Source organism: Corvus hawaiiensis, chromosome 7, assembly GCF_020740725.1.
Source record: "Corvus hawaiiensis isolate bCorHaw1 chromosome 7, bCorHaw1.pri.cur, whole genome shotgun sequence".
In the NCBI taxonomy this organism is placed as follows: domain Eukaryota; kingdom Metazoa; phylum Chordata; class Aves; order Passeriformes; family Corvidae; genus Corvus; species Corvus hawaiiensis.
In genome coordinates, this window is record NC_063219.1 from 364,287 (window position 1) to 486,182 (window position 121,896).

The following is a 121,896-nucleotide window of genomic DNA, read 5'->3' on the forward strand; positions in this document are numbered from 1 at the left end:
CGGAGCCAGCAGCCATTTCTCCTGGAGCGCCTGCTGACAGGCATTTGAAGCCTGCTGTGCCTCACAGCTGCTTTTCTGCCAAGGGCATTCCCATCTTTTCTTTTTTAGCCCAAATAAAGCTTTGCAAAGCTGAGTTTTGTGAGAAGTGTTTCATATTTGGATTATTCTTAACTTAGAGTTTCCCTCGGCACCAAAATCAGGGGCTAAACCCAACATGGCCTCAAAGGGCCATAAGATCCCAGATATGCAATCCCCGGTTCCCTCAGGATTGGTTCATTAAAGCTTTTCAGGGGTAATTTGGCAAACTTCAGGGTTTGGTGATTTCACCGTCAAAGCCACATGAAACCTGTGCAAAAGGAACTTAACTAAAGCTGGCTAAAAGTGGTCCCTGCTGATGACTCATTAAAACACCCCCTTAAAAAGGAGCCAGGATTGATTCCATACTCACAAACCCCCCTTGCCACGATCGGCGCTCTCTGCCCGCCAAGGACACGGCACCGGGCAGGGACATTTCTCCCACTCCCCGGCAGAGACCTCCTCCTGCCACATCCAGGGAACTGCAGCCGCTCAGGGAACACCAACTTTGTCCTGGGCTGGGAACAGGACAGGGACAAGGAACGCTTTGAAGTCATTCCCACCTCGGTGCTGTCCAGACCCGGCAGAAAGCGCTTCCCACACCTCTCCTGGAATTCTCTTCCCCGGCCCTTCCAGCTTCGGAAGGCTTCTGGGGGAGCCTCAACTTTCGGTGCAGCTCAGAAGCTGCACGTGCCTAAAGCATCCCCACGGGAACACGAAGCTTCCCTCGGGCATTTCGTTTCTTTATCCCAAATATTCTCCCCACTCAGCCACAAGCTAGAAAGAACAAAAGGGAAAAGAAGGAAGACCAATTAATTCTGACGTAAGGAGTCTTGACTATCCCGACACACTGCCACGTGAAAAAACATCCCTGCCCCTCTAACAAATCCCTCTGATACTGGCTCCTTTCAGGATCAATTATTTAAACGCTGTATTAAGGAGCGTAAGGACACAACGCTTGGAATTCTCAACAACGGCTCAGCTCTCGGCTACTCCAAGCACTTTCCCACCCAGGGAGCTGAGCTGTCCCAGATTTAAACGCCACGTTTGATCCAAATCCGACAGAAATCTGACCTTGTTTGGCTACTGAGCTTTCCCAAAAGCTGTGCAGTCAAGCCTGGAAATCCTCACTGAAGCCTTGCCATGTCACATTGGGATTTACCCTTGGGAAAACCCCACTCTGAGCACTTGGGTTTCAAGAGGTTGCACCCGATGTTACAGACACAGAATTCCTGTGGGGTTTGGCATTTCCTGCACCTCCAAACACGTGAAAAGAATGAAGTGCAGAGTCCCAAGGCTCCATTATTGCCATTCTCCTCACATCCCTCTCCTCAGCTGCACGTGGCTTTGTGCCTCCTCTGAAGGGCTGGAAAGGAATTTGGGAACCCCCCCTCAGCTCCTTCGGTTTTCAGCCTTTTCTCTGAGGCAGCCCAAAAGGCAAACAGGAAAAAAAACCCCCAGAAGTGCACAAAATCCCAGCCCCTCCCAAGACGCAGCTCCTCACACCAAACCTTGGGAGAATCCCTGGTGCTTCCAACACCGCTGCAATCCCACCTGGAGCTGAGCCTACAGGGTGCTCTGCCTAATCCACATGCAAGCCTGGATAGCCCAAAGCCTGCAAGAAAAGAGGAGGCAAAGTGAAGGGGAGAGGGGAAAAAACGGAGTTTTGGGTTTTCCCCGTGTTTGCAACAGGATTGAAGGGCAGGATGGAGAGGTTTTGTGGCAAAGAAGTACCAAAGGCTGCTTCATTGCCAGCAATTAGCGCTGCTCAGGTTGAATCCAAGAGGACAAATGCACCGGGATCAAACAGGAGCGGCCGACAGGATGGGTTATGACACAGATCTGTGAAGCTGGAGCCTTCTTTCTTCTCCCGGGCTCTCCCAGAAATTCTCCGTGGCCGGACGTGCTCCCGCTCTCCCCGCTGGGGAGGATGGACTTGGATAGCCCGGCTGACTGGTGAGCCTGAAACAAGAAAGTGATGCAGTGATCCAAGTGTTTTTCCAAGGAAATGACATATTCTCTGGACCTGGGATAACCCATATCCCATGGCCTTCTCCAGGAAGGGTCCCAGCTGGATATGGTCTCCCAGAAAGGATTCCATAGGGGCTCACCTTTTGCCTGGAGCTCGGCTGAAGTCCTCAGCAATGCCAGGGAATGTGGCCATTGGAGGCTTTGGGCAGGATTTGGCTCATTTGCCTTTTTAGGCTTTGTTTCCTTCTCTCAGCCTTCCCACTGGATTCTGGTCTCCGAGGAATATGTAAAATCCCATTGGATTCCTGCTCTTTTGGACATTTTTTTGTACCGTTCCTGTACAAAACGAGGCCCCCTCTTCGATGCTTTTCCCCACCGTTCCCCGGCAGTTTTATCTGCCACTGCATTCCCTGCGTTGCTTGGGCTCTTCCCAGGTCTCTGAGCTCCTTCACAAGGCAGGAGATCGATTTGGCCCAGGAACTAAACCCTCCCCAGGAATTGTCTGATGCCATCTCCGCATTTGACAGCTGATCCTTGTGCTCAAAGGATCCCTCTTTCTTCCCTCCAGCCAATTCCAAGGCTCATGCCCCCAGCTGGGATCAGTCCCCAGTCTGATCCCTGCAGTCTTCCCTGCCAGGATCCTGCTCAGGAATCCATGGGCTACGAATGTAAGAATTAATTCTTCCCACCCCTGCCCACTTCTAATTCCAAAGGATTTGGTGTCTGCCTTACCTGGCTGGAGCCTGCTTCCAACTCTGTTCTTGCTGCTTCTGCTGCTTTCCATTTCCCAGGAATTCCACCGACGGAGCGACAGCGTTTTCCACCTCCTCCAGGATTCCCTCTGTTGCGTTTGGGTGCTGGAAGGATATCAAAACTTTATTCCTAGTGCTGGGCTCTGCATATGGCCGAGAAAATCCCGGCCTCCACACAGACCCAGATTCCAAACTTTTTGATACATTTCAGCAAACCGAGAAATTCACCTTCCCTGCTCCTTCTTAAGGGCATCCTTCTCTTCCCTTACCCGGCGGGCTCTCTCCCACTGGGGGTGGGTTTTCCCCTTCCCGTGCTAATTAGTCCCTACTTCTAGGAGGTTTAGGTACCTTTCTTCCCTGCGAGGGATTTCTTAACACAGCTACCGAGGCTTTGGGAGTCTTCTTTTTCTCCTACTTTCTGCAAAAACACCCTGTGATCCACAAATGCCACAATCCAGACGCCCAACTTCAACAAGACATCCTTTTTACCTAAAAACACTCACTCTCAACTCTTAGATCTTTGGAAGTTTTACCCCTGCAAAATTCCTCTATCTTTCCACCACTGAATTCCTCAGTCCTGCTTCCAAGGATTTCTTGAATACCACGGGGCTTTTCTCAACATTTACCCCCACCACCTTCCCTACGTGCCCACTGCTCATCACCTCATTTTTCCCTCAATGTCTTCGTTCTCCACCCCAGGGAGTTTGTCAAGTGTTGCCCCCAAAATGTTCCCCATCTGTCCACTACTCAGTTCCCCATTTTGCCTCCAAAATATTCCTTCTGTCCCCTCCAGATTGCATCCACTTTTACCCCCAACATTTTACTTCCTCTACAATATTGATCAAACCTTTTCCATCCCAAAAATGTGCACTCTCTCCCTTAAACAGCACCTCAGCTTTTCCCTCAAAAATGCCCCAGAGGGAAACTCAGATTCAGCCCCCAAACTCCCATTTTCCTACACAAACAGTTCTTGTGGCCCCTCTCAATTCCCCCAGGCTTTCAGCTAAACGAAGAACTGGAAGCCTAGGCCCTCATCTCCGCCCCTGTTTTGCTTTCCCGGAAAACCTTGCGATCCCACACTTTCTCCAAGAGATCTGCTGGGAGTACTGCAAGGTTTGCTCTGTCAAGAGCGCATGGGGGGTTTACAGCACTTGTTCCTCTGCATCTTTACCCTTTCATCAGCTTTCCCCTGGAACGGTGTTGCGGGAGAAGCTTGGAATTACCAGAAATGGATCAGGTTCACGTTTTTGCCCCACCAGTTTTTATCTGGTTTGAAATTCCTGGAATTACCCTCAAATGTGCCCTAGAACACTGCTGTGAAAGGATCAATGAGAAGAACAGCCTGAAAGCAGAAAACCACCTCCAGCAGCAGCCAGAACGATCCCATTTCTCTTCTTACCTGGTCCTGCCAGAGCTCCCAACAGCCATTCCCATTCCAAAACAAGAGCTATGGAAGACATTCCTGCTGTCCGTGAGGGTGAGGTGGCAGTTCTGGATGGTCTTTGCTGTGGAACCAGACAACAAACAGAGTGTAAATGATCTTGGTGGTCCCTTCCAAGCCAAACCAGCCCGTGATTCCATGCGTGGATCAGCACCTGTCCCAACTCCATTCCAGAAACCTCCTCCCATTAACCCAGAACTTTCCTTTTGCTGCTCAACATCAGGGATTTGCTGCCGAGTGCCTCGGGCAGGGGACGCCTCAGCCTTCCCTGGGACCGCAGCATTCCCTGCGCTGCCTCAGCACTCCCTGCGCTGCTGTTCCACGCCGATCCCGTGGTCCAGCGCCTGTGCGGGCTGCAGTGCCGGGCTCTCCCCACAAGGCGGCAGCACCGGGAGCGAGCAGCCCCGGCCGGTCCCGCTGGCTCGGGGGGGCAGCTGCGCCTTGAACCCGCCCTGAGCCGGCGGGGCCGTGAACACAGCGGGCACAAACCCCACCGGTGCCCTTTATTTCACCCTCAGAGGCACAGGATCGCAGCATTTCCTGGGCTGGAAGGGACCCGCAGGGAGCATCGAGTCCAAATCCTGGCCCTGCACCCCAAGAATCCCACCCTGTGCCCGAGAGCCTTGTCCAGACCCAAACTCTTCCCCCAAGATCCTGAAAACACAGAGGGACTGGGAGAAGGATGACCATGGAGGATTTTTTTATATAGATCTCCTTGTACGATCGTTATATAATATTATTAGATAGTCCAGGAACCCATCCCTGTGCCTGGACACCCATCCCTGGGCCGGGGCAGCCATCCCTGGGCCGGAATACCGATCCCCCGCGGCCCCCACCGTCCGCTCGGGGCTGTCCCCGTTCCCCGCTCACCTCCGAGCCCGGAGCACCCGGCCCGGTGCCCCCGGCCCGGCAGCGCTGCTCCCCGGCCTCCCCGCCATTGCCGCTCCTGGCGAAGAAGGGCGGAAGTCACCGGGACCGCGCCAATGTGGCTATTCGACCTTCTCAAGATGGCGGCCGGAAGGACCCCGCTCCGTCTATTCGGCTGCCTGAATGCTCCCGCCTGCCCCAGGCGCCGCTGACCCCACAGTCGGTGTCCGCATAGCGGGAAACGCCTCAGAAATCTGCGTGCAAGCGCTGGGCTGGCGTCGGCGTCGGCGTCGCGTTCAGGCAGCCGAATAGACGCACCTTGGGGGGCCTTCCCTGCCGCCATATTGAGAAGGTCAGAAAACAGCGTACACGGCCGCCATCTTTAGTGTGGCGGTGACGAAACTTCCGCCCTTCACCGCCATCTTTGGTGCTGGCAGAAGCCACTTCCGGTCGAGCCGCCATCTTTAGTGTGGTACCCTTAAGGGGCCCCCCCGCCCCTTACAGGGGCGTCTATTCGGCTGCCTGAATCCGGCCCGGACTCCGACGCCGGCCCCGCGCTTTCCGCGCGATTTTCCGCGGTGCTTCCCGGTGCGAGGACACGGCTGGTGGGGTCAGCGGCGCCGGAGGCGGGCGACTGCTCCGCGACTGGCGGCAGGCATCGACAGGGACACCTCTCAAAGGGGCCTAGTGCGTCCGCCATCTTGAGTGTGGCGGAAGTGTAAACCACCCTCTGCAAGGTCCTGGCAGGTTCTAATAAAAACGTCACTTAACGCCGTCCCGAGAGTGCCGAGCTGCGCCTTCCTTTCCGAGCCGCCTCCTTGAGAGCGGCACGCGGGCGGCTCCATTCCGACCGTGCCCGCCCGGTGCCCCCCGCCCGGGTCGCGCTGCGACCGCGCCTCTGCTGCCCGGCAAAACCGGCCCCGCCCCCCGCGCTGTCATTCCTCGCGGTCGCCGCCCCGCACGGCGCCCACTCCTCTCCATAGCTGTGGCCCCGCTCACGCACGGCCCTGTCCCTCGGCGCTCCGAGCCGCCCTTCGCCCCTCCCCTCCGCTGACAGACCCAGCCCCGCTCGCTCCCGCTCCTTGCCCTTGCCACGCTCGGCAGCCACCGAGGCCGCCGCCCTCTCGGCTCAGCCGGCACCGGGCGGCAGCAGCGCCGCCCAGCTCAGCCCGGGGGCAGGGACAGAGCAGAGGGAAAAGCCGCCTCTGGGCGCTCTGCAGCTCCTGCAGCCCGAGCGTCTCGGCTCCTGGGGCCAGGCACTTGCTTCTTTCCTTCCTACAGAAAAACGCCGGCTCGTTATTCGCAAAACTTGCTGATCTCTATTCCCAGCTTCTTATATTCCTGTATGCGACAGAGTAGAGAGAGAGGGCTGGCGCATTTCAAAATCAATTTACATCTAAATCAGTAGCATTTGCCTAGAGATGTAAAAATGAAGAACTTAACAGGTTTTAGTATTCTGCACACATCCCTCGCTGGGAGGAATGGAAAAAGTTAAAAACAAATGAAACTTAAAAAGTAGAAAGTTAGAAACAAAGTTACAACAGCAGAAATTTAGAAACAAACAAAGAGGTAAAATACAAGAAACAAACAAATTTCTAAAGGTAGAAAGTTAAAAACAAACCAAGTTAGAAACAAAAAAAAAAATTAGAAACAAACAAAATTAGAAAGGTAGAAATTTAGAAACAAACTCAGAAAGGCAAGTGTTGAGCCTTTGACAGGGTACCCTTCCTTCTCGGACCAGGGTGAAAGAGCAGAGGAGGCTGCTGCTCTGCTGAGTTCTTTATTTCACGGTCTCACAGCTGTCTTGAAGGCAGAGTTCGAATGGGGTCACATGATAAAGCCAAGCAGCAGCAGCAGGCAAAACCAGCTTCTTCTATATGCTCCATACACTGTATTTTTTCTTACAGAAGTGTGGATTCTATTTGTTAATTGACCAGTAAGATTAACACACCATTCTAGTTTTCTTTTTCTTAACCCATCCTGGTCTAATTCTAACAGTCGTAAGCCTCACACAAGTGTCATCTGCCCTTGTTCCATAAGGAATCCCTCTACAGACAGGGAGTTGTCACCGGCCCCGTGCTCATGGGCTGCAGGGGACGCCTGCACTGAGGAGGAAATGGAAACGGGAAAGAGGGAAATGCAACCGGATGGGACGCACCTCTGGCACCACACCTCCTCTTGTTGCTGCTGTCCTGGAAAGGCCCAAGTAAATCCAGTCCCTCAGACCTTGCATCCCTGAACGCCAGGAGAGCCGGTGTTTTGCCCAGATCCCAGTGCCCTGCACGGCTGCGCTGACACGAGCGCAGGCCGATCGCTCCGCCCAGCACCATCCCTCATTTGCCTCCCACGGCTCCCCAAGCGGCCCCAAACCACCCCAGCGTGTCTGTGCCGGGGCCAAGGCCTGCCCCGAGCCCGACCAGAGGCTGTCACCCAGCCCTGCACCAGCTGCCACCCCCGGGAGAGCTGGGAATGCACTGAGAGCTCGGCTCCCCGGGCTCCCCAGCACCCAAACCGCTCCTCACACACACAGAAATGCCCAACCTGCCCCTCTGGGCACAGCCAAACACCACAATTCCATCATCCCCAAGGAACTCTGGCACTTGCCTCTTCACCTCTGCCCATTTCCAGTAGCCGGGGCTAGGACCGGCCTGTCAGAAAGAGCATTCCCTAGCCAGTTCATCCCAGCCCAGAGGAGAAGAGGAGCCTGTCCCTGACCCACACCATGGGCAGGACAAGGGGGGCCCTAGCTGGCTTTGCCTACTCCAACACCAAAGCTCTTGGTCCCAAAGATGGGGCGAGTTCGGTGGTTTTTCCTGTCCTGAAAGAGAGCAGAAAAGGGAACTTAATCCCACTGTGGAATCCAAGACTCCTGCATTTCCTATTTCTGCTCTGATTGCTCACCGTGCAGTTTTAGCCATGGGAAAAAAAAGGAGAATGACACCATATCAAATAAAAAGTGCCCTTTTCCAGCATTTTTATTCCAGGCATTAAAAGGATGCTCATTTCTCTTCTAGCATTGTTTCCCTCATTTTAGGAGAACCGTTTTCATCCCAGACCCCACTCGTCAGTTATTCGATCCTCTGGCACTGGATTTGGACAAAGGAAGGGACGCACCCGGATCGCAGGAAATCACTGAGAGAAAACCCTTCCAAAACCTGACAGAGAAAAACAACAGGACATGCAGGAAGACACATCCCTCATTTGCACGTCCGGAGTGCTTTTCTAAAGACTTCTCTGCATCTGGACGCTCCTTGCTCTTGGCTTTCTTCACAAGAATGCATTTGCTGCTAAACACGTCTCAGACCCTTATTTGATCGGGATAAGGTGGGATGGAGATGAAGACTCACACAGGGAATAGCCAGGGAGATGCAGGGCCTGGGAACATCAAGGACGGAGAAGAGATGGAACAGGGATTGTTTTTCTTGTTTAGAGCCAGCAGTGCTGTGAGCTTGGAGAACACACGGCACCGCAGGGATCCAGGGCAGGAGCGGGATAACTCCGGGATAAGGGGAATCTGCTCCCACTCCAGGGCTGTGCCAGTGAAGGAGGGGAATTTTTTAGTGCCTTCATTGCACGCAAAAACCAAACCCAGCACCACCGAGCTGGACTTCCGTGAGCTGCAACACAAAGCGGCCCCTGGCCTTTGGGGGAACACAACCTCCCCGAGTCACGGAGCCAGGGGATGACACTTGGGAATGATCCTTGCTGCCTGCAGGCAAATCAGATGAGGGAGCCACAGGAGCTCTGGGGTTTCCTGCTCTTCCTGCAACACCATCGGTCCAGACCAGGAGACCTTTCCTGGAACAGATCTTCCCTGTAAAGGGAGCTGCACCAAAGCTCAAGCCCTCATTTAGAGACCCTTGGAAAAGCAAAGGTGAGAGGGGATTACCTGGAGCCCCAGGGGACCGAGGTGAAGGCGATGAAGAAGCACACAGCAAAGTGCTTCCACTGCTTCTCACTCCAGCAAGGGGAACATCCCTGGAATTTCATGTCCAGCGTCTCTCCCAAGCCCCACCGGTGAACCCACACGTACTCCAAGGCTGATCTCCTTCAAACTTCCAGCAGCACAGACCCACCGGGAGGAACTGCAATCCAAGGACACACATCAGCAACCGTCTTCCCGCCTGCCGCTCTCTCCACATTTTCCCTTTCCAGTGGGATGCAGGTGCCACCCCCCAGAGGCAGGAGAACTGCCTTGCAATCCGCTACAAAACCTGCCTGGAAAGCCCAGGATGCCCGGAGCCAGCAGCCGTTTCTCCTGGAGCGCCTGCTGACAGGCATTTGAAGCCTGCTGTGCCTCACAGCTGCTTTTCTGCCAAGGGCATTCCCATCTTTTCTTTTTTAGCCCAAATAAAGCTTTGCAAAGCTGAGTTTTGTGAGAAGTGCTTCATATTTGGATTATTCTTAACTTGGAGTTTCCCTCGGCACCAAAATCAGGGGCTAAACCCAACATGGCCTCAAAGGGCCATAAGATCCCAGATATGCAATCCCCAGTTCCCTCAGGATTGGTTCATTAAAGCTTTTCAGGGGTAATTTGGCAAACTTCAGGGTTTGGTGATTTCACCGTCAAAGCCACATGAAACCTGTGCAAAAGGAACTTAACTAAAGCTGGCTAAAAGTGGTCCCTGCTGATGACTCATTAAAACACCCCCTTAAAAAGGAGCCAGGATTGATTCCATACTCACAAACCCCCCTTGCCACGATCGGCGCTCTCTGCCCGCCAAGGACACGGCACCGGGCAGGGACATTTCTCCCACTCCCCGGCAGAGACCTCCTCCTGCCACATCCAGGGAACTGCAGCCGCTCAGGGAACACCAACTTTGTCCTGGGCTGGGAACAGGACAGGGACAAGGAACGCTTTGAAGTCATTCCCACCTCGGTGCTGTCCAGACCCGGCAGAAAGCGCTTCCCACACCTCTCCTGGAATTCTCTTCCCCGGCCCTTCCAGCTTCGGAAGGCTTCTGGGGGAGCCTCAACTTTCGGTGCAGCTCAGAAGCTGCACGTGCCTAAAGCATCCCCACGGGAACACGAAGCTTCCCTCGGGCATTTCGTTTCTTTATCCCAAATATTCTCCCCACTCAGCCACAAGCTAGAAAGAACAAAAGGGAAAAGAAGGAAGACCAATTAATTCTGACGTAAGGAGTCTTGACTATCCCGACACACTGCCACGTGAAAAAACATCCCTGCCCCTCTAACAAATCCCTCTGATACTGGCTCCTTTCAGGATCAATTATTTAAACGCTGTATTAAGGAGCGTAAGGACACAACGCTTGGAATTCTCAACAACGGCTCAGCTCTCGGCTACTCCAAGCACTTTCCCACCCAGGGAGCTGAGCTGTCCCAGATTTAAACGCCACGTTTGATCCAAATCCGACAGAAATCTGACCTTGTTTGGCTACTGAGCTTTCCCAAAAGCTGTGCAGTCAAGCCTGGAAATCCTCACTGAAGCCTTGCCATGTCACATTGGGATTTACCCTTGGGAAAACCCCACTCTGAGCACTTGGGTTTCAAGAGGTTGCACCCGATGTTACAGACACAGAATTCCTGTGGGGTTTGGCATTTCCTGCACCTCCAAACACGTGAAAAGAATGAAGTGCAGAGTCCCAAGGCTCCATTATTGCCATTCTCCTCACATCCCTCTCCTCAGCTGCACGTGGCTTTGTGCCTCCTCTGAAGGGCTGGAAAGGAATTTGGGAACCCCCCCTCAGCTCCTTCGGTTTTCAGCCTTTTCTCTGAGGCAGCCCAAAAGGCAAACAGGAAAAAAAACCCCCAGAAGTGCACAAAATCCCAGCCCCTCCCAAGACGCAGCTCCTCACACCAAACCTTGGGAGAATCCCTGGTGCTTCCAACACCGCTGCAATCCCACCTGGAGCTGAGCCTACAGGGTGCTCTGCCTAATCCACATGCAAGCCTGGATAGCCCAAAGCCTGCAAGAAAAGAGGAGGCAAAGTGAAGGGGAGAGGGGAAAAAACGGAGTTTTGGGTTTTCCCCGTGTTTGCAACAGGATTGAAGGGCAGGATGGAGAGGTTTTGTGGCAAAGAAGTACCAAAGGCTGCTTCATTGCCAGCAATTAGCGCTGCTCAGGTTGAATCCAAGAGGACAAATGCACCGGGATCAAACAGGAGCGGCCGACAGGATGGGTTATGACACAGATCTGTGAAGCTGGAGCCTTCTTTCTTCTCCCGGGCTCTCCCAGAAATTCTCCGTGGCCGGACGTGCTCCCGCTCTCCCCGCTGGGGAGGATGGACTTGGATAGCCCGGCTGACTGGTGAGCCTGAAACAAGAAAGTGATGCAGTGATCCAAGTGTTTTTCCAAGGAAATGACATATTCTCTGGACCTGGGATAACCCATATCCCATGGCCTTCTCCAGGAAGGGTCCCAGCTGGATATGGTCTCCCAGAAAGGATTCCATAGGGGCTCACCTTTTGCCTGGAGCTCGGCTGAAGTCCTCAGCAATGCCAGGGAATGTGGCCATTGGAGGCTTTGGGCAGGATTTGGCTCATTTGCCTTTTTAGGCTTTGTTTCCTTCTCTCAGCCTTCCCACTGGATTCTGGTCTCCGAGGAATATGTAAAATCCCATTGGATTCCTGCTCTTTTGGACATTTTTTTGTACCGTTCCTGTACAAAACGAGGCCCCCTCTTCGATGCTTTTCCCCACCGTTCCCCGGCAGTTTTATCTGCCACTGCATTCCCTGCGTTGCTTGGGCTCTTCCCAGGTCTCTGAGCTCCTTCACAAGGCAGGAGATCGATTTGGCCCAGGAACTAAACCCTCCCCAGGAATTGTCTGATGCCATCTCCGCATTTGACAGCTGATCCTTGTGCTCAAAGGATCCCTCTTTCTTCCCTCCAGCCAATTCCAAGGCTCATGCCCCCAGCTGGGATCAGTCCCCAGTCTGATCCCTGCAGTCTTCCCTGCCAGGATCCTGCTCAGGAATCCATGGGCTACGAATGTAAGAATTAATTCTTCCCACCCCTGCCCACTTCTAATTCCAAAGGATTTGGTGTCTGCCTTACCTGGCTGGAGCCTGCTTCCAACTCTGTTCTTGCTGCTTCTGCTGCTTTCCATTTCCCAGGAATTCCACCGACGGAGCGACAGCGTTTTCCACCTCCTCCAGGATTCCCTCTGTTGCGTTTGGGTGCTGGAAGGATATCAAAACTTTATTCCTAGTGCTGGGCTCTGCATATGGCCGAGAAAATCCCGGCCTCCACACAGACCCAGATTCCAAACTTTTTGATACATTTCAGCAAACCGAGAAATTCACCTTCCCTGCTCCTTCTTAAGGGCATCCTTCTCTTCCCTTACCCGGCGGGCTCTCTCCCACTGGGGGTGGGTTTTCCCCTTCCCATGCTAATTAGTCCCTACTTCTAGGAGGTTTAGGTACCTTTCTTCCCTGCGAGGGATTTCTTAACACAGCTACCGAGGCTTTGGGAGTCTTCTTTTTCTCCTACTTTCTGCAAAAACACCCTGTGATCCACAAATGCCACAATCCAGACGCCCAACTTCAACAAGACATCCTTTTTACCTAAAAACACTCACTCTCAACTCTTAGATCTTTGGAAGTTTTACCCCTGCAAAATTCCTCTATCTTTCCACCACTGAATTCCTCAGTCCTGCTTCCAAGGATTTCTTGAATACCACGGGGCTTTTCTCAACATTTACCCCCACCACCTTCCCTACGTGCCCACTGCTCATCACCTCATTTTTCCCTCAATGTCTTCGTTCTCCACCCCAGGGAGTTTGTCAAGTGTTGCCCCCAAAATGTTCCCCATCTGTCCACTACTCAGTTCCCCATTTTGCCTCCAAAATATTCCTTCTGTCCCCTCCAGATTGCATCCACTTTTACCCCCAACATTTTACTTCCTCTACAATATTGATCAAACCTTTTCCATCCCAAAAATGTGCACTCTCTCCCTTAAACAGCACCTCAGCTTTTCCCTCAAAAATGCCCCAGAGGGAAACTCAGATTCAGCCCCCAAACTCCCATTTTCCTACACAAACAGTTCTTGTGGCCCCTCTCAATTCCCCCAGGCTTTCAGCTAAACGAAGAACTGGAAGCCTAGGCCCTCATCTCCGCCCCTGTTTTGCTTTCCCGGAAAACCTTGCGATCCCACACTTTCTCCAAGAGATCTGCTGGGAGTACTGCAAGGTTTGCTCTGTCAAGAGCGCATGGGGGGTTTACAGCACTTGTTCCTCTGCATCTTTACCCTTTCATCAGCTTTCCCCTGGAACGGTGTTGTGGGAGAAGCTTGGAATTACCAGAAATGGATCAGGTTCACGTTTTTGCCCCACCAGTTTTTATCTGGTTTGAAATTCCTGGAATTACCCTCAAATGTGCCCTAGAACACTGCTGTGAAAGGATCAATGAGAAGAACAGCCTGAAAGCAGAAAACCACCTCCAGCAGCAGCCAGAACGATCCCATTTCTCTTCTTACCTGGTCCTGCCAGAGCTCCCAACAGCCATTCCCATTCCAAAACAAGAGCTATGGAAGACATTCCTGCTGTCCGTGAGGGTGAGGTGGCAGTTCTGGATGGTCTTTGCTGTGGAACCAGACAACAAACAGAGTGTAAATGATCTTGGTGGTCCCTTCCAAGCCAAACCAGCCCGTGATTCCATGCGTGGATCAGCACCTGTCCCAACTCCATTCCAGAAACCTCCTCCCATTAACCCAGAACTTTCCTTTTGCTGCTCAACATCAGGGATTTGCTGCCGAGTGCCTCGGGCAGGGGACGCCTCAGCCTTCCCTGGGACCGCAGCATTCCCTGCGCTGCCTCAGCACTCCCTGCGCTGCTGTTCCACGCCGATCCCGTGGTCCAGCGCCTGTGCGGGCTGCAGTGCCGGGCTCTCCCCACAAGGCGGCAGCACCGGGAGCGAGCAGCCCCGGCCGGTCCCGCTGGCTCGGGGGGGCAGCTGCGCCTTGAACCCGCCCTGAGCCGGCGGGGCCGTGAACACAGCGGGCACAAACCCCACCGGTGCCCTTTATTTCACCCTCAGAGGCACAGGATCGCAGCATTTCCTGGGCTGGAAGGGACCCGCAGGGAGCATCGAGTCCAAATCCTGGCCCTGCACCCCAAGAATCCCACCCTGTGCCCGAGAGCCTTGTCCAGACCCAAACTCTTCCCCCAAGATCCTGAAAACACAGAGGGACTGGGAGAAGGATGACCATGGAGGATTTTTTTATATAGATCTCCTTGTACGATCGTTATATAATATTATTAGATAGTCCAGGAACCCATCCCTGGGCCGGGGCAGCCATCCCTGGGCCGGGGCAGCCATCCCTGGGCCGGAATACCGATCCCCCGCGGCCCCCACCGTCCGCTCGGGGCTGTCCCCGTTCCCCGCTCACCTCCGAGCCCGAAGCACCCGGCCCGGTGCCCCCGGCCCGGCAGCGCTGCTCCCCGGGCTCCCCGCCATTGCCGCTCCTGGCGAAGAAGGGCGGAAGTCACCGGGACCGCGCCAATGTGGCTATTCGACCTTCTCAAGATGGCGGCCGGAAGGACCCCGCTCCGTCTATTCGACTGCCTGAATGCTCCCGCCTGCCCCAGGCGCCGCTGACCCCACAGTCGGTGTCCGCATAGCGGGAAACGCCTCAGAAATCTGCGTGCAAGCGCTGGGCTGGCGTCGGCGTCGGCGTCGCGTTCAGGCAGCCGAATAGACGCACCTTGGGGGGCCTTCCCTGCCGCCATATTGAGAAGGTCAGAAAACAGCGTACACGGCCGCCATCTTTAGTGTGGCGGTGACGAAACTTCCGCCCTTCGCCGCCATCTTGGGTGCTGGCAGAAGCCACTTCCGGTCGAGCCGCCATCTTTAGTGTGGTACCCTTAAGGGGCCCCCCCGCCCCTTACAGGGGCGTCTATTCGGCTGCCTGAATCCGGCCCGGACTCCGACGCCGGCCCCGCGCTTTCCGCGCGATTTTCCGCGGTGCTTCCCGGTGCGAGGACACGGCTGGTGGGGTCAGCGGCGCCGGAGGCGGGTGACTGCTCCGCGACTGGCGGCAGGCATCGGCAGGGACACCTCTCAAAGGGGCCTAGTGCGTCCGCCATCTTGAGTGTGGCGGAAGTGTAAACCACCCTCTGCAAGGTCCTGGCAGGTTCTAATAAAAACGTCACTTAACGCCGTCCCGAGAGCGCCCAACTGCGCCTTCCTTTCCGAGCCGCCCCCTTGAGAGCGACACGCGGGCGGCTCCATTCCGACCGTGCCCGCCCGGTGCCCCCCGCCCGGGTCGCGCTGCGACCGCGCCTCTGCTGCCCGGCAAAACCGGCCCCGCCCCCCGCGCTGTCATTCCTCGCGGTCGCCGCCCCGCACGGCGCCCACTCCTCTCCATAGCTGTGGCCCCGCTCACGCACGGCCCTGTCCCTCGGCGCTCCGAACCGCCCTTCGCCCCTCCCCTCCGCTGACAGACCCAGCCCCGCTCGCTCCCGCTCCTTGCCCTTGCCACGCTCGGCAGCCACCGAGGCCGCCGCCCTCTCGGCTCAGCCGGCACCGGGCGGCAGCAGCGCCGCCCAGCTCAGCCCGGGGGCAGGGACAGAGCAGAGGGAAAAGCCGCCTCTGGGCGCTCTGCAGCTCCTGCAGCCCGAGCGTCTCGGCTCCTGGGGCCAGGCACTTGCTTCTTTCCTTCCTACAGAAAAACGCCGGCTCGTTATTCGCAAAACTTGCTGATCTCTATTCCCAGCTTCTTATATTCCTGTATGCGACAGAGTAGAGAGAGAGGGCTGGCGCATTTCAAAATCAATTTACATCTAAATCAGTAGCATTTGCCTAGAGATGTAAAAATGAAGAACTTAACAGGTTTTAGTATTCTGCACACATCCCTCGCTGGGAGGAATGGAAAAAGTTAAAAACAAATGAAACTTAAAAAGTAGAAAGTTAGAAACAAAGTTACAACAGCAGAAATTTAGAAACAAACAAAGAGGTAAAATACAAGAAACAAACAAATTTCTAAAGGTAGAAAGTTAAAAACAAACCAAGTTAGAAACAAAAAAAAAAATTAGAAACAAACAAAATTAGAAAGGTAGAAATTTAGAAACAAACTCAGAAAGGCAAGTGTTGAGCCTTTGACAGGGTACCCTTCCTTCTCGGACCAGGGTGAAAGAGCAGAGGAGGCTGCTGCTCTGCTGAGTTCTTTATTTCACGGTCTCACAGCTGTCTTGAAGGCAGAGTTCGAATGGGGTCACATGATAAAGCCAAGCAGCAGCAGCAGGCAAAACCAGCTTCTTCTATATGCTCCATACACTGTATTTTTTCTTACAGAAGTGTGGATTCTATTTGTTAATTGACCAGTAAGATTAACACACCATTCTAGTTTTCTTTTTCTTAACCCATCCTGGTCTAATTCTAACAGTCGTAAGCCTCACACAAGTGTCATCTGCCCTTGTTCCATAAGGAATCCCTCTACAGACAGGGAGTTGTCACCGGCCCCGTGCTCATGGGCTGCAGGGGACGCCTGCACTGAGGAGGAAATGGAAACGGGAAAGAGGGAAATGCAACCGGATGGGACGCACCTCTGGCACCACACCTCCTCTTGTTGCTGCTGTCCTGGAAAGGCTCAAGTAAATCCAGTCCCTCAGACCTTGCATCCCTGAACGCCAGGAGAGCCGGTGTTTTGCCCAGATCCCAGTGCCCTGCACGGCTGCGCTGACACGAGCGCAGGCCGATCGCTCCGCCCAGCACCATCCCTCATTTGCCTCCCACGGCTCCCCAAGCGGCCCCAAACCACCCCAGCGTGTCTGTGCCGGGGCCAGGGCCTGCCCCGAGCCCGACCAGAGGCTGTCACCCAGCCCTGCACCAGCTCCCACCCCCGGGAGAGCTGGGAATGCACTGAGAGCTCGGCTCCCCGGGCTCCCCAGCACCCAAACCGGTCCTCACACACACAGAAATGCCCAACCTGCCCCTCTGGGCACAGCCAAACACCACAATTCCATCATCCCCAAGGAACTCTGGCACTTGCCTCTTCACCTCTGCCCATTTCCAGTAGCCGGGGCTAGGACCGGCCTGTCAGAAAGAGCATTCCCTAGCCAGTTCATCCCAGCCCAGAGGAGAAGAGGAGCCTGTCCCTGACCCACACCATGGGCAGGACAAGGGGGGCCCTAGCTGGCTTTGCCTACTCCAACACCAAAGCTCTTGGTCCCAAAGATGGGGCGAGGTCGGTGGTTTTTCCTGTCCTGAAAGAGAGCAGAAAGGGGAAGTTAATCCCACTGCGGAATCCAAGACTCCTGCATTTCATATTTCTGCTCTGATTGCTCACCGTGCAGTTTTAGCCATGGGAAAAAAAAAGGAGAATGACACCATATCAAATAAAAAGTTGATTAATCCACGTAGGGGCTGTGGAGAGAAGGATACAAAGGAACTTTTCCATGATTTTGGGGCTTGAAGAGGGAGTGAATTTCCCTCGAAGCTGGGAAGGGCCTGAGCATGATAAAGCAAAGGAGCAGCTTCATCTCTCCCTGGCAGAGAGCTCTGGGCTCCATTATGGATACAAATCAATCCCAGCAGGATTTCAAAGGGTTTCTTTAGGATGTCAGGTCCCTCTTTATCAGATCCCTGCTGGGATTCAGGGCCTGCCTGGTCACGGGGTGCTTTGATAAGGGCTGGATTTAAATCCCAGATCTGAGAGCAGACATGAAAGTTCCCTGGGTTTCTAAGGGTTGAAAAGCTCGAGCTGGATTCGCTGCAGAGCTGAAAAGTCAGGATAAGAGAGAGCAAGGAGTGGCCAGCAGGCTCAGGCTCCTGATCACGCCCCTGGGATCCATGGCATCCATAGGATCCGTGGCCTCTGGCACGCTGCTCCAGCACCCTGCAGGGTGACTGACAGCCGGGCAGGGGAAGGAGCCACCAGCAGCTCTGTGATGTGCACCATCATTCACCTTGCATGTGGCCTAAACAGCCACCAAGCACCGATGGACTGACTGAGCCGAAAATATCGGCGAGATCTCAGTTTGCACTCCAAATTCCCTGCAGCCCGTTCCCTTCCTGATCCATCCCTTGAAGCAGCAAGAGTGGAATTCCTCCCGTGGTTGCTCTTTCCCTCCTGTTTTCCACGCAACAAGAAAAAGCAGCCACGTGAACAGGAGTAAAAGCCCCAAACCCACAAAAAAGCACATTCTCAGCATCACTAATCCCTGCCAAATTGCCAGGAACCTTCCAAAACTACATCCAAGCTTGGAAACAGGGAGCCAGTTGTTTGTTTAAGCAGCTATTGATCCAGTCTCTTCCAGCTAATTAAACTATTCACTATTTAAACTCATTAAACTGCTCATCCTGCTCCTGGCAGCCAGAGGCAAAGAAGAAATCGTGTCTAGATTAAATGGTGATGGTGAATGTGCCCATGCCAGTCCTTGGAGAGGTTGGAATTGCATCCCTGTTCCTCTGCTCTCTTTTCCTTCCTTTTTCCTGCAGTGATTCCCACCCGGATTCCTCAGCTCCAGCTCTCTGAGCAGCCTCACGGGGAGCATTTCATCCCCTTGGAGCCAACTCCATTTGTTGCATCCTTCATGCCTCAACCACCCCTAAAAGCAGGGAAGTGCTGATGGGCAGTGCAGCTGCTTCCACTCGGGAATGTTTCCAGTGGAACAGGGAGGGAATTCTGAGAAGCTTCCACCCACTGCACGTTATTGCTGGATAAAAGGTGAGGCAGCAAAGGATCAACAAAGGGAGATTTCAGCAAGACAAAGTCCAGACAGAGAGGCTGCAAGTGTTGCTGGGGCTGCTAAGCTGGGAAAACTGCAAGGTCAGGCTGTGGGAACATGGATTATACTGAGGTCTGGAACCGGTGTTGGGAAGAGAGGGAGAAGGAGAAGGAGAAGGAGAAGGAGAAGGAGAAGGAGAAGGAGAAGGAGGAGAAGGAGAAGGAGAAGGAGAAGGAGAAGGAGAAGGAGAAGAAGGAGAAGGAGAAGGAGAAGAAGGAGAAGGAGAAGGAGAAGAAGGAGAAGGAGAAGGAGAAGGAGAAGGAGAAGGAGAAGGAGAAGGAGAAGGAGAAGGAGAAGGAGGAGAAAGGGCCCAAAGTAACTGCACAGCGAATTTCCTTACCATGAGCCAGGCTCATTCCCTGAGCTGACCGATATCTCTGAGCTCCCCTTCATGGCACAGCCCTGCCAGTAAAGAACAGAAGTTCCTGCTGCTCCCACTGGAATTCTGTAGCGTGCCTGGCATTCCATACGTTCTGCTGCCTGAGAATTCCTGCAGCCGTCCTTGGGAAGAGCAGTTCACTGCCACAGGAGGAACAAGAGGAAAGCAGTTGCCACTCTCGGGTTCTGTGCTCTGTAAAAAGTAAAACCAGATAAAGATCAAAGCTCCATAAAGCTGGAACCATCTCCAACCTCGGGACAGCCCTTCTGTGGGAAAAGCGTGGATGGGCAATTAGGAAGGAGATCATCATGCACATAGGCAAGGGGGGGGAATTAAATTCTGTTGCTTTCTGATTGAGGCCTGCTTCAATTTGCAGCCTTTATAATATCAGTTTAATGGGACTTTTTGTGCTTTAAAGAGGTTTTTATTAGCTGGGGGTTGTCCCTGCCTGGACTGAGGCACAGCACAACGAGTCTCCTGCCTCCTGAAGCCGTGTCGTTATCCCAGCATCTGAAATTAAAAACCAGCACTCTGGGAAACCTCTCTACTCTGAGGAGAAGTGTGTTTGGGTCTGTGGAGAGCCTGGAACAGCTCTGAGAGACACCAAACATCCTGTGGATCCCAATGAACAGCAAAACATTCCAGCAGCTCCTTCCAACACCGCCCTTGTAGGGAACTCTGTCACCCCAGTGGGTATTTGTGGGAGTAAGGAAGAAATCCCACTGATGACCTCAGGGTGATCACCTCTGGTTTGTCTGGGGATACATCTCCTTTATCCTTCTGGGAGAATAAAGGAATCCAATGCTGCCTTAATCCCCTGCTCCTCGGAGTCTGGATTTCCAGAATCCATCTCCTGGCCCAGCATGGGAAGGGTTGTCCAGCGCTGGAACAGCTGCCCAGGGCAGTGGTGGAGTCACCAACCCTGGAAGTGCTCATAAAATACATGGATATGGCACTTGAGTGTTCATAAAATACATGGGGAAATACATGGGGAAATATAGGGATAAATACAGGGGGAAATACGTGGATAAATATATGGATAAATGTATATGGATAAACATAGATGGATAATCCACGGATAAACATATGGATAAATATAGGGATAAATATGTATGGATAAACACAGACCTTGCCTCCCTGAACACCAGGAGAGCCGGTGTTTTACCCAGATCCCAGTGCCCTGCACGGCTGCGCTGACACGAGCGCAGGCCGATCGCTCCGCCCAGCACCATCCCTCATTTGCCTCCCACGGCTCCCCAAGCGGCCCCAAACCGCCCCAGCGTGTCTGTGCCGGGGCCAGGGCCTGCCCCGAGCCCGACCAGAGGCTGTCACCCAGCCCTGCACCAGCTGCCACCCCCGGGAGAGCTGGGAATGCACTGAGAGCTCGGCTCCCCGGGCTCCCCAGCACCCAAACCGGTCCTCACACACACAGAAATGCCCAACCTGCCCCTCTGGGCACAGCCAAACACCACAATTCCATCATCCCCAAGGAACTCTGGCACTTGCCTCTTCACCTCTGCCCATTTCCAGTAGCCGGGGCTAGGACCGGCCTGTCAGAAAGAGCATTCCCTAGCCAGTTCATCCCAGCCCAGAGGAGAAGAGGAGCCTGTCCCTGACCCACACCATGGGCAGGACAAGGGGGGCCCTAGCTGGCTTTGCCTACTCCAACACCAAAGCTCTTGGTCCCAAAGATGGGGCGAGGTCAGTGGTTTTTCCTGTCCTGAAAGAGAGCAGAAAAGGGAAGTTAATCCCACTGTGGAATCCAAGACTCCTGCATTTCATATTTCTGCTCTGATTGCTCACCGTGCAGTTTTAGCCATGGGAAAAAAAAGGAGAATGACACCATATCAAATAAAAAGTGCCCTTTTCCAGCATTTTTATTCCAGGCATTAAAAGGATGCTCATTTCTCTTCTAGCATTGTTTCCCTCATTTTAGGAGAACCGTTTTCATCCCAGACCCCACTCGTCAGTTATTCGATCCTCTGGCACTGGATTTGGACAAAGGAAGGGACGCACCCGGATCGCAGGAAATCACTGAGAGAAAACCCTTCCAAAACCTGACAGAGAAAAACAACAGGACATGCAGGAAGACACATCCCTCATTTGCACGTCCGGAGTGCTTTTCTAAAGACTTCTCTGCATCTGGACGCTCTTTGCTCTTGGCTTTCTTCACAAGAATGCATTTGCTGCTAAACACGTCTCAGACCCTTACTTGATCGGGATAAGGTGGGATGGAGATGAAGACTCCCACAGGGAATAGCCAGGGAGATGCAGGGCCTGGGAACATCAAGGACAGAGAAGAGATGGAACAGGGATTGTTTTTCTTGTTTAGAGCCAGCAGTGCTGTGAGCTTGGAGAACACACGGCACCGCAGGGATCCAGGGCAGGAGCGGGATAACTCCGGGATAAGGGGAATCTGCTCCCACTCCAGGGCTGTGCCAGTGAAGGAGGGGAATTTTTTAGTGCCTTCATTGCACGCAAAAACCAAACCCAGCACCACCGAGCTGGACTTCCGTGAGCTGCAACACAAAGCGGCCCCTGGCCTTTGGGGGAACACAACCTCCCCGAGTCACGGAGCCAGGGGATGACACTTGGGAATGATCCTTGCTGCCTGCAGGCAAATCAGAGGAGGGAGCCACAGGAGCTCTGGGGTTTCCTGCTCTTCCTGCAACACCATCGGTCCAGACCAGGAGACCTTTCCTGGAACAGATCTTCCCTGTAAAGGGAGCTGCACCAAAGCTCAAGCCCTCATTTAGAGACCCTTGGAAAAGCAAAGGTGAGAGGGGATTACCTGGAGCCCCAGGGGACCGAGGTGAAGGCGATGAAGAAGCAGACAGCAAAGTGCTTCCACTGCTTCTCACTCCAGCAAGGGGAACATCCCTGGAATTTCATGTCCAGCGTCTCTCCCAAGCCCCACCGGTGAACCCACACGTACTCCAGGACTGATCTCCTTCAAACTTCCAGCAGCACAGACCCACCGGGAGGAACTGCAATCCAAGGACACACATCAGCAACCGTCTTCCCGCTTGCCGCTCTCTCCACATTTTCCCTTTCCAGTGGGATGCAGGTGCCACCCCCCAGAGGCAGGAGAACTGCCTTGCAATCCGCTACAAAACCTGCCTGGAAAGCCCAGGATGCCCGCAGCCAGCAGCCATTTCTCCTGGAGCGCCTGCTGACAGGCATTTGAAGCCTGCTGTGCCTCACAGCTGCTTTTCTGCCAAGGGCATTCCCATCTTTTCTTTTTTAGCCCAAATAAAGCTTTGCAAAGCTGAGTTTTGTGAGAAGTGCTTCATATTTGGATTATTCTTAACTTGGAGTTTCCCTCGGCACCAAAATCAGGGGCTAAACCCAACATGGCCTCAAAGGGCCATAAGATCCCAGATATGCAATCCCCAGTTCCCTCAGGATTGGTTCATTAAAGCTTTTCAGGGGTAATTTGGCAAACTTCAGGGTTTGGTGATTTCACCGTCAAAGCCACATGAAACCTGTGCAAAAGGAACTTAACTAAAGCTGGCTAGAAGTGGTCCCTGCTGATGACTCATTAAAACACCCCCTTAAAAAGGAGCTAGGATTGATTCCACACTCACAAACCCCCCTTGCCACGATCGGCGCTCTCTGCCCGCCAAGGACACGGCACCGGGCAGGGACATTTCTCCCACTCCCCGGCAGAGACCTCCTCCTGCCACATCCAGGGAACTGCAGCCGCTCAGGGAACACCAACTTTGTCCTGGGCTGGGAACAGGACAGGGACAAGGAACACTTTGAAGTCATTCCCACCTCGGTGCTGTCCAGACCCGGCAGAAAGCGCTTCCCACACCTCTCCTGGAATTCTCTTCCCCGGCCCTTCCAGCTTCGGAAGGCTTCCGGGGGAGCCTCAACTTTCGGTGCAGCTCAGAAGCTGCACGTGCCTAAAGCATCCCCACGGGAACACGAAGCTTCCCTCGGGCATTTCGTTTCTTTATCCCAAATATTCTCCCCACTCAGCCACAAGCTAGAAAGAACAAAAGGGAAAAGAAGGAAGACCAATTAATTCTGACGTAAGGAGCCTTGACTATCCCGACACACTGCCACGTGAAAAAACATCCCTGCCCCTCTAACAAATCCCTCTGATACTGGCTCCTTTCAGGATCAATTATTTAAACGCTGTATTAAGGAGCGTAAGGACACAACGCTTGGAATTCTCAACAACGGCTCAGCTCTCGGCTACTCCAAGCACTTTCCCACCCGGGGAGCGGAGCTATCCCAGATTTAAACGCCACGTTTGATCCAAATCCGACAGAAATCTGATCTTGTTTGCCTACTGAGCTTTCCCAAAAGCTGTGCAGTCAAGCCTGGAAATCCTCACTGAAGCCTTGCCATGTCACATCGGGATTTACCCTTGGGAAAACCCCACTCTGAGCACTTGGGTTTCAAGAGGTTGCACCCGATGTTACAGACACAGAATTCCTGTGGGGTTTGGCATTTCCTGCACCTCCAAACACGTGAAAAGAATGAAGTGCAGAGTCCCAAGGCTCCATTATTGCCATTCTCCTCACATCCCTTTCCTCAGCTGCACGTGGCTTTGTGCCTCCTCTGAAGGGCTGGAAAGGAATTTGGGAACCCCCCCCTCAGCTCCTTCGGTTTTCAGCCTTTTCTCTGAGGCAGCCCAAAAGGCAAACAGGAAAAAAAACCCCCAGAAGTGCACAAAATCCCAGCCCCTCCCAAGATGCAGCTCCTCACACCAAACCTTGGGAGAATCCCTGGTGCTTCCAACACCGCTGCAATCCCACCTGGAGCTGAGCTTACAGGCTGCTCTGCCTAATCCACATGCAAGCCTGGATAGCCCAAAGCCTGCAAGAAAAGAGGAGGCAAAGTGAAGGGGAGAGGGGAAAAAACGGAGTTTTGGGTTTTCCCCGTGTTTGCAACAGGATTGAAGGGCAGGATGGAGAGGTTTTGTGGCAAAGAAGTACCAAAGGCTGCTTCATTGCCAGCAATTAGCGCTGCTCAGGTTGAATCCAAGAGGACAAATGCACCGGGATCAAACAGGAGCGGCCGACAGGATGGGTTATGACACAGATCTGTGAAGCTGGAGCCTTCTTTCTTCTCCCGGGCTCTCCCAGAAATTCTCCATGGCCGGACGTGCTCCCGCTCTCCCCGCTGGGGAGGATGGACTTGGATAGCCCGGGTGACTGGTGAGCCTAAAACAGGAAAGTGATGCAGTGATCCAAGTGTTTTTCCAAGGAAAGGACATATTCTCTGGACCTGGCATAACCCATATCCCATGGCCTTCTCCAGGAAGGGTCCCAGCTGGATATGGTCTCCCAGAAAGGATTCCATAGGGGCTCACCTTTTGCCTGGAGCTCGGCTGAAGTCCTCAGCAATGCCAGGGAATGTGGCCATTGGAGGCTTTGGGCAGATTTGGCTCATTTGCCTTTTTAGGCTTTGCTTCCTTCTCTCAGCCTTCCCACTGGATTGTGGCCTCCGAGGAATACGTAAAATCCCATTCCATTCCTATTCTTTCGGACATTTTTTTGTACCGTTCCTGTACAAAACGAGGCCCCCTGTTCGGATGCTTTTCCCCACCGTTCCCCGGCAGTTTTATCTGCCACTGCATTCCCTGCGTTGCTTGGGCTCTTCCCAGGTCTCTGAGCTCCTTCACAAGGCAGGAGATCGATTTGGCCCAGGAACTAAACCCTCCCCAGGAATTGTCTGGTGCCATCTCCGCATTTGACAGCTGATCCTTGTGCTCAAAGGATCCCTCTTTCTTCCCTCCAGCCAATTCCAAGGCTCGCTGCCCCCAGCTGGGATCAGTCCCCAGTCTGATCCCTGCAGTCTTCCCTGCCGGGATCCTGCTCAGGAATCCATGGGCTACGAATGTAAGAATTAATTCTTCCCACCCCTGCCCAGTTCCAAAGGATTTGGTGTCTGCCTTACCCGGCTGGAGCCTGCTTCCAACTCTGTTCTTGCTGCTTCTGCTGCTTTCCATTTCCCAGGAATTCCACCGACGGAGCGACAGCGATTTCCAGCTCCTCCAGGATTCCCTCTGTTGCGTTTGGGTGCTGGAAGGATATCAAAACCAGGGTCTCTGGGGCTTTACTATCAGGAAATTACATCCCCGGATTTGTTCATTTCCAAATATTATCTCTTCCCAACAAAGCACTGGGCATCCAAGGAATACAGAAAGTGATGGGCTGACCACTGCTTACTCCTCTGGAATGTCAGAGCTTGGAAAAAAAGGGCAGTTGAGGCTTCTCCTGGTGCTGCCCGTGAGGTGTATTTTACTTAAGAGCCCCTTCCCGTGTCTTTCCCTGTATCCACCAAAAAATCCACCCGTTCATTCCCCAGCTGCTTGCTTCCTCCCTCTTTTCCTGTATCCAACAGAATTTTAACAGGTGAATATTCCCCTCTGCAAGAGCACCTTTCATTCCAAACCTAAGAACAAATGAATCACTTCCCTTTGACCGTCCTCAGTAGGATTCCACTGAGAGCAGTGGATGGAAAATGATCCTCTCCTGGTCCCTGCTGGATTCCCGGAGCAGGGATTCTTTCCCTCTTTCACCCCCCCACGGTGCCCTCCTCCCCCTCCCCCTCCCGCCCCACCCCGCACCCTTTTCAGGCTTTGTTCCACAGCTTTTGCCTCCAGACCTCAGATCCTTTCGTTCTCCAGGAGCTCCCAGCAGCTCCACAGCCTTTCCTCTCCCATCCTGATCATTTCTCCAGGAATGGAGCTCCGCATTTCAATTCCCTTCTCTTTTCTCTGACAATTCCCACCAATCCAGACCTAAAACTGACACAAGGAACACTCGGTGCCCACAAATCCAAACCCAGACCCGGCCATCCCTAAACCAGCAACTCCCGGACAATTTGCGTTCGTTCCAACCTAACACTGAGGACTCACCCAATCCTTCAAAATTCCCAAGAAATATCCCGTTGCCTTCACAGCTCTCAGGGGATTCTGCTTCGTGCTCACACGGATTTGGGACTTCCCTGAAAAAAACCGTGCAGGGCACGCTGGAATCCCCGATCCCGTGAATCCGGGGAGCGTTAAAAGCTCGGTCCAGCCTGGGCCCCTGGAAATTTTTGCCAAATATCCCCCAAGTGCTCGGGATAACAGAACTCTCTGGTACTGAATTTTTGGCGTTGGAAAGCCTGGAATTACTTTATTCCTAGTGCTGGGCTCTGCATATGGCCGAGAAAATCCCGGCCTCCACACAGACCCAGATTCCAAACTTTTTGATACATTTCAGCAAACCGAGAAATTCACCTTCCCTGCTCCTTCTTAAGGGCATCCTTCTCTTCCCTTACCCGGCGGGCTCTCTCCCACTGGGGGTGGGTTTTCCCCTTCCCGTGCTAATTAGTCCCTACTTCTAGGAGGTTTAGGTACCTTTCTTCCCTGCGAGGGATTTCTTAACACAGCTACCGAGGCTTTGGGAGTCTTCTTTATCTCCTACTTTCTGCAAAAACACCCTGTGATCCACAAATGCCACAATCCAGACGCCCAACTTCAACAAGACATCCTTTTTACCTAAAAACACTCACTCTCAACTCTTAGATCTTTTCAAGTTTCACCCCCGCAAAATTCCCCTATCTTTCCACCACTGAATTCCTCAGTCCTGCTTCCAAGGATTTCTTGAATACCACGGGGCTTTTCTCAACATTTACCCCCACCACCTTCCCTACGTGCCCACTGCTCATCACCTCATTTTTCCCTCAATGTCTTCGTTCTCCACCCCAGGGAGTTTGTCAAGTGTTGCCTCCAAAATGTTCCCCATCTGTCCACTACTCAGTTCCCCATTTTGCCTCCAAAATATTCCTTCTGTCCCCTCCAGATTGCATCCACTTTTGCCCCCAACATTTTACTTCCTCTACAATATTGATTAAACCTTTTCCATCCCAAAAATGTGCATTCTCTCCCTTAAACAGCACCTCAGCTTTTCCCTCAAAAACGCCCCAGAGGGAAACTCAGATTCAGCCCCCAAACTCCCATTTTCCTACACAAACAGCTCTTGTGGCCCCTCTCAATTCCCCCAGGCTTTCAGCTAAAGGAAGAACTGGAAGCCTAGTCCCTCATCTCCGCCCCTGTTTTGCTTTCCCGGAAAACCTTGCGATCCCACACTTTCTCCAAGAGATCTGCTGGGAGTACTGCAAGGTTTGCTCTCTCAGAGTGCCAGGGGGGTTTACAGCACTTGTTCCTCTGCATCTTTATCCTTTCATCAGCTTTCCCCTGGAACGGTGTTGTGGGAGAAGCTTGGAATTACCAGAAATGGATCAGGTTCACATTTTTGCCCCACCAGTTTTTATCTGGTTTGAAATTCCTAGAATTACCCTCAAATGTGCCCAGGAACACTGCTGTGAAAGGATCAATGAGAAGAACAGCCTGAAAGCAGAAAACCACCTCCAGCAGCAGCCAGAATGATCCCATTTCTCTTCTTACCTGGTCCTGCCAGAGCTCCCAACAGCCATTCCCATTCCAAAACAAGAGCTATGGAAGACATTCCTGCTGTCTGTGAGGGTGAGGTGGCAGTTCTGGATGGTCTTTGCTGTGGAACCAGACAACAAACAGAGTGTAAATGATCTTGGTGGTCCCTTCCAAGCCAAACCAGCCCGTGATTCCATGCGTGGATCAGCACCTGTCCCAGCTCCATTCCAGAAACCTCCTCCCATTAACCCAGAACTTTCCTTTTGCTGCTCAACATCAGGGATTTGCTGCCGAGTGCCTCGGGCAGGGGACGCCTCAGCCTTCCCTGGGACCGCAGCATTCCCTGGGACCGCAGCATTCCCTGCGCTGCCTCAGCACTCCCTGCGCTGCTGTTCCACGCCGATCCCGTGGTCCAGCGCCTGTGCGGGCTGCAGTGCCGGGCTCTCCCCACAAGGCGGCAGCACCGGGAGCGAGCAGCCCCGGCCGGTCCCGCTGGCTCGGGGCAGCTGCGCCTTGAACCCGCCCTGAGCCGGCGGGGCCGTGAACACAGCGGGCACAAACCCCACCGGTGCCCTTTATTTCACCCTCAGAGGCACAGGATCGCAGCATTTCCTGGGCTGGAAGGGACCCGCAGGGAGCATCGAGTCCAAATCCTGGCCCTGCACCCCAAGAATCCCACCCTGTGCCCGAGAGCCTTGTCCAGACCCAAACTCTTCCCCCAAGACCCTGAAAACACAGCGGGGCTGGGAGAAGGATGACCATGGAGGATTTCTTAGATAGATCTCCTTGTATGATCGTTATATAATATTATTAGATAGTCCAGGAACCCATCCCTGTGCCTGGACACCCATCCCTGGGCCGGGACACCCATCCCTGGGCCGGAATACCGATCCCCCGCGGCCCCCACCGTCCGCTCGGGGCTGTCCCCGTTCCCCGCTCACCTCCGAGCCCGGAGCAGCCGCCCCGGTGCCCCCGGCCCGGCAGCGCTGCTCCCCGGGCTCCCCGCCATTGCCGCTCCTGCCGAAGAAGGGCGGAAGTCACCGGGACCGCACCAATGTGGCTATTCGACCTTCTCAAGATGGCGGCCGGAAGGACCCCGCTCCGTCTATTCGACTGCCTGAATGCTCCCGCCTGCCCCAGGCGCCGCTGACCCCACAGCCCGCGTCCCCACACCGGGAAACGCCGCGGAAAATCGCGCGGGCTAAAAAAGCTTCACTTACCGCCGTCCCGAGAGTGCCGAACTGCGCCTTCCTTTCCGAGCCGCCCCCTTGAGAGCGGCACGCGGGCGGCTCCATTCCGACCGTGCCCGCCCGGTGCCCCCCGCCCGGGTCGCGCTGCGACCGCGCCTCTGCTGCCCGGCAAAACCGGCCCCGCCCCCCGCGCTGTCATTCCTCGCGGTCGCCGCCCCGCACGGCGCCCACTCCTCTCCATAGCTGTGGCCCCGCTCACGCACGGCCCTGTCCCTCGGCGCTCCGAGCCGCCCTTCGCCCCTCCCCTCCGCTGACAGACCCAGCCCCGCTCGCTCCCGCTCCTTGCCCTTGCCACGCTCGGCAGCCACCGAGGCCGCCGCCCTCTCGGCTCAGCCGGCACCGGGCGGCAGCAGCGCCGGGGCGCCGTGTCGGGGGCGGCAGTGCCGCGCTCTCGCCACCAGGCGGCAGCAGCGCCGCCCAGCTCAGCCCGGGGGCAGGGACAGCAGAGGGAAAAGCCGCCTCTGGGCGCTCTGCAGCTCCTGCAGCCCGAGCGTCTCGGCTCCTGGGGCCAGGCACTTGCTTCTTTCCTTCCTACAGAAAAACGCCGGCTCGTTATTCGCAAAACTTGCTGATCTCTATTCCCAGCTTCTTATATTCCTGTATGCGACAGAGTAGAGAGAGAGGGCTGGCGCATTTCAAAATGAATTTACATCTAAATCAGTAGCATTTGTCTATAGATGTAAAAACAAAGAAGGTTTGGGTTTGGGGATTCCACACTGTCATACACACATCCCTCCCAGTGGATTTTCTGGCAGTTTTGGGCCCCTCTGGGGGAGGACAGCCAGCACTGGCCCCCCTCATTCCCCACTCACCTGCTCCTCCACTGCATCGTGGCTCTCCCAGCGACACTGGGGGGCCCAAATGACATTCAGAGCCCCCGCGTCTCCACTCCTTCCCCAGCCTTTTTCCTAACCCCCAAAGAATGCACAAAACAAGACAAACTGCCCTGGACAGCAGCACAGCACTTTAATAAAGCCATTTCCATGCATACATCCCCCAAAAAGGGGCTTGGCTGGAAACACGGGGAAGGTGCAGCAGAGGGATGGGGAAAGAGAGGGATGGGCAGCAGGACAGGGGGCTCCCAAGAGAAGGGTACCGTGAGGGAGAGGGAGCGAGCAGCCGATGCAGACAGGGACAGGCAAAAGGACAGCGAGAGGGACAAAGAAATACAGTCACTCTGCAGCACAAAGGAAAAAGGAGAGCAAGAAAGAAGGAAAGAGAAAGATGCGGGCGGCGAGGGAGACAGAACAGGGAGAGGGATTGAGCAGAATTTATTAAATAAAGGTCAGTATGGATTTCTTAAAAGAACACCAGGACATCCCTATCACGGAACTCTGCTGCCTGCTTCAACTTCACAGCTGTCGGGGAACATTTTTCTCCCCTCTCCTCTCTGCGGTGTTTATTAAATCAAGATTGAGTATTTATTTCTTAAAAGAAAAACAAGAGAGAGTGAAGCAGTGAAAGGGAATGGCATGGGGAGCACACAGGACAAGAAAGCAACACAAAAGACACACTGGACAGAGAGAAGAAAAGAGGTGGGAAGTTGGATGGAAGGGTGAAAGAAAATCAGGAACAAACACCAGGACTTTAATTAGAGAGGGTGGCTGACGAACCTGCCAGTAAAGCGCTGGCTCGAACAGAAGCTGCTGCTGTCACAGCTCGGCCCAGCACTCACTAATTAACATCTGTCTCCGGGCAGGGCCATGAACCCCCTGCTGAAACAGGAGGGGAAAGCTCTGGAACCAGAGGATATTCCCAAGGACGCTGCATTTCAAGCACATTCTCAGCAAACACACCCAACTCAGCACAGAGGCACCACTGGAGCTCTTGCTTGGGGCTGGGACAACTGGGGACAGGAATGCCTACAAACCCTTGGCACAGCCAAACACCACAACTCCATCATCCCCAGGGAACTCGGGCAGTCTCCTCTTCACCTCTGCCCTTTTCCAGCAGCCACGGCTAGGACTGGGCTGTCAGAAATGGCATTCCCTAGGCAGTTCATCCCAGCAGAGAAGGAAAGAGCTCCTGGGAACATGAGCACGACTCACATCTTCCACGGCTCAGCCCAGAGTCCATCCAGCACTCATCGAGAGCTGCTGGCAGCTGAAATCCTCCCGGCCCCTCCTGCCGGGGAAAGCCTGCCTCCAGCTCCGGCTGCCCCCAGCTCTCACCTCCCGGGGAAAGCCTGCTTCCAGCTCCGGCTGCCCCCAGCTCTCACCTCCCGGGGAAAGCCTGCTTCCAGCTCCGGCTGCCCCCAGCTCTCACCTCCCGGGGAAAGCCTGCCTCCGGCTCTGGCTGCCCCCAGCTCTCACCCCCCGGCAAACAGCAGCTCCATCCTTGGTGGCTGCTCCCGGCTGCGGGCAGCCGCCGCCCTTCAGGCGGGCCGATGGCTCGGGCAGCTCCGGTGCCTGCTCTTCCTCGATGCTTTTGCGTTTTCCTGCAGCTCCCCGGGCTGGGCAGGAGCACAGGGAGGCGGTGGAGGGGGTGAGGAGCCCGGCCCGGTTGGCTTCTTGTGTGTGTGTCAGTGAGCCGCGGCTGGGACAAGGACTCATGCTGGAGCTGTTGCCCTTTGGAGCCATTTTAAAAGTATGATCCTAGAACGTTTTGGAGGCTATTTCCCAAATTCCATTTGTAGCTGGATCGCACTGGAAAGCGCAGTCCAGCAACCCCATACCCCAGCTGAAGGGACTCTCTCAATAATGACAAGGGGGCGCTGCATGGGGGCAAACCCAGAGCGAACACTGGGGGATGCTGGAGCAACTCCAACAAAGAGCTGAAATCCTGATGGACAGTGTCCGAGTGGCACCACCCCGGAGAACACCTTCCTGGCCTACCCAGCAGTAGCTAGCAACAGCACTGCAAGAAGGGTATTCTGCTTTCTTCCTATCACACCCTTGGTGCCTGCAGAACATTGGGCTCATGCTGTTGCTCCTCTGACTTTTATCCACGGCGCTTCCAAAAGCTGTGCCAACTGCTCCCACCGTCCCTGATGGGTTAGGTAATGCCACAGCAGAAATGGCCATGCAGACAAGAATTGATGAACCACTATTAGCTAGACTGGAGGCAGTAGAAGCAGCACTAGTGCACTTAGGGGATCGACAAGAAGCTTTGAACGTGGCTGCGATCGGGAACAGCGGCGCCAGGGGTTGTGCGTTACTCCCTGATGGGCTGAGGGCTCAGCAGCAGGGCTGACGTACAAGATGAATCCTGGGCACTGTGTTAGTGGCACCATCAGTATTATTTAGCTAAAAATAGATGACAAAGATGCAAATGTAATGAAATTAAAGTAAAAGGGAACGCGCTGGAGAAGGGAAGGAGGAAAGAAAAAACAGCACCTGCAGAGGTCAAAAGCAGGAACACTGTATCAGTGTGTTTTTTTCATTGCTAACATCTTCATTTTTTACATTTAGATTTTTTTCTTTGCATTTGGTTTCATTCCCAAGAGTTGTCTAAGAAATAATGTTATTAAATCTGCTTGTTTCTATTGGTACACTGTGAGAATTTGTTACTGCTCTGTACGTGTGGCTTTGACCATGCTTGTGGAGATGTAAAATAAGCACTTGGATCGCTCTGGACACATAATGGGAAATGCGTCAGAAGAAGGCACCTGTGGGCAAAGTGCTGTTGTCTCGTAGATCTGCAGCAGTGCTGAGTTTGGCAGAGTGGTTCAAGGGTTTAGCCACCCTCACTGTGGGGAAGGCTGATGGACTCCTGAGTACAGGGCTGTGGTGATGGTGCTGCCTTCCGCATGTCTTTCCTTTGTGAAAGAAACCAGTGGAAAAGCGAGGCCCTGGAGCAATCGGGACCCTCCTGAGAGGGCCACCAGCCCTGCTACACTTCCAGCAGTGTGCTGAGAACACCCAGCCACCCCTCCTCTCCCAGCCCTGGCCAGTGCTGCAGGATGCAGACGAGGGAACTGCCTCGGGAATATGGAATCTTGGCCCTGCTCCACCAGGCACCAACCTGTTTCTCTGCTGGGCAATGTGTCTTCACATGAAGAATGAGTGCCCAAGGGATGGGCATTGCAGGCTCCTCCCTAGGAGTGCGAGCAGCCCCCACCTGCTTTAATTCCGGTGGCAGCTTGGTTCCTCCGTGGGTAGACTGGTGCTCCCAGGGTGAGCACTCCCCATGACATGGCCAGGCCCCCCAGCCCTTCAGGTAAAAAATGACCACAGACCAGAAGAGGGAACCACGGCCAGGTAAGAAATGCTCCAGCAGGTGAGGCTGGTTTGAACAGCTGCATCCTGGACATTGCTTTGCCGCCTCCCATCACCCACCTCTGCAGCCAAGAGGCCCCTGTGGTCTGTAGCACCCCACTTGGTGCCTGTGGGACCACTCAGGGAAGGCAGCCAGAGCAGAACATACCAAGGACCTGGGTGGGGCAGCCAGGTAAAAATGCTGTGAGGTCCAGAGACAGTACAGCCACCCCACAACACACCCACGATGGAAGGGGAGCGGGAGCTGAGCGTGCAGGACTGGGTCGTAGTTTGTTCCAAGGTAGGTAATTCCCCACGATTTTTCCTTATTATGGAGCTCTCACAGTATCGAAACCTTTGTAGTTCTCTGTGTTTAATATACAATTTTCCAGTGAGTTGGCTGCTCACAGTTTTTCTCTGTTTCACCACAAAATCGGTTGTAAGTTGTTTTTGGATCAAATCCCAAGATCTCCCTTTCCTCGTGGATTCGGAAGGAAAACGTTGAAACTGAGGTGCCTATAAAATACCTGTGAAAAAAAACCAAAAAGGGTTTGTGAGGGGGGGCAAGCTTTTAAAATGCAAGTAATTTGACTTCAGTCCAATGAACTTCACCGTTCAGTGAAATGATATGATAATGAAATTACCATATATATACTCACACAATATAACCATCATGCATCTACTATACACATCTCAATTGTATAATGTCTTACACGATTTGTGAACAACCATAGCTGGGCCAAAAATCATATTCAGTTTTGTGACAGCAACATTAAGATTTGGCTGAAATAAAAGTCAGGTTTGCTACCTTGCATGTGCGCAAATCCACTGGTCAATCACGGCCAAGCCCCCATCCTTATAGAGTTCCAGCTCCTCCCAAGAGGGTTCAAACCTCACCATCTCAGGCAGCAGTTTCTTGAGCAGTTCAATCTCTTAAAAAAGGAAGGATACAAATTTATCTCTACATTAGGAAGAGCAACTCGCTGCTGTCACAGGATGTGTTTGTTCAAGGGAACGCTGGGTGAACAGTTACAAAGCAAGTGACACCAAAATCTACCAACGAATTTTACAATGTGGTTGCCAAAATTCACAGCATTGCAGGCAAGGAGGGGAGCCAGCGGTAATTGCTGCGCTTATTGTCAAGAGTTACCAATCCTGAAGTGACTGTGATCTGCCTACCTTCCTCAACAGCATCAGTGGCTACGAAAACCTTTTCAAGTTTAAGAGTCTCCAAGAGGCTGCGGATTTTCTTTACTGCTGCTCGCAGGGAAGGCACATCTTCTCTGTGACCCCAAATGAAGTCTCTCCTTCTGAGATGAACCCCAAGGTATGGGCCACCTAGAGCTGTGCCCGTCTTAACCTATGAGAGAAAGATCAGTAAACGTTAAAACTTGAGAGCATCACTATTCACACTGAAGAGCAAGAATGCATCATCTCTGGATAAGGCACGGAATCACTCTGGCTGCAGACAGCAATTTTTAAGTATGGACTGGAAGTAGTTTGGGACACTTGTTGCAACATTTAGATCTTGGGTGGCCTGCTTCATAGAAGAGAAACTGGAGTGCCAAATCTTTGTAAGCAAAAATTCCTCTCCTTGATCAAATAAATCCTCAACTGGCAGTTGGCAGCTGAACTTTACACCCACACATGGTACTGAGTACAAGAAGAAATTCAAGTTTCCTTTACTGAAATGAGGACAACAGAGATCTGGCCCTCAGAACCAGACAGGCACATCTCAACACTCTGTTAACTCGTGTCACACAGGGAGAAGGAGGTGCACCAGGAACATGAGTGTCCACCTCGACGCGAGCAGAAGAGTTACACTCACGTGTGCCTTCCAACACGAGCTGCAGCACACAGCCAGGAGTGCACAAATGAAATATTTGTTACGGATTTTACCTTCATCTGTGTCCAGTCCTCCTTGTACTGAGTCCTGTCTGCCTCATCCGTGGACTGAAGGTATTTCCTCCTGAACTCGTCTCCCACCACGCGGAGGTGTTTAGCAAACACCATGCTCCGACGGGTCTGTCGGAATAAGAGCGGACACTGAGTCAGAAAAACGAGAGCTAAAAGCCAGTAGGTGGAGACAGTTTCACACACACACAGCACTTCCAGGATGCAGTTACTTCTGGGACATCTATGCAGTACTATAAGCAATGATTTCTAACCTTTCATCCAAGCTTGAACTGTTTAATTCTAATTACCACCACATTTATAGCCAGCATACTCACCTGCCCCTGCAATACACAGGTGTAGGGAGGACACTGCAGTTATTTACACAACAGAACACATAATACACCAAGTTAAAGACCCTAGCAATGTACCTCACTTTTGGAAACAAAAGCTGGGCAAACACTTTAGTGTGTGAAACACCTGTAAGAACAAAACCTGCTTTAAAAAATATTAGGCATGCGGACACAGATATGCCTATCAAATTCAGTGGAAAAGTGATGAAAAGGGAATTATTTCCTTAACTTGTGAATAATAATCTCCAGGGTTCTAGGATGCAGTTACCACTGCAACAGTCACAAGTGGCCTTTTTACTAACATGCAAAAGAACGAAGGAAATCCCAATTTCTCCCTTTTTGTCTGCAAAGAAACAGAGAAGGGGGAGATGCTTCTCAGAGGGGCATGGAAAAAAGAGAAGAGGCCCTGGGCCCAAGCTGCAGCGAGTAAACTCCTGTTTGGACATCAGGCAAAACCACTGGGGCAATGTTTAAAGTGCCACTGCTAAGAAATGTGTGTTATGGATCCATGTGGATTTTGTGTCTGCTTTTACAGGACAGGTCAGACTCAAAAAATGGTATCTGGGGTGCATTTCTTTCTTTGAGAGGTCACTCTCAATGAACAATTCATGGCTAGCAAACTACTGTTTGGTCCCTTTCTGAAAACATGCCCTATCCCAAGCAAATAGCCAGATGCTTACAAGACCGAGGTCTGTGTAATTTGTTTTCTAATATCACGAGAGTCAATTTGTCTTAGGAATTTTAATTATATCAGGCACTCCGTATCATGCTCCATTTTCCTGTGTCTGAACCCTAACACTTTCTTAAAATTTTTAAGACAGGAATTATTTTACCATAGACCTTTGCCTTGAAACCCACGGGAATTTTGCCTTTGAAGCCAAAGGGGGAGGGATTTGGGAGCACTTTTGGGAATTCTTTTGAAAAGACTAATCTTGAGGTTGACTAGATAAGAAACTGCTCCCATCTGACTGTAGATGTGTTGTATAGGGGAGATCCTTTTTTAATCACCATGCCCCGCAGCACTGGGCCTTTAGGCACAAGACAGCAGGACAAATTCCTGTGTTACATTAACCCACAGCGGCCTGAAAACCATCTTTAGCACACATTGCTGAAACATAAGACACAAGTTACTTTCAAGACAAGAAACCCGAGGAAAAACTGAAGCACACATTGGTTACTAAATTTTTTAGCAGAGCCAAGTAAAAAGTCTAGAGAAGCTATCTGGAGAATACTCACATTCCAATAATCTTTCCCTCCGTAGTGGTCATGAAGAAGGTTTTCAGCTCTGTCTAACATCACTGACCTATTGAAAATTGTAAAACTGAGTGCAGCTCCCTTAGGAGTAGAATTTACATTATGAAGGTTCTTTACACATTTGCTAGGATAAAGCACAGACTATGATCTGTTTGCAAAGGGAGCATGGGGGACGAGGGACAGGCTCCTATGAGGCAAATTCTAGTTCTCTACAAGGCAAATTGTGACCCACAGCCTGCTGGGAGAGAAGGGAACCATGCCACTCCACAGCCCTGCTCTCCTCCTTAACAAATGGTACTGATACTGAAGTTAAACACTGACAAGCATTAACCACCCCCCACACAGTCCTTACAACAGTTGCTACAGGAGAAATAGGACTTCCGACAGGGAGAGTGATCCAAAGGGGAGAAGTGACCTGTGAGATAATGCTCAGCCTCAGAGCACACGAGAGCCTCTTGGAGGAAGCAGATGATCATGAGAACAAAACCAGAGAAGGTGTTTTCCATGTAGAATAAGATGTCTCACAGTAAAACAACATGTCAAAGAACACAGAGACACTACAAAAATGTGTGGTAGTAGACAGCAGCTTGGGCTTCTCATAAAGACAGACAGTTCAGGATTGTGTACTGGAAACGTAACTGCACTATTCAAGTTCTAACAAGCAGAAGAGATTTTGAGAGTTTTGAGTATTCAAGAGCATAAGAGATGCAGATTTTGTTTGTGAGCATACTGATGATAAGCAAACACACAGAGAAATGCTTCTGCTGAAAGGGATCAAAGTCATTATCTGGACCTCCTTCTACTAAAATGAGAGGAAGAAAATAACCAATCAATCGGCTTTGGATTATCACTGCTGATAATCAGCTGGACACTTGCACAGAAGGCTCCAAATCACCTGGAAAACAGACTAGACTGTGCTGGTGAAGAAGCAGCACTGGACCTAACAGGAAGCTTGGAGATGAATGAGGGTGCTAATCTAAATGCACAGACAATTCCTAGAAGGGACCACACTTGAAGAGTAAAAACCCAATCCTAGGACCACATAACTGGTTGTCCAGCCAGAAGGGCAATATGGGAGATCAGAGCTCTGAACTCTGGACAATCAGAGTAGTTTGAAGACACTGGTGATAAGTGCAGACACATGAAGATAAGGGAAATCTCACTGACATTGCCTAACAAGATTTCCTGACAGCCTTCATTAAAGGCTTTTAGGAAAACTTGGCACAGAAAAGAAGAATCTTGCATAGACTAAAAAAAAAAAAAAGGTTTAGAGACAGGGATAAATGTATGGTTCTCATTGCAGAGGGAGGTAACAAGTGGAAGGAATCTTCATATTCCTAAACAACCTACAGAAGGGCATGAAATCAGGTGACACAGCTTAACAATCATTTAAAATTGCTCAGGGCAGCTAAGACCAACTACGAAGAATTAGAGAAGTCTGATCACTGGCCAATGAAGTGGCAGATGGAATCTAATATAGAAGAGAGTGTAGTAAAAAAACCCAACAACTGGCTTCATCTAATAACTAAAGGTCTTGATGGTCAGGAATGAGGACAGTTTGATGCAAACAGCAAGGCAACACTCAGAGGTCAAAATAAGGAACCTGTGTCTCAGGAAGTAGCAGAAAAAGAAGAGAGCACTTAACAGAGCGTGTCATTTGTACTGCAACGTGACAGAAGTTTACCCACACTCAGTGTGCAGGATGCAGCTGAACTGCAAAGGTTCAGAGATTGGCACTGGTGACAACCAAAGGCAGGGAATGGCTTTCACATGGACTCTTGGAGCCAGGACTCTTCCCACTGCAAAGGAGACAACTGAAGGAGAACATGCTAGAGACATAAAATCATATGTGGTGCGGAGGAAAATACGTAACAGCTGATGGTTCAGCATCTCTTCCACTGCATGATCTAGACGATGTACCTTGGAAGCAGGAGTTAAAAAAGCTGCCTGAGAGGGAATATAAAGGAGCTCAAGGCTATTTGCTCTTAGGTTTTAGCACTGCAACCTTTAACCTAATTTACAGTTAAGTGTTTCTTGCAGGGTAAATCCCTTTGGTTATGATTTTAACAGAGTACACTAACTCAGTGATGAAGTATCTCAACAGTGGGATACAGCCTTCAAGTTCCCCCCACTCTTCCCACCTGGCAATGGGGTTGTACAACAATAATACAACAATAAATACTAATAGAAGGCAACTCACTGCGCTGAAGTGTTCTTCAGAAGGATGGGAGCCACAATAGAGGCAGATCCTTGGACAGACAAGCAAGAGGCATTTAGGCCTCGTGTTTCCTCGTAACCCCAGAACCAGCCCCTAAAAGGGAACAAAAAGGATTGGTTCACAGGCTCATATTTTAAGTTAATGTCATATATAGAAGAAAACATCCTAAAAAACTACATACAATGTAAATAAGCCAGCCCTCTCCTTTATGCTGCTTTTCTATGGAGCAACAGCTTTCTAGAACTAGATCTTCTCATACCAATACAATATTCTATTATTGATGAGCTTTTTAAAAACAAAGTGAACCCCAAGCACCCAGCAATTCACAGACAATACTGCAACAACCACACAAGTCTGTTCTGTTAGAGCAGGCAAGTGTCTCTCTGAATACAACTGAAAAGACCAGAGGAACTGCTAGATGTTACCTGTAGTAGCCATGTTTGTCATTGGAGTACATCAGCTGATCAATGCACGGCCTTTCATCTATTTTTTCTTCCCATGTTCCTTCTTTCCATCCTTCTGCATAGCCTTGTAGCACATAAATCTGTTCAATAAAAGGCCCACCTGATTCTGGGCAGAAGGCAAAGCAAAGGACTTGTGAGCATGAAAACACACACCATAAAGGTATGAACAAGCATCAGCTGCAGTTAAAAATCTGCTAAAAATGCTAATATTACACTACTCTCTCTCTTCCCAGTTTTGCCTATAAAAAAAAGAAAGGAAGTTCTGTGTGAGCCAGAAGAGCTAAAAGGGTCAGGCAATGTGACCACCTGTTATCCCACCCAGCTCTGTGTGATTTAATATGCCAAACACAATGGAATCACTGTCAGCTGGGTAAAACACACCGTGAAGCACTGAGGTTTTCAATCCCACAGGCAGCTGCCACAGGAGGAGCTCCTCCAACAAAAATGCCAAGTACAAGCCCTTCTTCCCCTAAATTTCAGGATCTCTGAATGAATTTTCCTGGAAGGCAGGCAACAGCTATCCCTTCAGAGCTCTTTACAGAGGTCTGACATTTGGTGGCCTTTATTTCCTTTGCTGAACAAGCCTGTGACACTGCTGCAGATTTGAACATTTGCTGATTAGCTCAACGTGGCATCAAATCCTAAAGGAAGCAACTCTTCTTTCTTAAGGAAAGCCTTTCTCTTAGGCACAAAAAGCAAGGGGTAAGTATTTCAAGTAAATGCAGCATCGATGATGAAAAAGTTCAGGGAAGAACCTGCTGTACAACTTTTACTGTCCAACCACCACATCCAGAAAAAGGTAGCTTGTCTGTATTTCAACGAGCTGCCTCTCTCCTTATGGGCTTGTCCTCATGGTCAAAATCACGCAGAAATACCCGTGAATTTATGCACAGGCATTAACTGTCTGTCTTTGGGGGTCCCAGGAAGTCGAGGGAACAGCAGTGCTACATCAAACAAGCTGCCAAGTAATTGAGTTATTCCATCCTAGTGGTTGTGTAGCTCAGCAAGACTCCTTCCTATCCCTCCTCTCACCACCTCTAAGATTTTTTTTTTTCCACATAAAAGGATAAAAGCCCCTATAAGGACAAACCTGTTAGAAGCCATATCAAATACTTAGTTAACTGTAGATTGTGAGATCCTGCACCCCACCTGCAAGGAACTGCTCATATTCGATGACAGGGATGTTCCTGTTGAGGCTTGGGATATCGAAGAACTCGGACCAAGGGATCCGGACCTGGAGGATGTCAGGGCTCTGCCAGTGATAAAGACGTCCCCAGGGAGGCAGAACCAACACCCAGTTTTCGCTTTTCCGCAGGGTCTTCAGAAGGGAAGCAATGCGAATGTAGACATCTCTGCGAAGGTTGAACCCTTCAGGGGGGTTTACATCGTACAAAAGGTATCTGGGGAGAACAAAGGAACGGATGATTATGTCTTCACATTATTTCTGGGAGGACATTGAGGCTTTTACATGTTTTTCTTTTTTACCCTATGATCCTGTGATGAAACTGTTGGGAAGGAAGCTGTTCCTCTTCTTGAGTTTATGGTACTCGGAAGGGGAAGAAGTATGGGAAGTCAGAGCAGTGTGTGCTGCAGGGGCTGGAGGGGCCACTGGGGTCTCCTGGTGAGGTAGAACACGCCAGGAGCCTTTCCTGCAGAGGGTCAAGGGTGAAGTGTGTCTCTCATCCTAAAGCTAACATGGGGTGTGTGGTGAAAATGGTGAAACTACTGGCATGTCACCCAGGCTAACTCTCGTAAGCTGGACACAACAGCAGGTAGACAAGCTCCAGAGGAGAGGGGGAAAAGGGTGCAGCTAGGAGCTGGATGATCCCTGTAGGGTCCCTTCCAACTCAGGATATTCTACAGACGAAAGCCCTCGGACAGCTGCGATGACACCTTCCAAAAACGACCCAAAAAAGCACCAGCAGGCGAAGGAGGCCCTTTACCAGCTGATGGCCGAGACACGGCGGGTCGCCTGTGCAAGGGGACACCGCACGGCGGGGGGATATCCCGGCGGGCAGGAGCAGCCCGGGGCCGGCCGCGGCGGGTCCCCCGCAGCTCACCTGGTGCGCGGGGCGGCGGCGGCGGCGGGCAGCGAGGAGGCGGCGTGGCCGGCGCGGAGGGCGGCGGGCGGCGGCTCGGAGGCGGCGGCGGGCGGCGGCGGGAAGGCGGCGGCGGCCAGGCCGAGCAGCAGCAACGGCAGCGCCGAGGGGCAGCGGCTGCCGGGCCCCTGCGCCGCCATCCCCACGCCACGTCCGGGGCGGCGCCGGCGGAGCCCCGGCCTCTCTCGGTCTGTCAGAAGAGGCCGGCGGTGAGGGGCCGCAGGCGGGAGCCCGTGAGACGGTTCAGCGCTTCCAGGATTTGCGCTTCCTTCTGGTACATCTGCGGGAGCAGCGGCGGTCAGCCCCGGGCAAGCCCCGGCTCCTGTTACCAGGGCCTCTAGTCCACCCCGTGCCGGACCCCGCACACCCTCCCCCCAGCCCCGGCGCACCCGCACCTGCTGCCACTCGGGTTTCGTGTCGTGCCGGTAGCCGAGCAGGTGGCACAATCCGTGGGCTGCCGTCACCTGCACGGGGGGCGAGAGCACAACACGCGTGTTACCGACCGAGCCCCGCGCCCGCCCCGCCGCCCGCCACGCCCGAGCGGGGCTCACCGTCAGGACATCGTCAAAGTCCTCCCCGGTTTCGCGGCACTGCTGGTGGATGTATTCCACCCCCAGGAAGATGTCCCCCAGGTTGTACTCGTCACGGCAGCGCGGCCGCGGCAGCTCCCCCGCCGCCACTTGGTGGAACGGGAAAGAGAGGACGTCGGTAGGCTCCGGGCACTGTCGGTAGGCGCCGTTGAGACGCTGCATCAACGCGTTGCCGGCGCAGACCAGCCCCACGTCGAAGCGGGAGGCACCCAGGGCGGCGCGCAGGGCGCACACGGCGCGGCGCAGCGCGGCCCGGCGCACGGGCACGGCGGACTGCGCGTTCCGCAGCGCCACGCTCATCACGGCGCCGCCACCCGCCAGGACCCCGCCCACCCAACGAGACCCCGCCCCCGGAGCCCCCCCCCCCCCCACAACACCGGCGCCCACCAATGGAGACCCCAGCCGCAGGAGAGACCCCGCCCATCACCTGGAAGCCACGCCCGCAGCGCAGGTCCCACCTCTCTCCCCGCCCCTACGGGCCTGCCGCCGCCGTAGCCCCGCCTACTTCCCCACTGGACTCCGCCCCATGGCTGGGACCTCTCCCTCCCGCGCATGCGGATCCCGCTCCTCCCGGCGGTCCGAGGCCGCTGCCGTGGCTGCAGCGATGTCGGCGCGGGGACCGTTCCGCGGCCCGCCCTCCTTCCCGCCGCCGCTGCGCTTCGGGCAGCCCGCCGTGTTCGGCCAGGGCGGCGGCCCCGCCGGCCTCCCCTTCGCGCCCGCCGCCACCTTCGCGCCGCCCTACGCGCTGGGCCAGGCGCCGGCCCCGGCGGGAAACGCGGGATTCAGCTTCAGGCCGCCCACCAGCCTGGGCGGCTTCCCGACCTCCGTCGAAGCGTTGGGTGGCGGCGGCGGCGGTGCCTTCGCAGCTCCCGAGTTCCGCTTCAAGGCGCCCGAGAGCGCCGCCGCCTTCAAACCGGTGTCCGGCGGCGAGACGGAGAAGGGCCCGGCTGCTCCCGCTGCCTTTGCTTTCTCGTCGCCCTTCGGCTTCGCATCTGAGACGGGCCCCGAGGCGGCCGTGGCGCGGGAGCCTTTCTCGTTCTCGCGTCCCGCCGCCGCTTTGGGGCGGCCGGAGGAGAGAGGCCCGCGGGCGCTGCCGGAGGATCCGGGGGAGGCGCCGTCCAAGGGGCTGAAGCGGAAGGAGGAGCGGGAGCGCTCGCCGCGGCGGGCGGCGGCGGGCGGGCGGGCGGCAGCGCCGCCGGAGAAGCGGGCGGTGGTGCTGAGCCGGCCCCGCGGCGGGATCCTGTTCGGCCGCACGCTGGAGGATCTGCTGCGCAGCCAGGCCCGCGAGCAGCGGGAGCGCGGGGACGGCCCCGAGGCTGAGCGGGGACCCGCCGAGGAGCCGCCGCCGGCCGAGGCCCGGGAGCCCGCCCGCGAAGGTGGGCGGGGGTCTGGTGGGGCAGCCCGGCCGCCCGGGTTTCTCCGTGGTTGCTGACTGCTGTCATGTTCTTTCTCGTCACAGATGCGGCCCCCGCCGCCCCTGCTCGCCGGAGCCGCGGCAGCGAGAGCACGGAGGGTCTGGGGGGCCTGCCTGCCGCCGAGCTGACGGCCATCCAGTGCAAGAACATCCCTGACTACCTCAACGACAGGACCATACTGGAAAAACACTTCGGCCAGTTCGTAAAAGTTCGTCGGATCATGACCAGGCGTAATAAAAAAATGGCTGTTATCCACTTTTTTGATCACGTGAGTATCAGAAGTGGCATTACTCTTGGGTGTGTTCAGCCTGGAGAAGTCTCCAGGGATCCCTTAGAGCCCCTTCCAGTGTCTAAAGGGGGGGCTTACAGTAGAGAGAGAAAGCAGCTTTTTACAGGGACCGATTGGGAGAGGGCAAAGGGAAACAGTATAAACTAAAAGAGGAGTTAGGAAGAAATTCTTTGAAGGTGATGAGGCCTTGGCACAGGTTGCCCAGAGAAGCTGGGGCTCCCCCATCTCTGGAAGTGTTCAAGGCCAGGTTGGACGGGGCTTGGAGCAGCCTGGGATACTGGAAGGTGTCCCTGCGCATGGCAGGGGGATGTAGCTGGATGGTCTTTCTGGTCCCTTCCAGCCCAAACCAGTCTCTGATCCCATGAAGAAAGATTTAAATCTGAGTGCTTGGGGTGGGTCCAGCGCTGATGAAAACTACACTCCTGGTTGTAGAAAAGCAGCATTTTTTGTGGAGACCAGTTCAGCTGATTGCATGTAGGTCTTAAGTGAGGTTAAAATACAGCAACCAGAATTTTTTGGGAATCGGTAAATGTTTCTCTGGCAAAAACTGCACTGTGGGTTTCAGTGTTGTGATGCCAATAGGTTTCCGTGCTCTGCTTTTGTTTTCTTTCAGGCCTCTGCAGTTCTTGCCAGAAAAAAAGCGAAAGAATTGCACAAAGACATAGTAGCATTTTGGCAAAAGAAGAAAACAAGTAAGTCTGTGTTTCCAGACTACTGGGTGTTGTATAAATAGTGTGCCAGCTGCTCTTTTTTATCCCTGTTGTGCTGAGAATGATACCTAAATTATCTCCGTAGTAGAAGATATCACGGTTGAATCCTTAAAGCAGTCACACAACAGCAATATGGTGATGTTCAACTTTGTGCTTCTGTTCAGAAGTAGGATGTTCTTTGGGGATGTAGGAAAACCCAGTCTGAAATGCCTTGCTGCTGCCTCAGATCATGGACTGGGATGTGAGCTTCCAGCTTTCGGGAAAAGGTTCTGAGAACCAGCCTAAGGAAAGTGTCCTGAGAACCTCTGCAGTGTCTGCTGACGTTGCTGTTCTGCGTATCAACAGTTAGACACTGTTTGAACCAAAAAAGAGAACAACCTACAGAGTTTAGATTCCAGATTCCTGGATTCCAGACTGTGCTTGGGATTAGGGCAAGAGGAGATTGTTCACTCCCCAGGGCAATACTTATAATGTCAAGTGCTTCCCTTTTTTTAGCTCCATGAGTGCAGTATATCTGCCTGTGAGATCCTAGCCTGGGGGTGCACTTCAGCTGCCAGCAGATGAATATTTCACCTCAGCTTTGACCAACCACAGCCTTGCCTTCCAGAAAACAAACAGCTGCAGAGTTGTCTCCCCGAGAATTAACATCTTGAAGCAGCAGCTCTAGGGCTGCCTCTTTGCCTGTGTCATTTTATTGTGGTGTTATGTCTGTGGCAGCACGTGTGGCAGCATTCTGAAATAACTATGCTGGGAGGGTTTAAGAAATCCAGTTGATGGAAAAGTTGTTGTTGGGAGAAGAAATTCTCCCTTCCTGCAAGTGTTAACTCATGCTGACCTGAGTCTTAAGATTGGGTATGTGAAATAAGTATTTTCAATAGGAGCACTAGGAATTTTGATTTATGCAGGTGAAGTGGATTCATATTCCATACGGAGTTATGACTTTTGGATTATATCCCATACCTGAGAGAACTTTGATTCAGTTGAGGATCAGACTTCATTTACTGATAATTACTGTTACTGCTAAGTGATATTTTCTTGAAAAAAACTTACTCTTTATAGAGCAATGATCTTGATAGCAAGTGCTGGAAACTTGATACAGGTCCTAGTGCAAGCTGTTGTGGAAGTTTTACATGCATGTACAAGATTTGGAGTCTTAGTTTTCACCACCAACCCCAAGAAAGAGGTCAAGAAAGAGCTGTTGCTTAAATTGCTTGGCAGGTACCTGGTTTCATGTTTACGTGTCATTTCAGGTCCAGCAAAAAGAGAATTTTCATCCAAGGAGAAGAAAGCAGGTGAAGATGATGGAAGGCAAAGCAGTGAAGAGCAAAGCTATCAGCATTCCCCTCTTAGAAAACCTTTAATAAGATCCTCTGCCAGCAGTGTCATGCCTGGGAGAAGGTATGTCCTCTCCTCTGGGAATCCACCTGGCAGGAAAAGCTTGGAGAAAAATGGTGATCATTGTGTGCCAAATAGTCATGCCCTCTTCAGGGAGGGTGCTTACCTTCTTTTCTGGTTTGTCTGAATTAGAAGCACACAGCTCTCACACCTTGTCAGAAGGATACTCTTAGTGGCTTATTAGGGTCTTCTACTTTGGATTTTGTTCATGAAAGCATGTGTGAGGCATGAGGGAAGTGAACAAACACTGCAGAGCTCAGCTAGGACTGAGCAGTAATGACACTGTCTGTGGTCGTGATTCAATGAGCTTCTCAAGCAAGCAGTTTCCTTTGGAGGCAATTAGAGTTCTGTGGAATGAGAGTCTCCTTTTTGGAGTAGTTTGGATCATTGTCTCATTTCAAGTGAACAGTCTTCCTGGTTTGTGGCAGTCACAGAAGTGGCAAGGTTGATCTTTGTCATACCTCAATGGTGTGTCTAGTCTGACAAAAGTCATTTGATATGTATACATAATTATAAAATTAGTCATATGTTGAGAATGAGTCAATGTTCCTTGATTTAAAAATTATGTTTGTATCTGGGGTCTGTAAAATTTTTTTATAATCTCTGTTGCTATAGAAAGCATGTTGGTTTTATCTCTGCACCAGCAAGCCGGTTCCTAGCTTAAAAGTACAAACTGCTGTGCCATAGTGATGCAAAATGCTACAAGAGCCGTCCATTTCTGTCCCCTCTAAGACCCTTTCAGTAATACCTTTTCTGGTTTTAGTTCTCCAGCAAAGAAGCCTGGCCTTCGAAAGGCGCTGCAGTTTGAAGCCGAGCTGTTTGATTCCAGTTCTGAAGGGCAGAGCTCAGAGGGCTTGGGAGCTTCACTGTTGTCCCTCAGTAATCTGGTGGGATTGGTGGCTGAGACGCCTGAAGAGAGATACAGGCTCTTGGACCAGAGGGACAAAATCATGCGACAAGGTAATTAACACAAGTTAATGAGTGTAACATCTGCTTCTCTGCTGGAAAGAAGTAAGTGTTCGGGTTTTGTGGCAAAGCTGTTAAAACACTTAAACACTCTTAAAGGAGTGTTTAATGTGGAACAGTCTGTAAAATACTCTCCTAGTATATTACTTTTTGTATTTTTTTCTTGTAAGACACACAAATCTGTTTTACTTACTGCACATGCAATTTCTTGTGTAGAGGGAAGGGCAGAATGTTCATCTTCTGTGAAGAGGGCATGTAGGGAGATCTGCACCTTTACAGATTCTTTAAAGAAAGTTACCCAAAGCCTTATGAATGAATGAACTGCATTTCATAGAACCACAGAATTGTTTGAGTTGGAAGGGACCTTAAAGCCCATCCACTCCCACCCCCTGCCATGGGCAGGGACACCCTCCAGTATCCCAGGTTGCTCCAAGCCCCATCCAACCTGGCCTTGGACACTTGCAGGAGTGGGGCAGCCACAGCTTCTCTGAGCAACCTGTGCCAGTCCCTCTAGTATCTGTCCAAATTCAAACTATTGTACAGGTGAGAATTATTTCAAAAAATGTCCTTTTGTTTCACAGTGCTTGTTGTAATGCCTTCCAAGCTGTTCTTGCAGTTTCAAAACTGATCCTACTTCTAATTTAAGAACTTATTTTTAATATTGACAGACTTCTTGTCCACTTAATGCAGAATTTTGAAATTGCTGGGTATCTTTTAGAAGCTTCAGTCTTTTCAGCAAAACTCTCAAAATGTGCAATCCCTGGACAGGCCTCAGAGCGGGGAGAACCCCGTCCTTGTTCATTTCTGACTGTATCAAGGTTTGGGTACAGCCGTACATGCTCAGGGATGTTTTTGCACATCAGTGTAATAGCTTATCGTGAAGCAAAAAAACCAAAACCCAAGAGATGCTTTGTGTTTGTTCAACTCTTTCTTTCTTTCTTTCTTTCTTTCTTTTTTTTTGTAGCTCGAATAAAAAGGACTGATCTTGGCAAAGCAAAAACTGTTGTTGGCACTTGCCCAGACATGTGTCCTGAAAAGGAGCGTTACATGAGGGAGACAAGAAACCAGCTCAGCATCTTTGAATTGCTTCTAGGATCTGACAAGGTATGAGATTCCCAGGATATCAGTATGCCTGATGCTCATTGGAGCTGTCAGTATTGTTTAGCTGATTACAGGGTTAATTCTGGTGCAGAAATTCTGTAGGCTGTTTCATTATTACCTTTCAATTCCCCATTGGAAAACAAGAATTGCTTTTTCACTCTGTCATGTCTTTTATGTAGTTAATTAGAACTATAGTTCCAAAGCTATAATTACATTGTTATACGTAATTATCTGTAACCATATATCGTCTTGAAGGTTATGAGTTGGAGACTAAGTCAACGCTTCAGTAGTCTGCTCCTTACTGAAGTTAAAGGCATAGGTGGGATGAAATCTACTGCTGCAAAGTCGTACATACTTCTCGGATTTTGATTCTTTTCCTCACCTCTTGCAGGTGGATCATGCAGCAGCAATCAAGGAATATAGCAGGTCTTCAGCAGATCAGGAGGAACCTTTGCCCCATGAACTGAGACCCTCTGAGGTGCTGAGCATGACCATGGACTATTTAGTGACAAACATTATGGATCAAGGAGAAGGAAACTACCGAGAATGGTATGACTTCGTCTGGAACAGAACGCGTGGAATAAGAAAGGTAAGCACTGTGGATGGAGATGTTTGGTGATAAAAAGCAAAAGATCCCATCGTGCTGTAAAAAAGGGAAGCAAAAAGCAATAGTTGTTGAAACGTTTTGAATTGCAGAGTAACTCAAAGCACAGTGAAATGGGTTTTCCAGAGGTACTGCCAGGTGACTGTGCTCTTCCACTAGTTTAAAAAGACATGTAATGAACTCTCTATCATTCTGTTAGGACATAACCCAGCAACACCTCTGCAACCCGCTGATGGTGTCTTTGATTGAGAAGTGCACTCGCTTTCACATCCACTGTGCTCACCACTTGTGTGAAGAGCCCATGTCCTCCTTTGATGCCAAAATCAACAATGAGAACATGACTAAATGCCTGCAGAGCTTGAAGGAGATGTATCAGGACTTGGCTAACAAGGGGATTTACTGCAAGAGTGAAGCAGAGTTCCGAGGTTATAATGTCTTGCTGAATCTCAACAAGGGTGATATTCTCAGGTGGGAACAAGACATCACTTGTTTTCTCTCTTTGCCTCTGGGAAGAATTGAGTTTAGAATTAAATCCAGACAAATTGTAATGCTCCTGATTTTAATTCTGTGCTGTTAAATTTTAATTTCTGTGCTGTTGAATTGTGATTGTTCAATATTGAAGCAAAAGGTTTGTCGCTGTCTTTTGTTCCACAGAGAAGTTCAGCAGTTTCATCCAGAGGTTAGAAACTCGCCTGAAGTTAGATTTGCAGTTCAAGCTTTTGCTGCATTAAACAGCAACAATTTTGTGAGGTTTTTCAAGCTTGTGCAAGCAGCTTCCTATCTGAATGCCTGCCTCTTACACTGTTATTTCAACCAGGTGAGGAAAAGACAGATGGATATTTTTTAAAGTGTTAATGAGTAAGACAGTCTGGGATTTGGGGGAAAATCAGCAGAAAACTTAGTAGATATTGAGCCTTAAAAATAATATTGTTACTGCTTCTTCAGAAGTGTTAAAAATTTATCAGGAGCTTTCTGCTGTGATATGAAAGGCAAATACGGAAATGCTTTTTTTTTCTTGTAATTGTGTACAAATACATGTTTCCCTGAAAAATAATTGGGAAGCAGAGAATACATGTTTCCCTGAAAAATAATTGGGAAGTCCTGAGAATCTTGCAAAGCAAATATGAGCCTGCCATTTCAGAAGCCCTTGCAAGATGTTTTTTCTGTGCAAGAATCACAAAGGGATATGCTCGGAACAAATATCATGAAAGAGGAACAGAAACTAGAAAGCAAGCGCATAGAATTTAGAAAGAAAGTTAAATCGAAATAATTGTTTGTGTGTATACTTGATGACAAAGTACTGGTGGATTTAAACATGATTTTCATGTTTATTGTACACTTTATAGTACATTTTGGGCTCTTTCCTAGTAGTTACGTGGCCTTTTCCCCCAGATTCGTAAGGATGGTCTCAAATCCCTCAATATTGCCTACACTGTGAGCACCCAGAGAAGTACAGTGTTCCCCTTGGACCACCTGGTCCGCATGCTGCTGTTCAAAGACTGCGAGGAGGCAACTGATTTTATAAGTTACTATGGGCTGAGTGTATCAGATGGGTAAGTGTGAGGAAAATGATGCCTGGGAGGGTTAGCCTGATGCCATGCAAAGGGGTAATGTGGGGGAGCTGCTCCTGAAGGTTGGATCCAGAGAAAGAACAGGCCAAGAACAAGGGATGGGGTCTCTGTAGGAAAGAAGGATACAGTTCTGCTTCTTGGGAAACTGGCATTGTAGTGATGCCTGTAGGGTGGCATGAAGCTGAACGGTGCAAACCGGCTGTTAGAGGATGTTGGAGAACAGCAGTTCACAGATGTTTGCCATGGAAATCCATACATTGTAAGGAATGTTCATCCAAACTTGGAACGTCGAGGAACTGGAGAAGGAAAAATCCCCTCGAGGATGCCAGTTAGTGGTCTATTCCTGTCAGCATTCAGAAACAATAAGTTTCAGAAGTGAAAGCCCGTAGGTTACTGGAGCTTTGAGGATGTACTCCTGGTTGTTACTTTCACTTTTCCGCAGGGGTTACGTGGAGCTGAATCGCTCGGCTTTCCTGGAGCCAGATGGATTACCCAAACCACGTAAATCCCCGTTTGTCAGCCAGAAGCTCACTGTCTCTGTTGGGGAGGTTGTGAATGGGGGGCCCTTGCCCCCAGTGCCCCACCATGTACCCGTGTCCAGCTTCAACGGGCAGAACAAGTACATTGGTGGAAGCACCTCTGTGGATCAGGCTGGCAGTAGCCAAAAACCCAGCGGGGAAGCACCAGGTGAGAGCAAACCTCATTTAGGTTTTTTAGGTACTGCTCAGAACACACTGCTGAGTCAGTTCTGTGAGCAGGTTTAATGTACGGAGCAGGAACTGTTCTTGGCTCAGACATTGAAATGGCATGGAAATTTAGATGTAATGAAAGGCTTACAATTTAAGTCATAAGAGAGTCACAGAATGGTTTGAGTTGGAAGGGACCTTAAAGCTCATCTAGTTCCAGCACCCTTGACATGGCAGAGGCACCTTCCACTAGACCAGGTTGCTCAGGTGTATTTATGTATCTGTAAAAGCCAAGAACAACTTGATTATTAAAATGTATTTCCCAATTCAGGAAATACACTATTGATCCAAATTTTGCCAACATAAGTGAAATAACAAATGTTTGACTACTTCAGAAAGCCAACTTCCCTTTGCAGTTTGCATGTTTTTAGTTGCAGCTGTTTGTTGCACTGTGTGTATAAACATGTCAGTTTTCAGGTTAGCTGAATGTGTGCTTTTCTGTCCTTGCTGGAAGTACAGATAGTGTGTGTAGGTGCCAGATGTGCCTGACTTAAAACAGTTGCTTTTTTGGAAATATATGTGCTTGCTACTGGGGATAATGTGCAATTAAATTTTTAATTGTTTTGTATAAAACATTTATAAATATAAAATAGTTTCTATGATATATTTTTAACTTTAAGGCAACAAGCTGCTGTTACGGATTTATTTTATGACCTCCTGACTTTTATCACACAAGCCAGCTTTTTGAAGAAAAGATCTGCTTCTGTTTGTGACTGATCTGGTTTCCTGAATTTTTCTCCTCTCCCCTCTCAAGAAGGAAGAGTGGAAAGCAGAGGTGTGGATTTAGAGGCCACAGCAGTAAGAGTCCAGCCCCCAGCTCATCTTCTGCCCTCACTGTTGCCTCGTCAGCTGGTGCCAGTCCTGCCTCCTGCACAGCCCATTTCCCAGCCTGCTGCACAGCCTGAGCCTCCCCCTTCAAAGCCTCAGCCTGGCTACTCAGACACGGTAGGGAAATATTTGGGAAAGATCTGTGAAATATAATAAAAGGTAACCAAGTTTTAAGGGTATTTCATTTTTCTGGAATGTGCATGTATGTCAGATGAGACATGACAAAGTTTCTTCTTGTGGGTACGTGACCATGAATGCTGGGTCTTGAATGTGTACCCCATGTACCTGTGCTGTTTTTCTCCCTCCCACACAAGTTTTTGTGTGCTGATGCTGAACCAGTCTCGGTGTCTCATTGCTTTGTACAGTACAGTTGCCATATTCTACCTAGATAATGGTAAATGTCAGTGAAGGTTAGACCTGATCATTTGGAATTAAATCAGCTAGAATGGAAGTCTAAAGTAAAAAAATAGGAGTCTCTCTCCTTAGTTATGATCTCCTAAATTGACTTGCCCGTATTTAGTACAAAAATCTGCTTTTGTTTCTGGGCTGTTACTAACCTTTTAGATAGTCTAAATAGTCTGAAGTTTGCAGGCTGTTGTGTTTGGTCAAGTTGGCTCAGTTTGTAAGCAGAAATACAGATGATGCTGTGAATTACAGTCAATTAAGCAAGGCTGGAGAGCCTTACTCCCAGTTTACTCCCAGTTCCATCCTGAGAAGGACTGCACCTTGGTTCAGCTGCTTCCTCTGCTGTGTTGCAGGACATCGCCGAAGTGGTGGACGGGCTGGTGCATGACGTCCTCAAAGGAGAGTGCAGAGAAGTGGGCAGAGCAGGAGCAGCTTATGTGGCTGCTGCCATCTGGTAAAGAGCATTTATTGCTGGTTCTCCTGGAGTCTGTCACCACAGCTGCCCCTTGCCGTAGCAGCACCGTGTGTGAAGATGGTAAAACTAAGCACTGCCACACTGCCAGGTCTGTGGTGGAGACCGTGTTACTGATGCAGTGGAAGGGAAAGCAGACCTTTCTTCAGATGTCTGTCACATCCCAGCTCTAGCCTAAGGGGAGGCTGACCCAAACTTCTGGAAGCTTTGTCTGGCAAGAAACCTCTGTCATGGAAGGGAAGGTGCCCAAAGGGGGACAAGAGGAGCAAGTCCAGATCTGGATCCTTCTCTGATTCTCAAACATTTCCTCTCCAGGGCAGTTGGTAGAGTCGTAGATGTGGGATGTGACCCAAACAATTGTTGTTCCACCAGTGTTTGATAATTGCTGAATGGGGACAGCTGGCCCAGACTGACTAAAGTCCATTCCATGTGATGTCATGGTCAGCAATAAAACTGGGTTAGAGGAAGAAGTTGGGAGATCTGTGGCTTTCAGGGTGGACATTAGCTGAATACCCTCTGGGCACTGCTCTTCCTGTGCGAAGCGATGACTGGGCTACATTTATTTTGCTTGATGGGGGAGTGGGGGTGTTCCCTTTCTGCATTACAGTTTATTTATTTCCATCCATGAGTTTTCCTTTTTTCTTCCTACTTTCTTCCCTGTCCCAGTGTGGGGAGGGGAGTGAGCCAGTATCAGTGTGGGTGCTTGGCTAATGGCTGGAATCAGCCCACCACAAAGAGCAAGGTGTGGCTGAGAAAAGCATAGACTTGGGGCTTTGCATGAAAACCTGGCTTTGAGAAGAGATTTGCTGTTTCTGCACAGCGCCTCAGAGGCCACCGTGGAGGAACTCGTGACTGAAGTGATGGGGGAGATCCTCAGAGAAGTGGCTGGAAACGTGGTCAGTGTGGAAAGGCAGCGTGTCCAGGAGGAACAGCGCAGAGTGGAGGAGGAGAGGTGAGGCACGGCTTTTGCTGTGGGGCAGGGTGGGCTGGGTACACCCTGGACAACATAAGGACAGCAGGTGCCAACCTGAGTCCTTGTGCCTCTGCTCAAGCCCTGTGTCTTTCTGCCACAGGAGCAGAACAGTCTCACCTCAAACTCCCCTGGGACTGTGGAGGTAGGGTTCCCCTCTGCATTCTCAGGTGATCTGCTAGTTAGCATTTTGGCAGCCTCAGAGCCATTGTGAAAATGGTGGGTGGGAATTTTAGGAACTGTTATTTATCCAGAGCTTCCAGAAAGGGACATGCATCCTGGCCCTGCTGCATGCAGGAACTTTTCCTTCTGAGCGAGCTACTTGTTTGTAGCTTATTGGGGTAAGAATAAATAGAATCCTAGAATGGTTTGGTTTGGAAAGGACCATAAAGATCATGTAGTTCCATCCTAGCCATGGGCAGGGATGCCACTTACTAGACCAGGTTGCTTAAGGAACCCTATGGTCATCCGTGGTTTTGAGGGAAACCTGGCTCCATGCAAAGTTGTTTATTTAGAAACCAGATACTGGGATATCAATTTTAGGTGAATTAGCTGTTTGACGCTGCGTGTGGTGCTTGTGTAGCTAAGCAGCAGGTTTGCCAGTGTAAATTTTTTCACTTGTGTAAATCTTTTCTCTGTCCTTCCAGGCAAAAGCAGGAAAGAGAAGAGTTAATAAAGCAGTTGAGCCAGTTGGTGGGTATGGAATTAATGGAAGAAGTAATAAAGGAATGTGTTAAAGAAGCTTCATCCAATGAGTTAAGGTGTGTACAACGTGCTGCATGCTGGTGTTTGCTTTCCCAAAGGTTTCCTAAATGTGATGGACTTCCCTGTTTGCATCTCAGCCAATTGAATTGGCATTTGCTGGAGGTCTTCACCTCAGCAGAATCTTGGTTTGTTTTATTTGGAACCAGATGTGCCTCAGAAAGAGACCGGCAAGCCCGGATTGCCCGGTGTTCAGAAGAAGTGTGTGGCCACTTCATGGAGCTCTTTCTGGAGGATGAGATTTTCCAGATTGCCAAGGAAACCCTTCAGGAGCTCCAGTGTTTCTGCAAGTACTTAAAACGGTGAGTCACCACCCTGGGACTAGCTGCTTCTCTTGGGAGCACTGGCATGGAGCAGTTAACAGAGATGGAACTACAGCTGTCTGGTTGTGTTCTATTTGAGACCTTACCTCCATGATAAGGGTAGACCTTACAGTCTTAGTACCAGCCTCTGCTAAATTACTGTATGTGGGCAGGGAACCACACCTTGTTGTAGTCAGGTAATGAGCTTGGTAGAGATTCCAGCTTCATTCTGCCTAGAAACTTGTAATAGTTTATCCTTGTATTCTTTCTGTTGATCAGTGGTTTTCCTGGACACCTGCTCAGTGTGTTGTGGTTGTTGTGGTGTCCATGGTACAAATACCTGATGACAAAGGTCTGCAGAAGAGTTCGTGAATGTGACCTATTTATCTGTTCTCTTCCAAAGGTGGAGGGAAGCAGTGGCAGCTCGGACAAAGTTGAAACGTCAGATGAGGGCATTTCCAGCTGCTCCCTGTGGCTTGGATTCTAAACATCAGCTGAAAGCACTGTCCCCCAGTGCAGAGTGGCCTATAGCCATGGAGAACTTGTGCAAGAGATTTGTAAACCTGGGGAATGGAGGAAAGTTGGGAATCTCTTGCACGAGGTAAGTAAGGATACTTCCAGTGGCATCAGTTGGCAATCTGGTTGATTTTAGGAAGATAAGTTACCAAAAATTCTTCCATTGTGAATGTTGGTGGGTTTGCAGAACTGTTTGTTCTTAAATAGCCCCCAAAAGACTTTCTCCACAAATGCCATGACCAAGACTGAAAATCCAAATAAATTCTTCTATTAACAGCAACTTTCTGAAGCCTCTGTAATATTTCCCGGGCCTCAGTGTTTCTTATATTTGTTTAAAGTACCTGTTTTACACCAAAAAATACAGCCAAGAATATTTTGTTTCCAGATTGAACTGGCTGAGAAACAAGACAGTGCATGAAATTAAAGTTCAGCACTTCTACCAGCAGTTGGTAAGGTAGGCTGGGGTTTGGTTCTTGTTTTCTTAAGAAGCAAGCTGCAACAGACGTGCCAGAGATAGCAGAAATGGCCAAAAGGTATGGCTAACCATGCCTGAGTGTCCACTTGCAGCCTTGCTCCCGGGAGTATTTTGGAATAAAGGGAACAGGAAAGTCATAGAACCATAGGACAGTTTGGGTTGAAAAGGACCTTAAAGATCATTTTGTTCATCCCCCCACCATGGGCAAGGACACCTTCCACTAAATTAGTGGAAGTGTTGGGCCAGATGGTCCTCCCTGGTGTAATTTTAAGGATCTGATGGGTACTATGGGGTGTGATTCTGTACCTGGGTGGGATGGGGTCTCGGATGGGCTATGGGGGGAGAGGAGTAAGTGACCTATCAGTGACCTGGCTTGTGGCAGGAGAATACCGATTGAGATGTTTGAAGTGCAGCAGGAGGTCTGGCTTCCCACGGCTCCTCATGCTCTCCAGTGGCCTGGGCGTGTGTTGGATCAGTGTGGAAGTAAAGCAGTACACATGTGCTCCTGAAATTCCCAGAGTAAGGCTCATGTATCAGATTTAGCAGCTGCAGTTCCTGAAGGATGAGCAACAGATCTAAAGAATTAACTGAACAGTCGCTACTTGCAGTATTGTAACTTGTTCAGTGCAAGGCAGACATTCCTCAGGTGGGAAAGAGCCCTGGGGTGGATCTTTTCACCACTTTTTTTTGTCTCTCTTTAAGTGATTTAGCTTGGACTCCCCTGGATCTCGTCTCGTTAATCACAGAACATATTCCAGTTCAACAAGAACACGTTTTTTGGAAGGCACTCTTGGTTTTGCCCAGTGATGATGAATATTCCAAGGATGATCCCAATAGGTAGGTTGAAGGAGTTGACTGCTGGGTCCCTTTCTCAAACTTCTTTTATTTAGGTAGAAGAAGATCAGTAATACACAGTCCTTGATGTAATTTTGCCTGTACCATGTCAAATTTCCAGCTTGTTTTTTTTCCTCCAGAGCACTCTAAACAATATAGCTGTAATTTATTACAGTGATCTGTATTTTCTAACGTTGTTTAATTCCTTTTGCTCATACTGAAAACAAAACCTTGATAGATGATAACTTCGTGAAAATTTATAGCTATTTATTAGGGCTATTTATCATAACCTAAATATATAGAATTATGATAGACTGTGGTATCTTAGAGGTGCTGATACTAAAACCCTAAAATGCCAGTTTTGACAACAAAACCCCCCAAAGCCCTCCTTTTTGTTTGCTAGGATACTGATGGATTGGTTGAAAGCCAAGTTTATGGGAGACAAAATCTTTGAGAAAAATGCTTCACATACAGACGGCAAAATTCAAACACTGATGTTATTTAGTTCTCATGTCATGCAGGGCAGCAGAAGCATTCAAGTCAGTGTGTGCATCAAGGTAGGTGAGAACAATTTCATGATACCTAAGAGGCCATAAGAGTAGGGTGGGCTCTTTTCCAGTGGATATTGTGTCCTGTCAGATGGAGGGAGATGATACTGGGAGGGATAGGGTTGTTGAAAAGGTCTGAAAAAAGATGGATTTTTTTTCTTTGGTTTCAATCAGCTGAGAAATACCTGCAGTAGCAGAACCTGAATCATCAATTCCTGGTCCCAGAGCAGGTGCTGAAGGACACTCTCTGCTCAGCTCATCTATCAGACACATCCATGTTGCCCTGACAACAGCTTGTCATCTTAGGCTGTGTAGAGCTCCTGGAAAAGGATATGAAAGCTGAATGGCAGTGACAATAAACTGCAGATATTGGTGTGAAAAAAGTTTTGTTTAGCTACTTCACTGTTGTCATCTTTGTTGCCTGTCTAGGTGGCACATGGTGCGCTCTCTGACTCAGAGCTTGATATGGCTGAGACACAAAAGGACTTGCTTGGGACTGGTGGCCTTGTTCTTCTCCTGCCGCCCCGAGTTAGGAGTGAAGATGTTGCAGAAGATGATGTTTACTGGCTTTCAGCTTTGCTGCAGCTGAAACAGCTGCTTCAGGCCAAACCTTTCCACCCCATAGTTCCCTTGGTGGTTCTAGTCCCCAGTCAGGAAGAGGAGGCCATGGAGAAAGAAGTAGAAGATGGTACGTAATTATTTTTGTGTCTTGAAAGTATGAATGTTTAGGGCTGCCCCAAGTAGAAGTGTTGTGGCTGGTGCAGCCTCTCATTACATCATCCAGTAAAGGGAGAAGCTGTGAAGTACAGCACTTCCCAGAGCTTCCCTAAAAATCTTGAGGCCTTAAGAGCTCACCAGTTTTGGCTTCCAGTTTTCCTTCACATACAGTATTTGATCCTGAGAGCCTGTGGGCAGAGATGGAGGGGAGCAGCTATGCAGTGAATGCAATGCAGAGCACGTGGTCCAAGGACTTGCGTTCTTTCTCTGTGTACATGATGAGTTTTCTTACTTTTCAAGGTTTGATGCTCCAGGACTTGATTTCAGCCCAGCTTATTTCAGACTACACCATTGTAGAGCTCCCAGGCTCTGTCAATGACTTAGAAGGCACCAGAAAGGTAGGAACAGCAAGATGCAGGAATTACTTTCCATTATTTGTGACTTTTGTATTTTCACTGACCAGAGATCAGTGCTATTTGCTACAAAAAACCCCAATTTAATGTAATACTGAAAACTGCACTGAGACCAAAATTCATGGATTACCTAAACCCACTCTTGTCAGCCCTGCCTGTCTTACTGCTCAACAGAGTAGTGCTGACGGTGGGTAAACCTTTTTATCCTTAAGCTCTTAGACGTAAAATGCAGAGGACCCTTTGTAGCTCTTCTGGTTGCTGTGAGATTACCCAGAGTTACCCCATCTTGGTGGATGGGACTGAGATGCCTCTATCCTCTCGTGTTCTGTACACAAAGAAGATTGTACAGATCTCTCCCTGACAAGCCCAGAGTGATGCTTCCCCACAAACCTTCACAACTTAGGTCTGCACTTCAAGGACTGCCATGATCAGACATGGTATAGTCACCCTGCACGGATTTCTGTGAATCTGTCCAATTTTTCTTGGATAAGTTTTCAACAACCCCAGCATCCTGCAGCAGGGAATTCCACTGCATACCTATACCTCATGTGAACAGCCTCTTTTTTGTCTGTTCCTGAGCCTGCTGTGTGGAAATTCAGTTTGTGGCCACCTAGCTGGAGAATTACTGTTGCAAATATTGGTATGATGATACCTGATTTATTGGCCTTTTGCTGCATATTCTCTTGGAGAGTGTTATTCAAACTTAGGGTTGCAGGATTGAATCCTTTGTGTCCCGATCATTGCAGAGCAGTTTCCAACCCTCCTTCTTTTGTGTGTCGTAGGTCTCTGCAGCTGTGGGCTGGCTGGTATCCCAGTGTCCTGCCTCCCTTGAGCTCTGCAGCCAGACCCTTCAAGAGTACATTGAGGATGGGATTGATAGAGAATTTGGCAAGCGTTTCTACCACGACTGGAAGGAGAGGCGTTTAGCTGGGCTGCCACCCCAGGAGCCTGGGGTCATCATAGAGCTCTACAACAGCGTGCTGCAGTTCCTGTCAGATGTGGCATCCTCAGAGCACCTTTGTGACTTGTCTTGGCCTGTCACAGAGTTTTCAGAAGCTGGGGGTAACAAGGTGTTGCCCCACCTGCAGTGGAACATGCCAGATCACCTGGCCTGGCTGAAGAAGGCTGTGCTGTCCTTCCAGATCCCATACCTAGATCTGCCTCCTTTACGTGGTAGGTACTTCACACTCCAGTATCTTCTTGGCAGCACGTTGTTCTCCAAGATGTGCCTGTGCAGTGTAGGTTCTGTCACAAATTCTTGCAGCTTAATTTGGGCTTTTTTGTTCCACAGCTCCCTGGCGTCCTGTTTGCCACATGATTTTTCAGTATGTCTCACAGATTGCAAGTTCTTCCCACACTCAACCACTGATCCAGTCTCAGGTGGAGAATCTGCTGAGGAAAACTTACCAAAATTGGAAAACCAGAACAACTGGCAACTCTGATGAAGATGGACCTTCTGTTGATGAGATTCCTTGGGATTGTATCTTGGCAGTCTGTATTGATCATAAACTGAGAGACTGGAAACCACCCAAACTACCTATTGCTCCAGGTATCGTGTCCTCCTGCAGCATGGATGATGCTTCTTTTGTGATGGTATTTAATATGTTGCCAGCGGTGCCTTTACATACAGCAGCACGTGATGTGTAGCAGGGAGGCAGCTGTGGTCTTGCTGTGTTCTGCACGTGTCTTCTCTCTGGAGTGTGTATTTAGTATTGGTTGTGGCTTGACTTGATCCTGTGACTGCAAACGTGGCTCTGGTCAAAGTCTTTCAGCCCTGCCCTCCCAGTGGGAGAGGGTTTGCATTAAGCAAAGGCCAAGAGTTACCCCTCAGAAGCCATGTGAGCATGGAGGGAAGGCTGCCACAGTTAATTATCACTTTCATTGATTAATGAAGTTTGTCCCAGACTGTGTTTGAAACCTGTTTGAAAGTGAACAATCGCTTTTCTCCCAAGTTGCCCTTTTAATACTGAGCTTCTCTTCTGAAGGAGAGAACCTGTGCAAATGATAAACGTTGGGCTTGGGTTTATTCACAGAAGCAGTAAGTAAAGACGGTCAGATTCGTGTGTACTTCTTCAAGGAGCATTTAAAGAACTACACTGTGCCTTTCTCGTGGGATCAGGCCAGGCTGAGGACGCAGGAGGAGATCCGGCAAGGCCACGAGAGGTGAGGGAGCCTGCATGGTGCTGAAAACCAGCACTTGGCATCTACCCAGAACCTGCTTGCGTACATCTCCCCTAAAATGATGTACAAGCTGAAACAGGGTAGTAAGCAGATTTTATTTGTACAGGGTTACTCAGCTCTCAGAGAAAGGATTGCTTGGGGAGTGCTGAAAGTGTCTAAGTGGAGAAATTAACTTCTGCCAAAAAAACCTGCTGCTGAGGCTTTGGAGTTGTGCAAAGCATGGAGGGAAAATAGTGTGAGTCTGAGAAAATGCTAGATAGGTTGAGGGGGAAGGATGCCTTAGAGCTGTGTGGCAATAAAGTATTTGAGGTGTCAAATCTAGCTCACTTCCCTAGCCACTCTTTTCCCTCTTGGAAGTTTAGCTGCAGCTCTGCTGTGTAGTGAGTGATGTTTGGGGTGAATCCTGTGCTCTTGTCAGATTAGTTCCTCTCTAATCCCATGCACAGGTGGTGGTGTGTTGGACCCTGGCACACGGGCATTATTTCTCCAAATGATCGCTTCTCACTCCCTGCTATTTCCATGCTTCAAGCTAATAGGGAAAAACCAACACATACCAATTCATGTGGTTTTGCTTGTTGTTTTTTTTCCTGCGTCCTTCAGGTCAAACCTAAAATCTCCCAAGTCTTTTAAGAAACCCTACAGCATCTCCATGGTGCCGGGTCCATATGGCTCCGGCATGAGCATGCTGCCAGGTCAGAAAGTGAGCATTCCCAGCACAGATGAATTCAGAGACACATCCTTGGCCCAGGAGTGTCCGTTGTCACAGCTGAAACGGGAAAAAATAGAAAACAAGAGGTAAGTTCCCAGAGCAGCATCTTTTCCTTGCAGCTCCAGCCCAGGGTTGTAAACAATTTGTAACTTGTATGGAATAGGAAGTTAAACTGTGCTAGAAAAGAGCCCAGACTGTCTCGAGTTCCATCTGATTTCATCTAGCACAAAAGTGCAGTTCCCTATTACCTCCTCTGTGCGTCATGGGAACAGTCCAGGATGGTAGAAGTTCTTGGAGCTGTCGGCAGTGTTTGGAAACTCTGTGGTCAGTCACGCCACCAGAACTGAAGCAGTACAGTGTGTACAGTGGTCTGTGTGTCCCCCAGTGTCACAAATGTCTACAAAGTCCTCTCTGGGATGTCAGGTCGTAGCAATGCAGATCACAAAGGTGAAGTACTAAAGCTTTTGAGGTTAGTCCAAGAGGTTTTTGTCTCTTCTGCCTTCCCATAAGTTGAGTCTCTTCAGTCTGTGTGGCTCCTTTCTGTACCGCATTCTTCTGTGATGGATTTCGATAGTTGCAGTGGGGTACATCAGACTGTTTGAATATGGCTGTGGAGATCAGATGCTTCTGAACCCAAAAAACCCCTCTAAGTGTAACACATCGGTTACAGGGACAAATCCAGGCTGCCATCTGACTGGTGCTCTTGCCCTTCCCATCCAGGTTTGAAGAACAGCTGCAGCAATACCTAGCTGAGGACATGGAGCCCCTTGGGGATCTCTTGGGTCTTCCTCTCTACCTCCCCCAATCTCTGCTCTCCACCCCAGCTGCCACCTGCCCCTTGGTGAAGACTCCCATGTCAGCTGCTCAAGAGGTAAGAGAAGGTGGTTCTGAGCTAAACTAAAGCTCTGAGGAGTGCAGTAGCTGCAAAACCCGTAGTGGGAATTACCTTGGGAGAAAGTCTCAGTCTCATCTCTTTCTGCCCAGGCTGGGGGTCAGGAGGGACACAAGGTTCCGGAACTGGAGCGAAGCCCTGCGTTGTCGGACAGACTCAAACACTTGCAGCAGCTCCTCAGAGCCACCGAGGAGGCTGAGGCTGCCTCCGAGCTCCACCTCTCTGCTCTGGTGGACATGGTGGACATTTGAGCCGAGCTGAGACACGGAGATTCAGGAAAGAAATCCATGTCCAGGTGATTGAACAGGTGCACTCCTGGGGCACGTTCCAGAACAAGCAGGTGTTCTCCTGGGATGAGAACATGGAGCAGCCGTGGGGCCTGGGCCCTTGGCCCTTCTCACGTGGCTGCATTGCACAGGGCCAACGCAGCCCCGTGTCATGGATGGTCTGGGACTCCCTCCTTTTCTGCTCCACAGGCACGGAGACGAGTCAAATGCTTTTTCTTGGAAGGCCTTAAATGGCAGTGGTGTTTTTTGTTTCTCCCAGCTCTCCACAGCATTGTGGGCAAACACAGCTTTATCAGGTTCAGCTGTAGGGTAGCATGGGTCTGTGGGAGCACTGGACCAATTGCTCTCCACAGACAGTCCCTGAAATGTTGTCTCAGTCTGTGCTTCCTTCATGCAGGAACTGCCTTGCAGCAGCACTGTGGTTTAAAGTTCCTATTCTGTTCCCAGGAATGTCAAAACTATGATTCTCAAGTTGGAGCAGCATTTGGCCATGTTTTTGTTTATACTTCCTGTTGCTCAGTGCACATCCAGAAGAATTTTTGTTCTTCTGGGCCCAAGTTCTATTTTATTCAATGTTTTCAGCATTAAAAACGGGTGTGAGGTGTTTATTCCACAGATTCCATGTCATGCTGGAAAACAGTAGTCTTCAGTAAACAGCTATGGAGAAACAATTTTCCTTTTTTTTTTGGAAGAGCAGATTGCCTGCATTCTCCAGCATTTAAAAGCCTTTGGAAGTTGAAGGCATTTGGTTTTAGTTTAATTCCCAGTAAATAATATGAAGATGTACTTCATGTCTGCAGTATTCCTATACAGCTAATCTTTTTATTTTTCTTACAAAATCAGCCAATTTTTCTCAAACAGAGCCTTCTGCCTGGTGGAATATAAATTACTGCACTAAACTGATTATCTAGTGTGCCCAACCCCGGCTGAAATCCTCAGTAGTCTGAAACTGTTGATTGCCTTCCAAAAAAGTAATTTTACAGTTTTCTAAAGTAACATTTCATTTGTATTATTTCTCTTAAACCCAAAATAGCAATAGTAGCTTAATGCTAAGTTGAAATAAATTTAAATTGGAAAGTGTGTGCTTTGAGGCTGTTCCTGCTCCACATGCTTTTGTTGGGCTGAGTTTTGTTGAGTTTAACTGGTTCCATGTGAAGGGAGGCCTGTGTCCTGCTTTTGATGTTCTCAGTTTACCTGGAATCCAGCTGTCAAAACCTAACAGAGCTTTGGGCGTGTGGCTCATATAATTTGCTGTAAATTGTGTTTTGTATTCAATAAAATTTTTAGTGGCTTGAAAGGTGCCTTGTTCCTCTGTAAAAGCTCATGATATGGGATACTCTCGAGGAGGGGGGTGGCTGCTGTCTTTTACCCGGGGGCGTTTTGGGGTATCAGTGCAGGGGGGGGCTGGTCTCTCTCCTGGCCCCCCCATATAGTTTACCTGTGGATGGGGGACCCAGGGCAGCAGCAAAATCTCGACGAGGGTGGGATTCGAACCCACGCGTGCAGAGCACAATGGATTAGCAGTCCATCGCCTTAACCACTCGGCCACCTCGTCCCGCCGCGCACGGCTCGCGCCTCCACCCGCCCCGCGCCTCCGCCCGCCCCGCGCCCGTGAGGGTCCCGCCCCGTGGGAACCGCCCGCCGCGGGGGCCGGACGAAGGCTCCCGTAGTGTCCGGGCCGGTCGCACCGCGGAGCCGCCTCGCGCGGCCGCAAAAAAAAAAAAAAAAAAAAAAAAAAAACCAAGAAACCCCAAAATACTGCCCTCTCTGAGGCTCGAACTCAGGACCTTCAGATTATGAGACTGACGCGCTGCCTACTGCGCTAAGAGGGCGTTGCGACGCCGGTTTCACGTTGGGCCTCCAGTGCGCGAACCGGCGACAGGACCGGGACGGGCCGCGGGGCAGGGCGGGAAGGGGCTGCGGCGGCCGCCTCAGGCCGGCAGGGGGCGACACGGCCCCGCGGCGGGACGAGGTGGCCGAGTGGTTAAGGCGATGGACTGCTAATCCATTGTGCTCTGCACGCGTGGGTTCGAATCCCACCCTCGTCGGGATTTTGCTGCCGCGCGGAGAGGACTGGGGACTTTTAGGCTGGGCTCGGATTCCTGCGGCACACGGGGACTCGGCGGGAGCGGGAGGGGAAATGGCACCAGCAAGTGCCTGGTCTACCCTGGCATCTGCATCCTCCCCAGGGTCAAAAGTCACCGGTGCCCTGCAGATTTTGGGAAAGGGATGGCAGGAAAAATTGACGTAGTTCCTAAAGGGCCAGCCAAGCTCCTTATGTGGAGGCGCTGGAAGTCTCTTATCCAAGACTCGTGGAAAAGAAAGCACTCAGAAATCCTTACAAGAGCGATTACTGCCAATAGTGGCTGTTGAGCAGCCAGGCGATAATCTTCCGAAAGGTGGGTGCAACAGGGAGCAAACTGGGACAAAGGAGGTCTAAAACCATGGATGGATACCCTGGATACTGTGGGGAGTGTGGGCACAGAAGGCATAGGTGGATTTTTCCCATCAGAATTGTCGGTGATTATGCCTGTTCGTTGTAACTGGAAAAAAAAAAAAAAAAAACAACAAAGAAAGGGCAAAAAAGGCAAAGTGCAAATCTCATCCTGCATGTGGTGGGAGCCCAGAGGGGCAGAGGAGAGTGCCCTGGTCCCACACCACCCCAAGCCCCCACTGGCCCCGGGATGCTGGGTGGCTCTGGGTGACCTACCTGGAAAGGGATCCAAACAGCTCCCTTCTCCCCACCCAGCGGGGATTCGCCCTCTCCTGTGGCTCATCCTGACCACTGGACAGGTCCGGACACTCCTGGGAAGGTACCTGAGACGCTGCCAGGTCCCTCCAGCCAGCCCTGCCAGGTGTAGGAGCCTGGAGGGTGGGCTGTGGGCAGGGCAGCCATGCCGAGGGGAACAGATCCTGCTGCTGCTTGTGAGGCTTGCAGGTTCCACAGGGCAGGGACAGGAGTGGCTCCTGGGTGGGAGAGATGCCCTGGTCACTGCTGTGTCCAGCGGGGGACCCTGGGGACACTGAAATAAGCTTTCAGTAAAAGTGTGCATCCAAATTGCTCTGAGTCAGCACCATCATTGTGAAGGGCAAAAAGGGGCAGTGGGAAACCCCCAGCAGTGCCCCCAACTTGGGGCAGGGAGGTAAAACAGCCTCCCAGACCCAGGCACCACTGGAAGTCGAATCCAGGATCTCCTGTTTAGTAGACAGGCACTTTGGCCAGCTGAACCATGGCGCTCACCGGCCCCACTGCCACGGGTGTCCCACGGCCAGAAGACACAGGCCTTCCCAGCCCATCCCCATCCCGCTGCCACCTCAAAAATAGGATCACTCTGAGGACCAATGGGTTGGGACTCCAGGGACAGGACACAGCCCCGTGTGACGCTCTGTGTGCCACGCTAAGCTCAAAGCCCCGGCTCTGCAGGTGTCCCTGAGGGGTAAAACTCGATGGCCGGGTCCCGTCGGGCTCCGCACCGGCCAGGCGGGAGCAGGGGGGGGATGCCCAAAAAAAGAAGGGCTCGTCCGGGAGTTGAACCCGGGACCTCTCGCACCCTAAGCGAGAATCATACCCCTAGACCAACGAGCCGGGGTGCGCTACCCCTCCCGCGCCCCGCCCTCGCCCGGCCCGGCCCGGCCCGGCCCGGCCCGGCCGCTGCGCGGACGCCGCTGCCCGGGAACCCCGGCCCGGGGCCGCTCCCTGCGCACCGCCCGCGCCCGCAGCCCCGCCGGGACACAGCGGGGGCAGAGCGCTGCGCGCATGCCCCGCACACTGCCCCGCACACTGCCCCGCACACCCGCACTCCGCACTGCTGCCCGCCACAGCGCGGCGCCGCCCGCACCGGGGCACGGCTGTCCCCCGATGGTGGGGCCGGGGCTGTGATGGCCGAGGGGTGAAGGCGTTGGACTCGAAATCCAATAGGGGTTCCCTGCGCAGGTTCGAATCCTGCTCACAGCGATGGGTTTTGCCCAACGCCCAGATTCACACGCTGGGGCTCCCAGGAGGATGTGTTATGTGGGAGCGTCATGAACAGCCAGAGCACCCGCAGCCTCACCCTCGGGAGCAGGGACTTTGATAACCCTGGGATTCTTCAGGTTTTGCAGACCTGGAAGAGGTGAGGAAAAAGATACTGAGGGCAGTGGTGTGGGGATGTGGAACATTTCCCCAGGATGCTGAGTGGATTCCCCCTCATCGCCCTGTCCCACATCCCTGGGGTAGCAGTGCATCCCGACTCATTAGTCTGAGTGTGTGATTCTTGTTTAGAGTGCAAGAGGTCCTGGATTCAACTCCTGGATGAATCTGCCTATTTGGCACCCACTACCCTCCTCCTTCTGAGCTGCTCCCCCCAGCATCGATGTTCACATCAAGAGACACCCTGAGCCTTGTGGAGAAGGAAGAAAAAGGCCTCCTATGCGCTGCAGCATCCAGGCAGGGTAGAGAAAAAGCCATGAGATTTTTACACAGCCTTGGGATGCCAGGACGCAGCCCCAGGCCCTTCCTGGGGAACTCTGGCAGCCCTGTATCCAGCAGGGAGGGGACTGAGAAGGAAAAAGGACATAAGAATGCTGGGGGTTGATCTGAGCTACACTTTCCTCCTCCAGCAGCACCTTGCTGCCAGTCCATCCTTCCCACAGGGATGTACCCAGCCAGGAAGGGTCACCCTCAGCGCTGGAGATGGTGGGTGGCCAAAAGCAAGTGCTCATCTGGGAGTTGAACCCAGGACCTCTTGCACTCTCAGCGAGAATCATACCCCTAGACCAACGAGCCGGGGTGCAGCCCCTCTGCCCCCCACTCTGCACCTCCCAGACCCTGTTGGGGGCTCAGGGGCAGCCAGGGCTCTGTGTGGCCTTGCACACTCTGAGAGCAGGGAGGTGCCTCTTGCTGTGGCTGCGAGGTGCCAGATCCAGCATGTCCCACTTCCAGCGCCTCTTTCCTCCACAAAAAGCCCCTCGGCGGCCTTTGCAGCAGGTGGAATGGCCGGTGCTTTTTCTGCCGCCTTTCGTTGTGGGGCATCCCGCGAAGCCGATCTCCTGCGGGATCGCCTGTGAGCTGTGTTTGTCCTCGGTGGGAGCGAATGGCCGTGTCTGTGTGTCAGGGGCTGTCGGTGCCCTTTGGTGTGGGTGCGCATGGGATGTGGGCGGGAGAGAGGGGAGCGCAGTGATCAGCGTGGGAAGTGTGAGTGGGTGCCGTGTGTGCGGTGTGGAAGGGCTGTAAAGCGTTGTATGGGTGCGTGTGTGCGCGGTGTCCCTGCGCAGGCAGGGCCCGTGTGGCAGCGTGTGCCTGGAGCGCCGTTTTGCTGGGAAGCGCGGAAGTGTCCGGGGTGTCCCGGGCCAGAGGGGGGGTGCAGGGCAAGTTGTACACCCCGGCTCGTTGGTCTAGGGGTATGATTCTCGCTTAGGGTGCGAGAGGTCCCGGGTTCAACTCCCGGACGAGCCCTTGTTTTTGGGCACCCAGAGCCCTCCTGCCCCCCGGCTGGTCCTCCCAGCACAGGTGGTCACCCCAAGAGACACCGTGGGGAAGGGACACTGGGTGCCACCACAGCGTGCAGCACGTGGGCAGGGAGGGAAATCTCTGCGGGCATTTCCTCACTGCCTGCCTTGGGATGCCAGGAGGCAATCCCAGGTTAGACGCAGCCGCAGGCAGCCCAGGGATTTTTTGGAGGGATCTGGGTGTCTCTGGAGGCCCCGCATCCATCAGGGAGGGGTCTTGGAGAGGCAAAAGGATATGGAGATGCTGGGGGTTGATCCCAGGGCCTCTTGCATGCAAAGCAAGCGCTCTCCCACTGAACTACATCGCCATGTACAAGAGCAAGAGGGGCTTGGCCAAGTCCCCTCGCCCCCACCACCAACCCCACTCTGCCCCCAGGGCTCCAAACCTGACTGTCACAGGCTGGACTGCACCCTCCCAGGTGCTGGTTTAGGGATGTGCCCACCCAAATCATTGTGCCCATCCCTGCTCTGCAAGAGCCACAGCTGCCCTCTCACCACCCTGGCCCTGGTCCCACTACATCCCAAGGCACGTGGGTGCCCAAAATAAGGGCTCGTCCGGGAGTTGAACCCGGGACCTCTCGCACCCGAAGCGAGAATCATACCCCTAGACCAACGAGCCAGGTGGTATGTGAGGGCAGGAAACCCTTTTTTCACTTTCAGTACTCACAGAATTGGCTGGGTTGAGACAGGACCTGTGGCAGCTCCATTTTTCTTTGATGGATGGTCACAGTTGAGAGGTCGCCCTCGTTCTTCCCTGGCTGTGGGAGTGTCACCTGGGCATTTGTAGCAGGATGCTCTGCCTGGAAAGGGGGAAACAACTCAGACAAAGCCCTATTTCCAGGCTAAATGAAGAAAAAGGGGTCACACTGCTTTTGGCTTTGAATAAAGCTGAAACCAGCATGACTCATCAATCCCAAATTTAAACATCTTGATAGTGAGATGTAGATATAGTAGATCTGGTAAAATACCTGGATAAAGGAACAAACAAGCAATATTACTGATAACTTTACGAAAGCTGTTGAGCTGGCACAGCTGGCCTGGACATATCTGACTCACAGGCCATCCTTTTATACTATAAAAACCCAGTCCCAAATTTTAATGGCAGGGTTTTCTGACAGATCCTTTCTTGAAGTGTATTTGTGGAGATTCTCCCCTGGAGTGGGGACACTCCTCAAGGTCACTCCTTAAGGCTGAGCCAAAGAGATTTTGTCCCCAGTCATTGGTCTGGGTGAGAAACATCAAGCTCTATTTAATAATTGGTTTTGGTAGCTTTCATACATTTGCTTTAATATAATTGCTTCAATATTGCTTCATAGTGCACTATATTGTAATAATTGTTATAGCGCCTATATTGTGTAGCAAGTAATTCTGATTAAGATCTTTTTTGCCTAATCATCATAATAAACCATATATATTTATATAAGTATATCTGCTTTATTTTTAATCCTGCATGATAAAGCTGTATAAAGCTTCTACTACACCTATATAATATTTTAGAGATAAACCACTGACAAAGTCTGGGGCTAAGATTGGATCCAGCCACACCCAGGCTCCTCTCTGAAAAGTTTAGAAAGCCAGGGGTTCCTCTCTGCACCTCATGATTCAGTGGGAGTTTCTAAACTTTATCTGAAGCTCCCACTCTACACAGCACAGCATGGCTATGGGTGCACCTGCCTGGTTTTAAAATGGGGCCACGAGGAGCAGGGGGGTCAGCAAAACCCCCCTGTGTGGGGAGCACAGGCAGGGGATGTAGCTCAGCGGAAGAGCGCTTGCTTCGCATGTAAGAGGCCCTGGGTTCAACCCCCAGCATCTCCACATTTTTTTCCCTCCTCAAACCCACCTCCTCCACAGGCCAGTGATGATAAACTCGCATCTACCTCTGGAAGGGGTCCCCAAAGGAGGGGGATGCACCATGGCAAAGCTTCCCCCTGAGGCTGCAGTGGCAGCGTGGCCCCCCACTCAGCTGTCCCCAGCTGCCCTGACAGCTCCTTCCCCACCCGGGAGGGGACCAGCCCTGGCCATGGCTGTGCCCACGGGCACCGGGAAACATCTTGCTCCTGGCAGTGATGGGACCATCCCAGCCCAGGGGCTGCCCAGCTGGGGAGGCTGCCTGTGCCCTCTTTGCCAGGCAGTGCCACCACATCCATGCCCTGACACCACAGAGTCCATGCCTGGCCACAGGTGCCCAAAAGGAGGGGTCATCCAGAAGCCGAGCCCAGAGTCCACAAACCCACCAGTGCCCAGCACAAAAGCACTGCCCTTTCCTGCTCCCCAGGATCAAAATCCCAAGGGAAGGGACACCGCAACCCCATCCAGCTGCGGATAAAACCCATCGCTGTGAGCAGGATTCGAACCTGCGCAGGGAATCCCCTATTGGATTTCAAGTCCAACGCCTTCACCACTCGGCCATCACAGCCACTGGTAAGGGGGGGGTTGGGGACACCCCACTTTGGCTTGGGCTATGCCATCCCCCACCCTGGTGCGGGGCTCTGCTCAGCCCTAGTACCCACACCTGGAGGGCTGGGAAAAGGGAACATACAGGGATATTTACTGACAGCTGGAAAAAATTCAGGTGCCTTGGCCACAAGACAGGCAGCACGGGGAAGCATCCTCCAGCAATGCCCACGGATACAGCAGCTCTCAGAGGGAAAAAGACATGGAGATGCTGGGGGTTGATCCCAGGGCCTCTTGCATGCAAAGCAAGCACTCTCCCGCTGAGCTACATCCCCTGTGCAAGGGAGGGAGAGGGGCTGGCTGAGTCCCCTCACCCCTGGGGCACACACTGCCAGCCTTGGGGGTTCATCCTGCCTACCCAATCAGGAAGGGGCACCCAGCCCTCTCTGCCAAGCCCTGGTTATGCCACAGTCCCATGTGCCAGCCAGAGAAAGTGGGTGCCCAAAAGGTGGGCTCATCCAGGAGATGAATCCAGGACCTCTCATACCTTAAGTGAGAATCATGCCCCAGACCTGTGCCCCACAATTTTGGGAGTTGAGGAGGGTGGCTGATGTTGCCTTTTGCCCCTGGCACAGCCTGGAACAGGTAAATCCATCTTATGGTGCCTAGGATATGGGGCTGGCATTTGGAGGTGTCCATAGTGCATAACTTCCCTAGATCCAGTGGCCAGAGGGGCAGGTGGACCATAGGGACAGCAGGGACTCCTGGGCACCATCCTGTCCTTGCACAGGGGATGTAGCTCAGCGGGAGAGCGCTTGCTTTGCATGCAAGAGGCCCTGGGATCAACCCCCAGCATCTCCATGTCCTTTTGCCTCTCCAGACCCCTCCCTGATGGATGCGGGGCCACCAGAGCCCGGCAGCCCTCCCTGAAAAGCGCTGGTGCTGCCTGCAGTCATGGCTGGCCCAGGAGTGGGGGACAGCAGTGGTGCACAGTGGGTGCCCACACCCCATGCCACTACCCTGAGCTGCCCCACTCATCCTGCCCAGCCCCAAGCTGCCGTAACTGGAGGGGAACAAGAGGAAGACCCCAAAGGGCTCTGTACCTCCAGAGAAAAACAAGACAGGCTCTGCCCAAAGGGACGATTCCTCTGGGAGTTGGATCCAGGTCTCCTCACACCTGAAGGTGGAAACGCCCTCCAAACCTGCACTGTTGGGCCCCTTGGCCCCACTGCTCTGGGCTTGGCGTGGGTCCCAGCTGGCCTATTGGTAAAAGGAAGCAGCCCCACCACTGACACCCGGGGTGCCTATCCCCGTGCTCCCCATGCTCTCGGCCGGGACGATTTCCCCTGGCCCCAGAGTCAGGAGTCCATGGCTCCCTGCCCTACGATGCTGCATTTTCCCTTGGGAAGGTAAGATGGGCGTGAACACCACAGGGGTCAACACCCATCCAGGCAGGCAAAACCCATCGCTGTGAGCAGGATTCGAACCTGCGCAGGGAACCCCTATTGGATTTCGAGTCCAACGCCTTCACCCCTCGGCCATCACAGCCCCGGCCCCACCATCGGGGGACAGCCGTGCCCCGGTGCGGGTGGCGCCGCGCTGTGGCGGGCAGCAGTGCGGAGTGCGGGTGTGCGGGGCAGTGTGCGGGGCAGTGTGCGGGGCATGCGCGCAGCGCTCTGCCCCCGCTGTGTCCCGGCGGGGCTGCGGGCGCGGGCGGTGCGCAGGGAGCGGCCCCGGGCCGGGGTTCCCGGGCAGCGGCGTCCGCGCAGCGGCCGGGCCGGGCCGGGCCGGGCCGGGCGAGGGCGGGGCGCGGGAGGGGTAGCGCACCCCGGCTCGTTGGTCTAGGGGTATGATTCTCGCTTAGGGTGCGAGAGGTCCCGGGTTCAAATCCCGGACGAGCCCTTCTTTTTACACATCCGCTGCTGACCGCGGCACACCTCAGCACACTGCAAACATGGCCGCACATTCCCACTCCCCGCCTCCGCCCCGGCCTGCAGAGCAGCCGGCCCACACAGCCATGGCACAGCTACGCTCGGCCCCTGACGCGGCCTCTGCGCCCAGAAAATCACGTCCCTGCTCTGCCCCACAGTTATTCCCCCTGTTCCAACCCCCTCGCCAGCCCAGTGACACCTGAGGGACCCCCAGCGCCTGCAAAGACCTGAACCCCCTTTCCCCAGCTTGGGCGCCAGGGGAAGGCAGCAGAGACAGGCACTTCCTCGGAGTGAGGAGAACGCCAGGGCAGAGGCTGTGTCAGGGGGATGTAGCTCAGCGGGAGAGCGCTTGCTTTGCATGCAAGAGGCCCTGGGATCAACCCCCAGCATCTCCACGTCCTTTTGCCTCTCCAAGACCCCTCCCTGATGGATGCGGGGCCTCCAGAGACACCCAGATCCCTCCAAAAAATCCCTGGGCTGCCTGCGGCTGCGTCTAACCTGGGATTGCCTCCTGGCATCCCAAGGCAGGCAGTGAGGAAATGCCCGCAGAGATTTCCCTCCCTGCCCACGTGCTGCACGCTGTGGTGGCACCCAGTGTCCCTTCCCCACGGGGCTCACAGTGTCTCTTGTGGTGACCATTGTCTTTGGGTGACCATTGGTGCTGGTGGGAAGTAGCCAGAGAGGGAGATGAGACTGAGGCTGTCACCTCAGGACACTGTAGGGTGGCAGCTGGCACAGCTCTGCCAGGGCAAGGGGAGGGGGCAGCATGTCCCTGTAGGGCCTGGGGACCCCCAAACCCAGCTGGTGTTGCTTGCAGGATGTGTTGGGCTCCCTGTGCCAGGGGCTCAAGTCAGCACTGGCACTGGTTCCCCAGCAGCAAGAAGAGATGGGCTTTGGAGCTGGGGAACCCCAAACCTGAGGCAGCAGTGTGGGACATGGGGGAGAGTGGTGGGCAGAGGGTCAGGTGTTTTCAGGAGCACTCAGTGCCAGCAGGGCCAGTGGGCGCCATGGCTCAGCTGGTCAAAGCGCCTGTCTAGTAAACAGGAGATCCTGGGTTCGACTCCCAGTGGTGCCTCAGCCTGGGGGGCTATTTTTCCTCCCTGCCCCAAGTTGGGGGCACTGCTGGGGGTCTTTGTCCTGCTCTGAGCACTGTCAGTCCCCAGTGCTCTGACCCCGGCGACTCTACTCTGGGGCTGAAATGTTTCCTTTTGCTTCTCCCTTCACTCCTCACAGTGGAGAGATGGCCCAAACTGTTCCCAGAAACCAGAGAATTTGAGAAATGCCAGATACATTAGATGCTGTCTGGACCCCCACCACCTTCCTTCCCTATTGCTTTGCACAACTGGTGCCAAATCATGTAGGAAAACCCTCTGGACACAGGTTGTGTGTGGGTGAGTAATGGAGATGCCTGGTGCATGCATTTTCATGGCAACAATAAATGCCACATTGCCCTTTGCTGCCCCATGAACACAAAAGGGAACAGGGAGAGAGGCAAATGAGTCACAAATGCTTGCTTGTCTCCCTGCCCTGCTGTGACAGGGGCTGCCAGGGCTCTGCCTGCCCAGCCTTGCTCACCAAAGGACACCCTGAAGAACCAGCTCCAGTTTTGCTATCTGTGAGCAAAAAAAAAAATAAAAAAAAAATTCTGCTAAAAAAAATTCTGCTAAAAAAGGGGGCTGCCACAGGAGACGAGGTGGCCGAGTGGTTAAGGCGATGGACTGCTAATCCATTGTGCTCTGCACGCGTGGGTTCGAATCCCACCCTCGTCGGGTCCCCAGGGACCCCTCTCCCAAAGTAAATCTTTTGGCGCAGCCTGCCCAGTATCCTCCTGCTCTCTGTGTTTTGCTCTGCTGTGTCAAACACACATTGCATCTGCCTCTGGAGTGCTGCTCCCACGGGATGAACCTGCTCCTGGTGGCTCAGGGACTGGTGTGGCCCTTCTGTGCAATGCCCCACGGGAGCAGGGTGCTGTCACCGTCCCCTTCCCTGTCCCCCAAGCTCACCTGCCAGCCTCTCTCCTGCCATCCCATTGCCTCTTCTCCAGAAGCACTGAACTGTAGGCAAGGAAGGTCAGCATTGGGCATCCCTGGGCATCCCCAGAAATGCCAATGGGAGCCAAAAAGCTGTCCCGGACATCTCTGCTGTGTCCCAGAGGTGCTTGTTCTGAGGATGGCAGAGCTGCTGTGCAATGGCAGCTCCCTCCCTCCCTCCTGTGCCTGCAGGAGTGCTCACAGTGGAGATTCCTGGAGATAGGAGAGCGTGACCTATGGCAAGATGAAGAGGAAAGATGTGAAAATGCCTCTGAAATCTCAGTGGTCTTGCAGAGAGGGAAGCCCTGCATTTGGCAGTGCTTCCAGGCACCTGGGGAAAGGCATAGTGCCAGCCTTGCCAGTGCCTTCCCTTCTCCCCTCTACTCCTCTCCACTAATGAGGATGTGGCCAAGCAATGCCATAGCTTCAAGGCAAGGTGAGGATGCTCAGGCTTGGCTGCCCACACCTTTTTGACCTTCCCTGTGGCTACATTTCCTTCCCATGCCTTGGGGAGATGTCCCTGGGGACCAGTGAGGAGCTGCTTCCCTCCATCAGCTTCTCCCGAGCCAGAAACCATGATCAGGCTGTGGGGAAACACTGGCCCCATCCCATTCCACTGCCATGAGATCCTGTGGTGCTGGGCCAGATCTGCCACCCCAGATAAGGGAGATGTCCCTGCCTGGACAGCCAGGCACCCTGCAAGGGATGTGTGGGAGATTTCCTGGGAAAAATGCGTGGCTTTAGGCCCAGCCCTGGAGAGAGATCAACCTGCAGCTGGAGATGGTGAAATGGGCCAGGGTGGTAGGTTCAGGGGTGTGGCAGTGCATGGTAGGGGGATTGCTGTCATGGGATGGGACCTGGGACTTGCAGGGCACAGGCAGCCAGGAGAGGAGCCCCACGGATTCCCTCGGGACACCATTCAACCCTGCCCTGGCACTCACATGTCCCTGTCCTGGTGAGCAGTGACGAGTCCTCCTGAAGGGAATGTGCCAGCATCGCTGGTCCTGTGGGGCATCAGCCCACCCAGGGACGCAGCAATTACAGGGATCCCATGGCACTGTGGAACTGGATCATCTGCAGCCCCAGGACAGCGCCTGGCAGCTGGAGCCTGGCTCTCCACAGTGGCACCGGCTGGGCTCCACTTCCTGGGCTGGGCTGCACACGGTGGCCCTGGAGCACCCTGAGTCTGCCCCAACAAGGACACAGGCAGCCAGGATGCTCCGTGCCTGGGTCTGGCTGCATCAGGATTCTGCCTCCTGGCACTGGGGTGTCCCACTCATCCATCAGCCATCTGGGAGTGGTCCCTGACTGTCCTGCTGCCAGGAGGCAAGCCCTGGGTGAGTGCCCTGCATGCAGACTTTCCTTGGAGATAGGATGCTGTAGGTCTGTTGCTGCTCCAAGATGTGCCCTTGCCTTTGGCTTTCAGGAGAAATTTTAGGACAGGGACAAGCTCCTGCTTCCCGCCAGTCCAGACACATCCAGCCCTTGGATTGTTGGAAATCAAAATGCAAAGTGGGGAAATTGGAGTTGCAAAGTGCTGCTGGGGCTGGTGATAGGAAGGGAGACACATGGGTTATTGATCCTGGGCCATGTTTTTGTGTCCTTACCTGCAGGAAGAGGCAGGGCTGAAGTGGCCACACATCCTGGATCCGTGCAGAAGTTAAGAAAGTGGGACCGACATGTTTGGTTTGGTGAAATTTTCTCAGGTTTGAGGTTCCTCCAGAAAAAGTTACATCTCAAGCAGAAAGTGCTCATTCCCTGAAATGAATAGGGATTGGAAAATTCAGTCTTTGTTTATCTCCCGAATTTCTGCCTTTTCCCCTTTGGTTTTCCTTTTTAAAAATTCATTCATTACACAAACCTGATTATTTTAATATCCTGACGTGCCTTTTGTTTCCCCTGCTGTCTTTTCCAGGAAAAGGACTTGTTTCAGTCCACAGATCTGCTCACATTCCCCCCCTGAGTGCCCCATTGCGTTTATCCCAAGCATCAATGCATCCATGGATGTTATTCTGGGACATGATGGTCCAATGTGAGCAGAACCTCAAGTACTTTAACTGGATTTCAAACCTGAAACACACAGTGAGGCTGCAGTTCAGAAGATCCCACCCTGTGCCTGAAAGCCTGGAAGGGAGTCACCCAAGAGACTCCCTGAGATCATGGGAGTGCACAGAGAAACAAAAAAACCCACAAAAAAGCCCCAAACAAACAAACCCCAAACTACCCCCACCAACAACAAACAGAGAGATGGAAACTGATTAGTGAATGGAAAGAAAACCTGGCTGGTAGAAGAAGGGTTTAATTCTCAGGCTGTGGGTCCAAGGTGCACTTGTGGCATCAATTTATTATTCAAGAGTGGTGCAAAAAGCAGCACTTAGTAAAGCTTAAACTAAAACCTCATCTTTTCCTGCTCTCCAAGTCACCATTTAGGGGATTATGAATGATGAACCCACAGCCTCCTGCCTTACTCCAGAAGCTGCCAGGCTGCTTCTCCCTGAAGCCTGTGTCCTCTGCTGCACCTTAGAAAACCTGATTTCCTTTTCCCCCTTCCAGAATGATGTTAAAAAATAGCTGGGTTTTACCCCAGAACCCTGGAAAAGCTTTTTTGCCCTGACAGGCAGGGCAGGGAGGAGTCACTAGGGACCATTCAGCGTGATCCACTGTGGCCAAGTCATCCCAAGAACTCAAATGACCCCCCAAAACCCCACAGGCACGTCTTTAACAGGACGCTGGCAGCCCCATACACGCATAGTATGTGTGTCCCGGTACTGCCAGGGTTTATTCCAGGGCAGGAGATATATGTGCCGTCAGCTGGGCTCTGCTGGGGTGAAATGAAAAGCCTTTTTCAAGCTTTCCTTGCCCCTAGAGCTCATGATGGCTCATCATGGTGCTGCTTGGCTCCACATCAGCAACCCCCTCTCCCCACTGTGTGGGTGATTCACGTTTAAGTGCAGGTTGGGATGTTTGGGATGTTTAGTAGCTAACAGGCTTCCAGCAGAGCAATCCGGTGTCACACCGCAGCCTGTAATTACTGTAATTAACCCTGTCTTGACGATGTCACTCCATCACGAGGAAAGACACCTGTGACCTTCTGGCTCACTGCTACTACCCTATCCAAAGAGCGGGATGGAAGGGTTTTGGAAATCAGCTCCATTCAGAAAATTAGCCACTTTAGATGTGTGTCACCTGTGGGGGTGGACTTCAGAGCCCATGATCACTTTGCTTTTAAAATCTGAAGTGCCTTCCAAGCAGGACTCGTATTCCAGGTGTGAGGAATAACAACAACAAAAAAAAAAAAAAAAAAAAAAAGAAAAGGAAAATCCTCTAAGTGCATCCAAACCCAGAACAAATTGCTCATGCTGGGCTAGGTCTGGTCCCTGTGTCCACATCGCTCATAGCCAGCACCCTCACCCCTGCAGCCCCTCAGCTTTCCTGCCACCCATGAGACTCCTGGCACCAGATTTAACTACAAATGGATGTTCCTTACATTCAGTTTACATCCCTGGTCTCACCTCAGGTGCACCAGGGAGCTGAATTGGTTGTACTGAGAGGAAGGTGGGGATGTGTCTGCCCTAAATTCTGCTGAAACACTCTCCTGCCTGGTGGCATAAAGACCTAAAATGTCCCTTGGCCTTAGGAAGGAAGGTAATTAGTGCCTATAGCCCGAATCATTTCAATCTTACTCAGTATTACATGGAAACAAAACATGAGAGATGAAAGAGGGAACTGTTTAATCAGTCGGGGGAGCTTTCCAGGAGAAAACTGCTGGTTGTTGGGGAGTTTCAGGCGGAAGGCACGCACCCGCTCCCCCAGGGGGCTGGGCCACCCTATAAAACTGTAGGGACAGTGCCTGGCCCCACGACCTGCTCCAGCTGCCACTGCTGCCACCTCCAACTGGGTAAGTTGAGACAGACTCCATCCCCTTCCCCATGCCTCCCTCCTCCCTTCCAGCCACAGAGGACATCGGGGAAGGGTGTACCTCTGTCCTAATACGAGGAGTGCAAGGGGTTCCAGGATGCAGGGCTTACAGGGTCTGCAACCACATAAACAGTTGCATTCTTCATGATTTTCCTTGCTGAAGGAGAAAAACCAATTAGAACAGGACGTACCTGGGTTGCATGGATTGATGTACCCCTGTTTATGGAAGGGCATCAGAGGTCCCTTATATATTGGGATGGGATGGCTCAGCTCATGTTGTGCTGATTTAAGTGGGTTTTGCTTCAACCACATGCATCTTGTGAGCACCTTGCTTGCCAAAGGCTTCCCGTCAGCCCGGAGCAGGAGTGGGTCTGCTTTCTGCTCCCAGCACCTGGTGCCTCCAGCTTTCTCAGACCAATTTGCAGCTGAAACAAATTCCCCTCACTCTCCCGAGTGGTTTATGGGGCGAGGAAGGGGGGAAACCTTCCTTTGCTGTTCCTAAACCATCCAGACTCACCCTCTTGCTCGCTCTCCCATGCTTCTTATTATGGGAGGTGCTACGTGAGGGCTCAGCAGGGACAGACAGACCTCTGCCTTGCCTTTACATCCCGACTCTGGCTTTCAGGTGCACATCCTCGCCGAGCCATGTCCTGCTACGACCTGTGCCTGCCCTCCTCCTGCGGTCCCCGGCCCCTGGCCACCAGCTGCAACCAGCCCTGCTTCCGCCGCTGCAGGGACTCCACCACCTTCATCCAGCCACCCACGGTCGTGGTCACGCTGCCCGGGCCCATCCTCAGCTCCTTCCCGCAGAACACCACGGTGGGCTCCACGGCGTCGGCGGCAGTCGGGAGCTACCTGCGCTGCTGCGGCATCCCCGTGGGCTCCCGGGGGCTGGGCAAGGCGGGACTGCTGTGCTTGGGCACTGGGCTGTAGGGTGTCCCTGGCCAGGGCTCTTCCTCCTGCCTGTGCCAGTGGTGTGGTCGGGAAGGACAAGCGAAGCACAGGACCAAGACTGGGGAAGAGGACTAAGGAGATGCCCCTGGGTTTCCCAGCAGTTCCCCCAGGAGGACGGGAGCCATGTGAGCTCGTCACTCCAGACCGTGCCTCTGTACACCTTTCTCTCACTAACTCTTTATATTTCCATGTTCTACATGGCATTTGCTGCTGGCTGGGCAATAAATGCTTCTAGCAGGCTGTAGATGGCAGATAATAGTAATGGGGTGGTGGGGCGAGGGGACACCTTGTAGGGACCAGCTTGTCCCAAAGTGGGGTTTATCCATTTCTTTACTGAGCGCTGGAAACGCACTTGTACTCTCAACTGGTTCACTCTCCTTCTCATTAAAGACTTGCTACATCATAACCTGAGTCTTCTGGTGTTCCTTGTTCATGAGTCTGGAGGGGTGACCTCCTCTGGAGGCACTTTGTTGCTGCTGGGGAGGTCTGGTTTTTGTATGACATGGGGGTTTCTGCTGCCCAGCTCTTCCCTGTGCTGACAGGAGTGTGTGGTTTGCTGGGGCCAGCCCGAAGGCAACTTTCTCATCCTGGAAACCTCTCCTGCTGCCCCACAGCAAGCACCTGCTCAGGGAGGAATTCCTGCTGGAGCAGACTTTATTGCTTGTTCCCTCAAGGAGCTGGGAACACGAAGGTTTGACATTCCAAAATGGCATTTACCCTGCATTTTGCAGCGATTTTTGGAGGGGGGTTGAGCTAAGGAGGGTGGACCCAGAGTCAGGGAAGAAAGAAGTGGGATTCTTGGGAGACGGGGTCCTTTGGATGGGCATCCTATGCCTAGCTCACCCAGTGTTTAACGGGTGACAGTGAAGAGCAAAAAAGAAGAGCCAGTAATTGTTTTATGGATAGGGGACACAGGAGTCTCTGGAAGATGTCACTAATTGAGTAAAGCCTCTTTTTAAGATGCCATGGATCATCAGGCAGAACCTTTTCAGCTGATGGAAGGAGGAATAGGAGTATTTGCATAAAGCTTGTGAGTGTTTATAATGAGGGATTATGCCGAGCTTGAAAGCCTATTGGTCATCAAAAGTCTTTGACCAAGCTCAACTGGTTTTATTGCCCAGGAGACCTTTGCAGAGGTGCTCCTAATTTGGAGAAAATTTACATGGCAATTGCTCAGCAGCCAGTGCACCAGAAGAAGGGAGGTGTCCTTCTTCCAAGGACTGCTCAGAATTTTTATCCCAGCTCTGGAAACTGTCTGCAGAGATAGGATGCAAAATTTTGAATAAAAAATGACAAAAAACTTTGGAATTCCAGCAAAATTTTTGTTGGGAAGCTGTAGGTCTCTGGGCCTTGTGCAGCTGCCTTCCTCAAGCCTGCTCCACAGAACAGTCCACGAGGGAGCAGGTGGAAAGAATAATGACATTTTTTTGTAGCTTTGCACTGAATGACTCCACTGATGAGGTTATACAGATTTTAATCTGTTTTTTTTCTGAAAGTCCAGTGTCTCCGAAAATCTACACAGGTTCTTGATTTGGCTTGAAAATTGTGATGCCTTAGTGCAGTCAGTCAGGGAAATGAGGACCTTGGTGCCTTTCAGGGCTCCCTGTCCTGAGGGACTGGGGACTCTGTCTCCCATAGGAGCCTTGACTCCAGCTGGGAGCCATGCCTCCTTGGCTCCCAGCTCAAGAGCAGTCCTGAATTCACATTTCGCCCACAAGCCAGCCCTTGCCCTGGGCAGGACCCCCCAGACCTGCTGATCAGGCCCTAAATACAGGTTTCTGTAGAGGCAGCACAGCCAAAGTCTCCAGTGAGAAACAGGGAGCTACATAACAAGACTGGGATGAAAAAAAAAAAAAAGCTCAGCAGGTGGAAGCACATGGAGGGAAATAGCTGGGTCCTGGGATTTGGTCCCAGTATTGCCTACTTACAGCTTTCAAAAGCAGCAGAAGCATTTCTGAGAAGAGCCTGGTGTATAGCCCTGATGCCACCCTCTGGCCATGCCTGTTGAGGTTCATGTCTCCTGCCCGCCTCCCATCTTCCCTCAGCTGCTTCATGACCTTGGAGGAAAACTTCTCCCTGTGGTCACAGTATCCTCAGGCTCCTGAAGGACGGGTACCTTCCCACCCCGGGGATAGATGACGTGGGAAGGAGAGGGGAAGTCATGGTTCGAGGAGAAACAAGCACAGAGAGCTGTGATGGAAAAGGGGAGATTGCTGTGAACAGCAAGTGGGACCATTTGGAAGGGAGACTTTGTCTGGGGAGGGTTAGGTTTGATTAGGAAAATGTTCTTCCCCCAGAGGGTGGTCAGGCACTGAACAGGCTCCCCAGGGAATGGTCACAGCCCCAAGGCTGCCAGAGCTCCAGAAGCGTTTGGATAACGCTCTCAGGCACAGGGTGGGATTGGTGGGGTGTCCTGTGCAGAGCCAGGACTTGGACTTTGATGATCCTTACAGGTCCCTTCCAATTCAGGATATTCTATGATTCTATGGAAGCCTCAGGCAGCATGGTGCTGGTGATAGGGCGGGAAGGATTGGTGGGTCAATAGAACACATCACTCTTCAGCTTTTCTGCACATCCAGGTGAGAAGACAAAAACTGTGGTGTGTCACAGCAGTGGGAGAGGATGAAGAGACAGATCCACCACCTGTGACTTTACTGGGTTGCAAAAGGTATATCCCAGACCAGCACTGGGGCACTGGGCTGAGAGCAACGCTGGGAGGGTAAGCTGCATCAATCAGGCAGCATCCCTCATCCTCCTCCCTGGGACAAGGACTGCTGGCCAGAGCACTTTGGGACACACCTGGGGCCACCAGGTGAGAGACAGAGCCCCTGGAGCTGGGAGCCTGCAAGCAAGGCAGGCAGAGAGATGGGACTTGTGCAGCCAGTCCCTGGATGGGTTCAAGGCCAGGATGGATGGAGCTTGCAGCAGCCTTCCAGATTGAGGAAGGGGAAAGAAAGTGGTTGCATGGCCAGGACAAGAGGGAGGAGAGGACACCACTGAGGATATCCCACCCCAGCCACTCATGGATCGAGCACAGGGCAGGGGCTCAGGGTGCCCCCCCTGCCACGCTTGGGGAGCCAGACAGGCATTGGCTCTGCCAAGGGCTCCGGTTCTTCCCCAGGGCTGGAGATCCCATAAACCAGGAAAATAACAGGCTACCCACATGTGTGAGTCACGGGGGAAGAAGCAGGCAAATCAAAAGGCACTGGCAAGCCAGTCTGGCCCTCCTGGTGCTCCCTGTGGGAATGGGGCTCACAAGAGTTGCATCCCGCAGCCCTGTTGGCTCCACCACCACTGTGTCACCCTGAGCCCACATCATCATCAGACATCGCTCCTGGCTGTCCTACACCCTCCTCTGCTCCAAGCTTTTGCTGTGGAGGGCAGTCCTGAGGGAGAGACTGGGATGAGCGCAATGAAAGCGGAGCCCAGATCCCAACGGTTTGCAGGGTTCTGGGTGGGAATCTGAGTTTTAAACACAATAATTGTTTGATTAAACATTCCAGGGCTGTTAATTCACAGAGAGAGGTGTCTGCACACTTCCCAAAGAGGAGAAGGGTGATGTGGTTACTGCTGTGTGGGGTAGCTGCTGTCAGCGCTGCATACATGGGGTTGAAGGAGCTGCGTATCTGTGGGGGGTTATGAGACCCGGAAATCATGGGGTGCAGTGTTTCCCTTGCCTGCTCCCCTCCACTCCTCTGTGATATGAAGGACTGTGGCTGCACCATCCTCCCAGTTCCCCTCAGTCAGCTCAGGGGGTATGGATGGAGGGAATCTCTGCTCTGGTACAGCCATGTGTTACAATTAGCATTAGAGGCTGGCTGCTGTCTCCAAATCACCTCTTTGCACTGTTGTCCCTGTGTGAAGGGGGGTCCCCACCAGCTGGGGCTCCTGCAGCAGATCATCTTGCCACCCCAGCACAGCTACGGGCAGCCCCACTCTGAGGACCTGTGTCCTGAAAAATTCCTCATGTCCTGCCCTGGAGCTGTGCCCTCATGGCACCCATAGGAGCCCCAGCACCAGCACCCTGCTGACCCTCATGGGACTTGGGAAAAAAGAATTTGCTGGTAACCCAGCACCCACAGCTCCTGTCCCTTATCTCAAAGCCACACTGGGATCTATGGGGCTGTAACATGGATTGGAACAGGGCCGTTCCCACATCCTGGCTTGGCAAATTCCTGCAGGCAGGATGGAGCCTCAAGGGGCGGCTGCCAAGTGCCACTGGAGCAGGGGATGTAGCTCAGCGGAAGAGCGCTTGCTTTGCATGCAAGAGGCCCTGGGATCAACCCCCAGCATCTCCATGTGTTTTTTTGCTTCCCCAAGCCCCTCCCTGATGGATGCAGGGCTGCCAGAGTCCCCTCAAAAGGCCCTGGGGTTTCCTCCAGATTGTTGGTGTAGGGATAGATGTCTCACTTTTGGGTGTGGGAGATCCTGAGTTCAACTCCTGGATAAACCCGCCTTTGGATACAACCCCTCCTTTTTGGGGGCAAATCCTCCTTTGGGTAAAGCCCCGGCTTTGGAGACAACCCTTTTGGGACAGCTCCTCCTTTGGGGACTGCACCCCTGCTGTTCTCTGCAGACCAAGTGCGGGACAATCAGCCCTTGCATCCCCCAGCTCCTTGCAAACAGCATCCTGTGGGGTGGCCGTAGTGCCTCTAATTCAGCTAACATTATTTCTGGCAAATAAAGACGACCCCTGCAGTGCCAAGAGGCTGTGCCCTCCCGAAATTTCCTCATCGGCAGGGGATGTAGCTCAGTGGGAGAGCGCTTGCTTCGCATGTAAGAGGCCCTGGGTTCAATCCCCAGCATCTCCAGTAGTTTTGTGATTTTTCCCCACTTCCTCCACGAGGCGGCGATGATAAACTCCTTTTACATCAGGCCTTCCCAAAAGGAGATTCCCTGCACCATGGCTGTGCCGCCCACACGCGGCCGCGATGGCAGCACGGACCCCACACTGCTGTCCCCCACTGCCCCGATAGCCCCTTCCCCACCCAGGAGGGGACCAATCCCGACCACGGCTGGGCCATGTCGGCCACCCGTGCCCTCTGCACAAGGCAGCGTCGCCCCACGCGTGCCCGGAATCCAGCGACGAGTGCCCAAAAAGAAGGGCTCGTCCGGGAGTTGAACCCAGGACCTCTCGCACCCTAAGCGAGAATCATACCCCTAGACCAACGAGCCGGGGTGCACGTATCGTCCCGCACCCCCCCTCTGTCCCGGGACATCCCGGACACTTTCCCGCTTCCCGGGAAAACGCGGCGCGGTCCGGCCCGGGGCACGGCTGCCCCCCCACCTTGGGACTCAGGGCTGTGATGGCCGAGGGGTGAAGGCGTTGGACTCGAAATCCAATAGGGGTTCCCTGCGCAGGTTCGAATCCTGCTCACAGCGATGGGTTTTACCCAACGCCCGGATACACACGCTGGGGGTCTTGGGGTGTCCTGCCTGCGGGTCCCGGGAGGAGCTGATATGGAAAGGTCATTGGCAGCCAGGGAAACGTCGCTTCTCCCTCGGGAGCACCTCAATGCCCCAGGCAGGGACTGTGATGCCCCCGGGGGATTCTCCAGGTTTTGCAGACCTGGAAGAGGTGAGGAAAAAGATACTGAGGGCAGTGGCGTGGGGACGTGGAACCGTTTCCCGGCTTGCTGAGTGGATTCCCTCTCATCGCCCTGTCCCACATCCCTGGGGGAGCAGTGCACCCCAGGCTCATTGGTCCAGCTCTCAGAAGAGGTTTTGGGCACCACCAACCCTCCTTCCCACTTGCTCCTCCCAGCACCCATGTTCACCCCTGGAGGCACCCCGAGACCCGTGGCGAAGGAAAACAAAGTGCTCCAGTGCTCTGCAGCCTCCAGGCAGGGGAGGGAAAGAGCTCTGGGCATTTTTACACAGGCTTGAGGTGCCAGGATACAGCACCAGGCCTTTCCTGGGGAGCCCTGGCAGCCTCGCAACCAGCAGAGAGGGGTCCAGGGAGACAAAAGGACGTGGAGATGCTGGGGGTTGATCCCAGGGCCTCTTGCATGCAAAGCAAGCGCTCTCCCGCTGAGCTACATCCCCTGTGCAGGGAAGGGACCCTGGGATGCCCGTGCTGGGGTGGATATTCCTTGGTTCGGGGTCCCTTCCCGGACTCACCATCTTGAGCTGCTCCTGTGTTCTTGTGCCGTGATTAAATTGCTTTAAGGATCCAGACGTCAGAGACTTTGCCAGGGGAAACCTGCGGTCGAGCCAGTGAGGAAACCACGTGGCGACTGGATGGGAGCGGAGTGTGCAAGGAGCCATGTGGGGTCCTCGTTGGATCACTGGAGCCGCCCACTGAGGCATGCGGGGCTCTGTGAGCCCTGCACACTCTGAGAGCAGGGAGGTGCCACTTGCTGTGGCCGCGAGGTGCCAGATCCAGCATGTCCCACTTCCAGCGCCTCTTTCCTCCACAAAAAGCCCCTCGGCGGCCTTTGCAGCAGGTGGAATGGCCGGTACTTTTTCTGCCGCCTTTCGTTGTGGGGCATCCCGCGAAGCCGATCTCCTGCGGGATCGCCTGTGAGCTGTGTTTGTCCTCGGTGGGAGCGAATGGCCGTGTCTGTGTGTCAGGGGCTGTCGGTGCCCTTTGGTGTGGGTGCGCATGGGATGTGGGCGGGAGAGAGGGGAGCGCAGTGATCAGCGTGGGAAGTGTGAGTGGGTGCCGTGTGTGCGGTGTGGAAGGGCTGTAAAGCGTTGTATGGGTGCGTGTGTGCGCGGTGTCCCTGCGCAGGCAGGGCCCGTGTGGCAGCGTGTGCCTGGAGCGCCGTTTTGCTGGGAAGCGCGGAAGTGTCCGGGGTGTCCCGGGCCAGAGGGGGGGTGCAGGGCAAGTTGTACACCCCGGCTCGTTGGTCTAGGGGTATGATTCTCGCTTAGGGTGCGAGAGGTCCCGGGTTCAACTCCCGGACGAGCCCTTGTTTTTGGGCACCCAGAGCCCTCCTGCCCCCCGGCTGGTCCTCCCAGCACAGGTGGTCACCCCAAGAGACACCGTGGGGAAGGGACACTGGGTGCCACCACAGCGTGCAGCACGTGGGCAGGGAGGGAAATCTCTGCGGGCATTTCCTCACTGCCTGCCTTGGGATGCCAGGAGGCAATCCCAGGTTAGACGCAGCCGCAGGCAGCCCAGGGATTTTTTGGAGGGATCTGGGTGTCTCTGGAGGCCCCGCATCCATCAGGGAGGGGTCTTGGAGAGGCAAAAGGACGTGGAGATGCTGGGGGTTGATCCCAGGGCCTCTTGCATGCAAAGCAAGCGCTCTCCCGCTGAGCTACATCCCCCTGACACAGCCTCTGCCCTGGCGTTCTCCTCACTCCGAGGAAGTGCCTGTCTCTGCTGCCTTCCCCTGGCGCCCAAGCTGGGGAAAGGGGGTTCAGGTCTTTGCAGGCGCTGGGGGTCCCTCAGGTGTCACTGGGCTGGCGAGGGGGTTGGAACAGGGGGAATAACTGTGGGGCAGAGCAGGGACGTGATTTTCTGGGCGCAGAGGCCGCGTCAGGGGCCGAGCGTAGCTGTGCCATGGCTGTGTGGGCCGGCTGCTCTGCAGGCCGGGGCGGAGGCGGGGAGTGGGAATGTGCGGCCATGTTTGCAGTGTGCTGAGGTGTGCCGCGGTCAGCAGCGGGTGTGTAAAAAAAAGGGCTCGTCCGGGATTTGAACCCGGGACCTCTCGCACCCTAAGCGAGAATCATACCCCTAGACCAACGAGCCGGGGTGCACGTATCGTCCCGCACCCCCCCTCTGTCCCGGGACATCCCGGACACTTTCCCGCTTCCCGGGAAAACGCGGCGCGGTCCGGCCCGGGGCACGGCTGCCCCCCCACCTTGGGACTCAGGGCTGTGATGGCCGAGGGGTGAAGGCGTTGGACTCGAAATCCAATAGGGGTTCCCTGCGCAGGTTCGAATCCTGCTCACAGCGATGGGTTTTACCCCGTATCCATGGTGGAGCTGGCTGGAGCTCCTATAAGGAGCTCTTCCCCCACTACAACTGCACTGATTGCAGAGTGATTTGGCTGTCCCATGTGATAACCACAGCATCTTGCTGATTGCAGCAGCTTTTTTTCCTTCATCCATTAATTGGTGCAGGTGAGTGCTGCCGTCTGGCCCCACAGAGCCCTTGTGCCCAGAGCTGCTCCAAGCACAGCAGGGCCAGTACCATGGTGTTTATCCAAGCCCATTTCTGTCCCCTGGCCACAGATCGATTCAGTTAATGAGAAACTCCAGCTTGGGAAAGAGGCAACGGGTCGGCTTCTGAGAGGCTTTTGTTCCGTGGTGGGACAGGAAAGGGCAGGAAACCCCAGGGTGTGAAGAACCGAGCCAGGGGCTGCGGGGTGCAAGCAGACCCTGGGACCATGGCCAAGCTGGTGGAATGCGTCCCCAACTTCTCAGAGGGGAATAACAAAGAGGTGAGGGAATACATGGAAGGACTGAGGGGTGGGTGACATGGGGGTGCTGACAGCCAGGTTTCCCCCTCCAGGGCGGTACTCACTGCCAGACTGCTGTGCCTCCTTTGCAGTGCTGTGCACCTTTCACTACCTGGCTAGTGCCAAAAATGCCTAAAGGTAGCCTCGGCTCCCTTTTGGCACCTCGGTGAGAAGTGAGGGCTCAGACCTCCCTCCACCGCTGCCTGCACGTTGTTGTAGCACCAGATCTGGGTTTGGTCTGGGATACCCCTGCAGAGAAATATTGCTTGCAGTTGTTGTGCTAAAAGACTCTGTCCAGGTTAATGGAGTCTGTCCTGGGCATCAGCCTTCAACTGAACTTTGGCTCTGCCAGCAGCAGGAGAGTTTAGCGAACCCAGCATGGCTGTCAAAACACAGCCTCCCCCTGGGCAGAGGCTTTGCAGAGCCAAATGTGTTGGGAAGCTGGCAGGGGGATGTATCCTCAGAAACAGCAATTTGTGGTGGTGCTCTGTGGCATGCAGCAGCAGACAGGTGTCTCTCCCCCACCATGGCAAGTCTGGGGAGGCAGGGGTGCCCCAAACCCCCTGGCTGGGAGGGGGATGCTCCATGCCGGGCTGTACCCCTACTGATCACGTGGTCATCCTCAACCCCATCACCAATTGGAAGGGGGAGAGCTGAGATGTCCCCTCTCTTGAAAAGCCATGGCTGTTGTGCGGTTCCAGCCATCTCAGTCCCCTTGCTCCCATCTGCTGTCTGGCAGGTGATCGATGCGGTGGCACAGGCCATCTCCCAGACGCCGGGATGTGTGCTGCTGGACGTGGATGCCGGCGCCTCCACCAACCGCACTGTCTACACCTTTGTGGGGTCCCCTGAGGCTGTGGTGGAAGGGGCACTGAGCGCGGCCCGTGTGGCTGGACAGCTCATTGACATGAGCCGACACTCGGGTGAGCTTGGGGGAGGCCCAGGAGCTGGGCTGGCACAGAGCATCCCAGCTGCTGGGACCAAGCACGGCACTGGACACAGGGACTATGGTCACAGCCCCAGGCCTGACAGAGTTTAAGAAGTGTTTGCAATGCTCTCAGGCACATGGTAGGATTGTTGGGGCTGTCCTGTGCAGGGCCAGGGGTTGGAGTCATGATCCTGGGGGGTCCCTTCAAACTTGGGTTATTCTGTGATTTCCTTACAGCAATGGTGTCCAGTCTGTAAGTGTGTGGGAAAGGATTGTTCTCCCTCTTTGTCTGCTTGTTCTTCCCATCTCCCATTCCTATATCTGTCCCACCACCAGGTGAGCACCCTCGGATGGGGGCCCTGGACGTCTGCCCCTTTGTGCCAGTGAGGAACGTCAGCATGGAGGAGTGTGTCACCTGCGCTCAAATCTTCGGGCAGCGCTTGGCAGCAGAGCTGGGGGTGCCTGGTGAGTGGGTCAGGAACCTCTCCGCATTCCATCCCACCCTTCATGATTCCAACTGTTGGAGAAAGTGCCAGCCCCTGCCTGGTGGTGTTCACCCCTGGCTGTGTCTTGCAGTTTACCTGTACGGAGCGGCGGCACGGGACGAGAGCAGGAAAGCCCTGCCCTCCATCCGTGCTGGGGAGTACGAGGCGCTCCCCGAGAAGGTGAGCCTGGCGGTGGCACAGGCTGGGCAGACCTGACCTGTACTTCTCTGGCTTCAGGGAGCGTGCTGAGGGCTGGCACAGTCCCTCTGCACCACGAGGAGCTGGTGACACAGGTGGTCATGGCAGATTCCGGCAGGGGAGGGAGATGCCCTCCTTGGGAGGGTGGCTTCTGCTGCTGGGTGATGCCAGCCCACACGATCTCCTCCCTCCTCCCCAGCTTGCAAAACCAGAGTGGGCTCCTGATTTTGGACCCTCAACCTTTGTCCCCCGGTGGGGGGCCACAGTGACGGGCGCCCGGACCTTCCTCATCGCGTACAACATCAACCTGCTGTGCACCAAGGAGCTGGCTCACCGCATCGCCCTCAACATCCGTGAGCAGGGCCGCGGCCCCGACCAGGTACCCCAGGAGCACGGGCATGCCAGGAGCACACCTGCCTGTCCCCACACCTCCTGGACTGTGCCCTGAATGTGGCAGTTGTTGGCAGCCTGGGCGCTTGAAGAAGGTGCAGGGCATCGGCTGGTATTTGGAGGAGGAGAACATGGCCCAGGTTTCGACAAACCTGCTGGACTTTGAGACCACGCCGCTCCACGCCGTCTATGAGGAGATCTGCCGAGATGCACAGGTGGGTGGTCTGGGGTGCTTGTTCCAAAGGGGGCTTCCCAGAGGATGTCTCCCACCAAGTTTTCTTCCCCAGGTCAAGCTCTGCTTTCTCAGGCTTAGCTCAGCCAAAGTGCTGAATGGCACAAAATCCCCAAAAGCTCAGCAACTTGCTGCGAGTCCCCAGCTCCTCTGTTGAAAGCTTTTCCGCGAGCTTCCCATGTCCTGGGAAGGGATGAGGACCGCTATCCTGGGGTAGTAGTGCCAGCAGGTCTGGGAATAATCACATTTCTTCACAGGAATTGAATCTCCCTGTTGTGGGGTCTCAGCTGGTGGGGCTCATTCCCAAGAAAGCCATGCTGGACGCAGCTGAGTTTTACATCAAGAAGGAAAAACTCTTTATCCTGGAGGAGGAACAGAAGATCAGGCTGGTAATGTGGCTCCTTCTGGTACCAGCACAAGGGTAGGATCATGAGAGAGACACATCCACCCCGCACCAGCCTCCCAAAGTGGCACAGAGCAGAGATTTGGGACTGCTCAGGCCCCAGGCGTGACACTTGTCTCCAGGGTGGATTTTGTGGGGGGACAGCAAGTAGGACAAGTTGCTTTATTGTGCTGAGGATGCTGAGATGCACAGGGAGCAGGGACCACAGCCCATGAGGATTGAGTGTGGGCAGCAGCTGCCTGTCTTGCCTGCATGAAGGCCAGGAGGGGAAGGAGGTGTCCCCAGAGCTCAAGGACAGTGTGTGGCGTTATGGGAGGCCGTCCCAGGATGGGGAGTAAGCTGGAAATGAAGAGACAGGCTCTGCTGTTCCACTGCAGGAGGGAGGGACTTTTCCAGCCTGTGGGGAACGTGCTAGATAAGAGCAAGCTAATGATTTATCAGTACAGTTCCCAGTCATTCGTAGGTGACCGCACACCGCCCCTGAGTCTGGGATGGGCTGGGATGGTGGTGCCAGCTGTCCTCTCCCTGGGTGGTGGCCCAGTCCCAGTGTTGACTCACCCATGGTTAATGAGCAGTGGGGAATGAGGATGCAGCAGGACTTACCGTGACAGGGCTGACGCAGAGGTGCTGCTCCTTGCAGGTGGTCAATCGGCTGGGCCTGGACTCCCTGTCTCCGTTTCACCCCCGGGACCGCATCATCGAGTAGGGACCCACATCCTACTTCTTGTCATGGTGCCCATCCCTGCCTGGATAGGGGGATCCTGCTGCCTGCATCCTGCACTCAGCTTGTTTTGGGAGCAGTGGCTGCTCCCAGCTCCTCTTCACAGCCTGGCGACATCTCTGCTGGGTGTTGTGCAGGAGCAGGGTGGTCCCTGCTCCCAAATGCTGATGGTTGTGAATGTGGAGTGAGGGAACTCCAGGTCGCTTAAGCAGGCAGTGGGAGCAGGTTTTGTGGCCAGATTTGAATGTTAAATTCCTTACCCTATCCCCATGCAAAATTTCACTGCCTCTGGCTCACATGCTGCATCACCTGGTGTGAAACATGAGTCCGTGGGGGGAAAGGAAGGGAAATCCACCCATGAGGTGAAGTCCTTGTCACCCCTCCTGGGACATGGCTGCAGGGGCGTTTCTGTCCCAGCAAATGCCGTTTGCATCAGCCCAACCTGCCTAATGCAGAGCAATCTCCACACCACCTGTGTTCCCCAGCTGTACCCATGGGGTTCCCAGTCCTTACCCTGATCCTCAGGCTGTGTTTTTTTTGGTTAGTCCTCTACTCATTCACAGGGTTGATGCTGGAGAGGGCAGTGCTGGGTGAGAAGGGTCTGGGTGGTGGTGGTGTCCCTGCACCTGGGGAGCTCTACACCATCTGTGCTGCAGGTACCTGGTGGAAGCAGGGGAGGTGGATGGGGGGCTGGTGGCCAAGCCACTGGGTGCCTTCGTGCGAGCAGTCGGAGCGAGGTCGGCAGCGCCGGGAGGAGGCTCCGTGTCTGCAGCTGCAGGAGCCCTGGTATGCGCCCCACACAGAGATGGAGGCCTGGGGGTCCCGGGTGTGCCAAGGGGAGCTGGCATGCTGGTAGCAGTGGGCACTGTGTCCTACTGGAGGATTTACCCTGGCAGGGAGCAGCACTGGGCAGCATGGTGGGGCTGATGAGCTACGGGAAGCGGCAGTTTGAGGACCTGGACCCCATCATGAGGAAGCTGATCCCCCCTTTCCACCAGGCCATGGAGGAGCTGGTGGCAATGGTGGATGCCGACTCCCGCGCCTTCAGTAGCTACATGGTGAGGTCCCACCAGAGGCATCCTGCAGGGAAACAGGAGGGCTTTCCAGCTGGGAGGAGAGCTGGGATCGCTGCACTCTGGATTCCTTAGGAGCAGGGCTCTGACCTTAGAATTATAGAATCATTAAGATTGGAAAAGACCTCTGAGATTATCAAGTCCAACCTTCTATTGAGTGCATCCATGCCCACTAAACCATATGGCAAAGTGCCACATCTGCTTGCTTTTTGAACACTTCCAGGGATGCTAAAGCCAGGGCCAGAGGAAAGGACATTGTCATATAAGGGAGGTCTGCAAGAGCATGGGAGCTATGGAGTCTGCCCCGACCCCCGATGCAAGGCACGGTCTGGGTGATGGCAGCAAACCTGCTTTTCTTTGCCTGCAGGAAGCCATGAAGCTGCCCAAGAACACCCCTGAAGAGCGGGAGAGGTGAGCTGGGCTGGGGGGGACCGGCTCAGTGTGGGGGCACAGCCCCCCAGCACTCAGCCCAGGGCTGTCCCCCCTCCCAGGCGCACGGCTGCCATGCAGCAGGGGCTGAAAACGGCCGTGGGGGTGCCCTACGGCCTGGCAGAGAAGGTGAGCGGGCTGTGGCCTGCTCTGAAGGAGCTGGCACGACACTGCAACCTGGCCTGCAAATCTGATATCCAGGTACGGCCCCAGCTCTGGAAGGTGTTCTCTCATGTCCTGACCTCCAGGATGCATTTCTCTGGAAAGCACTGTGTGCTGCTGAGTGGTAGAGGGTGGGAGTCCTGCAACGTAAGGGTCTGACCTGCTTCAGCGCTGTGGGGTGGAGCTGGTTCACCAGGGGAGCTTCTCGCAAGCCCGACTTTTCCCAGGTGGGAGCCAAAATGCTGGAAGCGGCTGTGTTCGGAGCTTACTTCAATGTCATGATCAACCTCAAGGACATCACGGACGAGAAGTTCAAGCTTGTGGTGAGCGGGGCTGCGCGGGCGCCCCCTGGCGGGGCGGCTGAGGTGGGACGGAGATGGCGGCGAGGCCCCGGGACCCGCCGTGCCCCTTGCCGGGGCGGGACGCTGGGCTGCACGGTGGGGGTGGCTCTTCTGTCCTGTCGAGTGGCAAATGACACGTCTTGTCCCCACACAGATGTCACAGAAGGTCTCCGGGCTGCTGGAAGAGGCGAAGCAAGGCTCGGCGGTCGTGCTGGCACTGCTGGACAAGCGGGTGGCCTGAGAAGGGCTCGGGAGTGCTCTGGGGGTGCTGCAGTGGCAAATAAAGCTGGGAAATACTCTTGTCCCTGCCTGTTGGCTCTGTTGGTGTCTGCCTCTAGAGAGCTGCTCTGCTCAGGCACATCCAGCATCATATCCCCTGGCCTTTCCCTGGGCAAGGGGGATTTTTGCTGTCTGGGGCTTCATCCTCCCATCCCTGGGGCAGAAGTAGACGACTGGGTTGGCAGGATCCCTGTGGCACTGCCTGCAAGGAGATCCCTGTGCATGGGCACCTGCTGACCCTGCACAGTCCTGTGTCCAGAAAACTCCATGAAACACCCTCCTGCCCTAGATCTGGGGCAAGAACTGGCACAGTCCCTTTCTGCCAGTCGTCTTTCAGGCTGTGTGTGACAATTCCAGCCTGTTGCATTGCCTGGGAAGGGAGCACTGCCAAACATGAGGCACTATCGGGGTGTTAGCAGGGAGATGGGGTGGATTGGGATGGGATGGGGTGGGATGGGAGAAACCCTGCACCCTCCTCAGAGATCCTCCGAGAGGAAAACCTGAAAATCAAGGCATCCAGCCCTGCCTCCTGTCCCTGTTGACGGGGTGTGACAGCAGACACCGTGTCCTCCACCCGCACACGGCGGCAGCACCCTGAGCAGTGTCTGGCCCCTGCACCCCGCTGTCCTACAGCCCCCCCCCCGGTCTGCGGGAAGGTCACCCCTGTTCCTGGGCGCTGTGCCTGAGCTGGGAGCACCGAGCCAGGGTTCATGGTGGGTCAGCTGAGTCATTCCATCCATCCCTTGACGCCGGGAGCTGGAATCACAGCCCTCCACCGCCGGTGTTTATTATCGCTGTGGGACCTTTGTGCCGGCTGGGAGCGCCGTGGTGACGTTTCCCGCCCATGGTGCCCATGGTGACGGCGCGGCTCCCCCGCTCCCGTGGCACCCCTGCCCGCCGCACCCCGGCTCAGCGGGGCAGGGCCCCGCTATTTAACGCGTGCCCGACAGCCGGGAGAGCCGTGCCAAGGGCGGCGATCCCGAGTGCTGCCGGCATTGCCTCCTCTGGGAACTTTTCCGCAGGTTTGGTGAGTGCACGGCAGCGGGGGAGCACGGGGGCAGCGGGAGCGTGGGCACCTCTGGGTCAGGGTGCACTGTCCCCATGGCTGGCACTGCATCCAGGCACGTGTCCCCAGTCCCTTGTGGCCCACGAGGACACGAGCTCGGCACCCAGGCTGGGCCAGTGTGGGTTTATTTCCATTAAAAATGGAAACCACATGCCTGGGCTTTGGGGGTGCGTGGAGGGCGGGACAGTTGCTCTGGGGGTTGGTGCTGTCACCAAAGGCACAGGACAGCTGTGAGGTCTGTGGAGGGATGGCACTCCTGGGGAAGCAGGTGTAGTCTCTGTGCCGGGAGCAGATATGTGGGACAGAGGAGTCAGGTCCCAGCTGCTGGCTGGGCAATGTCCCCTGGCAGGAGGTGACTGATGGTGCCTGTCCTTCCCTTTCAGCTCGGAGACCACTGAGGAGGATGTGTGACCCCAACCAAGGTGAGGAGCTGTGGGGCTGGGCAGGGCTGCAGGTACCACACAGCCATCAGGGCTCAGAGAGTAGCTCTGTGCCATGGCCACAGACACCTGGGGGTTTATCTGCATCCCAAAGGCATGTGGGGTGTCCTTTGTGAGGAAGAGGTAGACCAGGATGGGCCCTTTGGGTGGAAGGGTACACCAGCTCCTTGCACTGTCTGTCTGAGGAGAGCCTGTCTCTGCCCACTAACAGCCCCCTCTTCTTCCTAGGCCCGCCACAACCATACCTTGCAGTGTGCCCTCCTGCCCCGCCGGGATACCCTGGTCCTGGCACAGGTCCCTGCCCTGGCGGCGTGGCAGTCTGCCCCCCGTGCCCTGCTCCACCTGGCCAGCACCCGCACGGGCACCCCCCATCAGGGCATCACCCCCATGGGCACCCCCCATCGGGGCATCACCCCCATGGGCACCCCCCAGCAGGCCATCACCCCCATGGGCACCAGGATCACCATAAGAAGCACCATAAGAAGCACCATAAGAAGAAGCACTGCAAGCACCACGGAGACAAGGTAAGAGTGGCACAGCAGTGAACCCTTCCCTAATTCTATTGTGGTCCTCTGGGCCCCTCCCCGTTCCACAGCGTCTTGCCTGAGCAGCTGGGACTCTCCTCTCCCATTGTGTAGTGGCTAGAGCAAGCTGCCAAAACTTCAGTGGCTTTTTTTAGACATGGAAATTCCTGTTAGATTAATAAATAGGCAAGAATAAGTCATATTAAGTGAGTAATTTGAAAAGCAATCCATGAAATTCCTTGAAGCCATTTAAAATGGTGGCGTGGCTCGGGGTGCACTGTACAGTGTATTAAATCCCAGGACTTTGTCCTGCTCACCTGAGTGCAAGTCGTCCATAAGGGACATTCACTCAGTGTCTTGCAGCAGAGGAACTGTTCAGTTCCTCCTTAAAAACAAAAAAAAACCTCACAAGAAAACCAAAAAAGGAGAAGCAATTCCCTGTGCTTGGAGTAGATTCTGCAGAAAATGCCATTCCAGAGATGGGCACCATCCTGAGCAGGTCTGAATGAGGAACTGCTAAACAAGGGCCCATTTCCAACATTGGAGGTGGGAGCATTTCCCAGACAAATCTAACCAGCAGCTCCTCTCACTGGGAAACAGCTCTGGAAGTGATCTGCTGTGACTGGTCCTTGCTGGCAGAGAGCAAGACCTTTCTGGAATTTCCTTTATTGACCTTAAGAGTGTGATAAACAGCTATTATAGCATTGGCTTTCACAAATAGTGAAATGTAAGAAATATTATGTATTAGAATATGTTAGGAAAAATGATATGCATGGTAAGAATAACTTCGCTACACAGGTATTTACTAATTAACATTTTAACTAGGATTAAAGTTACAAGATGATTATATAGCTTGAATTATACCTATATAATTTAAATTATCACTTTTTATACAGTGTAATAGCTAGTATGTGGTTAACTTATCACTTAATGCTTAAATAAACGAAAAGCCAGGTAGATAATCTCAAAAATAGACAAAATAAGAGAAGCAGCAGGATGTGCTAATGAGAAAGGAATTCAAACCGGTTGGACCCAGAAAGACCTAGGAACAGCGTAACTGCGCACGCTCCAAAGACACAGTTGAAAAGTTCAAGATGTGAGGAAGACCTGAGCCTTCATCAGAGAAGACCCCCGAAGACCCTCACATCGTAATACGCATGCTCTAGAAGGCAATCCGGGGGAGGAACTATGTTAATCCCTTCTAAAAAAATGTAAATCAGTGCACAGAAAAACTATGCATATGCATTGTAGTTTATTAATATGCATGAAGTTAAAGCAGATAACCGGGAATCTTTGTAAGTGTTCGTGCCTCTGGCTATGAGGCAAGCACCCAGCCCTGTCCTTTGGCTTAAGTGACCTTTGTCCCCTATTGTCCCTTATTAAATTTATAACACCCCAAAAGCAAAAGGAGTGGGCTCCATTTCTCACAAGAGCCTTGTAAAAAAGTCATAAAAAACCTCCAGCCCTCCCACAATATGGGGCAGCCACAGCAGGGTCACTAACCCCTCTCAGGAATGCTGTGACAGAGGCTCGTTTCCCTGCTGCCCTAAATTTGTTTTCTCTTCCCCAGCCCTCAGGTGGCTCCTGCAGCTCAAGCAGCTCAAGCAGCAGCTCTGACTCTGACTGAACGTCTGGCGTGTCCCACCTGCTCCGCGGTGATCAGCGAAACATGAGGCCAAAGTCCTCGTAGGAACCCCCTGCATGGCGCTCCCCTCCCTCCCCCTTTCCCTTGGAACAGCGTTTTGCCTGCTGAGTGATTTCTCTTATGTGTAGCTTGTAAGTCCTTTGACCTGGAATCTCGGAGTCAATGGACAGCATGTCCACCCTCTATCTTTCGGGAGAGCCTGCTGAAACTCATCATGTGCTGTTTTCCAATCTGCTGGTGTCTGTGTGTGTTTTCCTGCGCAGTGATACTGGCTGCTAACAGGGATCCAATAAAACTCCTTGCATTTCATGTGAACTTTCCCAGGTGTAGCAGAAGGGGTGGCTGGGGGATACTGTAATTATGTGGGCTGCCATCCTCCACATCAGGGTAATAATTTATAGGAACAATCTCACCATGGCAGAGGGAATCTCCCATGAAACAGATGAGGAATGTGAACAAGGCCAGTGCTTGGAGCAATCTGTGTCCCTGCCCATGGCAGGAGGAGTGGAATGAGATGGTCTTTCAGTTCCCTCCCAACCCAAACCATTCTGTGATTCCATGATATCTGGACATACCAGCTTGAAACCAGGAGAATCAGCTGCTCACTGAAAATAATTTTTAAAATCCTCAAAACTACAGAAAAAAGAGGCCTTTTCAGGATAGGGTGAAAAAGGTCCGTTTATTTTTGCAGACAGCACAATTCAAGATCAAATCTGGGCATTGCTCAGCAGATACCAGTGGGAAGAAGGTACCACGGATGCTTTGAGCACGTTGGGGTGACTGGGAGGCAGTTCTGGTGGCTGTCCAGTATTGTGTCAATGCTGGGAGTCATGCTGCCCCTCTCAGCTGAAATTTGGAGTGCAGTAATAGATGAGCAGGTTCTGATGAAGGGTAGAATGACAGAAGGAATAAAGGGAGGCATGGCCCACAGGAAAATAAAGATCTTAGAGATGATTTATGAAATTTAAGATAGATACACCCCCCAAAGGAGCATCTGTGGAAGGCAGCAAAACCTCTCACACCGTCCTGCTGTTCCCAGGAAGGAGGAGCAAGACACACTGAGAGATATTGAGAGTTTTTGAAAACTAGAGTTACTCATTGGTCCTGCTACACCGGAAAGGTTTCTTGCATCTCTGATAAGGCCTCCTAGGATTACAGTACGTACACAAGTCATGGCTTGGTGTGTGCAAAGCTTTACAGAAGTACATCATATGGCTCTGTATCCTGCTTTGATCTGGGTTTTAATTAGCACCATAAATGTAAGATACATGACTCTTCATCATGAAAATCAATAAAGAGCTCTGGATTTTGGCTAGAAAGGAGGACCCAGAGGGCAGCTCTTCTGGGCTAGCAACCATACAGGGGGAAGAAAATACAACAGGTAATATCAGGGGTGTGTATATCAGTGAGAGAAGGATTTTGTGTGCGCCCTTCCTTTAACAAATCCACCGAATGAACCTGTCGAAGAAGCTGGGCTGGGAGAGGCTGTTATAGTCCTTCTCCCGGAAGATGGCTGCCCGGTCCCCCAGGCCAAGCTTCAGCAGGACATCCATGTCCACGTCGCTCCCCAGAGCCACCACCGTGGGCATGACATCCTGCTTCTTCATGGAGTTGATGGCCTCTTCCAGGTTCTTGCTTCCCGTGATGCCGTCGGTGATGAAGACGAAGGAGAGCTCGGCGTTGCGCCGGGCGAGTCGCTGCCCGTTGCCCGGGCTGAGCACAATGTTGTTGATGGCGTGGATGATGGCTGACCCGATGTTGGAGGATGAGTCCAGGTACTTGATCTGCGCCAGGGCGTCGGAGATCTCGGTCAGGTTGTGGGTCAGCGGGAAGACCACATTCTGGTCCTGCTCGCTGCCGTACTGCAGCAGTGCGATCCGGGCGTTCATGTGGTCGCTGTTGCTCCGGGCCAGCGTCAGCTGCTGCGCCACATCCTCCACGAAGCGGTGGGCACTCTGGAAGTTCTGCTCCCCAATCCTTTCTGAGCCGTCCAGCAAGAAGACAATGTCAACGGGGCGCTGGGTGCACTGGGCCACAGCAAGCTCTGCAGGGGGAAGAAGGAGGACAAGAGTTGGGATGATAAGAAGACTACAGGATAATTTGGGTTGGAGTTGCCTCTGTGCATCCTTGTCCAAAGAAGGATCAGCCCAACCCTGCTGCCAAAGCTTGTCTTTGCAGCTTGAAATGAAGGAGCTTTGCTTTTGATGCCCTCAGCTACTGGGTGCTTAATGAATGTTAATTCTGGGACTGATGACAGACCCTCATGAAATTAGACAGGTCTGTGCATTTCAGTCCCAGAATTACACCCACTGCCTTACATCAATTTCCAGCTCTTATTTGTGAGACGAATATCCAGCGATTAGTGGCAGGCAGCACCTGCAAACCTCTCAGTTACTTCTGGAGAGTGGTATACTGTCAGAGTTACACTTACCATAAAAGCATAGAATCAGAGAATCACAGAATGGTTTGGGTTGGAAGGAACCTTAAAGCTCATCTCGCTCCAGCACCCTGCCGTGGGCAGGGACACCTCCCACTAGACCAGGTTGCTCCAAGCCCAGTCCAAACACATCGAATACATGAATATATGCAGTGAATGAACTCAGGGAAAAAAAAGAAGAAAATAGCTATGTTTGGAGTAAGCTGATAGTCAGAGACTATTATTTCCTCCCTTTTCGGTAGTTATGTGCATTGCATTCAGGGTTCCTCTGCGTTCCCCGAGCTGGCAGCAGGGCAATGGCCATAGCACTCTCAAGCAGTTCTGTGCCTCTGAGGCTGCATCTCAAAAGAGTGAAGTCCTGAAGATGCTGCCATGTTGTGTTGTGTGACTGGCAAGGAATAGGAGCTTCTGGAGCAGCCCCACCTTGAGCACCCATTTCTGGCAACAGGGGGTAACTTTGGGGGTAGGAGTGTAACATTAGATTGAATTTCCACACTGTGAGCAAGTCCAGCCTGACAATGAGCTTCCCTAGTGCTGGACAGTGCTACACCTGGGTTCAGCACAGAATCAGGGAATCACAGATTCCTTATGGTTGAAAAAGCCCTCTGAGATCCTGAAGTCCAACCATTAGCTCAGCACTATCATGTTAACCACTAAACCATATCCTGAGCACCACATCACATTTTTTGAACACCTTCATGGATGATGACTCCACTGTTTCACTGGGTAGCCTGTTTCAGTGCCTGACTGTCCTTTCAGTGAAGAAATTTCCCCTAATATCCAGTCTAAATCTCCCCTGGTGCAACCTGAAGCCATTTCCTTTTGTCCTATCGCTTGTTACCTTCCCTCTTTTAAAGCAATAAAGGCACATACTCACCTCTGCCCAATCTTCCGTGAGAAATGTTGTCTAAAGGCATGTTGATGCTGCAGTTCCTGGTATGCAGGTACTGCTGCCACAAGGATACCTTGCCTTGGCAGCACCTGCACTCCTGGTCCTCACGTGCTCTGAGCAACCGTGGAGGGGGAAAGGCAGGAAGGAATCCCCCTTGCAACCACACAGTGCAAAACCTCTGTGAGGGTCTGTGAAAGCAGGTGCGAGCAGGGGCTGCGTGTCATGTTGGGGCAGTGCTAGCAGCCTCCCCCAAGGCCTGCCCACATGTTTTTTGAGATGACAAGCAAGCCTGAAGAGCTCCTAGCTAAGCAGAGGGCAGCATCACTCCATGGAGCTTCAGCGGGAGTGTAATGCACATCTGACAGGAGCATTCCCCAGAGACATATTCTGCTCGATGCTCAGCCCTCACAGCTGGAGAGGGCTGCCTTCCAGCTGTTTGATAAAGTGCCTTTACATATGAGTTATCCCATGGGAATGTAGGGCAGTAAAGCCTTGGGGTTGTCCTGCTCAGTGTCAGGCTCTGTTTGCAGCTTGTTCTCATTTCTGAGAGGCTGAGGACCCGAGCACCCTTTTCTGCAGCAAGATTCTCATCCTAACTGGCAGACAAGCTCTCAGAAGTACCACCATGAATTAGGCCGACTAAAACCTTCCTGTTGTGCTTTTAACTGGTGCATTGGGCCTTCTCATGTGGATCATGAATGCCTGTAGCTCACCTTACTGCACAGGTGGGGATGTCTAATGAAGGCAGCGCAAATAAGCAGAAATATCATTGATTTTTCTGCCATTAGTGTACAGAGTAACTCCACCCATTCACATCACCTTCCTGCTTTTTCTAAAACCTGAACAACTTGTATTTCCTCTATTCTTTCGCAGTATTGACAGTGGAGATGAAAGTGAGGTGGGGACTGACCTTGCAGCCCTTTTTGGGGTTTCCCCCTTTCCCAGCCCATCCTGTATCTTTGGGGAGGTATGGACCATCCTTTACCCTCCTTATCTCTGTCCTTCCTTTGCCCAAGAGTTTCACTGAAGGAACGCTGCTGTGATGAAATCCATCTGGTTTTATCAGAGAGATTAGACGGGATTATGCTAAAAAACACTCCTTCACCAACTTCTCCAATCCTCTTTTTGTTCAGCAAAACGTCCCAGCCCTGAGGTCTTTTCAAATCAGTGGGGTTTGGGAGCTTTTCCTCTGGCATCATGGCTGGAGCAGCTTAACTACTCTGAGTTCAGTCCTGCATCCCAGCAGGCTAAGTCACACTAATTTTGGGGTAAAAAACAAAACAGAATAGGGAGTTTGGCTTTGCACAGACTATCTGGAATATGTGAATTATGACCAGACTCAGGCACAGGCTGATCTTTTTGCCTTCACCTAAAACAGAGAGCACACCATGTAAAGCACTCAGAACTCTTTCCCCTCTATTCTACACTGATAGCAGCTCTGTTCTCTGAGCAACTTGTCCCTGTAGACTGGGGGAAAAAGTGCTGAAACCTCGGGGGAACACCGCAGTAAGTTCAAAGTGGGCAACTCCCACAGCTGAGCTTGGCAAGTGGCTCCACCTTTTATACCCGGAAATATTACAGCCAAATTCCTGAGGATAGCACATCTCTCTTCCGCCCATTAAATGTGACATTTGCTCAGTATACTTTATTGCAGTAATACCATGTCAGTCAGAGTAAGCACTTCTACTCCTGTGTCTGCACACGAAATCCCACTACCTCTAAATACAGCTTGAGAGCAGTTAAACTGGAGGTGGGAATGGCCCTTGCCCGCCTGACTTTGTGCAAACTGGGCCATGGATGACTGAGTGGATGGAGATACCAGGCCTTGTCTAAGCACACATACCTGCAGTGCAGGTGGTGGCTCTGTGGTGTCTGAGCCAAAGCAGCACTGGGTATGGATTGAGTAGGCTCTACTACATCAAGCTTAAGTACTTGCTTTTAAACAGCTCACATCAGTCAAGGAATTTTGCTTTGGACCACTCGGCCCCACGTAACAGAATATCTGCCTTTTGGATATGGACAGCTACATGTTGTGGATTACGACAGAGGAAACACAAATGTACAAGCAGAGAAAAACGCCAGGGGAGCCCACACAGCTTCTGAGAGAATCACTGCCCAGGTGTCAGTGCTCCCAAAGGAAAGGGAGGGTTGCTCCCTCTCCCACCCTGCTTGCTTCTTCCCTCCACCCCCAGCTGCCCATGAGGGGTTCCACAGAGACACTGTGGTGAGCGGGGATGCACCTTGCTTGGTCAGCCTTGCAGGACTTGAAGAGAGCCCGTGGTAACCGAGAGAGAGGATGCAGAAGGGGGAGAAGGATGCTTTGGAGGGGGTCAGCAAGGACATACACAGGAAGACATGGGGAAAACGCGTCGTTAGGCTCTCAGCAAAAAAGCAGCAGAGAAAGCAAGAGCATCCCTTGGTACTGCTGGGGAAAGCCACCATGCTCATCAGCCAGCTGAGCTGGAGGGGACTGCTCCTTGTGTCCCATCCCTGGCTGAGCACAACCAAGCCATTCCACTGCCTCTGTCTCTCCTAAACTAAAAAAATCTCCCCATGAACTGTCCCCTCTGCCACACAGGAGCGACGATTTCCACCTCCACTCGGCCTCTGCCTCCAAGTGACCCCCAAGAGAGGTCTCAGCACAGCCCTAGCACGGTCTCTGGGTCCCCCACAATCTCGCTGTGCACCATTTTGAAGGTGTCAATGAACAAGTCCATCCACTCTTGCCGCTCATTTCCAGTGGCAAACTTGGCTTTTTCGGCGGTAAAGGCCAAAGTGGCCACCAGCTGGGTGTACACGCTGGGGTCCCGGGATTCCCGCGTGGAGTTTAGGAACTGGGCGATCGATTGTATGGTGCTGGGGAAATCTATGTTGACTCCCTCTTCCATGGGGCGGAAAATAACTGGGTTTATGCTCCCAGGGTTCCTGTCATCTGCAAGTGAGCGTCAAAAGAATATTTTCAGGGCTTGCTAGCAATGGCTACGTCTCGAAAGCTACCTGGCTTTCCTACCTGCACTGCACCAGGGAAGAACAGAGCTAATGAGGACAGAGGAGTAAAGACCAAAGCCAGATTTTAAATCTTTCTGCCATTTGTGTCTGAGGAACCATGGGATTTGCCCTGAAATCTTTCACACATCAACTGAATGGCTTCAGAAAATTACACAAAACCTTAACTGCCCAGTTCCTGCTGATCCAGCATAGGCACGATGGAGAAGAAGCAGTGCTCAGGAAAAGGGCCACCTCCTACTGCAGATGGGATTAACCCATCATGTAGCTTAGGATCATGTAGCTATGTGCCAACCGCACCCATGGTGCTGTAAGGCAGAAAGGCATCGAAGGGACAGCATCATGTGACCCCCTTGCCTGGCACTCAGCCTCAGGGCAGTGACTCCACTCAAAGCTGTGCGGTGTCTGGGCTTGTCAGGGCCCTGAGAGCCTCCGTCTGCACCTGGCTGTGCCAAATTTAACTTTGAATAAAACCCCAAAGCTCAAAGCAAAGCCTTTTGCGTGGGTTAGCAAGAGCCTCTCAGGATGTCATGCAGTTTCTACGAAGCAAGTGGTCAGTTCAGATTTGCTCAGCATACAACCCTCCAGCATCCTGTTAGCACAGCTGTGACTGAGGAGAGACAAGGGGCTGTGCTGAAAATGGGACACTCTCAGGTAAAGCCCTGAGGCAGCATGGGGGGAAGACAAGGTGTATGTGGTACCTGTCCCTGTCTGTGCTCTGCTGGCATTACCCAGGCTGAACCTGGGGCACAGTTGATTTGCCCCTCAAAGTGCCAGGACCACCATGCTGAGCCATGGGGCCAAGAACGGGGCAGGTTTAGCTGCCTCCCTGACCTGAGTCTGTCTGGCCAGTCCAGGCACACGTGCTGGATGTGCACTGGCTCGCTCACGTTCCCTCCGAAGGGCACTGTCTCCATCCAGAGGATCTGCGTGGGAATTGGCACGAGCTCATGGGATGTTCTCCGAGAGGCAGAGAAGCCCCAGGCTCTGTCATGTCCCATCCCATCCAACGTGTTCCCGTGCCACTAGGGAAGTGTGACCACTGCAAATCCTTCTGAACATGACAGCAGAGCAGCACGGCCCAGCTGGTGTGGTAGGTGGGAGGCTCTGTGCCCAAAGACTCCTGAACCAATTACTTAAAATTCCATCTACCAGCCCTAGCCCAACTTTCACCCATGCTGAGAGGGCACTTTGAGAGGACGCCAACCCTACCCAGCCACGTCACTCCACCTCCCATGTTCTGTGGGGCGCAGGTCTTGCCTGTGCTTGGCCTGGCTTGCATATGGCATGGCTTAAGGGATTCACCCAAGAGGGAACACCCTCAGATGCCTCCTCAAGCCATTCCTGTTGCAGTTCCCAGGGCTGCCAGGCACCACTGAACTGTTCTCACCTTGCATCAGGAACAGAAACATGCAACTGCACTACAAGGAAAGGACTGACAGCTTTGGAGGGCTTTGATGCCCAAGCCCGGGAGAAATGAGTGTGCCACTGCTTGTGTTCCTCGGAAACGGGAAGGCCGAAAAGACCAAAACCTTTGATGACACCTGAGCAATGACCAGCGTGGCCTGGGATGTCACCTCCTTGTGCAGAGATTTGCAGGACAAAGCTCCTCAGAAGACACAGGCAGAGGAGCTCAGAATCATGGTTGGACACTGTGCCCCTGGCATGGCCAGGTGCAAATACTCAAAATACCAGTGAGATATTTTAGACAGGAATAATTATAGTTTTTCTCCAGATTTCTGTGCATCCTGGGACCAATCTTCCTTTCCTTTCCACAGAAACAAAGGGACTTATTTAAAAATGAAATTTGATATTCTCTATAAGGCTCAGTTGAAGCTGGGGACTGCCACAAAAACATTCATGGCAAGAGAAGAGACAAAAATTGCAGAATGGGCAAAACTTTGGTCTTCTATAAACTTTGTGTATCAGCAGAGAGTGCATCTATTGTATTTAAACAGGCACAGGGACGCAGGCAGATGGGACCTCTCTGGGAATTTGGGATACACATTTGCTCCTTAACAAGCAAAATGTGACCCCGTAAAGCTACCTTCAGCACACAGAGCACCAGAAGATCCTTACAGCCTTTTCCTTTAATCCAACACCCTGAGTTAATTGTTAATTAAATATAGCCAGCGTTAGAGAAGCCAAAGCTCTGGGTCCACTAGGTTGCTATTTTCCAACTGATCCCTAATAACAGCTCTGCCCATCACTCCCAAGGAGCATCCTGCTACAAAAGTCACCATGAGTGGGAATTTAGCAAGGGGATTTTGACTTGAGTTTGGAGGTCAAAACCTGGTAGCTCCCAGGAATTTCGATGGGGAAAAGTATCAGGGATGAGCCATGCTGGTGCACTCACACAGTGCACTTGTACCTACCTGTGCAGGGAACTCAGAGAGACAGGAAAAGAGCAGGAGACGAAACCCTGGAGCCTCTCCTCATGTAAAGTAGCACTATTTCCCAAACTCCTGCCTTCCAAAGGAACTGAACAGGGTTGCACCCCCCTCTCCTACTCCTGAGCCTCATGCAGTCTCCCCCCAGAGTCTGTGCAGATGGCATGAAGCTACTTGTAATGTTTACCTGTCTGACAGGGCAGCTCGGGGCAGACGACCTGTGGATCTGGAAGGAAAAGAAACAAGGAAAACTGAGCCATGTGCTGCCATCCCCCTTCACAGCTTGCACAGTCAGAGTGGCAGGACAAGGTCTCTTCCAAGGAACACCAAAGGACTGCCCCAAAAGGCTGGTCTTTATCTGAGGAAGGACTCTTAGTCCAGGGCTACCTAAAGGTCAGACCCCATCATGGATGACCCAGCTGCTGGCCAACCTGCTGGGACACATCTTGGCCCCCCACCCCAAACCCTGGGGCGCAAAACTCCAGTTCCGTGCAAGGACAGGGACAGACCTGGGCAGAGCACGTCCTCCATCTTGTCAATGAATTCCTCTGCCACCAGGTCTGAGAAGAGCCTCATCTTCTGGACTCGCTGGGGTTCATTGCAGGCGATGGAGACCAGGGTCTCGCTCTGCTCCGGCTGGTCGAACATGTCTCCTATGCCGATGGTGTTGACCACCACATCTCTACCGCAGAGAGCCCCGAGGTTCTTGTCATCATCCCGGGGGTCGTAGCGCCCGTCTGTGATCACCACAGCGAACACTTGGGCTTTCTTTCTCCTGCTTTCCTTGATGAGCTTGTTGTAGGCAAACTGAAGGGCAGACGGTGTCCAGGTGCCTCCAGCGATCCACTCCAGGCGCTTCACCGCTTCCTTGAAGCTCGACAGGGAATTGATGCGCTCGTCATCAAGCTTGATGGCTTCAAAAGTCCCCTCGTGACTGTACTGCACCACCCCAACACGGGCACCTGCCAAGGAAGTGTCACATTACTTGGCTTTGCATCCTTGGGGAAAAGTGGAGAAAGTCAAAGAGCTGCCCAATTGGTCTGAAAAGCCGTGGAAAATAAACAGTGAAGTTGAAAGGATCCAAGACCTTTTTCTTTTCCCCATGCCCTACTCTGTCCCCACAGAGTCCAGACCTGTCTCTGACTTGGGGTCCTTGGCAATAGAGCCCAGCCTGCTGACCACGTTGACGACAAAATTCTTCTCCAGGGTGAAGTTGGTGTAGCCGATACTCTCGGAGCTGTCTATGACAAACATGATGTCCAGGGCACCGCAGCGCTTCTCACAGTCTGGGGAGAGGGGCAGGGAGAGAAACACGTGGGTCAGTGATGCTGGGAACCCTCTGGTGACCCCCTGTCCCCATCCCTCGAGTGGTTGTTCCCCTTCCCTGGGGAGAGGTGATGTCTGCTCACCACAGCATCCACACGTCTCTCGCACGTAGGTCATCACGTCGCAGTCCTGCCAGGAAAGGGGTGCAGGGTGAATGCTTCCCTCTAAGGGAAAGGCTCCCCTTTGCCTTCCCACCCAACCAGCCCTCTCTCCTCTTTCCCTGGCTCCCATGGGAAGCCACAGGCCACCTCTGCCAGGCAGCAGCAGGACCTGATGCCCTGTTTTGTTCCCAGGCTGTGCATGGAAAAGCCATGATTGCCCCAGGAAGAAGAGTAGCAGGGGTTACTTACAGTCAGACCGGGGTCTCCTGGTGGGCCAGGGGTCCCCTGCAAGAAGAACACAGGGATTTCAGGCACAGTTTTCCCATTAGTTCTTTTTCTGGGAACTAGATGTCAGAGCCATTATAAATGTGGCTTTTTGCTGAAGGGGAAGGAGAAAGGGAGGGCAAGCCCCCACTGTGAGCCAGCAGACACATCTGGCAGCTGGTGTCCCCTCCAACAGCATCTACTCAGACACGATGCCATGGGACAGTACCTCAGGGCCTGCTTCACCAGGTGGACCACGCTGTCCAGGCTCTCCTCCTGGGCCAGGATCACCCTGGGGAAGAAGTAAAGAAGGGTCAAATATTTTCTGGGCAATGCTGGTAATGCAGCCTCAGGTGTTCAGGGCCCCTCCTGACCCCCTGGTCAGGCCCAGCCCTGCTGAGCACAGTCACCAGCCTGCCACAGCTGAGCTTGGGGACAGGGAGCAGGCAGAGAGTGGCAATGTCATCCCCAGCACACCTAGCAGGGGTGTGGGTGGGGGACACTGATCCTGGCGCAGTACAGGGAGGCTGCTTACCGGCTCCCCCTTCTCTCCTTTGGTCCCTTGTGCTCCTTTTGGTCCAAGCTCACCTCTTCCTCCCTGCTCGATGGAAGGAGAAACAGATCCGGCATGGAGCACATCTGGATGTGCTCAGGCAGAGGCTCTGCTGCATCACAAACACATGCCTGCCTGACCTGGGACAGCATCCTCTAAACCAGCAGCTCAGAGCACAGCAAACAAACAGTGTTTACACAGGCATTAACCAAAAAAAAAAAGAAGTTCCGCAACGCATTTTTCAGATTATTTCAAAAGGAGATGGGCTTGCGAGATACAACCAGGCTCAACAGCTGCAGGGAACATCCAGGGCAGCTGCTGGCAGGGCTGGCTCCTCAGCCATTAACCCAGAGGGCTGGGAGACAACTGGCATCCCAGCCAGTACAAATAAACAGGTGATGGAGACCTGGAGACAAACGCACCCACCTTGGGTCCTGGCCGCCCCTTCTCACCCTTGTCACCCTGCAAAAGGAGAGGAGGGAGAGGTCAGCACCTGTCCAGGACTGGCCCCACACTGTGCACATGTACACCCAAAGATTGCAGTGAGGGGCAAGAAGCTGAAGAGCAGCTGTAGCTGCAGGCTGATGGTTGAGGGACCGTCACCATGATTGAGGCTGGGGTCCCCAGCACCTGGTGGACTGTGGCCAGGGTCAGTCCTGGTGTTCAACCCCCTTTCTCCTTCCCAGGCTCCACACATCTGTGACCCTGAGCATTTTTCTTCCTCCTTCCCTGTTTTCTCAGGCTGCTCGGATCCAACAGCAACACCCACACAAACAGACTTCCTCACGTGCTGAACGAGGAATACGTACCTGAGGGCCTCTGGGTCCAGGGTAGCTGAAGCCAGGCCTGCCTCTGTCACCCTTTAGTAGAAAAAAAGACCTATGAGATACCAACCCTTCTGACCTGCTCCTGTCAGAAACAGTTACAGCCATTTTCATCTTCTCTCGGGGTGAGACCACCAGGAGCCAAAGCTTCTGCAGCTGGCCCTGAAGCACTGGGAACAGCTGTGCAGAGCAAGGATTTGTGGGGTTTTGGGGATGTCATGTGCCAGGGATGCCCCTGAATCTGCTCAGGTGAGGGGTGTAATCAGAGCTGCCTTGGCCAGAGCAAGACCTACATCTCTGCCCCATAGGGAGGCTCAGGTCTGATTCTGTTTCTGAGGCACACAAGTTTCTGCAGTGAAAACGGCCTATTTTTTTTTTTAATAAATAAATAAATAAATAAATAGGAACACAAACCTGCCCTTTCAAATGCAGAGGTTTATTCATGAACTTTACCTTTGGTCCTGGTGGTCCAGCATCACCTCTTGGGCCCAAGTCACCAGGATCCCCACGTGATCCCTGCAGGACAGTTTTGGGGAGAAGGCAAGGACTGAGTGAGGATGTTCCTTGCTGTCCCCCGGCACACAGGGGACCGTGCTGGAAAAACCAGCTCTCGGGATGGTGCTGCAGGACCATGTCCCTTCCTGGTGAGTTTACTGTGACAGTGACTGTCTCAGCAGTGGGGTTCCCATGTCCCATAGAGCCACATGGATGTCACAGCACTACTGCCCCATCGGGATGATGGACTAACCGCAGACCCAGGACAAATGGGTGCTTGTGGAGTCCCATCTTCCCTCTCCCCAGTGACCCACCCGCTCTGGTGATCCATTCCACACTGCCATGGGAACACCCAATTTCTGAGTCTCCCTGAGAGAAGGTTGTGCAGGTTCTCCTCGGGAGGGACAGTGCAGGCAGCTTGTGTAAGTAGGGCAAGCCCTCACCACAGAAGGAGGGCCTGGTCACACACGTGCCCAAGTGTGACTTACTATCCTGCCTGGCTCTCCCACAGCACCCGAAGGGCCTCGGGGTCCTGGCAGTCCTTGTTCTCCCTGCACAGCAAAGAAAGACACAAGAACACACAGTGCATGAGGAGGAAAGCCAGGCAAGCTGCCCCGGATGGCAGCAGTGCTCCCCCTTCCTCCTGGCTGTCACCAAGCCTTGCTCCATGCTTACCCTGGCTCCTTTGTTTCCAACCTCACCGGGCAGACCACGAGTACCCTCTGGACCAGGATCTCCCTGTGAGAAGGGTAAAGATATTCCTGGTCAGGGAATGCTATCTCTGTACATGGCAGTGCTCCATGATGCCCTTCTCAAACCTCGTGTTTCTTGGTTTCAGTGTCAGGCAGTGTGCCCTCTGAATGTGTCTCTTAACCTTGAGCTTTGCTGCCCTTCATCCCCTCTCTTGACCAAACCCTGGAGGAGAAGGCTGTACCTGGTGCCAGCAGGGCAGGCAGCGGACACAGTGGGAGCACAGCACAGTGGGATCTGCATTCCCAGCTCTGGTGCTGCATGGACACTGCATGGCTGGGCAGTAGCACATCACACACACACCAGTCCTGTCCATATGGGGCTCACTTGCAATAATCTGGGCAGTTGCCTTACTCACCCTTTCTCCTATGCCTCCAGGAGAGCCTTTGCTGCCTTTCGTCCCTGGATCTCCACGTCGCCCCTTGGCAGACAAAAAAGTCACATAAATGGGGTGAGAGGATGGATGTTACCTGGGCAGTGACCCTTGGCTGCCCTCCCTCCTCCCTCTGGGCCCAAGAGATGTACACCTGCCCCCTAAGCAAATGTGTTCCCAGCAGCAGGGGAGCAGGGATGCCCATGGCTCCTTTTGGGAAGCCACAGCCAGCCTGTTCTTTCACTGCAGCGACCACAAACACGCCTGGTTCATTCCCTCAGAGTTGAAGACTCTGATTTACTTCCAGCTCATCCAGTGTTGCTTTCCCCACTGGATCTTGCACAAGGACACATGCTGGCTGGGCTCTGGCCCCTTGGTGCTGGTGGAGCTGTGCCATGGATTGTCGTCTCCAACCCGCTCCCCAGAATTTGCAGCGCCCCGCCATATTAACTTGGGTCTGTGTGGCACCACCGATACGTGACACTGCCCTTCTCACAGAGCTCTGCCATAATGGCCACCAGATCTTGACTCTTTGAGCTCCTGCAAGCAGCCAGAGATTTGGGGAACTTGCCAGAGTATAACCAAAGTGTCCCTGGGCATCCAGAGGCCAGGCCTGTGTGGTTAAGTGGGAACACAGGACACTTCTCTAAGGTGAAATGGTTTAGGTCAGGCTTAGGATTATGGGAGTTCTGCTCTGTGATTTTGGGAGAGACAAGGAGATCAGCATCTGCACATCTTTCAGGATTCACAAAGCAGAATGGGGGAGTTTATCAGCACTCATCCATGAAGCTGTCTCAGGTTCCTGCAGTGTGCCCAATGTCCAGGGATCTATTCAGCCACTTACAGCCTCTCCTTTGGGTCCAGGAGGTCCCACTTCACCTTTCCTTCCCTTGGCTCCAGCAGGCCCTTGAGCTCCAGAGTTGCCTGGGAGTCCCTTGGAGAAGAAAAAGAAATACCGTTTGTTGAAAGAGAGCTCAGGGTGCACACACACTCCCCCCATTTTTATCCCGTGTCAAGCAGTCCCCCTCAAGCAGAGGTGTGTATGAGCACCCAGGTTCTGCTTCCACACAACCTGGCACGCCCACATGGCACTGCCATGAGCACGGGCTCCAGCCTTGGAGCAGAGTGGTCCTGTGTAACCTTCCCCCCATCAGCTGACAACAGGTTTGTCAACTGCTCCTTACAGCATCCATCCAGTCCTGCCCAAAGCCAGAGGGGCTGTGGCTTCCCCATCCCTGGAAGTGTTCCAGGCCAGGCTGGACAGGGCTTGGAGCAACCTGGGCTAGTGGAAGGTGTCCTTGCCCATGGCAGGGGGTGGCACTGGATGAGCTTTAAGGCTCCTTCCAGCCCAAACCATTCTGTGATTTTATGAATAGACCACAATAAAGCACTGGAGATATTTGAACGCTGCATGAACCTACCGGGCTTCCTTTCTCTCCTGGGGGCCCCGGGGGTCCACTGCGACCAGGCCGGCCAGGATCTCCCTGAAACAGCCAGAGAGCCAATGGTCATTGCCTGCCTCACCAGCACATTGCACCATGCGTAGCCCAAGGAACAAGGCCAGCAAGGCTCTTCCCTCAGCTCCTGTGCCTGGTGACGGGATCCAGACCCCAAAGCCTACGGGCTCCACAAGCAGTGTAGGATTTAGGATATATGTAAAAATACAGGGAATGGTGTTCAGCTGTCCCCACTGGCAGCCTCTGCCCACACCCTGCTGTCTGTCCAGAGCACTTGTACCTTTATGCCTGCATCTCCTCTTTCACCTTGGTCTCCTGCATCTCCTGGGTAGCCATCAGGGCCCTGGGGAGGGAAACGAAAAGAACCACACACTTCACATTGGGAACACTCTCCATGCAGAATAAATCAAATAAAACTTTCTAATCAAATAAAATTTCGAAGCCAGTGCTTAGAAAGTTGCTATAGAGGCTAAAGTAGTTTTTGCTTGTTGCTGGTGTTGACGAAAGGGCAGCTCCACCTCTCTGTGTGGAGGGGAGGGACACTGAGCGCTTCCAGCTTACTTGCCCATGGAAAGGAGGCACAGTAAAATCAAACTGTGCTCCCCATTCCAGGGATCCCAGGTCTGGGATCAGATTATACAGCTGGTAGGAAAATGGGCCATTAACCTCTCGTTGGCCATTTTTCTACATATATACCTCACTCAGCAGCTACACAACTGATGTGCTGGTGAAAGAGTAAAGCATTCCTACCTTGTCACCAGGGTCACCCTTGCATCCTGGTGGTCCAATTCTCCCCAGCCTGCCCTGGAGAGATTACATTCAAAAGGAAAAGACTGAGAAGTTATAGGTGTCTGAAGGGAAAACACAGCTTTTCTTGCTGACAGTTAATAATTTTAGCATCATCTGCTGACCTTATCTGTCACCAGCTAGAGAATAAATAGCAAGTGTATTCCTTAAACTGGGGTGCGGTGTGCAGAGACAAGTGGAGGAGAAAGCAGACTAAAGAAAATCAGGCAGGCTCATCCCATGAGTGTATCCTGAGTGATGGGAATGTCCCTTGAGGCTGGGTTTGGTGGTCACTCACGTCCAGGGTTGTGCTGGGCCTCCCTCATGCCCCTCCTGTCAGAGCAGCTCAGGTGTGCAGCAACCACTCTGCCTGACAGATGCCATGAGAGAAGGGACTGCCTTGCTCTGTGGCCCAAAACAGCTCTGTCACCAGTGCTGAGACAGCTCTGGGATAGAGACTGGGGGAACCAAAGGGCTTTAGTGTTTTAGAGAGTGGGGGTACTGAGAGATATTTTAGAGCTTCAGCAGCACTTGAGGAGCGGGAAGAACTGTTATTACCCACAAATATACTGGGCTGGGTATAGGACACAGTGCAAAGCCAGGGTGTGCTGGCCAGTGGACAAAGCCAGGGACTTTGTTGTGAGGCCTTTGAACTTGACTTTAAGGCTTTAATACTAAGCACAAGCTATGGTTTAGAGATGAACTTTCAGATTCTGTGACAAACTGCCCTGAAATCCAAATTTCTGTGAAGCTTTCAGTGTCCATGTCCTGTAGTGGTCATTAACATTCAAAATAAAGTATCTACACCCAAATCATTTGGCCTTATCACCTTCTTAGCAGGAGCACAGACCGGGTCACACATCCAGGCCCTGCAGAGAGCGGGCTAACAGAGGGACGGCGCTTAACGCATGAAGCTGTGTCGGGAGATTTAGGGTGGGTATTAGGGAAAGGTTCTTCCCCCAGAGGGTGGTGGGGCACTGGACAGGCTCTCCACGGAAGTGATCACAGCCCCAATCCTACCAGAGTTCAAGAAGAGTTTGGACAACGCTCTCAGGCACAGGGTGGGATTGTTGGGGTGTCCTGTGTGAGTTGGACTTGATCTTTGTGGTTCCCTTCCAACTCAGCGTATTCTGAGATTCACTCCTGCGACCTGAATTACTTCACACATTTCTACAGGACATGCAGAATAATGTACAGATAAATTCACAGAAACCTCGGTGGAAACAGAAAGCCAGCATGTGGGATAGTAGAAACTACATAGCCTGTGGGCATGAAAGAGGGTAAAGAAATGGAACAGCAGCAGCGACATTATGGGGTGCTCCCAGTGCTCCTAGTTACCTTCTGTCCATCTGTGCCGTTCCTTCCTGCCAAGCCAGGGGCACCCTTGGATCACGGGAAAAAAAAACCAAGAGGGATCTATTAACACACAGTCCAAGCGTTTGGGAGCTGGAACAACGTGCAAGTTAGAAAATGTCCTTTCTTACCCTCCGTCCGTCGGATCCAATTTCTCCCTGGAAGAAAAAGAGGACAGGAAGTCAGACACTGCCTGCAACACCCCCGCCTGCCCACCGCCCCCTCGCCCCTCCCTTTACATCCTAAACCCACCACCGCTTCACCAGACCGTCATCAAAGCCTGAATGAGGAGACAGGCTTTGGGATGCCCTTGGAAATCCCTCCCGAGGTCCACAATTACGCGTTAATAGCGCTGTTATCCCTCCCCATTACAGCTAATCTCTCCCTCTGTGCATCAGAAAGGAGCGCGGTCCCTGCCAAGTGCCGAGCCAGCCATTCTGTCTCTTCTTTCTCACCTTCTCTCCTTTCAGCCCTGGGACACCCTAGACAAAGAAAAAAAAAAAGAAAGAAAATCGCTGTGTTAGTGCCTGGGCAATCAGCCGGAGCGGAGCGCAGGGGTCTGGGGTGGGAAATGGGCAGGTGAGATCGAGAAGCAAAGCTCCCCTTGCTTTACCAAAAATCAGGGAATGCAAAGAGCTCCGCCATCGGCTATGGGATTCTTACCTTGGGACCAGGGTATCCGATCGGACCTTCAATACCTGGGTCGCCCTTTGGGGAGGAAGGCACGGAGAGTTAGCTCGAGGTCATCAGAGATGCAGCAAACAGCGGGGAGGATTTTCCACAACTCACCTGTCGTCCCTTCAGCCCAGGGGAACCTGGCTCACCCATGTTCCCCTTTGCACCCTAAGGAAAGAAAAAACCCAGCATAAGTCCAGGCTTGGTGCTGACTGAGAAAATGACAGTTTCTGGGGATCAGAGCACACAGAGCTGGGGCAGGAGAGTGGGACACCCTGTGCACATGAGAGCTCTGCTTGGAGAGTGGGAGACTCAGTGACAACTGCTGCCTCAGTCCTGGTGTCCTCCGGTGCTGGAGGTGCCCAGCGGATGCTCGGGTGTCTGTCTGCACTGCTGGCAGGGCATCAGCCTCGGCACAGCCATGGGCACAGCAGTGCTGGCTGTGCCTTCCAGGGCCAAGACATGCTAGTGGGGGGTATTTCCCACCGGGGTGCTACCTGAGAAGGCAGCCGATGTGGGCTCTAAAGCACCCTGAAAGTGGTTGTGGGAGGCAGGGGCATTATTGTTTTTCCCACAGCTTAGAGCAACTTACCTTCTGCCCTCGGTATCCCTTGGGACCAGGTGGACCTGCAATCTCCAGGCAGCTCATCTTGTAGCACTGAAATACAAGAATTAAACTGAGCTATTGACAGTGTGCATCCCAAACTCAGCTCAGCTCTGCACCCACGGCTCTCCATGTGCCTCTCCCCATTAAATCACGGCTAAAATCTGCTGTGGCTCCAGCTGAGTCAGGGCTGAGGCAGCAACAAGCACACACAGAATTTGCTGCCCATAAATTAAGAGTGGAAAATTGCTACGAGCATGCTCATTATAGCTTGGCTCTGGGCCCAGACTGGAAGAACAAGACTGCCAAGGGTCAGAGATGGTGGGGGCTTGCTCATCCGGGGTCATCATGAGACTGGCATATTCTTTGGAGCATCCCCTGCATACTCTTCCCTCTGTGTGCCAAACCCTGCCCCTGTGGTACCAGCAGGGTGGGAGCTTCAGCAGGGGCAGTACTTACAGAATGTGCCTCCAAAGTGATGAAACAAATCTATTCCATAGACCTGAACCCACAGGGAGTGAGTCCAGTGTGCCATTATAACCCCTGGGTAAGGGAATGTGTCCCCAGACTCTGCCCTGATCCATAGGTGGGCAGGGACCCATCCCACTGAGGTCTGTGCTGTTTTGGGGTGTGAGCTGGTCTGCTCTAACTGAGGCAACTTAAACCTGTGTCGTGTGGCAAAGGCATAAAGATGCTGCTCACTCACCTCGCCGTAGGCTTCGTGTTTCTGCAAAGGAGAGAACAGGAGGAAGAGAATCAGTTAAGGTGCTCGGTCCCACAGGGGAGACAGCAGCCCACTCTTGGAGGGGTGTGTGGTGGTAAGGGAGAGGAGGTGATAAAGGTCCCGTGGCTGTAAAGATGCCCTCAGCAGAGCCCCTGATCAACAGCGCCTCACAGGTGGGGTCTCAAAGACCACGCTCACGGTGAGCACGTGTCTCAGTGTGGCACACTCTTCCACATGCCTCTGGATGGGGAGCAGGCTGGAGTACGGCCTGGTCTTCAGCAAGAGCCAGGACTAGGGTGGCAGCCTGCCCAGACGTGCTGGGAAACAGAGGCACAAACCAAGGGGTCCTGGCTAAGAACCAGAAAAAGGCTCCACTTTCCCTGCTAGAGGTTATCTCCAAAACCCAACAAAAGGGGAAAGCATTCCCCCATCCGTGCGCCGCTCCTCTTGTGCCCCTGTTACACCCCCTGCCCTTACCATAGCCTGGATGATCCTGTCGATGGTGTTGACGTCGATCTCCAGGGTGTCCCTCTGGGTGATGGCGTAGTTGTTGCGATACAGCTCGTGCGGCAGGTTGGCGATCTCCCGCAGGCCCTGCTCGTACACCTTCTCGCTGGGAGCCACCGCGAACAGCTTGATGCCCATGTCTCGCGCCCTCTCGGCCTGCATCTTCATCCCCCCGCACGGGCTGCCCGTCACATGGCCGTCGGTGATGACCACCGCGAAGTTCACGCCGTTGGCCATCTGGGTCTGGATCTGCTGCGTCATGTTGGAGATCGCACAGTCCGTGAAGGTGCCCCGGCCCAGGTACTTGATGGCAGACAGCCTGGGCAGGTAAATGTCTTTGCTGCTTGTCAAAGGGCTGTAAATTTCTACCACGTCTGAGTAATGAAGCCCACCGAACTGCCAGGTGATGTAGACTTGGTTCTGGTAGAGCTCACTCTCCAGTTTATCGATGAACATGGGGATGAACCGCTTTATTTGGTCCACGAGGCTCTGGATGGGCACAGTCTGCAGAGCTACGCTCTCCGAGGTGTCAATGATGAAGTAGACATTGATGGGGCAGTTCCTCTTTTCTGCATGGACAGTTATTCAGACCATGTCAGAGCACTTCACGCACCCCCTTTGCTGTCCCCCAGACACCTGGACCAAGTGTGATGCTGGGAAAAGCACAAGTCCCACCCAGCTCTAGAAGTGACACCCGTGATTGGGTCAGATGGTTCTCCAGTGACCAGAACTTATAACTCCTAAGATCTGCTATAGAATCACAGAATAATTAAGGTTGGAAAAGACCTCTAAAATCATTGAGTCCAACCACTAATCCAGCACAGCTCAGTACTGAATCAATCTTGAAAATCTTGCATTTTTTGGTAAGAGTCAGGCTGGACACGTAAACCACCTCTGTATTGCAACTGAAAAGTGAGGAAATCACCAGATTTAAAGTGAACAATTTTCTGGCATCAGATAGAGAGCTGAGTGCTGGAGACTGACTGTTTTTTTTACTGCACCTGCTGGGAGAGACAACCACTTGCAGACCCCAGCTCTTCCATCTCTACCTCTCTGCACACCAAAGCAAACCCAGAAACGTGAGTTTGGGTGGAGGCCGGGTTTCCCCACAGATGGGTTGTTACCAAAGGAGTGCAAAGGGCTGTGGGAGGTGGAATGTCCCTGGCAAGCAGGTTCTACAACTGAGCATTGTTTTTGCTAAAATTGCTGCCCACAAAAGTGACCCAAATTATTTGGTTAGTACCTGCACAGGAGGTAGGACTGACATCTGCAATATCCACATCAAGCTGAGCAGCGTGGAGAGGAACTAGAGCCACACAAAGGAGAGTGAAAAACAAGGCTTGTTGGAACATCTCAGCGGCCCCTCAGGATATTCAGATGCCTGCAGGAAAACACAAGTTGCATGGTAAACCTGATGCTCAGTCTCCTGACTCTGCTGGCATGACACAAAGCCAGCCAATGCTCCTTGCAGACCCAGAGAGTGAAGGGACAAATAAAAAACCTCTTGAAGAAATGCACATCTTCAGTGCTCAACCCATCACCAGGCCTCCGAGGCCTAGCTGCACGTGGGAGTTTACTTCATGTAGGGTTATGATAACTTAAAGTAGTAGAAGTAGAGATCTAGTCTGAAAAGTTCTTAGGAATGTATGGAAGTGTTCAAAGGAACCCAGGATTTAAAAGGAAATTCTCAGGTAACACTCAAGCAACACTAGTCACCAGCACGGAATATGGAGGAAGGGGAGATGCTCACCTTTGTGTCTAGAGGACCCCAGAACCAACCAGCATGGGGTGGCCCAGAGATGCTTCTCTGCATTGTGGCCAGCTCAACACTAACCAAAAAGGGGCACGTGGGATCTCCGTTATGAAAAAAAGACCTGAATCCAGTCCAGAAAGAGAGCTTCTTTCTTGAAGGTTTTTTTTGGCTAACTTTTGGAAAAGTCCGAGGCTTGGAGGGACACTGAGCGTGCATTTGGTGGCGCTGGCAGTGCAGGGGGAGGGCAAGTGAGCAATGCAGCTGTGTTGCTGCCTCAGCTGCCTGAAGAACAGCACTACTGAAGAATACAGGCAACTCAGCCCTCCCTGGCATCCCTTAAGACCTCTGTCCACGTGGTGCCCAGCTATTGCCTGGTGGGATATGCCCCGTTCCAGTTTACAGTGCCAGCTGCAGTGCACCACAGGCTTCTGCAAACTGGTTTATGCTGGAAAGGTTGGTGTCAGTGCTGCTGAGACCCTACAACAGTGACAGCCTTCCTCCTCACTAGGGCTTGTGCTTATGAAAGAATTGGGATTGTTCAGCCTTGAAAAGAGAAGGCTCTGGGGTGACCTTACAGCACCTGCTGGTACCTAAAGGGGCAACAAGAGAGCTGGAGAGGGACTTTGGACAAGGGCCTGGAGTGACAGGACAAGGGGGAATGGATTCCCACTGGCAGAGGGCAGGGTTAGGTGGTGTACTGAGAAGAAATTGTTCCCTGTGAGGGTGGGTAGGCCCTGGCACCAGGTGCCCAGAGAAGCTGTGGCTGCCCCTGGATCCCTTGCAGTGCCCAAGGCCAGGTTGGATGGGGCTTGGGGAAACCTGGTCTTGTGGAAGGTGTTCCCGCTCATGGCAGGGAGTGGGATGGGATGGTCTTTCAGATCCTTTCCAACCCAAACCCTTCCATGATTCTATGAAGTTCCTGCACAACTCAGTGTGGCTCAACTTCCATTGTGCTGCAGAGAATAAAAGTGGTATGGTAAGGATAAAACACTTCCATGCTAAAGGGGTGTTTCAGTTAAGATCTAGATTTCACCCCTCTAAGCCTACTGCAGGCTTTCCTTGTTTTGTTTGCCCTCCATAAAACAGGGCTGCAGGAGACCCTGATCTTTAGTAGGACACAACAGCTTTGAGCCTTCAGACAGCACCATTTTAGAGCCAGCCTTTAGCTGAGGAAGACGGAGACATTAACTTCTGAAGAGGCTGGGAGTGCTGAGGGCTTTGGCCAAGTGTCTGACTCATCACTGCATCCCGAGTTTAACCACCTCCCTCCCTCCTTCCTTCTTTCCCTCTGTGTGTGTGGGTGGGAAGGCACTCTAGAGCAGAGCAGTTGGCCTGCATGGGCAACCAGGGCCAGCTCTGGCATAGGATGGCTCCTGCTCACAGCCCTGGGGGCTTGGGACTGGGTCAGTGAAGCACCACAGCCTTGGATTCTCCATGGGCAGAGTGGTGAGGCAGGAAAGCGACACCTGAAAACACGAGACACAACTCACTTCCCTGGGGTCCTCTTGCACCACCTCCTCTATCCCACTCTGCACCCCGAGCTACGTTATTCTCCTGCTCTACCAGCATCCCACCTGGTATTAACCCTCCTGGATACACAGTGGGTGGCTGCTGGGATCTCCAGTCCCCACCTCAGCGGCCTCCAAGGCTGGGGTGGGCGATGGTGCCTATTTTGTCATCCTCAGAGCACCACCAGCTCTTGTGATGCTGTTGCAAATCCCACAACATTTGATATTTGACTTGAAGTCCCACCTGCCGCTGCAAGATGCTGAGACGGAAACCTCAGATTTCACCAGTATTTCAGACCAACTGTTTTCTGCATGTTGAAGGCAATTTTTGAACACAAACAGTTCAAAAAACTAATGAAAAGAGCAAACTGGGAGCTGAGTCATAATGCCTGAACACTTGGGTCTGCCCATCCTGTTCTTCCTTGACTTTTCTCTCTCTGCCAGAGCAGGAACGTTGCTCCCATGAGGCCTTCTCTCAGTATTTGTATTTTCGAGTGGTTCACCTCTTTCCCCATGAGATGCACACAAGGGAAAAACAAAAGGGAATCTCAAGCAGTGGGTCCTCTGAACAGATTTTGAGGGCACTATTTTGCACCATTCTCCCTGAATGAGGGTCTGTGCTCCTACCTCAGGTGCAGAAAAATGCGTGGTCTTTGCTGCTCCCACACTGAGATCCCAGGTGACCTGGCTGTCACACACATCACTGAAAAATATATGGATTTATCTAGACAGAGCCCTGCAAAAAGAGTGGCCTTGCAGGAGGACCCAAGTTCCCTGCTTGCTTCTCTTCCCACCATGAGCAACCGAACCAAAAGTGGTGTTATGGCAAACAAGTTACTTGCAGTGGCTCAAATGTGCCAATTATAGCTGGTTATTTGGGCTCTCACATCTGATTAGCCCTTAGAGCAGATCCCACTGCAGTAAAAATGTCACCTCATGCACCTGGCCAGGCAGAGCCATGGTCTGCCTTGTCCCAATCATTGATATCCCTGAAGTTCCCCCGGTGCACTGTGTATTTCTCCTCCAACACCAGAACACCCACTGTACTGAGGAAACTGGTCCCAAATTCGCAAAAAACGAGATGTTCTGCTCTCTAAGCTAACACTGTCTGCAAGGAGCTTATTTAAAGCCACATGAATTTAAAGGCACACAAATTGCATTACTCTCAAGAAAGGAGAATTATGCTGGCTATGCTAAAATATGCAGAATAAAGTTTGAAGCCTCCCTGCTGCTCAGTCCCAGCGCTTTCCATGGCCATGCCCAGCAGGCAGTACCTGTGGTGTCACTCATTTGTGCATGCAGCATTTTCTCCACTCGAATGTTTGATAAATGAAGCTAGAAAAGAAAAATATGTCCCATTTGGAAGAAAACTCTTACAAATGCACCTCCTCTTCCTTCCCGTTTGTGTGCCTGTGGTTTGCATGCTGCATGAGGAGGGAATTTCGGTGCTGGTTGCAGCCACTACCCAAACGTGCCTTGTAATTTTAATCCCTAGGCAGAGCACCCAGGGGGAAGGTTTCAGTTACAGGGACTCCAGATATTTTTCAGGTCTCCCAATATAATTATCCTGAGATTTCAGCCAGGGAAAGCCCAGGCTGCAGGAAGGCTGGGAGGCAGCAAACCCCTGCCACCAAGCGCAATGAATTCACAGGCATTCATAAATGTGCTGTCACCTCCCAAAATACAGGAGCTTGCGCTGATGTAATTCAGCATAAATAGGAGACGAGGGCCTCAGGTGAGTCTAATTAGTGTCTTCTGAAATCCCAAAAATCAAAGGGGAATCATGCAGCAGAACAGTTCTCTGCCCTGCTGCCATCACTTCACTGGAGCAGCTGAATTCAGCCCAGTTACCCCAGGGAAGACCTTGGTTCAACAAATCCACCCCCTTCACTGAGGGATTTTCTAGACCTCTGGCCCTGGCAGTTTGTGGCCCGCACTGCTTGGACCTGGAAAAAAACCCAGCAAACCCTTGGGGAAACGCCCAAACTAGCCAAGAGCTGGAAGTAAAGGAAAAAATTATATTCTCTTATTGCAGGTACTGTCTAAACATGAATCAGGCACCTTGCTGGGAAGCCGGTAAGCAGCAGCAGGCACAGACTGAAATTTCAGAGGGATTTCTGTTATTCCCGACTGGAGCTCCGTCAGTAAGTAACCACAGAACCCCTGTACTTGGAGAGAAAAAGTCTGCCTACCTGGAAAATGAGGTCATCAAAACTTCTCCCCCAAATCCCTCCGCAACGTAAGGAAAAAGGACTTTGTGGGGTGGCCGGTGTCAGGAAGGCTCCCGCATCCCCGGCTGCAGGGTGGCTCCGTGCTCTGGGTGCTGGGATGTACGGGATGAGGGAGCGGGAGGAGCAGCGGAGGCGTCTCCAGCCCCGTCCCGCTACTCCCTGGCCGTCTGGAACTGCCCTCTGAGTTCCTCCTCCAAAATCGGGCACTATCTCGTTTGCAGTAGCTGCGAACATCCACGGAGAGTCACTGTGGGTCTACCGAGACCTGGGAGGGTCCCCTCCCCTCCGCTCCCACCCTGCTCGGGCTGGGCTGGGGCAAGGTTTTTCCTTCTGGAGCTGAAGGCATCTTTGTTTGACACGAACGGGAAGAAGTCTCATTTTTCCATGATGAGAGGCCCCATTTTCGTAGTTGGCATTGCTGCCCCACATCTTTATTTATACCACCAAATAGTC

At 52.7% G+C, this 121,896-nt stretch overlaps 6 protein-coding genes, 1 long non-coding RNA gene and 26 other non-coding genes across 35 annotated transcripts; 18 read left to right on the forward strand and 15 right to left on the reverse strand.

Annotated features, from left to right (window-relative positions):
- Positions 1-32,162: 32,162 nt before the first annotated feature.
- POFUT2 (protein O-fucosyltransferase 2) lies at positions 32,163-41,435 on the reverse strand. Its single transcript, XM_048309869.1, has 9 exons — positions 41,257-41,435; positions 40,346-40,596; positions 39,158-39,302; positions 38,715-38,825; positions 36,497-36,563; positions 34,914-35,039; positions 34,194-34,374; positions 33,823-33,946; positions 32,163-33,541 (listed from the first exon to the last, which is right to left on the reverse strand). The coding sequence occupies exons 1-9, from the start codon at positions 41,433-41,435 to the stop codon at positions 33,388-33,390; spliced, it is 1,338 nt and encodes a 445-aa protein (XP_048165826.1). The 3' UTR covers positions 32,163-33,387.
- Positions 41,436-41,488: 53 nt separating this feature from the next.
- Positions 41,489-42,185, reverse strand: YBEY (ybeY metalloendoribonuclease). The gene is made up of 3 exons (XM_048309870.1): positions 41,847-42,185; positions 41,691-41,759; positions 41,489-41,575 (listed from the first exon to the last, which is right to left on the reverse strand). The coding sequence occupies exons 1-3, from the start codon at positions 42,183-42,185 to the stop codon at positions 41,489-41,491; spliced, it is 495 nt and encodes a 164-aa protein (XP_048165827.1).
- Positions 42,186-42,396: 211 nt separating this feature from the next.
- LOC125328571 (minichromosome maintenance complex component 3 associated protein) lies at positions 42,397-63,290 on the forward strand. Of its 2 annotated transcripts, XM_048309460.1 has the most exons (28): positions 42,397-43,261; positions 43,345-43,568; positions 44,203-44,281; positions 45,550-45,697; positions 46,458-46,654; positions 47,625-47,764; positions 48,153-48,350; positions 48,565-48,833; positions 49,020-49,182; positions 49,758-49,918; positions 50,379-50,623; positions 51,437-51,627; positions 52,269-52,369; positions 53,208-53,339; positions 54,005-54,118; positions 54,269-54,421; positions 54,825-55,022; positions 55,323-55,391; positions 56,115-56,249; positions 56,650-56,803; positions 57,224-57,482; positions 57,812-57,909; positions 58,707-59,097; positions 59,216-59,473; positions 59,958-60,087; positions 60,706-60,900; positions 61,535-61,685; positions 61,799-63,290. In XM_048309460.1, the coding sequence occupies exons 1-28, from the start codon at positions 42,412-42,414 to the stop codon at positions 61,955-61,957; spliced, it is 5,562 nt and encodes a 1,853-aa protein (XP_048165417.1). In that variant the 5' UTR covers positions 42,397-42,411; the 3' UTR covers positions 61,958-63,290. The 2 variants fall into 2 exon arrangements, with proteins under 2 accessions (XP_048165417.1, XP_048165418.1); XM_048309461.1 differs by lacking the exon at positions 60,706-60,900 and having other exon boundaries at positions 42,442-43,261.
- Positions 63,291-63,466: 176 nt separating this feature from the next.
- Positions 63,467-63,548, reverse strand: TRNAS-GCU. Its single transcript has one exon. It is a non-coding gene; the product is annotated as a tRNA-Ser (tRNA).
- A 204-nt stretch (positions 63,549-63,752) lies between these two features.
- On the reverse strand, positions 63,753-63,825 carry TRNAM-CAU. The gene has a single exon. It is a non-coding gene; the product is annotated as a tRNA-Met (tRNA).
- A 134-nt stretch (positions 63,826-63,959) lies between these two features.
- On the forward strand, positions 63,960-64,041 carry TRNAS-GCU. Its single transcript has one exon. It is a non-coding gene; the product is annotated as a tRNA-Ser (tRNA).
- A 1,466-nt stretch (positions 64,042-65,507) lies between these two features.
- On the reverse strand, positions 65,508-65,579 carry TRNAP-AGG. The gene has a single exon. It is a non-coding gene; the product is annotated as a tRNA-Pro (tRNA).
- Positions 65,580-65,866: 287 nt separating this feature from the next.
- Positions 65,867-65,948, forward strand: TRNAS-CGA. Its single transcript has one exon. It is a non-coding gene; the product is annotated as a tRNA-Ser (tRNA).
- Positions 65,949-67,355: 1,407 nt separating this feature from the next.
- On the forward strand, positions 67,356-67,427 carry TRNAP-AGG. The gene has a single exon. It is a non-coding gene; the product is annotated as a tRNA-Pro (tRNA).
- Positions 67,428-67,716: 289 nt separating this feature from the next.
- On the reverse strand, positions 67,717-67,788 carry TRNAA-UGC. Its single transcript has one exon. It is a non-coding gene; the product is annotated as a tRNA-Ala (tRNA).
- Positions 67,789-68,027: 239 nt separating this feature from the next.
- Positions 68,028-68,099, reverse strand: TRNAP-CGG. Its single transcript has one exon. It is a non-coding gene; the product is annotated as a tRNA-Pro (tRNA).
- A 1,124-nt stretch (positions 68,100-69,223) lies between these two features.
- On the forward strand, positions 69,224-69,295 carry TRNAA-CGC. The gene has a single exon. It is a non-coding gene; the product is annotated as a tRNA-Ala (tRNA).
- Positions 69,296-69,813: 518 nt separating this feature from the next.
- On the reverse strand, positions 69,814-69,896 carry TRNAS-UGA. Its single transcript has one exon. It is a non-coding gene; the product is annotated as a tRNA-Ser (tRNA).
- A 241-nt stretch (positions 69,897-70,137) lies between these two features.
- TRNAA-UGC lies at positions 70,138-70,209 on the reverse strand. The gene has a single exon. It is a non-coding gene; the product is annotated as a tRNA-Ala (tRNA).
- A 454-nt stretch (positions 70,210-70,663) lies between these two features.
- On the forward strand, positions 70,664-70,735 carry TRNAA-UGC. Its single transcript has one exon. It is a non-coding gene; the product is annotated as a tRNA-Ala (tRNA).
- A 605-nt stretch (positions 70,736-71,340) lies between these two features.
- Positions 71,341-71,422, reverse strand: TRNAS-CGA. The gene has a single exon. It is a non-coding gene; the product is annotated as a tRNA-Ser (tRNA).
- Positions 71,423-71,704: 282 nt separating this feature from the next.
- Positions 71,705-71,776, forward strand: TRNAP-AGG. Its single transcript has one exon. It is a non-coding gene; the product is annotated as a tRNA-Pro (tRNA).
- A 352-nt stretch (positions 71,777-72,128) lies between these two features.
- Positions 72,129-72,200, forward strand: TRNAA-UGC. Its single transcript has one exon. It is a non-coding gene; the product is annotated as a tRNA-Ala (tRNA).
- Positions 72,201-72,806: 606 nt separating this feature from the next.
- On the forward strand, positions 72,807-72,880 carry TRNAT-AGU. The gene has a single exon. It is a non-coding gene; the product is annotated as a tRNA-Thr (tRNA).
- Positions 72,881-73,492: 612 nt separating this feature from the next.
- Positions 73,493-73,574, forward strand: TRNAS-GCU. The gene has a single exon. It is a non-coding gene; the product is annotated as a tRNA-Ser (tRNA).
- Positions 73,575-77,627: 4,053 nt separating this feature from the next.
- On the forward strand, positions 77,628-79,113 carry LOC125329006 (beta-keratin-related protein-like). Its single transcript, XM_048310369.1, has 2 exons — positions 77,628-77,733; positions 78,379-79,113. Exon 2 carries the CDS (start codon positions 78,399-78,401, stop codon positions 78,684-78,686), a length of 288 nt encoding a protein of 95 aa, XP_048166326.1. The 5' UTR covers positions 77,628-77,733; positions 78,379-78,398; the 3' UTR covers positions 78,687-79,113.
- Positions 79,114-82,933: 3,820 nt separating this feature from the next.
- Positions 82,934-83,005, forward strand: TRNAA-UGC. Its single transcript has one exon. It is a non-coding gene; the product is annotated as a tRNA-Ala (tRNA).
- Positions 83,006-83,446: 441 nt separating this feature from the next.
- On the forward strand, positions 83,447-83,518 carry TRNAA-CGC. The gene has a single exon. It is a non-coding gene; the product is annotated as a tRNA-Ala (tRNA).
- Positions 83,519-83,810: 292 nt separating this feature from the next.
- Positions 83,811-83,882, reverse strand: TRNAP-AGG. The gene has a single exon. It is a non-coding gene; the product is annotated as a tRNA-Pro (tRNA).
- Positions 83,883-84,007: 125 nt separating this feature from the next.
- On the forward strand, positions 84,008-84,089 carry TRNAS-CGA. Its single transcript has one exon. It is a non-coding gene; the product is annotated as a tRNA-Ser (tRNA).
- A 591-nt stretch (positions 84,090-84,680) lies between these two features.
- Positions 84,681-84,752, reverse strand: TRNAA-UGC. The gene has a single exon. It is a non-coding gene; the product is annotated as a tRNA-Ala (tRNA).
- Positions 84,753-85,549: 797 nt separating this feature from the next.
- On the forward strand, positions 85,550-85,621 carry TRNAP-AGG. Its single transcript has one exon. It is a non-coding gene; the product is annotated as a tRNA-Pro (tRNA).
- Positions 85,622-85,910: 289 nt separating this feature from the next.
- On the reverse strand, positions 85,911-85,982 carry TRNAA-UGC. The gene has a single exon. It is a non-coding gene; the product is annotated as a tRNA-Ala (tRNA).
- A 352-nt stretch (positions 85,983-86,334) lies between these two features.
- Positions 86,335-86,406, reverse strand: TRNAP-AGG. The gene has a single exon. It is a non-coding gene; the product is annotated as a tRNA-Pro (tRNA).
- Positions 86,407-86,531: 125 nt separating this feature from the next.
- Positions 86,532-86,613, forward strand: TRNAS-CGA. The gene has a single exon. It is a non-coding gene; the product is annotated as a tRNA-Ser (tRNA).
- A 300-nt stretch (positions 86,614-86,913) lies between these two features.
- FTCD (formimidoyltransferase cyclodeaminase) lies at positions 86,914-92,782 on the forward strand. The gene is made up of 14 exons (XM_048309452.1): positions 86,914-87,100; positions 87,858-88,041; positions 88,383-88,511; positions 88,623-88,711; positions 88,929-89,108; positions 89,197-89,334; positions 89,609-89,740; positions 90,395-90,456; positions 91,132-91,261; positions 91,372-91,533; positions 91,916-91,959; positions 92,040-92,178; positions 92,367-92,462; positions 92,635-92,782. The coding sequence occupies exons 1-14, from the start codon at positions 87,047-87,049 to the stop codon at positions 92,719-92,721; spliced, it is 1,626 nt and encodes a 541-aa protein (XP_048165409.1). The 5' UTR covers positions 86,914-87,046; the 3' UTR covers positions 92,722-92,782.
- A 711-nt stretch (positions 92,783-93,493) lies between these two features.
- LOC125328565 lies at positions 93,494-96,664 on the forward strand. The gene is made up of 4 exons (XR_007204776.1): positions 93,494-93,786; positions 94,209-94,247; positions 94,494-94,789; positions 96,360-96,664. It is a non-coding gene; the product is annotated as an uncharacterized LOC125328565 (long non-coding RNA).
- A 430-nt stretch (positions 96,665-97,094) lies between these two features.
- COL6A2 (collagen type VI alpha 2 chain) lies at positions 97,095-121,638 on the reverse strand. Of its 2 annotated transcripts, none has more exons than XM_048309450.1 (28): positions 121,405-121,634; positions 117,195-117,332; positions 115,922-116,520; positions 115,427-115,447; positions 114,709-114,774; positions 114,231-114,284; positions 114,105-114,149; positions 113,897-113,923; positions 113,573-113,599; positions 113,427-113,471; positions 112,053-112,106; positions 111,583-111,645; positions 111,267-111,329; positions 110,690-110,779; positions 109,831-109,893; positions 109,398-109,460; positions 109,211-109,273; positions 108,681-108,743; positions 108,213-108,263; positions 107,830-107,865; positions 107,386-107,448; positions 107,080-107,142; positions 106,836-106,871; positions 106,569-106,614; positions 106,293-106,445; positions 105,669-106,121; positions 105,347-105,385; positions 97,095-98,478 (listed from the first exon to the last, which is right to left on the reverse strand). In XM_048309450.1, exons 2-28 carry the CDS (start codon positions 117,301-117,303, stop codon positions 97,871-97,873), a joined length of 3,063 nt encoding a protein of 1,020 aa, XP_048165407.1. In that variant the 5' UTR covers positions 117,304-117,332; positions 121,405-121,634; the 3' UTR covers positions 97,095-97,870. The 2 variants fall into 2 exon arrangements, with proteins under 2 accessions (XP_048165407.1, XP_048165408.1); XM_048309451.1 differs by lacking the exon at positions 97,095-98,478 and adding an exon at positions 101,382-102,695 and having other exon boundaries at positions 121,405-121,638.
- Positions 121,639-121,896: the final 258 nt, after the last annotated feature.

Coding starts and splice junctions, on each gene's coding strand:
- POFUT2 (XM_048309869.1), bottom strand. CDS start 41,435: ATGGCGGCGCAGGGGCCCGGCAGCCGCTGCCCCTCGGCGCTGCCGTTG. Junction 39,303..40,345: donor ATATGAGCAGTTCCTTGCAG/GTGGGGTGCAGG, acceptor CCTTCTGCCCAG/AATCAGGTGGGCCTTTTATT. Junction 36,564..38,714: donor CTGAAGAACACTTCAGCGCA/GTGAGTTGCCTT, acceptor AATTTTCAATAG/GTCAGTGATGTTAGACAGAG.
- LOC125328571 (XM_048309460.1), top strand. CDS start 42,412: ATGGCTGGGACCTCTCCCTCCCGCGCATGCGGATCCCGCTCCTCCCGG. Junction 55,392..56,114: donor TTCTACCAGCAGTTGGTAAG/GTAGGCTGGGGT, acceptor TCTCTCTTTAAG/TGATTTAGCTTGGACTCCCC. Junction 57,910..58,706: donor ACTTAGAAGGCACCAGAAAG/GTAGGAACAGCA, acceptor TGTGTGTCGTAG/GTCTCTGCAGCTGTGGGCTG.
- FTCD (XM_048309452.1), top strand. CDS start 87,047: ATGGCCAAGCTGGTGGAATGCGTCCCCAACTTCTCAGAGGGGAATAAC. Junction 88,042..88,382: donor TGACATGAGCCGACACTCGG/GTGAGCTTGGGG, acceptor TCCCACCACCAG/GTGAGCACCCTCGGATGGGG. Junction 91,960..92,039: donor ACCCCTGAAGAGCGGGAGAG/GTGAGCTGGGCT, acceptor CCCCCCTCCCAG/GCGCACGGCTGCCATGCAGC.
- YBEY (XM_048309870.1), bottom strand. CDS start 42,185: ATGAGCGTGGCGCTGCGGAACGCGCAGTCCGCCGTGCCCGTGCGCCGG. Junction 41,760..41,846: donor ACTTTGACGATGTCCTGACG/GTGAGCCCCGCT, acceptor CCCCCCGTGCAG/GTGACGGCAGCCCACGGATT. Junction 41,576..41,690: donor CGAAACCCGAGTGGCAGCAG/GTGCGGGTGCGC, acceptor CTGCTCCCGCAG/ATGTACCAGAAGGAAGCGCA.
- LOC125329006 (XM_048310369.1), top strand. CDS start 78,399: ATGTCCTGCTACGACCTGTGCCTGCCCTCCTCCTGCGGTCCCCGGCCC.
- COL6A2 (XM_048309450.1), bottom strand. CDS start 117,303: ATGTTCCAACAAGCCTTGTTTTTCACTCTCCTTTGTGTGGCTCTAGTT. Junction 109,274..109,397: donor TTGGAAACAAAGGAGCCAGG/GTAAGCATGGAG, acceptor TTTGCTGTGCAG/GGAGAACAAGGACTGCCAGG. Junction 108,744..109,210: donor TGGGAGAGCCAGGCAGGATA/GTAAGTCACACT, acceptor ACTGTCCTGCAG/GGATCACGTGGGGATCCTGG.